Here is a 142,356-nt window from a genome sequence, read left to right on the forward strand (position 1 = left end):
ATGACATCTTAACCAAACGGACTTAAGGTTGTAGTTGTGAAATATGTGGGAAAAGTGTGAATACTTTTCCGAGGCTCTTCAAAGGCGTTTCATTTGGATTTGGGGAAGTGCACCTCAATGTTAAACTCATAAAATAAGTAGCAGGTTTCTTTTTAAGATTTTCAAAGCTTGAGTTGTAAACACATTCACCTAAACAGAACATCTCTCCATCTTTGTAGCTGTTATTTTGGAGCCAAAACAAATCCATCCTAACATGAACAAAATTATATCCTTCCATCCAGACAGCAAACATTTTTTTTTATTTAGAAAAGCACAAGAAGAGAATGTTCTTGTTTTCCTTCCTAGTCCTCACTCTGTGGTAACATGTATATTTATAATGTGTGACCAGCGTCTGGATACCTACTGTGTTTTCTTCCATAACAGCTTTTGCACTGCACAGATCTTTTACTATAATACAGCCATCAATCCCAGTAATATTCGTATTAACCGACACGTAATAATTTAAATCAGACAAACAGCTTATGAGACGTGTGTTTTTGTTGACTCTTATCTCCAAACACTTACATTTTTGGGTTATGCCTGTTTTGCTTGCAAAAAAAAAATGTTGGATGACACATAATACAGGAGGAATAATTTAGCCTGTTAGCCACACAGTAGCCACTGGTCTGCAGCCACAGCCCAGAGAACCGCTACTAACATAGCAGCTGTTCTAGTGTGCAAACTATAAACTCAATCCTTAAAGGGAAAGTTTAGATTTTTTACATGTTTTTTAAGTTAACATCCGTAAGAATTTCCCTTTTGCCCATATGAACTAGTGACCCGCCAGGCCGTACCTTTCCCCTCGCCTCTCGTCCAGTGATTGCTGGAGACGGAAACGCCCAGCTCCACAACTCCCCACGTGACCCTGCAGAGGAAGAGCAGATACAGATGAATGGATGGACACGTCCTTTAGCCCCTCCTGTTGTTTTAGTGTGTTTTATTGATTTAAAATTAATCAAATGAAAATCAGTGTGAAGCATCTCTGAGGCACTAGATTACGATCCAAGGTGGTTGCAATAATGACACAAATCGTGTCTTTGCTCCATCTTGGAGGACAAGCAGGAAAATAATTATAACCAACAGTTATTACATGGAAGATTGCTTGTTGTTAAAAAAAATATTTGTATTATGAGTCCTTCAGGCAATCAAACATTTCACACATCAATATGAAGAACTGCTTTTTGTTGTCAGTGAGACCCACAGCCAGTTTACCTCTGGCTGAGGAAGTAATATGGATGTTGCTTCCATCAACATCCATATTCTGCTATAGACAAGCTCTGAGTCATGACTTGATTTTAAGTTATTAAACTTTTATAATCAACTGTTTCAGCTGGTATTTAACTCAACTCAGTGCACATCACTGAGGAGTCACACAGTTTGCTTAACCCTAAGGCCGGCTCTGCATTCAACGTTTACTGAAATATTTGATGCACCTCTAACAAATTTACAAGTTATTCTTCTAACTCCATTTAAAGATTTTTTTTCTCTTTGTGTTTTCCATGGCTAAATGGAATGATAGGTTTTTGTTTTTATGCACAACATGTCCCATCCTTTAAGTTTAAAGGTCAAGTGACCTTAAACTTTCCACTTCCCAATATAGTTTCCTTTCTACTGTTTTATCCCAACATGAGTTCCACTTCAGATGGTTATAAATGTATTTCAATCATATGGGTAATAAAACGTCTCACGTGCAGCCCTTCACTTGTTGACTTTCCCTTTTCAGCTCAATGCAAACAAACATAAACACACGGAAACCATAAAACCATGGAAGTATATATAAGTGGAGTAGAATAGTGAAATTCCCTCTGGTCACGCTGACCACCACTGGTTTCCATGTACAGCAGCACATTCTGATAAGTCAACATATTTGCACGGGTGTCTTCCACAATTCAGTTTATGGCTATCGTGTCTTTTAGGATGTGGCTCCGACATGTTGCCATGGAAAATGGAGCTGCTTTGATATTATTTTTGTGTTTTAAACCCAGTTATTTACAGCATGCGTTTTCTTTAAACTAATCTGAGAAGACGTTTGCTCCCATGCATGGTGGTAAAGAGGTTTTTTTTTTGTTTTTTTCATTTAGATCAATCACTTTCAGTTAAATAAAGATTAAATCTTAAAATAAATATACTTACAGGATTACAGGATGCATAGACGGAAATAAAAGACGACACTTTTATATTTTTATATAGTTTTTTTATGATTTAGACACAGTAACACTACATCCTCCATCCATGGCGGGCGACTAAATCACGTTGAAACTCTTAATTTAATGAGGAAACAAGTAGATAGCTTAAAACAACAAACTCACAGAAGAAGACACTTCAGACCAGGAGCCACGGAGCTCATCAGAAATCAATGAAGAGCAAATGAAGACTGGAGAATTAAATATCAAAGCACATTGATTGGTGTGGCAGCAGGTGAGTCTTAATTACCACAGAAAGTGAAGATGCGCGGGTAGCGAGCATAAGTGTGTGGAACTGAAGGGAAAATACTTATTCCAATAATTAATTGCAAGAAAACAGTAGCAAGCAGGTGGCATCTACTCAACACAAAGAATAACCAACTCTTCATTGACAGCCCAGTTGAGTTGAAATTGTTTAATCTGGTATCTTTTTTAATGCCGTCCTACGAAAACACCCACACGGCCTTTAAAATCTGCCACTTTCTAAGATGGAACAGAAAGACAAGAGAACCACAAGAGTGGAAAGCAACGTGACTAACTAAGCTCAAAGTCAAGGAACTGTGACACAGACTCAAACATGATCCTAATTATGATGCAATTCAGCGCGGAACGAAAGTCAGTGAATGAACGAATTAACGAATGAATCCAGTTGATTCTGTCGAGACATTAATTGTCCCCTTTCACATGAAAAACACCTGACGACGCTTCCAAAAAGCTAAAGATTATTTGGAAAAGGTTCTGTCTGAGCCGTCACTCTGGATCCCTGCAGTCACCGGCCCTGCAGAAGCAGGCTCTCTGTTTGTTCTGTTCTTCTGCTAAGACAAACACTGTGACTTGTGTTTTGCTGATATCTTGCAGTGACAGAGGACTCGCAGAATTCTGGAACCCCCACATTAGCTAGTGCAACAGCCCCTCTGGCCACTTTCACATTTTGCTCTGCCTGTTCTTGTCCCTGCGAGGTTGATGTAACATAATCCAGACACATCTGATAACTCGCCAGCTGAAGACAGGCTGATGTTTCACTGCATTTAATAACACACTCAAGAGATTGCAGTAAGTAGATGGTGCCGTTGCCATGTCTGATGAAACTGCGGATAAAGCACTCAAAAAAACCCAACAAAAAAGCAAAAAAAAACAATGGCAAATGGAAAGACAAGTCAGAAATAACAATTATAATGTAATGACATGTAGGGTCATAAAGAAATCACTGTGTGAACACTGAAAGCCTGCACACCTATTTTTGCTGAAAATAATGGGAAAATTGTTCAAGTTAAAACCAAAATAGGCCCTTAAATGGTGCAATTTAAGCAATATGATGGGAGGCATTTAAGGTAATGTTTAGATATGCAAAAAATAGTTGCATTGAGTACTTCCGCCCTCTGCAGTTGGTGTTAGGAATTGCAAGATGCTCACATGGGATCAGTCAAATCTGCAGAAGACCAAATACATAATGTCTCCTCTATCTCTCTCTTTCCTGTGATAAAGGCAAATTATTAAACATTAGAAACCGGACTTTTCACAACTGAGCCAATGGATGTCAGATATAACAACAGGAAGATGAGGCTTAATTAAACTTCCATCCATTTTCTTTATATCCACTTATCTTTGCAGTGTCATGGGAACAGCTGGTCCATCAAAGGCAACACACACATCAGAAAGCTTCCACACACCCTTACATATTAAACTGGCTTAACAGTCATGTTTTTAGACTGTGGAAAGACTCAGAGAGACAACCTGGGAATACAAGCTGTCTGCAGAAAGACCCCACACCAGGATTTGAACCCAAGACCTTTTACACCCACATAAATAAACCCGAAAAAACAAAAAGACATCAAGAAACAAACAAACTAAAATTTGTCTGGGTATCCAACAATGTAAGTGTGCAACCACCTGCTGTGTTGCTCCAAAATCAGGATCACAGTAGCCTTTGGAGAGGCGATGCAGTAAAAATCACTTCCACATAAAGCCTCAGGAGGGCGCCATCAGCCTCTCTGCTGCATGTCAATCCCTGATTTATTCCTCCTGATTGCTCCCTAACAGGCCAAGTAATGAGATGTTTTTTTTAAAAAAAAACTTCTGTCATTTGTTTATTGTAAGAGAATAATAATAATAATAATAATAATAAACTCTCTACTGATTCATGGCTACATCTTTAACTCAAGGTTGATAATTTCCCAGAGGAACCAGCTCACTTTCACAGAACAGAAGAATAATGAGTATTAATCTGAGCTTCATGTTTTGTTAGAAACGTATTACAGAAGGCTAATTTCTTTCAGATTTATTCATTACATTCTGAGATTCAGAGCCATTTTACTCTATGAATAGATTCCTGGCATGTGAGAAACCCTGTTGGTTAAAATTAACAAATGCAGCCAGGCAAGAGATGGCCTTCTGCAGCTCCTGTCGGTGAAAAACTAAGCACCAATATGCCAGAAAAAATAACTGAGGCAGACTGCGACTATGCAAATGTCACACAAATGATCAACTTACAGCCAGATAGATGACAGAAAAAAATACTGTTGGTATGTCAACTACAAATACAACCCTTAATATGAGAGTTAGTAGAAGTAACAGCAAATATCCGACACCATCTGCTGTCCTGCGACGGTTTCATCATCCAGCTGGAAGACAGTGAAGTCACATGGATGGATGAGTACAACTTGACAAAAAAAAAGTGAAAATCTGGTGTGTAGAACCTCATCTTTACCTACACCGAATCAATGATCTGTGAAATATTTTAAAAAATCCAATTAGAGACGTAAAAATATTCTTAAAAAATGAAATAAATTACAAATCACTTAAGCAAGTAACTTGTGTATGAATAGTCTGCTGTTTCTTTGTGCTGGGAGCTGATTTGTTGGCTGGTTGGTCCACCTGGTTCAGAAGATCTCCACTGAGACCTGAAGTCTGTTTGCGCTGCTGTTCCAACACGCTGCAGTCGTTCAGCATTTGGATGTAAGGGAAACACGTCTCCGGCTGCCAGCACTTCCCCCGGCCACTGCAGGGGAGGACGCAGGCATTTCCATGTCTTTATCGCAAGCATGCCTGAGGGATGAGGATAAGGGAAGGATTTTCTCTAGAAGCAAATATCCCCTGGCAGGATGTATGTTTGGGTTTTGAGTGCTGTGAAATGATTGAATCAGACTGTTTGACAAGGTGGAAAGCCCTGACCCAAATAAAAAGCGCTAGGTAACAACACGCTGCCTCGTGTGATTTAGGTATGGAAGCGCTTAACGTCCTCTGGTTTTGCAAAGGAGTCGAACAGTTCAGACGTTTACATAATATTTGGCATGTATATTATATAGGTTAATGACTTTTAACAGTTTATTCTAAAGGATTTTTGAGGCTGGGTGATTGATACAACTTCATTTGGTTTTAGGAGGAGAACCTTTGAATTAACAGCTTCGTATTTGCAACTTTGACACAGTCTGATGTTCAGACAGGAAGATAATCCCCAGCAAATATTAAAGCTGGTTTTGGAAGAGATAACACATGTCAGCATTACATTTCTGGATTGACCTTTACCTCATCCCTGTTGAAAGGTAGATTTTCATTTTCTGGACAATCAGGACCAAACATTTTACATTTCTCTGCCATTCCTGAGAAGAAACCCTTGGAGAAATATTGAGCCAGAATTATGCCAGAAATATAATGGAAACGTTACTCACTGGTTGCTATGCAACTTCCTGAAATATTTATCAGCATGAGAATATTTTTTGAGCCTGCACATACTGTGATTTTAAAAATGTTTGAAAAACAAGATCAAGTCAAATAAATCATTAAAAGTCAAGCAGTAATGCGACAGTCATGCCAGCAAACTTGTCACCCAATCTGTACCTGTTAATTGTGGCAACACCTACAGCAGCTGACAGCTCAGACTGTGGGATCTAGGAAAGAGAAAATGCTCTCTACTCCCACCTGTGATCTGAATCATGATCCTGAACCTAAAAGAAGTCCCCATCTGCTTTAAAAGAGTCATTGAGATCAAGGAACGACTTTTATTCAACCAATGCATAAACACAGAGCTTCTCCAGAGCATAAAGAAGCACAGAGAAGATCAAACCGAGGGCAGACGTGCGTCGGTCTCTCGGGACGAACAGATGGTTAAAACGTGGGACTTGTCCTCAGATGAGCTGCTGAGTTTTACTGGCATTATTCGCAGTAGCTTTGGCATAAACTCAGGTGTCTATTTGTGCTTTTTTAAATCTGTAAATATACATTTTGAATGCATGTTTGAGTTTTCTTGACTTGTACCAAACTTTAGTAGTTTTATTTCATTAAACGTACTGTAATTGTTTTAGTTTAATTGAATATGTGTGTGGCATTATCAAATACTGAACACTTTAGCATTGCTAATTAACAATGCCTGTCCATTCAGTCCGTGTGTGCATCTAAATCAAATTGATAATCTTCTCTTGAAATGAGAAACAACAGATGTTAGAAAACTTTATTGCAGCAACGTCTTATATTTTGAGCAAACTCATATATTATTTTGTGAATATATTTGCATGCATTAATGTGCAAGTGTCATGCAAGGCACCAGATACTGTTTTCGTTTTTTTTTTTTTTAAGAACCAAGTAATTCAGTTTTTTCTCACATATTTTTGATCTACAGTCTAAAGACAAACATTATTTCACTCTTGTCAAAATGAATATGTATCTTTGCATAAAGCACCACGGTTGTACATGTTTACAGGAAACTGAGAAGTTTACAGAAGCACCAAATGTCACAATAGCACTGATATGAATGCCATTATGAAGACTTTCACAAAAGAACACTACATTAAAGCAAAATGAGAAAATGTTGATCACGTTATGAGGGAACAGCATCATCCAATCTAGTACCGATTAACGTGCCCAGCGCATTAACAAAAGAGAACATAAGTTGTTGCATCGTGGGTGAACTTGTCATGCACAGGTCATTTCTCCCTGCCGCAGTCGGTGCACAAAATGTCGTCCCGCTGGGTGAGGAAGCCGCGTCCCACCAGAGACACAGAGCACTGCATGCAGGTGAAACACTCGCTGTGCCACTGACGCTCCTCAAATGAGATATATTTGGCACCTGCCAAACCTGAAAAAGAAAAACAGGTGACATGTATGTGTCTATGTTTGCTAAAGAAACTCCAAATTGAATGCACACATTTCTTTCCTTTTAAATTTCATTGCGAGTGTTCTCCAACTCGTCCGGTAAAGCTGTACCTTAAGCATACACTTGTTATTCACTAACAACTGGCCTCTGGCCTCATTGAGACTGGAAAGACCATTCTTCTTATGAAAGATGGTGGGATGTAACCACGCTGGTTCGTTCCCTTGCATAGATTTGCTCTTTAATCAAAGTTCACATGTTTTCAGGCTGAGGTTGGGGCTTTTAGACCATTAATTTCTCTTCATTGTAAAAATCAGCTTTCATGTGTGTTCGTGATCATTGTGCTGCTGGAACACAATTATCAACCATTCGATGCAAGATGGCCGCCTGGTGTTTAAAGGAAATTGGCTTGGATGCTCAAGAAGGATTCCTCTCAGCTTTCGCCGAAACTCAAACGGCACGTAGCCTAAGTTTGAATTTTCTAAAGTGTGTGTGTCAACCTGCTGAAGCACAGTCAGTATTTGTAGATTTGTGTAATATTGTGTATCATAATCCCCATGTTTCATTTTGACTATGTGTTGAATGGAAAGCATCTGCAATAATTAAAAATCCTTTAATCTGTTCCTAAAGATTTTTCCTTTCTGTTGTCTCTCCGGCCGTTAAAATGCATACCTCACCTCACGTTATTGCGACACTTATGACAACAAAGTTGTGCAAAACATAACGTACAGTGAATGACTCACTAGAAATGGGTTTGGTGCAACCGACACACTTCTTTGCATACAGGTTGCTGAAACAGTCCAGGCAGTAGGGGTAGTTTTCCCTGGAAGTGAAGCGATACCCTGAAAGCTGCTTTCTGCAGCCGATGCAGAGGAAGCACTCACGATGCCACGGCTTATCTTGATAGGTCACGCCACCCGTGGTGATGGCCTGAAGATACACGATACAACAAATATGATCGCAAATAGTAATTCTTTCTCAGATTGACCCGAATAATCATTACATAAAAATTACACAGTTGTGTTTTTTTTTTTACCTTCTTACAAGCACAGCACTGGTATGCAAACTGCTTTTCAAAGCAGGGCACACAAAAGTAGCCAGAGTCTTTGGGGATGAAAGACTTGGTTCCTATTGGCTGTTGGCAGCGGTGACACAGGAAGCAAGTCTCATGCCAGCTGTTCCCCTTGTACTCCATTTTTCGGGAACCTGGCAAACGACACGAGAGCAGCGAAGCCAGCATATGGTACCTCAATGACAGAATACATGCTGCCGAAAATAGTCTTAGTTGGTCAGTGGAGACCGTGCAATCAAAGGTTAGGGATTATAGATGGATCTGCATAACTGTTATAATTACTGGGTAACTTTATAAAGGTGATAGTAGTTTATAAGATAAAATGTTGTAGAGAATTATTGCAAATGATGGACTAAATATTGTTCTGATCAGGAAATATCTTTAGGTTCTACAAGCAAAAGTGATTTGTGGAAGTTGATTGTCGACAAACAGCCAAATCAGAAGATCCTGATTCAGTGCTTTAAGAGAAATTTTAAAGCAAAATTTATTCTAATTAGGCATGTTGATTTTGTTATAAAAAGTCCTGGAAAAATATTTTTAGAACTATAAAAGAATTTTAGGAAAACTAAAACATTTCTCACTGATTGTAAACTGCTTCTTTCTTGTTTTTTTCTTTTTTTAACCTTTTACTTGCTGTGCTTACATATACTATGAGCGTGGCTCAGGTTTAAATATGTACGAGTAATCTGAAGTGTTAATGAATAATTTATAATAGCAACTGTCATTATGTTTTAAATGCGGCTGCCTCGGATACCAAACTGCTCTAACTCGTAGTTAGTCTTTGCTATGTTCCCTTTTTATGTGCACTTGGAAAAAACAACTTTTGAGCACAAATTCGTCTTGGAAGCTGAAGGTTTCTGAATTGACGGTGTTCTTGTTCCAAGTCTGAAAACACTAGGATTTGTTTTGGTGCTCGCCATTTCACATAAATGCTGCTCTGACTTGACCCAGCTTCACAGACAATTAATTCCAAAGACATTGCATGAAGGAGTATCTGTCTACATCTGGGAAGATCTGTCTACTTTTCTACAATCTCCAGGTGATAGGACACATTCCTACTACAGATAACTAAACTATGACTGATATTTACTTCCCAGAACATCTCTTCAAAAACTAGCAGATATCAGAACCATCACTTTACTTAAGAATCAGTTTCTAGCAAAACTATGAGGTTGCTAGGTGTTGTACTTATGCATAACTTGACACAATGTTTCCCATTATCCATACTCCTTTGTCATTAAAAACTCTGATTGTACCGTCTTAGATTATATTAGTATTTCTTTCAGTTTTTGTTCAATTGTACCGTAGACCATAGGGGTCTTCAACTTTGAGCAAATCAAAGAACCATTTTTACCCTTATTTCAGGTGAATAATACTAGTTCAGAGCAGCAAATATTACACAACGTTTTGAAAGAAGGCATTTTATTATTCTTGATAAACATCTACTGTTGGAAACTTGATGTCATTTTAAAATATCAATCCTTTTGGTTCTATTTTTGGGTATTAAAATAAAGAAAACTTATGTAAAAAGAGGAAGGGTACATTGTCTTCTTGGATTTATTTTGTGGAAAATCATTAAAAAAAACAAAACAAAACATAGTTTCCTACTTAAAGACAATGAGTTATGGACATTTAATGCAGTTATTCCAAGAAAATAAGGATAACTGAGAAAATTTGGTTTATATTTGAAAGCATTAGATGTTCATCATTTATTTGCCCTAAACTATCAGTGCCCCCTCCCACCCCCATCAGTACCTTAGAAAACTTTCTGGAGCCCCATTTGCCTGAAAATGCCAACTCCTAACAGGAACATGCAAGACTTTTAAGGGAAGGAAGCCTTATAAACATAAAAGAGCAACACTGGTTCAAACTGAAAGGTGAGAAAGATAAGTTTTGTTTGGCCATTGAAAGATTTCAGCTCCAGACACATTTGACAAATCCCTGTATAAACCTGATATGGGCTTATTAAAACCAGAGATTAAAAGCTCACTCAGTGCTTTGGAAACTGTAGATGTGGGAACAACTGCAGAATGGCTATTAATAGACATTGCGTTTGGATGGTTTCGCTTGCAACTGTTGAGTGTTGCTAAGATCAATAAAGAAACTCAGTTTCACGAATGACATAAACGTTTTGCCCAACATATTACCCTAAGTGTAATACATTATTAAACACAATAAGCCTTATTCTTCATGTCGTGGAGCTGTGTTCATGGCTGCCTGTACCTGGCATGACGGTCTTCTTGCAGGTGCTGCACTTGGACGAGTAATCATGTGCATAGCATTCAGTGCAGAGCAGTAAATCCTCCTTGGCTGCAAAGGCCTTCTCCACCAGTGAGCGGCTGCACTTTGCACACTTGAAGCACTGCTCATGCCAGTGGTGATCCTTATAGGACAGGTCCTACAAATGTTGAATCCACATTAGCTTCAGATCATTCAGCTGCTACTCATTCAGGGAACATTTCTGTTGCAGTTGGAATCTGAGGATGACATTTTTTTTTTTCCTTAGGGCGTCATTGTTTCGTACTTACCCTGAAGTTGCAGCCAATAGGTAAAGAGCACACTTCACAGCAGTTAGCAAATAGGTTCTCGTAGCACTTTGTGCAATACTGCGTGTCCTCTTTCATGATGTACTTCTTCCCCAACAAAGAGTCTTTGCAGTAATGACAGTCAAACCGCTCACCGGAGGACATTTTGTTTCGCTTTTCTTTATCTGTGGGTCAAACAGAGCAGCAGGATGAACAACAAGCAATGAGGACGAACAGGAAGTATTATTCGAGAACTGTGATAGTCCCTGGACTTCTCACTTTAATCAAGTAAGAATATGCAGAGAAAATGTTCCCTCTTCTTCCCCAAAGAGCAGAGCTGTCCTCTAAAGCGTCTACCTCGGCTGAAGTCAGGGACAGCGATGGTCAACTCGTCCAAACACTGGGTTGAGGCAGGGATTGAAACAGGGGTCAGGGAGGATTATGGGGTGTCTAGTGAGGGGCTCTTCTATAAATACAGACCTGCTCATATTAGTGGTAATCTCTAGAGAGAATGTGCATACTGCGCTGAATCCTCCTTCACCTTTTAAGGGAGCTCATCGAGAACACGTCACGAAAGCCTTTGATTTGGCCTCATCGTCGCTGATTTACCCACCGTGAAGCTAAAAAAATGCAAGCAGAAATTTCACTCTGGATACAAAAATGTACTCTTGGGGAAAAATGTCAAGCTATACGAATGATAAAGTGATCAATTACTGTCACATAGAGGTCCAAAAGCAGAGATAGCTGGTCATTTGGATGCTGCGACATGCGAGGTCACACTTGTGGAAGTTGTCGGAGACACAGGCGATTACAGATGGCTGATGAAAGGTAGGAGCCAGCAGCAGCTTTGTGGATGCCAGGTACTGAACCTGAGAGCCAGGAGCTCTTACTGTTTGCTTGGCAGCACTTCACAAAGGGAAAGCTCCGGCTTAGTGTGCGCTTAATCCATCCACGGTAAAATAAAGACAAGGAGGAGTAGAACAGGCAGTTTACATGGGGACTATCTTGCTAATCATAGTGCTTCTTTGGTTGCAGATCGTGTTTGGTTTAATAAGCTAAGCCAAGCTCCAAGAATAAAAGTCATCATCATGTAGGAGACAAATGTCAACATTTATAGCACCTTGTAAAGGCATTCATCCCTCTTCAACTTTTTCCCAGTTTGTTAAGCACAACTGTGCTCTGAACAGCTGCCAAGACATGGACGACCACTTCAGCAGATGGAGCGCCTTCATCAGAGAAGAAGTCAATGGGGACTCTGGAGGAGCTGCAGAGATCCACAGCTTAGGTTTGGGATTCAATTGACTCCACAACTATCTGTCTTTTTTGTAAGAGTGGTGGAACAAAAACATTGAAAGCATTGAACACTGAAAGCTCTAAAAACTCATACTAAGAGATATGAGGCAGCAGACATTTGGACAAAGGTGCTTTCATCATATAACTTTTTGACCAATATGCAAAACTTTATGTGTGACAGAAGACATTGCTCATTAACCTGAACACATCTCCCTTTGGTGAAACATTGGTGTGGTTTTCATGGACATGGAAGACAGATGGGGGTTAATTACAAGATGATTCTGGAAGGAAACCTGTTAGACATGGCAGATTTCAGACTGGTGAGGAGGTTTACTTTCTTTCATGACAGTGACCCTGAACACACAGCCAGAGCTGCTCTGGTGTAGATTAGGTCAAAGGGCATAGTTCTGTTAGAAAAGGTCAGCCAAAGTCCGGACATAATTCTAAATGAGAAGACTGGAAAATTTCTGTTCACATACGGCCTCTTACTCTTCAGACTTATACTGAGAGATTCCGTAAAGAAGTATGAGAAAACCGTTCAGTTTCTCTTTCTGTTTCTATAGAAATGTTGCACTGAGTCAGGAGTGATGAATAAAAATTTAATTTTCAGAGTTTTATTTGTAAGACTTTTAAACCAAATGCACTTCTTCTTCCGCTTCATAGTTATCTGCCACACAATGTGTTGGTGTGCTGCATAAAAAATATATAAAAAATTCACGTCAAACATGATGAACAACTAATTTCTGTCGAGACCCGATACATGCATCTGAATCAGTTTTCCAACGGCAATATGGGGGTTGGAGGGTGGAGTCCAAAATAGCCTGGGAAAACCACAAGCCTAATCCCTCACAGATGCACACGGGGAGGTCAAAGAGAAGGATGAGGCAGCGAGGAATGAAATTCTTTGAGGATGAACTCTGTTCCCTTGTGCCTTCATTTGACATTTACCTCATCACAACCCCTCATAAAGAGAAGTATCTGGACTTATGCACTGGTAACGACTGAAACCCTTTTCTTGGCTCAGCCTGTGATACTGGAACACGGTTCTGCACTGTATGTGGGTTGCATCTTCCAACCTCCAAGGAGCAGGGCTAAGTTATTTTTGACCCACATCAAACACGTTATGTAAGACACTCTGCACAATAACTGTATCTGACCTGAAGTCATTCCCTACTGGAGATGTCTTTTTTTTATTTCAAAGTGGACAGATTCTCTGGATTACGCAGAGCTACATGATGATTCAGATTAAATTATCAGCGTATGAAATCCTCTCTTCCTCTGGTGTCTAGATGAGTGATTGATGAGCACAAAAGCCGTGCAGACGTTAAGTAAACCCTGAAGCGACTACATGACAACTGCGACATTGTGTCTCCTAATCTTTTGCTGTTGCACATCTGTCGTCATGTGACATCGAAGCAAAGAGGGAGTGACCTATATCTACCCATCAAATAAAAATCATCATGGATTTGCAAGTTAAAGTCACGTAAAATACATGGCATGTCAACAACAGCCAGATTATCATGTGGTAACTTTTACACATTAACCTACATGGGGGCTCTTGTTTCTGATTTTCCTCCGCAGAACAATCAGCCTCTTGTAATATTAACCTGCACAGCTGGTGGTGCCAAGCCTACTGAGCAAAAAAGGGGGTTGCTGATTTTGCATGTTCCTTTTTGTCTGTCAATCGCCTGAACTCGACCAGTGTGCAGCTGCCAACAGATTTTGTATGCAGACTGTCTAGGTCCAGTAAATAGACCTTTATTTGACCTGGACTCGGATGTCCTCTTAATTTATTCAAGCTTTACAATAAGGTGTCAGCTGCTCCTTTTTGCCTAAATCAGGCCATCCCAAAGAAGAAAAGCATCGACTGTGGTGGCGACTTCTTTGCGGCGGGGCGAGAGATCGGCATGACACAGACGCATCTGTGTGAAGTGCAAAAGCTTTGCTGCACCAAAGCTGACAGCTGGTTGGCATGGTGATGATAACATAAGTGGCTCCCATCAGGCTGGAATGAGGGGCAGCTTTAGTAGTTAATGAGAGGAGTCACACAAACCTGTCCTTCTGAAGGCCTCTGTGCTCTGCTGCCATGTGGAGGGCTTGCTTTCAACACAGTATTTTCAGCTGAACAGGATAGTCACACAGGGGGCTGCAGGAGGTAAGGATGTACAATCATTTCAGTCTGCAGTCTCACAAAACCATAAACCCCTTCAGCAAGGCCTTGTGAGTGCCTTCACTAACTCATCCCAATTCCTGGGAGTCCTCAGCAAAAGGGAGGGTGTGATTCTGAATGGATGACAAGGTCGGTGACTTGTATCCACGGAGCTTGTGGAGTTTTGAATAATGTGTCATGTTTTGTGGGTTTTGGTGGCGAGATAGGCACGGTGGACCCAGGTTGTGGTGAACAATTGTAGTTTAATGATGAGCAAAAGAAGAGCACAGAGACGTCCAGGCAGCACAGGTGAGCATAAACTCCAACTCTGGCAGCACCTGTAGTCAACAACACAACATGATGAGACAAGAATCCGACAAGGACCTGGGAACACAGGCGGGATTAAATACACAAGGGGTAATCAAGGAGCACGAGACACAACTGGGAGCTATCTAGGACACAACACAGGAACTAAATTGACATACAGAAAACCAAATGCTCAATTTTAACTCACCTGTGATACAAAGGATTCATTTTTATCTTTCAAACCTGTAGGCTTTGGTAGAGGTGAATGTTTTCGTTTGAAGTTTAATGAAACATATGATGAAAGGAGTGTAAATGCATAAAGATTAAAATTACACATTCAACCCCTAAAGTATCAGAAATTCTGTATCTTTACATAAAATGCAAGCAGACGTATTGACATTTTGTCTGCTTTTTATGCAGTCAGTGTTCATTACAAATAATGACTACAGCTGTGAATATATGTAATCTGTGTTTTCATTTTCACAGCATCTTGGGATGGTTGCCAAAAGTTGTGTCCACGTCGGGTTAAGATTGAGTTGAGATGATTAATTATGCCCAATGAAATATGAGAAAATGGCCAGTAATCCTTTCAGGAACTTTGATGATTAATACTGTGCAGACATTTGAAAAATGTTTAAATCAGTTTGGATTTGTTTTGCTACATAAACTATAAATTGTACAAGTTGAACTGGAATATGTCATAGAAAACCCAGCAGTTTCAGGGTCCTTAACACAAAACCGCTGTGCCTGTAGTATTCAGCTGCCTGAATACTACAGGCAGCTGAATACTACAGGCAGCTGGATTTACATGTTATTTTCTTTTATTCTGTAGCAGTGAAGTTTACATTTGGCTTAACGCAGCTTTAGATGAACATTTAAGTTCAGTGTAGAGTTAGTGCCTCACCCTTTTTAAAATTGCTTTCCTGTTGCAGCTTCAGATACTTCTTTTTAATGTAACTTCCTTTAAATTAGCACTTTGGATCATAATGCTTGAGCACTAGGTGATTTTTTTAAATTTAAGTTTTTATGAACAGGATCTCATTGTCATAAAAAATCTCAAAATAGAGAAAAAAACTTAATAGGTCCAATGACCATGCTGAACAGATATGTGTAATTTGCATGAAGCTAGTTTCTGAAACAGTTGTGGTGCAGTGCAAGACATATAATAGCTTTTCTCCCTGGTGAGAGTTGCCCCCCAGTGGACTTATTGCATAAAGCCTTTAGGATTCATAGCTTCAGTTCTTGATTAGCCTCTTGAGGAGTGTTGGCTATGTCTGTTGGCGTGTTCGTTCCTTACCAATGCGTTTTATGACATCAGATTGTAGAAAAAGATTAGAACTCAAGGTTATGTTCAATAGTGAAAGTAAAAGCATTTCCACATGCAGTGTCACGCACAATGTGAAGTGAACTCAAGGAAATGAATAGATGCTTATCATAAGAAAACCACTTATCAGTGAGGGTAACAGGAACAAATGCAAGAGAGCATAAAGATTGAACTGTTGGAGCAGAAGAAGAAGTTTATGTGACCTATTGAGTCCTGATTTGACCAAATCTGATTTTGTCTCCACATTTATGTTATAGTTTTAATTTGTTGTGTGACCAGCAGGTGGAGATCTTTTTAAAAGTGACAAAATGCACCCAAACACAGACTTATCAGTGCACAATATTTTATTAAACAATTCTTTAAAACATTTTTTAAAAACGAGGCTTCAGGCCTATTGCTCGGCCCCTGGAACAAAAGGAACACAAAAGGAAAAAGGACAGACAAGTTCAATTATTCCAAACGAAATGAACAAACATGCAAAATAAATTTGTAAAACAAAAAGAAACCATGCAATGCAAAAGAAAATAAATCAAACAAAAAGAAAACAAATTAGTGCTGCAATAACAACAAAACGGTAGAAGAAAATGCTTCAAACAGTGGAACAAATTGTTGTCATCCGCTTCCAAATGCCCTTCTGTGGGGCCAGAGGAGTAATGCCCCGCCCACACAGCCTGCCCAACAGGTTTAGTTGAGAGCGGCCCAACCAAACAATGGCAAGACAAGACAGCAGAGCATCCAAAGCGCTGCAGCTTCAAACACAATCAGGTGCCTACAGGGGCGGATCTAGAAAAATATTTATGGGGTGGCAGGGACTTTTTCCAGGGGTGGCAGCATATATATATATATATATATATATATATATATATATATATATTTGTTTTTAATATTTTGTATTAAAAAACAATACGAAATATTGTTTTTAACTTGCATTGTTTCAAAATGAGCTTCATGGAGCACCGAGGCTTAAATACAATTTCTTAATGTAGTATAGTTAATTATTTTCACATCTTTCGTACTCCTGCTAATTGATATGCATTACTGATATGCATATCAATTGACATGCATTGTGTCCAGAAAACCATTTTAACCCAATACAGGACAAGGAGACATCTGTCACAAAAATATTAGTAGCGCCATCATTTGTTATTCGATATATCGACTTAAAATAAAGATTAGAAAACTGATGTTTGATAAATTCTCCATGATACAAATCTATAAACAGTTTAGTTTCTGTTAGTTCTGTCAAGATACAAGAAAGGGCCAATATCTACTTACAGTATATTGGTCAATCGTTTTATTTTAAATATGCTGTATGAGCCGTAGTTTGACAACTGTTATAAATATTGCCATGTTTTTAGAACACAGGGGATTAGCTCAGTTTTTGTCGCTTGTTTTAGGAATTGCAGCAGCTGCAGTGCGCCACAATAAAGGTACAATAAAGCTGATAAACAGGTGAAGAACCGAGCTAGACAGAACCACTTCTGATTGTTTGCAAAGCCAAACATCCAATAAAAGTTCCAACAAGCCACTACTAAGGCACTGGGGTCATGTTTCTAGACGCAGGCAAAACAAGGTTCAATGTCCAAATTTATTGATTGTTCTTGGTGATTTATTTTCCTCTTTCACCAAACAATTACAGACATCAAACTTTCATTTGTTCTCATGATACCACTCTTAAAAACCATGGGCCCCAAACCCAAATGCCTGCTGGTCCTTCTCCAGGCCCCTGCACTTATCTATGTGAACTGACCCACATTACTTCCTGTCTAAATTTAGAAAATAAGAAAATAATAAAACAAAAAAATAAATAAAATCAACAATTATCAACCTACAAATAAACTCTGTAAATAATACAAAAAATATAAATTTCAGAATAAAGTAATAAAATTCAAATGGATAATGAAATAAAGAAAAAATAGTTCCAACGACTTTTATTCTGCCTTTTCTCGCTGTGTATCGGCTTTAAGCGGACCCGTTGCCATGGCAACCGACAGACAATAGCTCAACGAGCACATAGAGCAGAGATTACCAATCAGGGGAATCAACATTAAAAAACAAACATTTCCCACAAAAAAAAAAATAGCAAAAACACTAAAACATAACATTGGGTCTGTTACATTATGCTGTCAGGCTTAATGTCTATATTTGGATTATTAATAAGTTTTCGCCTGAGCACAGCGGCGGTTGATTAGCTGATTGAATAGACAGCTGCTCTACTGATGACGTGGTGGGCGGGTTGACCTGTTTTAGTGCCAACGGAACCAAAACACGCCGAACTGCGCAGCACATGTTAAGGTTATAAAAGTCAGTAGCAGGCTAACAGCTAGTATAACTGACCCACTGCTCACTTGTTCAATCTTTACTTTAAATTAAAAGTTTTCCTCACCTGTGAAATCTGAAGCCCTCATTACCATTATCTATGGTTGAATTAACTACTAAACATTGCGTCCGTTGTTCTGATTCTTTGCGTGAGTAGTAGTAGTTTCCTGACCACCAATATTCCTGACTCAATGGACAGCAATGGCGCATGTGTAACTTACGATAAATCACATAATGTCCAGTCCAGTAACATAGCCTACATCTATCAATGCTGCTGCCTCGCGCTCTGTCCTTCTCTAGTACTTCCCGCTACTTAGCAGTGGGTGTCAGGTTACATTGTGTTGCATTCAATGTTGTCGGGGGAAAAAGAGTTTCATGCGCTAATGTCCGATTTGCCATAACTATTTATTGAATTCATTGTCGCTAGCTGGGGAGGCAACAGGGGTGGGCGCGCGCGCGTTTCTCGATTGATTTTACCCAGAAAGCACATGGGCAAAAACCGTTAGTAAAATGGTCACTGGGACTGAGTAGTATATATTCCATTGAGGTTAAGTAACTTAAATATATGAATTCCTCATATGTTAACATAAATGCTTGTTTTGAAATATAAGCTGCATTTCTTTGAAGAATTTGACCTGGAATGCGGTGAACCGTACTGATTAAATAACATAAAAGTCAAGCAGTTCCCTAAAAGTCCCAACAGATCACAGCAATGTGCCATGCAAAACAAAACACCCACAGTTTACAGGACACACTTCCTGAAAAACAATACATATATTTCATTTTTCATATATGAAAAAAAAATCTGAATGCTCTCTGGAATTGTTCAGGGGGCCGGACCAAATGTGGAGGCGGGCCGGATCCGGCCCGCGGGCCGTAGCTTGGGGACCCCTGCTATAGACCAACACCCGTGTCGGTGCGCGTATTGGTTTCAGCAAGTCACGTGACCAATACAGGAACTGTTTCGAAATGACACTTGATGCCAAACTGTGTTTATAAGAAAGCGAATCTGTCAAAAGCATTTGCCAAACAAATTCTTGATTTTTTTCATTGTCATCTATGGAGCAGCTTCAAAGGAAATATTTCTGCAGTGTGGGACCATTTTGATCTTATATTGGAAAATAAATTAGTTTTCATTTTTGTCGTTTTATCCGGTTCTTGTTAGTTCCTACTTAATCTATCTGAACCCAAATTCAGCTGAAACTGACTTTTAGTTTACTGTCATATTATGTTGTGTTGCATATGTTTCACTAAACTGTCTTATTTAAATAAATCCACTTTTTCAATGCTGAGGCATTATGAGGCCAGGCATGAGAATGAAGTCCTAGATACACCTAGATAAACTCAGATATGCAGCCATTCTACAAATTACTCAGTTGCTTTTCATAAATTATTTCATATACAGTGCACCCTCGCTGTAACGCGGTTCACTTTTCACTGTATCGCTGCTTCGCAGATTTTTTTGTGCAGTTTTTTTTTTCCCCCACAGTGTTCTTCGTCCTAATTGACCATATGATTGGTAAAAACAGTCTCCGCGCTACCTGAGTGCCAATAACGTTACGGTGTTTAATACAGATTGGCCACTCAGGAGATGTAAACTGAAACTTTCAATGTCTGCTGGAAAAACAAAACTGTGGCCAGAGGCAGTGGCGCAAAACCCGACCGGAGGCTCGTTTGACGAGATCCGTCGCTCTGCCGTAGATACAGCTGTGAATCTGGTGGGGCAGGTTGGAGGAGACGCTTTAATGACATAACTGCGGATCACATTAATAAGGCCCGATTGATGCACATCCGCTGACCTGAAAACAGGGTTTGTTCTTTGGTTTCAATGTAGAGTATTTATATATGCTGTGTAATAACTGTAAAAAATAAAGGTAACTACTTCACGGATTTCGCCTATCACGGGTTATTTTCGGAACGCAACCCCTAAGAAAAACAAGGGTTCGCTGTAAATGTAGTGTTTACTTAAATTTTTTTTCTACAGCAGAAGTTTTGTCAAAAAAGCGTAACAGGCTTAATTTTAAAAGGTTGTAAAAACTTTTTTTTAAATAAAAATGTGTGGGGAAAAAACAGTCCATGCATCTTCATTCCAAACATATTCACTTAAATTGTCACTTTATGGTACATGTTCACATTCTTTATTGACTGTATATCAAATATATTTTAAATGTAACTGAAGATATGACATAATAGAACATATAATATTCAATAAAATACAAAGACTTACATCTTATTGTACAGACTTGGTCATCAAATCACTACGTTGCCTGTAGGAATTTTTAATGTCCAGCAGGTGTCAGTATTGAGTGACACACTATCGACACAGTATCAATGCAGTGTTGCTATGAGTCGAAACGCCTCATTTACCCATCACTAGATCCCAGCCACGGATAGCAAAACTGCCACTTACGATCGCAGACGAGTCGACCAAACCCACAAGCCGACATGTAGCCGCCGACCGTAGCAACAGTGGGAGAAACAAAGACGCACACACCCTGCAGCGGCCCGCCCAACTATAAAGGCATTCGCCCCGCCCACCAATCAACGGTGCGGGTGCACGGAGTGGGGGAGGGTGGAACACCATCCCACCACATTCGGTTTGAATTAATTTATTGTTTGTCTCTGTATTTTTCCCCTGGCCTCCATGTTTTGTGTAGGCTAGCCTTTGTGTACAAATTCCCTTTTGTGTTCATTGTGTGAGATCAGTTCATACTTGTCATTCTTAGGTTTGTCTTAGTAGATATTTTCTTTTTTATTATTGCATAATTAATTAATATATGAATTATATAGTTATTCACCAATATAAAAGAACAATTTTCTTAGTCCTTTTGCATCTTGATAGACGATAGAAACCAAACTGCAGGAGTGTCGCCAGCTTTAGCGGCTAACAGGCGATGTCCAAACCAGTAATATCAATGAAGAAATCCTACAACCTCTGAAATCTGACACCACTCCGTTTTTGTTAACTTTTTGTGAAGAAGGAAGTTGCGCTGGTCTTCTTAAGAGATTTTGTGTCTATTTCTTCAGTAGATCTTGGTGCAGCGCCCCCACAGGCGACGGGGGGAACAGGTTTTCCAGTTAGTTTTAGTCGTTTGACAGTGCAGTGTGAATTTAAACTACAGTTCTGAAAACTGTTGTTTTCAAATGTTGCAATTTTAGTCCCCAATCGAACCGAGTCTACCGGACTATCCGGTCTGAATGCATCCGTCTCACGCCCAGGTGGGCCCCATATGGGGAAAAGGAGGGCATACCAGATGGGTCCCATATGGGTTTGTCCGCGGGTTTCAAGTTGGCCCCACATGGGTTTGCCCAGGTAGGGCCACACCCAACATGGGCCCTATATGGGCCCTACATGGTGGTGGGCCCACATAGGTTTGCCCATTTAGGGCTCATGTAGGGCCCACGGAGGCTGTGGCCCTACATGGGCAAACCCATGTGGGGCCACCGTGGAACTCGCGGACAAACCCATATGGGACCCATATGTCTGCCCTCCTTTCCCCCATATGGGGCCCACCTAGGCATGCTGGCAGAGCTGACAAAAAAATTGTTTGGGCCCCTCCGCACAATGTTTTGAGTCTATTTGACCTATAAAAAGCGTCACAATTTTAATGGCTTGCATCTGCCTTGCTTTCTTTGGTTCAATACTCATAACTAGCACAATATTTACTGTTCATGGATTTAACATCCAACAGTCCACATCCAGTATGCAAGTAGTTGCTTACATTTTTTCTATTAGTTTTAGATACTAAAATGTCTCCCCATGAGCAACAGTCAAAAGCAACGTGCAACTACACATAGAGCAATCCAGACTTCTCAAAAATGCTATGTAGTTGCATTTTATTCAGGCTGCAGTACATAACTTTACTAAAAAAGATGTTTCCTCCATATTTGTTAAAGTTGTCACCATGTCGTAGCAGTTTGTTATGAGACAGATAATCTGTGAAAACAATCAATCTCCTCCATCTCCTTCCTGAATTACTATTACTGGTTAAAGTAATGCAACATTCTGACCAAAACAACCAATCAGAACCAGTAGGATGCTTTTAGCACTGTCAATTAGCCTCATTCACTGCTAAATGTGCTAATGGTGGAGAAATAACTTATCATTACAAGAAACAGTTTGTCTGCCGTCATTAGTAGCTATGCTAACTGAACTGAGCATTCACAGTTTGAATCTGCACAGCTCTGTGCTATGCTAGCTGCAGCACGGCACAAATCGAGGGGGAGGAAGGATGAGCAGCACCACATGAGATTGTGATTGACAGCACTAAAACTCTCCTGCCACAGATCTCCTTTTCACAGATTACCTCTCATATCATACTGTCACAACATAATGAGTTTTAAAAAATATGTGAAAAAATATATAATAGTGACATAATGCAGCTTTAATTTAACTCAGGAGAGGATGGGTCAGGATGGACGTGCTGACTGACTCATCTGTTAAGTGGTAAAAAGTACAATGGACAAATTAAATATGTGAATATGTTGGTAATTTCTTTCATTAATTCATTAAATGCTAGTGAAAAGGAGGTAAACAGTAGTTTGTAGCTAAGCTAACTATGCTAAATGGTTGATAATCTCACATAGTCTACCCACGTCTCTGAGAAAATTGGGTTAGAAATTAACACTCTTGCCTTTTTCTCTCTCACTCTTTTTTTTTTTTGAAAACCTGATTTTATAACTTTTCTTAGCAGCATAGTAGCTGCCACAATCGTTCGTGTCTGGATGTTTGTTTTTTGATCTAGGAGTGGGAACATAAATTTTTTTACTGCTAAAATCAATCTTTGAAAGTCCTATGTGATTAATTTTGTAATTGACAGGACGCCGATTTTTTTTTTTTAATTTCTATGAACAAAAAATAAATAATTAAATTGTGGGGGGCCCTCTGTTGGTCAGGGCCCCTAGAATTGTCATCACTTTTCCCCCCTATACCGCACCCCTGCTCACGTTGCACAGAGAGGCAGGAAGAAAAAAAATTCTGAGGAAAAAAAACAGCAATTTCTTGGAAGGATGACTCCATGCAGAAGTAATTACAACCCTTTCCAACTGAAGACATTCTTGTGTGTTGGTCGAATGCACACAATGAATGAAATAATCATGGCATCTAAGACTTTCTAGTTCTGCTAGCTATGTTGCCAGAAGTTGCAACAGGCTTTTTAAGTATGAGGTGCTGCTTACAGGAAGTCGTCTTGTTTGGTCCTATAAAGTAGTGTTAGGAAATAGTTGTGTAAAAAAGTATTTTGAAGAGATTTTTTTATTACATAGCATAAACAACATAATGTCTTGATGTATTCTTATTTTTGTGTGCATGTTTTGCTACCCTTTGGGACCTTACAGTTCAGCTTCATGACATTTTCTATTATTAATCTAAAATACTTGCAGTATCAAGGCTTTAGGCCTGCTCTGTGTGAAATGGTTCAACCGGTCTTGGTGCCTGAGGGAACAAGATGGCGACTATGTCAACGAGAGCCAATGTCAACGCTTCAGATGACGCATGGGAGATTGCTTAGTTATCTTCTCTCAAGTCTGTTCTGCCTCCTCTCACTGCTGCACCTGGTTCCTGTCTATTGTCAAGTAATTTACCATTTACCTTTTCACTATCCTTCTCGCTTCTTCAGCTTCGTATTTCTGTCCTTGACAAACAACTCTAATTATTACAATATCATTCGATACAGCTGGCTTTATGTTTCTGTATACAAACAAAATCAGTTTGGTTAAGGCTGTAGACATTTGTCGTGTTTCTGCACTACATAAATAAACTCATTTGAACTGAATTGTCTTGTGCATGTAAAACTCTGGTTTCAACTCAGTTTTCCACGCAAACGTTTGCTGTAAAAAGACCAGACTCTTCATTTATTCAAGTTTGCTCATTTACCCGTACCTTTATTCACTTCATTTTTCTATTCACACACGCATCCACAGCACATCTAGCAAAAATACAAAACCCATAAAATGTAAAAAAAAAAAAGGTATTTCCCTTGAATTTCCAAATACATTGACGACTTTGCCTTTATACAAGAAAAACTGTAAAAAAATGTTTATGTTGGATCGGCCAAAATCTGTGGCTCATTTTGGCATAACTTCCTCAATAAGGTAATGAAAGCAGATTGCCCTCTGTTACAAATTTAATATAAAAATACCTCATGCTCTGGCGCTACTAGACTTGCTTGTAGTCTGTTGTCCTGCTTAAGTGTCTCTCAGTTTCTACCTAAAACCTCTTAATTGTGTAAAGCATCACCAACAAAGTGACATCACATCTCCATTTGCTTTCCACACTCTTACAATAAGATTTGAATATTAAAAATATATACAGCACAATTTATTTATTCAAAAATCCAGTCGCAACTTCATCACACTGAATAGGGACCAGACCCTTGTAGAAAAGAAGTGCAAAGTAAAGAAGTGCATCTTCTAACCAAACAACAATATTGCGTTAACAACAACTTCCACCCACTGCTGGGATCTCCACTTTCAATTGAGATAAATATTACAAAAAGCAACATCTTTTACATATGGGGAAACAAATTTGCGCAAATTTGCGAGATTATCTAGAGACTATGTAAACAAAATCCCATTCACTGATCATTAATTGATTGATCAGTTAACAATCCAGCTCTCCTTATCACACCCATGTGCACAATTATGAAAGTGGCTTCAATATTTCTTCACACAAAGATATATAGCCTGCATTAGACATGCAAATCCGACATAAAACATGTAAGAATAACATCTAAATAAAGTACAAACATTGTTCCCAAAAATACTAAACCACCTTCACATTTAACTTTACATTATTTTTCATTTTTGCTTACTCGCATTCTTCATGTAAATATTCCATTAAATTATCAGTTTGACTTTTCTCTGAGTACGTTCTGGAGAGGTGATGAGTGCTGCGCAGTCCATCAGCCCCAGTACCACTTGTTAAGGTTATTAAATGCCCTGTATTCGTTCTTCCGTCTCAGGTAATCACAGGCCTTACATGTGTGCTCTGCCCAGAAATGGGCTGTCTTTACTTTAAAGTGCCGTCTCCATTTGAAGTACCCAAGGTACATTTCTTGGTTCTTGTCCAGAAGAAGCAGGTAGTCAGCCAGCTCTTTGGGTGACTTAAAATCATCCACGTGGATAAAAGCGTCTCTTGGAACAAAGTTCTCGTAGTTTTCTCTGGTCGTGCCAAGAACCACCGGCACTGTGCCCACAGAGAGGGGGGCGTAGAGTTTTTCAGTGATGTAGTCCATGTGAACTGAGTTCTCAAAGGACAAATAAAACTTACAACTAGACATAGTAGGGGTGTAATCTTTGTCAGAGAGGTAGTTGTTAAAGGCACGTCCATACGTTTGAATTTTAATATGGTTTCTCAACTCGTTGTAATATTTTGACCTCACATGATTGGGACTCCAGTTGCTGACGATCCAGCAGACCAATTTGTTTTTGCTTGGTGGTACAAAGTCCTCGACAGTATCTGCTGCTACAATAGACCCATAAGGCACTTGGATGTCGGAATCTCGACGGTAATTGAGAGTCAGGTTGAACAAATTATTAATACCGGGAAGCTGGGCTGAATTTGACGGCGACTCCAAGTTCATCCAGATCCATTTCTGGAACGGAGGCCTCTGTGATTTCGGCAAGTTGGACAGGTCCCCGGCAATGTCTCTGTGATGGATGACGACCCCGACCGATTTGTTGTAGAAGTTTCTGTCTGCTGTAACGAAGCAGCCCTCGATGTTGAAGATGGAGCTGCAGACGCTCGTATCATATTTTGTTCCAAAGGGCCACAGCCAGACAAGAACTGTAGTCATGTTTTTGTCATTGGTTGCGGTATAAACATGCTGGATGCTCTTTGTGGAATCTGATGACTCTAATAGATGGTTTAACCAGGCGGTGTGTGGCTTATAGTACATCAAAAAGATAGTCACAAAACATCCAAGAATAAAAACACTGAAGAGAACCAGTCTGAGGATTTTGTGAAAAGATCCAGATGGTTTGCTCTGTCCTAAGAAGGGCACCAAAACAAGAAAAAACATGAAACTTATTAATTGTCAATATTCATCAATTTATTCCTGATTACTGCAGGTTCTTACAGAAAATAATTTATTTTTAACATAACTAAAAAACCCCAGCTGCATTCAATATGTACCCTGTTTTCACATGAATTCAGAAAAGAAAAACTTCACTTTGCTTACAGACCTGTTGGCTCCATGGTTAGATCCAAACAAACTCTTTATGAATTGGTGCTATTTGAACAAATCTGTTGGCCAGCACTCAGAGACGCTAAGGTGGTTTTTAGCGTCAAGAAAATGTGTCCTTGATGATCTGCAGAGGTTTCGTTGATCTTAAATCTGCAGGTCTTCTTAACGATGCCACCTTCAGGTGAGCATGGAAACAGAAAACAAGAAATAACAGATTAAGCACATTTTATTTAATATGGATATAGAGATACAGCTCTGGTTTGACGTTTACTTACACTCATCATTAGTGTAAATATATCACTTTTCTGCCCTTTTATGACGCATTTGAGTCAACATATCTCAAGGTCAAAATTTGACATACAGTCTCAGATACGATAAATATTTAGATCAGTTTCTTCTGGCCTGTTTATGGAATATTAGGGTGCACAGGTTAGGAACCTCAAGGTCTCTTTTCTTTTTTCCATTGATGTCATTCCAGTGAGTGTGAAGCAGTCAGAGTCTGCTCCCCGAAATCTGACGATATGGCTCTAACAGCACACAATTGTTCATGACAGTGTTAAACTACCATACAATGTGACTTCTATACTCTGCAAAGCTGACATCATGAATATCAACAATACAATTTTTTTTTCTTCTGTGCCTGATTTCAATATTATCACTTCAGTTCCTCAGTATCAAGTTTGGACAAGTTTCCTTTCTAACCGTTTTCACATTCTGTGGGTTGTTTAGATTTACACAAGTGGTTTCTGCACCATGAAAACATGCATGTAAAGATGTTTTGTGTACAGAGAGCTACGCATCCCTGAGCATGCAGGCCTGCACTTGCACTTTAACAAATGCTGTCATCCCGACAAAATTAGGGTATTTTTTTTTTTTACTGATCATTAACTGACAAACACGTGAAGGTTTTAATAGTTTATTGAAATATTTCTGAGTTGATCACTTGGCTATTGTAATCAGACTAGGATTTTATAAAAATCCTGTCTTCTTCTCCATTTCTTATATTTATAAACTTACCAAGGCTATTTCTTTGATACTAACACTCAAACTTAGTTTTCAGGTCACATTTTTGATGCTAAAAGCTTCTGTTTGTCTCTCAACAACAAACAGTTGAAACCAGAAGTTTACATAAACCTAACAAAGACACATATGACTTTTTCCCTCACTGTCTAAAGTAAGATAAGACCAAACGTCTCTTGCTTTAACTTAGATGGAAAGATACAACTTATTTCTATTTACTAAATGCCACAACAATGAGATAAGGGATATATCAGAGCTTTTATTAATTAATGTCTTCAAAATCAGAGATTTAGACACATTTCCTTTGTATTTGTTAGCAATGTCTTTGAGTTGTAAGACTTGGGGCAAATGTTATGGATTTCCTTCCTGTAGCTTCTCACAATTGTTTGCTGGATTTGCAGCACATTCCTCCTAACAGAATTGGCATAACTGAGCCAGGTTGGTATGCCTCCTCGCTGTCATACATATTTTCTAAAACATTGATTTTGTTTCCTTCAAGCCCTTTGGCTGTATGTTTAGGGTGATTGCTGATTTGTCCCATTTGCACCAGAACCAATGTCCTTTTCAACCAATGTTGGTACAGGACACATTGTCTTAGCAGCTTCAGCCTGTATCTTCACAAGATCTTTGGCTTTTGTTCTTTTGCCAGCCTGCGTACCTTTCCGATCATCTGGGTGACACTGCTCTTTCCTGATTAGCGCTGTGATGGTCTGACATTATCATGTCCACTTGCACAAAATTGTTTGAGCGTGGCACTTACTGACATCTTACTGATGCCAATAAGATATCAGCCAAGCCAACTATGAGTAACACATTTTTCTTGTGTTACAAGAAAACTGTGTTTGAGGTTCATCCCCAATTAACTCAAAGGCATAGGCGTAGGAAGCGGGGTGGACTATTGGGGGGGACATGTCCCCCCCAATATTGGAGAGAGCCACATTCGTCCCCCCAATAATTTCACTGCAGTTGCGAAGAATTTTAAAATCTTCCACTCGCGTGCTTTTATTTTGAAGGCCCACACAGCGCATTAGCAGAGCGCTTCCTCCCCCTCCCCCCTCTGAACGGCTCAGAGTAAAGGCAGCAGCAGACGGAGTCAGAGAAACTCCGTGTCTGTCAGGAATTTTGCCATGAATATCGCTCGTTTATAACATCTTGTTGTCAGTTTACTGTCATATATAGAACTAAATCTTTTTGGTTAAGCGGTTTTAATTCTGGAATAGTCACATGCCCAAAGTTTTACTGCTAACTTTGTTTAAAAGTTAGCTAGTATAGTCGCAACGATTTAGAATGAGACTGAAACAGCAGCGAAATTAGCCTTTTTATTATTTAAAGTGAGCAACACCTGATCATACTCGACCACTTAACGTGTATTTATATTATTATATTATATTATATAATATTATATTATTTAGATATTTAGGAGAACAGCAGTGCTAGAATGATGTTGAAGAAAGGTGAAGAAGCTCTGGTGAGGTCTTCATTTAGTTTATTGAAATATGTATTAACTGTTTTTAATTTTTAAATAAACTAAACAATTTTATTTTGAGAGGAGCAGGTCAGTGAAGACATAGGAGAGTCAGGTGGAGTTTCAGAGTGTGAAGATATAAAAATTATAATAATTTCAATAAAACCAGAAAGGAGAACAGGTGAAGACTGATGTCAGGTTGATTTCTTTCAGCGTTTCAATATTTTTTTCATTATTTCCACATTATAAGGGTAAAAGTGCTAGAGGAGAAGTTTAAAAATAGTGAAAATTTTTGCTACACAGTAAATAGAGTTGAGATGTATAATAATGTATACATCTGAAAATTAAGTTGTTTAAATTCTTATTCTATATGATAAAAATATACTTTTTATATTTAGTTCACATTCTGAGACTACATTACTGTAGTGTCTGTTGTAAATTCATGAATCCATGCAGGAACATCAGGCTGCAGAGAGTCAGAGGAGGCAGAGACAGAAACACATAATAGTAGATATTTTAGTTAAATGTTTGCAGCTGAAAATGACAGGAGAATAAAAACATTTAGGCTTTTTGCTTCAGTGTTTTTTATGGCTCATGTTTGGTAAGCAGTGGTGGAGAAAGTACTCAAAACATTTACTTAAGTAAAAGTACAAATACACAGTCAAAAATGTACTTAAGTAAAAGTCAAAGTACCACATTAACATTTTACTTAAGTAAAAGTAAAAAAGTCCTGGCTTTTAAAAATACTTAAGTATTAAAAGTAAAAGTACTCGCTGAATGCATCACCTAATCGCTAATATCATTAAGTGTGCCGATCGTATTTAATTTTAATACATCAGAAATTTGCCATTTTAATTAAAATTACCACAGATTAAACATGTTCTTATTGTGTTTATTCTCTGTAACAGTTTAGACTTGGATATGTGATTCTATGAATCATAATTTCAGGGATGAAAACATTTTGTCTCCTGTCCTAACATAACATAAACTTCATTAGTCACATTTATTTAGAAAGAAATCCAACTGAAAGGGGATGTAAAGAAGGTGTGGGGGGGTGGAGGACATGCAACCAAGGAGCCATGTAGCAGAGTTGTAGTCAAGACCACCGAACCCAAGACCAGCGCCCCGCGCTAAATGACACAATAACATTAAGTTTACCTATCAAAATTGGTTTTCAGATTGATCTGAAAGATCCACATTCCCATAAAAACACCTAGATATTAAATACTTAAGAGCTGAAATGAATTTAACCAGTATCAATTAAAACTCACTTCATTCTGTTTTGCTTTCATCGCTGTGCTACAATCCGCAGAGGTCTCCTGCTATTCCTAGAAAAATAACGCCCTGGGCGGTTGCCCATATTGCCCATGTCAGAACCACAACTGAAACATCGCAATTAACGGTAAATAACGTTCAACTATGAACACTGTCCAACGGCGCAACAAGTAACTAAGCAGAATGAGCACTGTGACTGTTCTCACCCTCCCTCCTGCTGCGATGTTTGCCACCATGACAGGAGACGAAATCAATCAATGAGCAATGAGCATGCTCTGTGTTCATACGTTCAACTTTTACTTATTCAGCGATTAAATACATGTCTATATATATATATATATATAGCTACCGCAGTGTACACAAGAACAAAGAACGGCTCTAAGTGAAGCTTCAGTCCTTAGGACTTAGTAAAGATCCGTCCAGAAGAATCGGATCGTTCCTGAATGTCATATCACTATATCGCAGACTTTGGTCACAGCGTTGTCCCATATTTGCGACACCTCAGTCAACACCTCCACACAATAATTCAGCGCATGAGTGACTTTTTTTCATCAGATGCAACATGTGTCTCAGTACAGCTAACTTTGCTAGCACAGATCTTATCTTTCTTTAAGCTTTCCTTCCAAGTGAAGCTAAAAGTTGGACGAAGTCCCACCGTCTGTGAAAGCGAAGCGCTGCTGATTTTACATGTCGCCATATCTTATGATTTATGCAGCGCTATTATATTATAGACAAACATCTCCTCCCGCTCAGAGGAAACCACTACGCATGTCTGGAGCTCCCCGTGCGAGTAAAGGTGGAGCCGATGGGTGACAACAGACACTAAGTCACGTTATTGCTCTGATTTTATGGCGCCACCTTAAGTCCCTGAACTTCACATTTTAAAGGAAAAAAAGAGAAACGCGACTTGGATGTAACGAGTAACGCGGCAGTTTTGTAGAAATGTAGTGAAGTAGAAAGTGCAATATGCAATACACTTCTCCAGGTCTTCATAGCGCGTCCTGTCCGTCTCCTGCCCGATCTTTAGGGGTTCATAGTAACTGCATGGAGTTTGCATGTTCTCCCCATGCATGCGTGGGTTCTCTCCGGGTACTCCGGCTTCCCTCAAAAGTCCAAAAGCATGACTGTTAGGCACCTGATGATCCTACCCGTGGGATCACTAATCACATCATTAATCACGTGTTTAGGACCTGTTTCAGACCAGCCACAACCACAGAAGCAGCCACCAGTATTCAGACGTGTGGTCGGAAACTTCTCCACTACACTTTTGAAAATGCAATATGCAATACACTTCTCCAGGACTTCATAGCGCGTCCTGTCCGTCTACTGCCCGATCTCTAGGGGTTCATAGTAACTGCATGGAGTTTGCATGTTCTCCCCATGCGTGGGTTCTCTCCGGGTATTCCGGCTTCCTCCCAAATTAGAAAAGCATTACTGTTAGGCACCTGATGATCCTACCCATGGGATCTATGACTAATCACATAATTAGTGATGTGATTAGTAATCACATCACTATATATATATATATATATATATAATACACACAAAAAAGCACAGTGTATGTGCTTTTTTGAGCACATACACTGCTCAAAAAAATAAAGGGAACACTTAAACAACACAATATAACTCCAAGTAAATCAAACTTCTGTGAAATCAAACTGTCCACTTAGGAAGCAACACTGATTGACCACGGGGACCCTCGTCGGCTTCAGTCCTTAGGACTTAGTAAAGATCCGTCCAGAAGAATCGGATCGTTCCTGAATGTTATATCACTATATTGCAGACTTTGGTCACAGCGTTGTCCCATATATGCGACACCTCAGTCAACACCTCCACACAATAATTCAGCGCATGAGTGACAACTTTTTTCATCAGATGCAACATGTGTCTCTGAACAGCTAGCTTTGCTAGCATCACGTCCACAGATCTTACCTTTCTTTAAGCTTTCCTTCCAAGTGACGCTAAAAGTTGTACGAAGTCCCACCGTCTGTGAAAGCGAAGCGCTGCTATTTTACATGTCGCCATATCTTATGATTTATGCAGCTATTATCGATTAAACAAACATCTCCTGCCGCTCAGAGGAAACCACTGCGCATGTCTGGAGCTCCGCGTGCGAGTAAAGGTGGAGCCGATGGGTGACAACAGACACTAAGTCACGTTATTGCTTGGATTTTACGGCGCCACCTTAAACCCCTGAACTTCACATTTTAACGGAAAAAAGCGCAACGAGACTTGGATGTAACGAGTAACGCGACAGTTTTGTAGAAATGTAGTGAAGTAGAAAGTACAGATACTTACTGTAAAATGTAGTGGAGTAAAAGTAGAAAGTCCCCATTATTAAATCTACTTAAGTAAAGTACAGATACACGAAAACTCTACTTAAGTACAGTAACGTTACTTCCCACCACTGGTGGTGAGTTATATATTAATGATGTAAACCTATGTTTAAGTTTGTGTCCTTTGAATATTGCAATATTAAGTATTGACGTTTTGTTTGTCTTTTTTTTTAACGTTATTTACAGTTTAACCGCCATGTCCGCGTAAAGCACTCGGCAATAAAAAGAACAGTTACAACATCAACGGCTACCTTATGCTCTTCGTAACACTATACGACACGGACGTGGCTGACCCAGAAGATGTCGCCTCTTATTTCAGCAGTATATCTCTACCTTCTGTCACGGGAGAGGATCGTGCCTTCTTAGATGCTGCTATCACTCCGGAGGAAGTTTGGGCTGAAATTAAATCTATGCCAAACAGAAAATGTCCTGGACCCAACGGGTTTCCGTTGGAATTTTTTAAGTCATTTTGGCCTGAGATTCAACCAATATTCATGCCCGCTGTTGATGACATTTTGAGAAATGGCATCCCCCCCCTCATGGAGACACTCCTCCATTAGTTGGCTTTTAAAAGAAGGTAAAAGTCCCCTGCGTTGTTCCTCCTTTAGACCTATTAGTTTACTTAATGTCGATTATAAAATTGTGGCAAAAGTATTAGCCCGGAGATTGGAAAACATCCTCCCTAAAATAAAAAACCCAGATCAGGCGGAGTTTATAAAGATGAGATATGGCACAGACAATATACGACGCGTTCTTAATGTTGTTCAGTACCTTAATACTCACAAAGAGCCAACAGTAATTGTTTCCCTCAATGCCGAGAAGGCTTTTGACCGTGTTGAATGGTCGTTTCTTTTTCAGGTGTTATATAAATTTGGTCTGGGCCTAAATTTGATCAATCTGGTTAAAAGTTTTTACTCAGACCCAACAGCCTCAGTTAACACAAATGGTTTGATGTCTGAGCCCTTCAAGAATCATAGCGGTTGTAGGCAGGGGTGCCCCCTTTCACCCTTATTGTTTACATTGTTTATTGAACCTCTGGCCGAGATCACCAGGACTAATCCAGATGTATCTGGAATTAATATAGGCAGTAGAAACCATGTGATTTCATTACTCGCAGATGATGTGCTTTTGTATCTGTGCAATCCTGAGAAATCAATTCCAGCTATCCTGGAGTCTATGGCTACATTCAGTGATTTGTCAGGATACAAAATCAACTTAGGAAAGTCTGTCGCCACCCCTTTCAGCATCCCCCCAGAAAGGTTGATGCAATCTCCCTTTCAAACATCTATGAGAGGCTTCAAATATCTGGGTATTTTTGTTACACCTGATCTCAATTATCTCTTTGAAACTAATTATTCACCTTTAATTCAGAAGATAAAAATTTATTTAATAAACTGGGCTTCCCTACCAACCTCTTTCTTAGGGAGAATTAACACTATAAAAATGAACATCCTTCCGCGACTCAACTATTCATAGCAAAATCTTTCCTGCTACTTATCCTCTGCACACTTCAAATCACTAAATTCTTATTTATCTCGCTTTATCTGGGACAATAAACAGCCAAGAGTCAAGTTTTCTATATTAACTAAACCAAAACATCTTGGAGGGCTATCATTACCATCCCTGCAATTTTATTATTGGTCAGCACAACTTAAAATCATATCAAATTGGTTTATGAATAGAGGGAACTCTTTATGGTTGGATCTGGAATCTCAGTCTTATGTATTACTCACTTGGCTGTCCAACAGTTTGACTACTTGGAACCAGGCCCGGGAATGTCTGTCTGTACTTTGTGTATGTAGGCTACATGTATGTTTTTATGCGAATACTGCAGTGCTCCTCGTTGATTTATGGTGGGTTGTTTTTGTTTACTTCTGTTGATGTTTTATACAAAGTTATAAAAATCAATAAAAAAATAAAAAAGAAAGTGAGACTGGGGGAGGCGGAGTCTTGCAGTAAAATCGACGGGAGTATGTGTCCATGGACCTATCATGAGAAAAATAAAGACATTTCTGTTCATTTAGCCTGTATTTAACAGATGAGACAAAATGGTAATTTATTTTGTTAAATTTATTGTTTTATGAAAAATTTAGCCCTTCATGATAAATTTTGCTGAACGATAAATTGTCCCAGAAGGTACTGCGATTAACGATGATATTGTTTTGAAACCATTTTTAATTAATATAATGGTGTTGGCATAATACAAGAACATTCTCAAAGATCAATAAACTTTAAACGCTGGAAGTGGAAAACATTTTAAATGGTATACATAAAGCGAATAAAATGAATTATGAAATCTCTGGAAACAAAATTGTCTTAAACGTCTAACTAAAGAATTATCCAGTTTTTGGAAAAACGATAAATAATGCAAACTGAAAATATTGGGTTTGTTTTAATTTACTATATAATGAACTGATTTATTGTGACGGGCCTATCAATCAATCAACTTTATATTAACTCAATCGATAACTTTCATCCCTTCTTAAAACACAAATGATGAATTTATGCTAAAGTAGATCAAGACTTTAGTCAGGTAAGTCGAGGAGAGTCACCAGAGAGTTGTGAAGAGCCACCAGAGAGTCGAGAAGTGCCACCAGAGAGTCAAAAACCACCAGAGTCGAAAAGAGCCACCAGAGTCGAAAACCACCAAAGTCGAGAAGAGCCACCAGAGAGTCGAAAACCACCAGAGTCAAAAAGAGCCACCAGAGAGTCGAAAACCACCAGAGTCGAAAAGAGCCACCAGAGAGTCAAAAACCACCAGAGTCGAGAAGAGCCACCACAGAGCCGATAAGAGTCACCAGAGAGTCAAGGACAGACACCAGAGAGTCGAGAAGAGCCACCAGAGAGTCGAGGAGAGCCCCCAGCGAGTCGAGGAGAGCCACCACAGAGTCGAAAACCACCAGCGAGTCGAGGAGAGCCACCACAGAGTCGAAAACCACCAGAGAGTCGAGGAGAGCCCCCAGCGAGTCGAGGAGAACCACCAGAGAGTCGAAAACCACCAGAGAGTCGAGGAGAGCCACCATAGGGTGGAGAAGAGCCACCAGAGAGTCGAGGAGAGCCACCAGCGAGTCGAGGACGGCCACCAGCGAGTCGAGGAGAGCCACCAGCGAGTCGAGGACGGCCACCAGCGAGTCGAGGAGAGCCACCAGCGAGTCGAGGACGGCCACCAGCGAGTCGAGGAGAGCCACCAGCGAGTCGAGGACGGCCACCAGCAAGTCGAGGAGAGCCACCAGCGAGTCGAGGACGGCCACCAGCGAGTCGAGGAGAGCCACCGGCGAGTCGAGGAGAGCCACAGGCGAGTCGAGGACAGCCACCAGCGAGTCGAGGAGAGCCACCAGCGAGTCGAGGACGGCCACCAGCGAGTCGAGGAGAGCCACCAGCGAGTCGAGGACGGCCACCAGCGAGTCGAGGAGAGCCACCGGCGAGTCGAGGAGAGCCACAGGCGAGTCGAGGACAGCCACCAGCGAGTCGAGGAGGGCCACCAGCGAGTCGAGGACGGCCACCAGCGAGTCGAGGAGAGCCACCAGCGAGTCGAGGACGGCCACCAGCGAGTCGAGGAGGGCCACCAGCGAGTCGAGGACGGCCACCAGCGAGTCGAGGAGAGCCACCGGCGAGTCGAGGAGAGCCACAGGCGAGTCGAGGACAGCCACCAGCGAGTCGAGGAGAGCCACCAGCGAGTCGAGGACGGCCACCAGCGAGTCGAGGACAGCCACCAGCGAGTCGAGGAGAGCCACCAACGAGTCGAGGACGGCCACCAGCGAGTCGAGGAGAGCCACTAGCGAGTCGAGGACAGCCACCAGCGAGTCGAGGAGAGCCACCAGCGAGTCGAGGACGGCCACCAGCGAGTCGAGGAGGGCCACCAGCGAGTCGAGGACGGCCACCAGCGAGTCGAGGACGGCCACCAGCGAGTCGAGGAGAGCCACCAGCGAGTCGAGGATGGCCACCAGCGAGTCGAGGAGAGCCACTAGCGAGTCGAGGACGGCCACCAGCGAGTCGAGGAGAGCCACCAGCGAGTCGAGGACGGCCACCAGCGAGTCGAGGAGAGCCACCAGCGAGTCGAGGACGGCCACCAGCGAGTCGAGGAGAGCCACTAGCGAGTCGAGGACGGCCACCAGCGAGTCGAGGAGAGCCACCAGCGAGTCGAGGACGGCCACCAGCGAGTCGAGGAGAGCCACCAGCGAGTCGAGGAGAGCCACCAGCGAGTCGAGGAGAGCCACCAGCGAGTCGAGGAGAGCCACCAGCGAGTCGAGGAGGGCCACCAGCGAGTCGAGGACGGCCACCAGCGAGTCGAGGACGGCCACCAGCGAGTCGAGGAGAGCCACCAGCGAGTCGAGGAGAGCCACCAGCGAGTCGAGGACGGCCACCAGCGAGTCGAGGACGGCCACCAGCGAGTCGAGGAGAGCCACCAGCGAGTCGAGGAGAGCCACCAGCAAGTCGAGGACGGCCACCAGCGAGTCGAGGAGAGCTACCAGCGAGTCGAGGACGGCCACCAGCGAGTCGAGGACTGCCACCAGCGAGTCGAGGAGAGCCACCAGCGAGTCGAGGACGGCCACCAGCGAGTCGAGGAGAGCCACCAGCGAGTCGAGGACGGCCACCAGCGAGTCGAGGACGGCCACCAGCGAGTCGAGGACGGCCACCAGCGAGTCGAGGACGGCCACCAGCGAGTCGAGGAGAGCCTCCAGCGAGTCGAGGACGGCCACCAGCGAGTCGAGGACGGCCACCAGCGAGTCGAGGAGACCCACCAGCGAGTCGAGGACGGCCACCAGCGAGTCAAGGACAGCCACCAGCGAGTCAGGCAGCCTGCAGCGATTCGGGAAGCCAGCAGCAAGTCGAGGACGGCCACCAGCGAGTCGGGTAGACTGCAGCGATTCGAGAAGCCAGCTGCGACTCGAGAAGCCAGCATTTACAAGGGGGTAACCAAAAGTTTCCAGGATGACGCTGCTGCACGCGCAGTTTTTGTAGTCCGCTAGTTATTTGTTCGACCACGCATTCTCAATCAGTGTGCCAAGCGGTGTTGATGTGGAAGGTTTCGTCTACCTGCAGTGAACTTTCTTGGAAGAGCTGTTTTGTCCAGCCGTCGTTTTTCTTCATGGAGAAGTTCTATGAGCAGCGCATGGCTGAAGCTTTGGTTCCTGCTCAGGGAAAGAAGCAACGAAAACCGTTCAAATGTTGAAGACATTTTACAAGGATGACGCTATGTGTCGAGCTCAAGTTTACTCGTGATTCACCCACTTGAAAAATGGTTAAATGTCAATTGAACATCAACTGCTTTTTTTTCCGAAGCATGAAGCAAAACTTCACAGCTGTGCTGTGAAGCCGGAAAAAAGCAGTTGATCAATTGACATTTCACCATTTTTAAAGCAGTGCGAACCACGAGTAAACTTGAGCTTGACACATAGCGTCATCTTGTAAGCGGTCTTCAACATTTGAACGGTTTCCGATGCTTCTTTCCCCGAGCAGGAAGCAAAACTTCAGCCGTGCGCTGCTCATAAAACTTCTCCATGAAGAAAAACGACGGCTGGACAAAACAGCTCTTCCAAGAAAGTTCACTGCGGGTAAACGAAACCTTCGACATCAACACCGCTTGGTACATTGATTGAGAAGGCGTGGTTGAACAAATAACTAGCGGTAGAATCGTGTACTACAAAAATTGCGTGCACAGCAGCGTCATTCTGGAAACTTTTGGGTACCCCCTCGTAGAGAAAGCACCAGTTTTAAAGACCAACCCAGTGGAACTAGAATATCCATAACGGGACAAAATATCTCAATGTTCCCGACTGGTACATGGTCTTTAAAACTGTGCCTGTCCGTGCAGCGACTTCTCTCACAGCTGATGTTGGCTTCTGCTTCTTGTGTTCTGCCTGCCCTTGTCGAAGCAGAACAACTTCGTCCATCGCCTCTGCTTTCTGCTTCATCAGGATCTTGATTCTTCTTTGATTGGTCCGCTGCAGGCCGCGGAGATTGTCGAGCTCTCCCCAAAGATCGTCCATCTCTCTAGCCTGATGGTCTATCTTCTCCTCGGATGTTTCTAGCTCCGTCCGGTGATCCTGACATTCTTGCTCTCTCTGGTCCAGCTGTGCAGAAACTGACACCAGCTGCTCCTGGATAGCGCTGTACTTGCTTTCCAGGAGGGTATATTGTGCTTGCAGGCTACTAGGCCTGCAAGGGCGAGAGTTTAAGCTCTCGACTTTTTGCCGGAGGGCTTCGACGGTCTGTTTAAGCTCCTCGTTTTCTTGCTCTCGTGTTCTGTCCATCTCGTCTGCAGTGTTCTTCTTCTGACATGTACAGCAAATGAGTTGGCATTAAAAGGAGTCATTAGTGATGTCATAGAGCATGAGTGACATCACTGGTACATCAAAGCCACTAGAAGCCTGTTGTGTGTGGGTGTGTGTTCTGTATTTGATGCCTTGTGGGACCATTTTACTGGTATACAGGGGTGAGGGCTGTCTGCTCCTCTTCCGTGCATCAGAGCTGGCTCTGCAGCCATGTAGCGATGGCTTATTTTGACACACAGACCAACAAAACTGCTACAAACACTGCACACACACTCACGAATTCCAACTAACACACTTATTGTCTAAAAAACTCATCCGAAACACTCCTAGTAAAATCCAAAGCGTCGCTGCTCTCCGGTCTCTTCCCGTCTCCAAAACTCTCCAGTGTTCCCGCTAAATCCTGAATATACCCAATTTGGGTTGTCTTGGAGTTTTGGAGCTTTTTCCTGTCTGGGAACGAGAATACGACCTGCTGAATGTGACAGGTCGCCTGTGACGGTCCGACCAGTAAAACAAAAGGACAAAGGCATATATAAAAAAAATATGTTCTATTTATTTTTTCCAATTAATATCTTAACAAAAAGGTTCAACAACAAGTCTAAAAAATATATAACAAAATGGGCCCAAAAGAAATCAACTAAGGCAACATAACTCAAGGTAACAAACCAAAGACTGACCTAACAATGAACATACAGGGGAATTTCTACAAACAGGCTAGCCTACACAAACGAGGAGGGGTAGGGAAGGAGACAAAGACAAATAATGTATAAACATAAATGACTAATTCAAAGTAAAACATTTTAACTTTATCACAACTATAAAAACCAAAATAACCTAATACCAAAAAGGTTTTTGCAATTATGCTATTAGTGGAGAGAGGCAGATTGTTTCACATCAAGTCCCCTGCTTCCAGCAGCCTGATGGATTGTTCCACTTCCTGGTTTTCTTTTCAGCCAACCCCCTTCTGCCAGCCAGTCCTTAAACTCAGCAAAAAAAATTAGTAACGATCTTAAATAAACATAAGGTGTTTACTAAATGTGTGCACCCAAATTAGTGAACAACCTAATGCAATAACCACCACCAAAGAAAAATATATTATATGAAAACATTTAAATAATTACTAACACTGAGGAAAAGGTGGAGGAACCTCCACATCGCCAATCAAAAAGCGCGGTGACGTAAGAACACAGGGGAATCCCAAACAGCTGACATATTGCGCAACTGAGTCGGGTGGATATCGGAGTTAATATGTGGAAATGTTTATTCTTAAATCTAAAGGTCATTATTATGTTTATTCAGTTAAAAATGTTAACTATGAAAAAACATATTCACCTCCAAATCATAGTGCAGCAAATAGAGCGGCTGCTCCCGTCGTCTTTTATCCACCGCCTTTTCTTTTCGTTACGTCTTTTATCTCTTAAAATGACTCCACAAATTATCACTATTGCTTCTACATTGTTATCCGTGTTTGGTTATTCTAAATTCCCGCTATGTTGGGGGTTTAACTGGATTATCCTCTGGAATCGGGATGTTCGTGACTGGAATCGGTTCGTGTTGCTCCTGCCTTGGACACACGAACCGATCGAACCTGTTGGACTTTTATCAGCTCTGTGGTCACAGAGGTTTGGAGAATCGGCTGACAATTCTTAAATCTTTGTCTAAACCAGACTTAAGACTCAAGCTCTACTCATCTCCTCTCGACCGCAGCCCAAACGTTCTGACGCTGGTCGCTATGGTAACGTTTACCTATCCCTTCAAAATAAGATACAGATGCGCCACAAAAACGAACATTTTACTTGTCCCCACCATTTGTGAGAGCGAAGCGCTGCTTATTTTACTTGTCGCCATACCAATTTTTGCAGCGCTATTATATTACTGACATTAGATGGACATCTCCTCCCGCTCAGAGGAAACCACTGCGCATGTCTTGAAGCTTCGTGTGCGAGTAAAGGTGGAGGCGATGGGTGACAACAGACACGTAAGTCACGTTATTGCTTGGATTTTACGGCGCCACCTTAAATCCTTGAACTTCACATTTTAACGGAAAAAAAGAGCAACGAGACTTGGATGTAACTAGTAACGCGACAGTTTTGTAGAAATGTAGTGAAGTAGAAAGTACAGATACTTACTGTAAAATGTAGTGGAGTAAAAGTAGAAAGTCCCCATTATTAAATCTACTTAAGTAAAGTACAGATACACAAAAATTGTACTTAAGTACAGTAACGAAGTACTTGTACTTCGTTACTTCCCACCACTGTTGGTAAGTTACTGAATGCAGAGCTGGAAAGTGAGACTGAGTTAACAGTGAGGAGCTAAGGTGTCAGATGTGAAAAGTATCATTTTTATTTATTTTGCAGATCAAACTGTTGCACTGAGGAAGAGTTGTTCAAGAAGAACAACACTTGTTTTTTAGATTTTATTTTTGTTTGTCAAACTGCTGTGTTGAGTTTAAAACGATCGAGTCCTACTTTATGAGCTGTTTTCTACTTTGGTTTTAGAAAGAGGTAGAACCAGTTCAATTACCAGTCAATTTATATCAATGCATTTTGACCAATAATCAAATGTCTTTTGACCAATAACATCAGAATCTGTTAGCCTGTCTGTGCTACCAGAGTATTTAGCTTTCTAGTTGTGAGGCAAATTCTAAAGTGAGTGTTCATCCTGGAATGATGGTCATTATACTATGCATAACTTTAATCTGATTATTGGATTGTAAATAGTAACGTGTTAGAATACTTGTTACTGAAACAAGGGTCAGATTAGAGTAACGCATTACTGACGTGTAATGCGTCAGTATTACACGAGTATTCTGCTCAAGCTATTTACTGATCTGTCAGGTTTCCGATATGCACCCCCCCAATGACACACTCGTTCCTACGCCCTTGCTCAAAGGTGTCGGTTTACCCATGAAAAGTACATAAGGATGGGTGGATCTACCTTGTAGCATGCCAGAGTCATTAATCCTGGGTCTAAACTATGAAAACCAGTTTTCCAGCATCACTGGAAAACTGTCAGGGTCATTATCTTTGTTTTTATCTGAAACCACTGCTTAATTATGAAGTCCTAAAAAATTCACACGCACTGCCTAACTGGTTGAACTGCGTTAGTTTAAAATAGTAGCTCTATCTTATTTTTTTATTCCTAGTTACTTGTTAGTTGCATATTGTCATAATTTAGACTTCATTGCTCATTGATTAAAATGTTACTATTCATTTTCCTAGGACAGTTTGCACAATAATGTGCCATATCATTTGTTACACTTATAAAAAGCTATTATTGTTATTATTTTGTTGTTGGTGGAGATGCCCAGCCCAGCAACATCTGTAAAAGGTGCAAATGCACTTCCTTGCTGTTTCACAAAAAAAGAAGAAAGAACCAGGTCTGCAGTGAATATTTATCTTACCTTCTTTATCTCTTTTAAGTGCAATAACATAAAAACAAACAAACTTTTTTAAGGAACAATAAGATGAAAGTTACATTTATTTGTACATGCTTAACTTGGTCAGTTTCCATTCTGCAGCCAGGACATGACAAAACATTCTCTGGCGATTTGCGCTTCACAATTTATGTGTTTTGACACATTAAAATTATTATTATGCTGTAAAAATATTTTTTAAGCTGAAAAGTGCTTTTATCATCAAACTCGCTGACCTGTTCCCTCAACTAAACTAGACCAATAAAAACTAATAATCTACCAAAAGCAAAACAATAAAAAGAACAAAGAATAAAGCCCATAACCAACAAAATGATGCAATGCTGTCACATAAACTGCGAGTGTAAAAATTATAGCTATTTTTTTAAGGAATTTAGAGTGAGACCAAAATTTGTTTTCAACTAATTAAAATTAATTTGCACAAAAATATTTTATGAAACACTGGCACAAAATACACAAAACATGTAACCCTGAGCTCAGGCTAGCCCATCTCAATACCATCATCCCCAGTACCACTTGTTGAGGTTTTCAAAAGCCCTGTATTCTTTGTGTCGCTTCAAATAATCACAAGCATGGCACGTACGCTCTGCCCAGGAATTGATTCTGTATACTTTAAAGTGCCGTCTCCATTTAAAGTACCCAAGGTACATTTCTTGGTTCTTGTCCTGAAGAAGCAGGTAGTCAGCCAGCTCTTTGGGTGACTTAAAATCATCCACGTGGATAAAAGCGTCTCTTGGAACAAAGTTTTCGTAGTTTTCTCTGGTCGTGCCAAGAACCACCGGCACTGTGCCCACAGAGAGGGGGGCGTAGAGTTTTTCAGTGATGTAGTCCTTGTGGATTGAGTTCTCAAAGGACAAATAAAACTTACAACTGGCCATAGTATTGAGGTAATCATTTTTAGAGAGAGATTTCTGAAAGGCACGTCCATATGTTTGAATTTTAATATGCTTCTTCAACTCGTTGTAATATTTTGACCTCACATGATTGGGACTCCAGTTGCTGACGATCCAGCAGACCAGTTTGTTTTTGCTTGGTGATACAAAGTCCTCCACAGTATCTGCTGCTACAATAGACCCATAAGGCACTTGGATGTCAGAATCCTGACGGTAATTGAGAGTCAGATTGAAGAAGTTATTAATCCCGGGAAGCTGGGCTGAATTTGATGGCGACTCCAAGTTCATCCAGATCCATTTCTGGAATGGGGGACGCTGGGACGTTGGCAAGTTGGACAGGTCCCCGGCAATATCTCTGTGGTGGATGACGACCCCGTCCGATTTGTTGTAGAAATTTCTGTCTGCTGTGATGAAGCAGCCCTCGATGTTGAAGGCAGAGTCACAGACATTCATTTCATAGGTTTGTCCAAAGGGCCACAGCCAAACGAGAACTGTAGTCATGTTTTTGTCACTCTTTGCAAAAACATGCTTGACATGATTTGAGGAATCAGATGACTCTAATGGACCATTTAACCAGCTGGTGGATGGCTTAAAATACATCAAGAAGGCAGTCACAAAACATCCGAAAATAAAAATACTGAACAGAAGCGGTCGAAGGATTTTGCGAAAAGTTCCAGATGGCTTGCTCTGTCCTGAGAAGAGCACAGAAATAAGAGAGAAAATGATAACACAATCAAAATGCTTTTCTAAAGGGCCATAACCAGACAAGAACTAGTCATGTTTTTGTCAATGATCAGGTCTTTATTCTTTGCGCTAAAGAGAATGTAGTTTGCCAAATGGGATGACTTTAAAGGATCATGTATCCAGCCGGTGAATGACTTATGATATATCAGAAAGGCAGTCACAAAACATCTGAGGATAAAAATACTGAGTAGAAGCGGTCTGAGAATTTTGTGAAAAGCTCCAGATGGCTTGCTCTATCCTGAGAAGAGCACAGAAACAAGAAAAGCCATGATGAATGATTGCGTTTCATAAGTCAGCTAACTGTAACTGCAATGACTGTTTTTTTTTATGTCTCTTAGGCCAACTGTAAAACACATTCTCTTAATGTGCATCCTACCAAGGATGCACATTAAGATTCATTTTGAACAGTGACACTGTTCAAAATGAAGTGTCACTGTTCATTTTGAACAGTGACACTTCCTCGTTGACTTTGCTTTACAGACCTGTTGCTAGCATGCTGAGATCCACGCAAAGCCCCTTATAAATCAACGTAACACAAACAAATATGCTGATCCACACTCAGAGATGCTGCTTTGCTCCTAAAGACAATTAGATTTTTTTTTCTTGATGAAGAGGTTTGGTCAATCTTGAATTAGCAGGTCTTCCTCAGATTGGCTCCAACACTTGAGCATGAAACATAAACAAATGAGACGGACAAACTTTAAACACCACACGTCTAAAGATTTTATATAAAGCGCGAAGAAACATTTACATACAGCTTATTATAAACATTGATGTTATGAGTGATGTGTTTTTTTTCTGAGCTCTTAAAACTGCAGAGTGTAACTTTTGCAAAAAATATTTATTATACATTTGTTAAACCTCACTATGTCATAATAGAGACAAATGGAGACAAATAATCAGTAGGTGTAGGTCAGATTACAATTTACACATCTGACCATTTGGTGCAGACATACAGACATTTTCAACTTCAAGCCCAGAACACAACATGGAGGTAGATAAATCAATCAATCAAAAAAAAAAAAAAATCAAATCAGAGCCTCATCTCTGCCCTGGTCTCATGCGTCTCGCTATCTGGGAGTTGACAGCATGTTGAAGAGATGTTTAGAGAACCACTGGTGCAAAAAGAGCACATGATGCAAGACTTCTTCCTGCTGAAGCGAGGGGCTTGAGGGATCCGGAAACTCCTTCTTCAAAGAGTCTTGTCGACTTTCTAGCACTTCATCTGGAGAAACGTTACTTGATTGTAAAACTTTGGCTGAAGTGGAGCTCGCAATTCCAGTATTCTGTGTGGCAGGCAGCAGAGCACACAGACACCTCCAGAACAGGGAATGTTTTCCCATTGAAATATTCCCAGGCCAGGAGGAAGTTGTGAGAAAAGCAGGGGAACTCTTGATAATTTAAGAGCAACTGTTTAATGTTTAATCAGAAACAGACAGTTGCCCTCTTGTTCACGCTCTCGTGCCCTCCCCCTTTCTGTCTGCTTCGCTACGGTTGGTTCGTCATCTCAGAACCTGGCACGAATGCTTAGGCTAGTTAGCATGACCACTGATAATGGCAGACAAACTGTATTTCTGGAATGGTAAATAATTTCTCCACCATCAGCACATTGAGAAGGGCGAATCAGACCTTCCTCCTGACATCAAGCTTTAATATGGATATATATATATATATATATATATATATATATATATATATATATATATATATATAATTTTTTTAAAAATAAATGTTACAGCTTTAAACCCAAGCCCAGATGTTTTAATGATCAAGTTAAACCCCAGACATTATATAAATAATCTATTCTGTTTTGTAGATCAAGTCAAAAAGGACCCACAGCAACTGTTCAACAGGTTTAACTGGACTGACTTAATCGTGTATGCAGCTCATTAAAAAACTCTTCCGCTTTATGTTTTTGTTAACCTTCGTATCATGTGGCTGTCATATGATCTATGATAGACGCTAAATCCAAAACAGCTAAGTGCATTTTTTTCAATTTTATTAAGGTAAGGTAAGGTAATTTTATTTATATAGCACATTTTCAGCAACAAGGCAATTCAAAGTATGAGTATTAAGTAAACCCATGTACTCCAAGATAGTCAAATCATTTACCACAGAAAGCAAGTTATCCACTACTGACACATAAATATTGATATCCTTCGTAGCTATGTATGATGGAGATGCCAACAGCATCAAGCTCAGAAAAAACATAAGCATCTACTGCAGTTCTGCTGCGTTTTAGAAAATAAGAAAAGAAGACACAAATCTTTTGTAGGATTCTGAAGCTACGCCACTTTTTTGTCTTACCTTTGATGGCAGTCAAGGAAGATCAAAATATCTCCTCGGAGAGTTGTCTGGACTTATGATGATGCACCAAAAATTTTGAGGAACAGGAAGGACAACATCCTCCTCACCGTCCACACCCAAGGCTAAAAGGGTGGAGCTACCTGATGTGAATTTTTTTGTGAATTTGATGTGAAAATTAAACAGTGCCTTAAATAATGCCACCTGTAAAGTCCTATAATTTTGTGGTGATTTTTTTTATCTATACAGAAGAATATTTATTCACTTTATTTAAACAAAACAGTATAATTGTTTGCCAATTCTATTGCAAACAGTATAGAACAGTATAATTTGGCATCACACTGTTCATATAGTATAATAGCATTACTACAGCTGTTCTACTTTAATTCACAACAAAAAAGTAGTTGTTTTCTGTTTGACAAGACGCTTCACCTAATAAAAAAATATATTTGTAGCCTTTTCGCTGTTAAAGTAAACTTCAGCTTGTTTCCAGTGCATTCTCGTAAGACACCAGATGTCAATACAGGTGTCCATGTTTCTTTACAAATGCTGGTTCTACAGCTCATTAAACAAATGCGTTGAACTGCACAAACGTGTAGCCAGTATGAATGTAAACAGATTTGACTCCAGAGCCTGTTTCTGTGACTCGGGAAGGAATTCAGATCTGGTGAAGAAGTACGGAATTGCTACGGTTTATGAGATAACTTACACTTTTAACTATCTTTAAAACTGTATAGTTAAAAGTGTCTACTTTTCTGTTTACCTTTCTAAAGACATACTGACATTTAGCATTTGAATATCATTTGGAGCATGTTTGATGTTTTGTTTTTACTTTGCCTTCTTCCAAGAACCCGAACAACTGGTTTTGATTCTTATCCTTTATAGTGAGGTTGATAAGTTTATGTCGTGTCATCGGGGGTTATAGTAGGAGATTTATTTACCCATGTACAGTCCTTTATTCTTTTATGTTTTACAGGAAAGGGTGTGCTTTTTATATTTAACATTTTTATAGTTCAGGATCAGAAACAATCAGTTTATTGGCATTTCTGATTGCAAGATAGCTGCTGTTTCTATTCAGCCAGAGAGGCTCACAAGGAAAATACACAAAACAGAAAGTAAAGCTTGTCCAAATGATCGGTTTTTATATCAGTCAGGGGAATTTTCAGGTGTGTGTGTGTATCCGTCTGCCTGTCTTGTGCTTCTTGTTGCAAGCATGGCCGACATATAACGAGTTCCAGCAGCATCTTATCTGAGCTCAGCAAAGCAACTTTAAAACACAGATGGAAGAGACCACAGACTGTCTGCTCTTCGTCCCCTGTACTGCTGTAAACTGGCTCATGTTGAAACTTAATTCATTTAGGAATAATTTCTTACTTTTTCCTTCATATGGGTAAATCTGTCTATCAGTCCTGATGTTCTTGGTGGGATCCTTCCAGAGGGGAGTGGAAGGAACATTTCGTGGATGATGTAGGTGTTGTCACGGTGGATGGAGGAGGCTCTGTCCCTGCATCTGGTGGTGTAGATATCTACTATGGATGGCAAGTTAACCACGCACTGCACAGCCTTCTTTGCTGTTGTGCAGCCTCCATACCACACAGTGAGACAGGACAGTCTCCAAATGATAGGTACTAGCTACTGTGAAAGCCTTGAGATATCTGTGTCCAAACCCAAACTCCTCAGAGAATAGCTGCTGATGCTCTTTCTTGGTAACAGCAGTGGTTTCAGTGCGCCAGCTGAGTATATCGGAGAGATGTGCACCAAAGTATTTCAGTGTACTGAAGTGCATGTCTGTGCTTTATACTATAGGTTTATGTCTTGGCATTTGACATAACCTCTTCAATTTCACAGTTTTTATGTTCATTTGAGGTGATTTTTGGCTTTCTGAAAAAGAGTAAATGTACAAAAGAGCAATGGAAACACATTCCAAATAAGTTCTGATGAACTTCTACACAGTAAAAATGCCAGTGTTGAATTTACACCCAAACGTGTCTATTATAAGTGTCCCAAGTCAGCAGGTGTTAAAGTAACACTTTTGAAAGTGTTAAAAGATTGACACCCATTTTTTAATTAAATTAACATTGGTCTATAATACTGAAATGGGTTTAAGAAAAGTAAAACTTTCCATTTCTGTGTATTGTTTTGATTATTTTCCACTGGATTTGATTGATATTGACACCTTGTGGGTCAATTATTTGCTTTTTTAACACCACATTATATTTTGTGACCAACACTACACTGGTGTTACTTTTAATATATCTTAACACCAGCACCGTTGTAAATGTTAATGTGACACTCTGTATTGTTGAATTTAACACCAGCTGACTTGGACACACAGACACTTTTGGGTGTTAATTCAACACTGACATTTTTACCGAGTACCTCACATAACTGATTAGTGGTTTTAGTGTCAGCATGTATTAGATTTGCATCTCTGTGTCAGCATAACTCCGTTATGCTGATACGATAGAACAATTATAACTTGCCCTATAGCAACTAATTCCTGAAAGCTTTCCATTTTTCTGAGAAGTGTGGTCCATGTCACTTTGCAAATTAAGCTCCTCCTGTTTGCAAATGGCAAAATTACACTTTGCATAAGCCTGGTGGATGAGATGGAAATTCCTAATTTGCATTTCTTTTGCATCGTTATAATATTTAGCTCAAAATGCACGAGGCAATTGAATGGAAACATAGCTAGTGTGTGCAAGCCACAAGGCTACAAACCTCATTTATGCCCACGCACTAAATAATTTGGCGTGAGTCGGTGTGGTTTGGTATGACATCTTATGGTCCGACGTATTCAGCAGAACATGTCCACTGACAGCTGGACTCTCAGTGGGCAGGTGGGATTACGCCCAAACACATAACGTTGCGTCACACTAGTGCGACAACAAATCTGCACTGTCTTGTGTGACACCAGTGGCTCCACACTCCTGATATCGCACACAAACTATGCTGTACCACATGGGGGCCCAGGAATGGTGGCGTATGGGTTGGTTTTATCAGAAACAGACAAAATAGCATACCGAATTGCACCAACCTGTGCTGTGCTGCTCAGTGGAAAAGAGGAATTACTCTGTCAGCAGAAATGGGACCCAATTGTTGCAAACTGTTGTGAGAAGCTCATTGAAAGGCACTCAAACCACTTGAAACAAAAATTCCAAGATTCTAAGAAATAAATTGACCAAATATTCTTTTACTTCATAAATCAAACTAAACCAACATGTTTCTCAATTTTCTGGCACTTAGCAAATAAAATAATTTTGCTGATCCTGACTGGTTTAAAATAATTAATGTCATTTTGTGTGTCTTATTTTACAGTGTGTGTAAATTTGGCTCTAATATAACATTAGGTCACGCCATTCAGGTTTATTCATTTACCCTTACCTTTATTCTCTCCATTTTACTAGTAGACATCTACAGTTAGAACACATTTGGCAAAATACAATGATTTGGCAAAAAACTTGTTCTGACTCACTGAATGTCTCAGTAAACTGGCAGATTTTTTTTTCAGTAGAAACCACACTTAAGAGATTTAATCCCATTCATAGTACAACATGTTTTTTATATCTCTGTACCTGTAAATTAACCAGATAATTCCTGATTTACCTTCCGATCCCAAACAGACAATCTACAGCTCATTGTATCTGAAAAGAAGAAAGGATGAATGAGACAAACGACATTCACAACGGAAACCCCATTTGTGCAAAATTACCGACCACACTGGACAACAAAGCTTCATGTTCATAAAGGAGAAAGAACTGCACATTATAAAACCGTAAACAAAAGCTTCTGTTGGACAGGCTTTGCTTATAAACTCAAAAAGCTCCACTTAAGACAACCCATAAGCACAGTGAGTTACACAACTTCACATAAATAAAAGTGCTATATCTGTGCTGCGTATTTTGGCACACCTTTCTGTCCGAGGTGATGCCAGCAGGATTTCCACCTGATCCAAAAACATTTAAATGAAAAAAAAAAACACACACACACACGCTCCCATTCCCTGGCACTACAAGCATCGTCTCTGATCTGTGTTTTTACTTTAAGAGTTTCCGACTGTTTACCTCAGCGTATAGCCTCTTAATTCCTCAAAACGTCGCCCGCAAGGATACAGTAGAATTTCATTCAGCTTCATATCACTGTTATAAAGACATCTGAACTGTAAAAATATTTACATCTTATGCTGTTCTTTCGCTAATGGAGTTGGATTGATAATCTCATGTCACAGCCCCGTTTTATCAGGTTGAACCCTTCAGTTTATGTCACGTATGCACTTGTTTCAATAGTGATCCTAGTAGCCAGAGTGTAGTGTAAAACTGAGCTCATGATACTTTACACGCTGGTTCCAGTGATAATGAAGAAGTATTTCAATTCACACCAAAATATATATTTCAGGCTTTGACCCAAAAGAAAGCTGCCAGTTCAACTTGCATAAAATGTTCACATGGTTTTTGCTCAGAACTAAAACTTAAATGAAAAAAAGAAAACACAATGTGCAAACATTAATGACGGGTGGCGATGGAATCTGATTTACATTTCTAAAAATAATACAATTCTATTCCTGTGACAATGTGACAACGTGATCTTAATTGTTTTGTAGTGCTACATGCAACAGAGGGAAAAAGAGCACCGCAAAACCCGCTTTCAACCACCGACTCTCCGATGAGTCAGAAAAAAAATATGGACGATCTATTAAATATTTTTAATTCAGAATAAAATGGTTGTGGAAAAACTTCTGTTCAGTTTTGCTTTTGTTGAAAAGTCAGTATTTAGCCTTATCTTGTCTTCTGCACCTGCTGCATGAGATAACAGAGCAGGTGCATCATAATCCACAATAGGCATCATTTTAACAGATGACCCATCAGGGCCCTCTAAGTACTCTCAAAGAGCCTAATAAATTATTGAAATAAAAATAAATGGACACTTTGTGAAGAACGTCTGATCATCAGAAATAAAATCCTGCATTCATAAGTGGGTTTTTTTTGCAATTTAAATATTGTTAACAGTAAGAGCAACTTAGGGTAAGGGTCAAAATTGCCAGGTTTGTTTCAGAAGTCGTTTGGCTCTGTTGCTAGGTAGATAAAAGGACCTCAACAGCTCCATGATTGGTCGAACCCTCGAGAAAATCCTGAGGACTATTCCAATGCTAGTCACCTGTGAGCAGTAACAAATAGTAAAATCAACCAATCATGTAATTATTTCAAGTTGGTGGGGTTTGTAAAAAACAAATACATTTAAAAAAGTAACACCTGCTCAGTGTATACGGACCTTTAATTGGCACTGAGACTTTATGCTCTTCAGTATCGAGTCGTTGGAGGCTCCTTTAGAACGGATTGACTGTCAGCTGCTGTAAACTGAGATGTTGGCTACAACAAGCTGAATGTTGCAGCCGATCATTTTAGAGTGTCCTTCTTAACACCAATTTTAAATTTGAAAGTTAGTTTATATCGCAAAAAAAGTTCTGTACCTGAACTGAATTTGTTTTAGAGAATTTAGGCTTTTCATAACTTGACATGCTGCTGGACTATGAATTAGTCTTGACTTTTGGCGTTACACATCATTTGGTTTTGAGGAGGTCAAGGCGGGTTAAAGACTGTCTTTTGTTTTTACAAAAGTTTAGTCACGTCATTTCAAAGGCTTTGCATTTCCCGGAGTTATACTGCATTTGGCCTAGTTGTTACCAAAAGCAGCCTGATTTATATCAGCTGTAAAAAAACTGGCTGACAGGCTAACAAAGACGTTCATAATCACAGGGATAACCTGATGGGACATCATTTTCTTTAAAAATAGACAAAACAAACACAAACGTTGGTTCATGTTTTTGTGACACCATCGGTTCTGTGATTAATTTGGCGATGCCATTAAGAAGGCTTTTGCACAGCTGTCTCAGAGTTTGTCATATTTAGTTTGGAAAGTAGTCAGTATGCTTGGAGATCCTGATAAATGTTGACATTAGATCAATGGTGTTTTTTCAGAGGAGTCACATTCGTGTGATCGGGTTGTTGTAACCAGTTTAATTGGGATGAAATGATTCCTGAGTGTAGTGGTTTGCTTAATGTTCAAAGGATTTACAGCAAAATTTTGTTCATTTCCTTCTGTAACCTTGTAGAAATGTATCTTGTCTTTGCCTTTGAGTATCTGGATTTAAACATAAGAGGAAATAGTCAGAGCGCCACGGAAACCGAGGAAGAAAGGAAAAAGAAAAGGAAGAGGGGGAGAGGGACTCAAAATATGAAGGAAGTACAAAAGAAATGGAAGAATGAAGGGTAAAAGGAAAGAAAGAGGACTAAGAATACAAGAAATAAAAAAAGATTTAAGTAAACATAGAGGTGTTAAAGGATAGATTGAAACAAGAAGTTAAACAGAAAAAAAGAAGGTAAAAAGAGAAGAAGATAAGATAGTCTCCATATTTCTTACTTATTTTCATCGTTCATGTCAAGACTTGGATAATGCTGAAAACTCTGGTTGTTCACGCTAACCTTCTAAATAAAATCCAATTCATATAATTTTTTTTCTGGGTACCAGCTACAGAAACCAAGCTCTTAATGACATGCCCCCTGCGAGTAATTACTACTACGATCATTGATCATTCTTCACAAAATGTAAAGAGAAGCATCTTTTAGGTTTGCAGTGCAAATGTAAACGCCAAAGAATGTTTAAAAACGGCTACAGATTTCCAAAATGATGTACGACAGTGTTAAACTACCTTCACATTTGACTTCAGTGCTCTGCATAGGTGACATCTTTACAATCACAAACGAGATGGTGTTTCAAAAAGGCCCGAATTAAATATTACATCTAAATTTTCAACTTAATGTTTGTCTCACCAAGTTATTGTTTTTTTTGTTTTTTTCTGTGTGCTATGTCCCACCTTGTAGAGAGGTGATGAGTGCTGCATAGTCCATCTAAGCACCATCAGCCCCAGTACCACTTGTTAAGGTTATTGAATGCCCTGTATTCTTTGTGTTGTCTCAGGTAAGCACAAGCCTGGCATGTGTGCTCTGCCCAGAAATGGGCTCTGTTTACTTTAAAGTGCCGTCTCCATTTGAAGTACCCAAGGTACAGTTCTTCGTTCTTGTCCAGAAGAAGCAGGTAGTCAGCCAGCTCTTTGGGTGAGCTGAAATCATCCACGTGGATAAAAGCGTCTCCTTGAACAAAGTTCTCGTAGTTTTCTCTGGTCGTGCCAAGAACCACCGGCACTGTGCCCACAGAGAGGGGGATGTAGAGTTTTTCAGTGATGTAGTCCTTGTGGATTGAGTTCTCAAAGGACAAATAAAACTTACAACTAGCCATAGTAGGGATGTAATCTTTGTCAGCGATGTACTCCCCAAATGCATGTCCATATGCATGAACTTCAATGTGTTTGTACAACTCGTTGTAATATTTCACTCGTACATGTTCAGGATTCCAGTTGCTGACGATCCAGCAGACCAGTTTGTTTTTGCTTGGTGGTACAAAGTCCTCCACAGTATCTGCTGCTACAATAGACCCATAAGGCACTTGGATGTCAGAATCCTGACGGTAATTGAGAGTCAGATTGAACAAATTATTAATCCCAGGAAGCTGGGCTGAATGCGATGGCGACTCCAAGTTCATCCAGATCCATTTCTGGAATGGGGGACGCTGGGACGTCGGCAAGTTGGACAGGTCCCCGGCAATATCTCTGTGGTGGATGACGACCCCGTCCGATTTGTTGTAGAAGTTTTTGTCTGCTGTGATGAAGCAGCCCTCGATGTTGAAGGCAGAGCTGCAGATGTTCATTTCATAGGTTTGTCCAAAGGGCCACAGCCAAACGAGAACTGTAGTCATGTTTTTGTCACTCTTTGCAAAGACATGCTTGACATGATTTGAGGAATCAGATGATTCTAATGGACCATTTAACCAGCTGGTGGATGGCTTAAAATACATCAAGAAGGCAGTCACAAAACATCCGAGGATAAAAATACTGAACAGAAGCGGTCGAAGGATTTTGTGAAAAGTTCCAGATGGCTTGCTCTGTCCTGAGAAGAGCACAGAAATAAAAGAGAGAAAAAGAAAACACAATCAAAAGGTTTCAATTTCAAGATTTGCATTCATTCATTTCACTCTCGATTGAACGAAAGCTGTCTTGAAAATGTATCCTGCACAGCACAACACATTAGATACTATGGAGTAACTCTGAACAGTGATGCTTCTTCAATCACTTTGCTTCACAGACCTGTTGGCAGCATGCTGAGATCCACACAATGCCCTTTATGAATCTGTGCTCTTTCAATAAATCTGATGGTCCGCAGTGAGAGGTGCTTCTCTGGTCTTTAGAAGAATAAAGCAGGTCCTTGATGACCTAAAGAGGTTTGACTGGTCGTGACTCAGCAGGTCTACCTAGGGATACTTTCTTCACAAGGACATTGAAAAAAGATAAAGAGAAAGTACAGATTAAAAAAAATTTAAGAGGGAAAAGAATTCTATAGATTTTGTGTAACCAACATGCAAAGACACAGTTACGATCAAAGGTTCACATACGTCATGGAAGTAATTTAAATTCTCACATTTAATGAATGTGTTTGAGTTATTGTGATTTTATAACATAAAACATTAGAGACAAAAAAAGAGAAAAAAAACAGGATTAAGTAGTCAAGTTCAAATTTCAGAACAAAATATTAAATACAAGTACAAATATGCTAATATTTAGAATATTTAGATAATATTTGCAGAAAAAGTTTGGACTACAAGGCAAAACAATGACAATGTTTGGAGGAAACAACGAGGTTGTGTCATGATGTGGGTTTGAGGTGGTGAGGAAAGACGCAGGCTGAACCCAGGTTGTAGTGAAAATGATGAGATTTAATGAAGGAAGCTCAAAACAGTCCAGGATGACAGGCATCACGGCAGAGAGGTTAGCATACAGCTAATTACCAACTGATGCAGCAGTAGCAACTGATGACACTGAAGACTGAATAGGAGAGCTAAGCTTAAGCAGGACTATCCAGTTCAACTGGCCAGCACACAACAGACATTTGACGAGGACTCGACAAGAGACAAAGGACACAGGTGGACTTAAATACACAGGGAGGGTAATTAGGGAACAAGACACACCTGGGAAGCAATCAAGGGGGGGGAAGGGACAGGACACCACAGAGACTCAGGGAAACAAAACCTAGAAAATAAACACACAAAAAACTCAAATCCTCACAGGTTGTGAACTTTAAATCATGCCGAGGGGCTGCTTCGCTGCTGTCCTCATGTATTGCCGTCTGTATTGGTGTTGCATTATACACAGGGTTAGAAATAAAACTGGATTGGACACAATTATGATTATGATCTGATCAAACAAAGGATGTGTAAATATTAACCTGTCCTGCTATATTTTTGATTGCATCTTTGGACGTGTACTTTCATTTAGCGAAGTTATTGGCGCTCACCTTGGCCTGCCACTGTGTTTAGTGTAAATGCTCAAAGACCTTTGTGTGCATAGCCCTTTCATTCAACCGTGCATGACAGCAGTGTGAAGGTTAATAAAACAACCTTTCCATTAAAGCTGCGGTAAGTAAACCCCTCCCAGTTCCTCTCCTTCCCCACAGCAAGGAAAGTAATGTGTCATGAATATGCAGGCTAGTAAACATGGCCACCAATAATGGTGGATAAACAGTTTCCCTGCCATTAATAGTAGCAGCAACCAATCAGTACTGGAAATGATGTGAAAGAGAGGTGTGTGCAGTGCATACATGGGCATGATTGACACTGCTAAGACACTCTTCCTGGCTCTTTTTTGTGTTATGGCAGTACCACAGGTAGAAGGCAGGAGGAGCTTGGATTTTGTCACAGATTATCCGTTCCATATTTTATACTGTCAGGACATCGTGACAGTACAATATGCAACATATTTGTTGCATAGGCATACAAAGCTGAAGCTTCTCATGTAGGAGTTTGATAAACATACAGATAAGCATGTAAAAAATGACAAACTATGTTGTAGAGCTAAGCTAAACCTTTAAAATATATGGATTGCTTGTTGGAACCAAAACGTTTGACCAGCTGAAGTGATTATTTTAATCCAAGTGTTGTTGTTCAGCTCCTGTTAGATTTGGAACAGAAATCACTTTAAGCCGTCATGGGCTCAGGTCTCGCAAACTGGAACATTGTTGTGCCGACTGACTGCTATAAGTGGTAAATGGTTTTCGGGATCCTTTCAGGATTCGAAATGTATGTTGTTTATGATGATACAAAGATGAAGACACTATCCATCTGCTGTGACTACGTATTAGTACGCGACAATGTATTTGACCAGTTCAGCCTCTTATGTTTTGAAATATGTTGCCATGACAAATGCAGAACCATTTCATTTCATCAGAGTAAATAGTCACTGAATAAAAATGACAGCTTTGCTTCAGATCCATCATTCATAAAATTTGCCTCTGGATTTGCTGAGGTTTTAATCTCATGGATTGCTACTGTGTGGGACAGTAACCTGCTTTTAGATGTGATACAAAAGACTAAAACAGCCTCACATGTTTATTGTGTAACATCCAATGACAGTAACAGAGAAAATCAAGTGATTGTTGTTTTGCATGTCATATTTGCTTAGCACCTTGACCAGTTGGTCTTATTTTAGTTTCCTTCAGCGTGTTTTTATTGCATACGGTTCTGTTAGTGATGCTCACTATCATTTTGGTCCCAAACAATCATTTTGGAAACCTTGTCAAAAACTTCAACTTTAGCTTTATGAAATCAAATCACTTGGTCTGATGTTTTCTTCTCCTTTCAAGACATTTTTGTCACATAAAGAACCTCAACCAGCATTTGTTGTAAATTTCTGCAGTGTCTACAATCAGCTTTGTGGTTGTAAATTTAAAAATGTTGAACGCTAGAAAATGAGCTTGATCCAAATAATCACCCCAACTACAACATGATCATTGGTTTACAGCGTCGACTTCCTGTTTAGATTGGAAATATGCAACTCAGTCAATTAACGCTGAAACATATGCCTGAGTATTCCACGTTAGAGTTCAAGATCATGACAGCACTGCTTCTCTAATAAATGCTATAAGAAAACGAAGAAAATAGAAAAGGATGGTGTGTGAGAACAGCATTTGTTTTGTGTTGTTGTTCATCTCCTGCTTGATTTAGACCGTTATTTCTGACTGTCAGCAGAAAATCTTCACGAGCAATATCTCAGCAGAGTAAACAGCAGAGTTACTCTGTTTGCACCCGTTACTAGTTTTAGACTTGAAACTAAGATGAATTTTGCTCCTCAAATAAAACTCTTCCTTCCGAGAAGATATCTTTGACATTTATTAAAAACACCTAAAACACAGAGAGACTTTTAAAATACCTCTACCAGCCAAAAAGGATTTAAGACAGATTGTTGAACAAAGTAAACAAGGGTAAAACTACCACCAATGTTCAACAGATCACCTCCTGAATCTTGAAATATCATCAAATTTTACATTGATAATCATAGTAGCGTGCATTTTTCTGCTCTCTTCGATCCATTTCATTACGATTGGGAATCTCATTCCAACCCTATCACTTTTAAACCTGGGGCAATCTGTACCGCATGCCACTAGATTGCAACATCACTTCATAAGTTTGCAGCATCACTTCGTCCCATCAGGTTGTTCATTGTTGAAAACTTTGTGACGCAAAACAATCACAACAATAAGCAGAGATCTAATGTCTGTAGGAGAGGACAAAATAAAAAGAACATTTACAGAAATGTAGGATTAAAACATTTGATGTTGTTGTGAGGGATTAAAAATCCAATAGAGTTGATGAAGGTGATAAGGAAACATCATTGTTTTTTTGGTAGACCATGTGAACTTTTTGTTCTGGTCTATCCAACAAAGAACAATGGAAAAGGAAAGCAGACACTGGGCTTTCCTTTTCCATCGGTGGATTTCTCAGTGATTATAGGGTGTTCATAAAGTATTCTATTGTCGACACATTTTGTTTCCCTTTTGGTATCCACTCACAATATTTTTCTCATTGTAAAATGATATGAGACTTACATTCGATGCCAATTTGACTTAACTGCAGTGAAATCCAATCTTAATCTCCAATGAAATGTTATGGTCTAACTTTACTCTAGCTTAGATAGGGCTAAGGTTTGTGATACACTAACTTAGAAAAGATTTCTTGTGTAAAATGAAGTAAACCACATTACTTGCATTTGCACAGCCATTAACTATGCAAATGCCGGAGAAGACAAGACCAGCCCATCCCCTCTGGCAAAGTTCAGAAATGGGAAATCATCTATTGCGTGGTCTGGCTGTGTTTTATCGAAGAGTACAGAAGAAGACTGTGTTGCTGCCTCACCTTCTCTCTCATGTTCGTCGTCAGAAGAGGGAGATGAAACCACGCTGCCTCTCAGAGCGTCGTGTGAGTTGATAATAATTTTCCGGCTCCTGGAAAGTTTCGTCTGTTGGAGACTGCGTCGAGGACGATGCTCGGTCTGTCTGAATCTATTCAGGAACATCGTCATCATCGTCCACACCCGATACTACAGGGAAAGAGAGGCAGCACTACCTGCAGGGAACCACCCTTCAGCAGATGCTTGTCCAACACCTTGAAACAGAGGATACATGTTAGATATAAAGAGATGCCGTTTCTCGAGGGATGATTTTGCTTTTCTTTTTTTAGACACAAAACATCGTCATCGAGGAAGTGCTTGACCTTTGCATACTTGTTCCATTTTTTTATTCACTTTCTTGATCTCACACAAACAAAATTCTAAATATAATAAAGACTTTCCTTTCTCAAATACATTATTTCAGTAGAAAACAATGACACATTTTACCACATAACCAAAATTTTTATAGGGCTTTCACTGGTATTCAGTTCTAGGAAGTTCATTTTGAGAATATTTACACAGATTTTTTCTTTCTAGAACTTGAACATCTGGATTTGTTTCTGATTATTTGTCGCTGATGCAACATGTTCATGAAGGCTAACAAGTTGCTCTTTCTTATCATTATGGGTCTTTGAAATTAGCTCTCTGTCAGTGTGCAGTGCGAACATTTTACCAGGAAAGGAAAACTTATCCAAAGAGGTATTAATGCATCTTATATCAATACATTTGATCATTTCAAAGTTAAAGACCTTTACCTTTATTCTGGTGAAAGAGAAATTCCTTTACAGGCAGTAATTATTAGTCGTAAAAGGTAAAGAAAACTTATGTAAGGATCAGTTTTGTTGTATCATGTTTCACAAACATTAGGACTAAATTTTTTCTACAATTCTTTTAAACTGCAAAAACTTGATTTACTGCGGCAGAAATGACTTTTAAATACAATAAAGTAAATCAAATTGTGAAAAGTAGAAGCTCAGCTTCAAGCCATGAGCCAAAGTCTGTGAAAAAAGATGCGTTTATGGATTCTGACCTAATGCTAACAGTCACACAAATGTAATTACAGGACTTAAACTCAGCTTGTCAGTGCAACAAAACAGCAAGAGAGAAAAGAATAAGCATTAATTTTCAAGGAAGTGACATTACAATGTATTCACAGGTCATACATTCTGTTTTCTCTGCACACGTAGAACGCTGATGCCAGAATTCTTAATAACACTACGGTCCAGATGCATTATCTCAGTGTGTAGTTGCAAGATTTGCATTTCAGTTCACATCCCTGGGAGCATCCAGTTCTGCTCCTGCACTATCTGTACACATGCACAATCACCTCTTGAGAAAAACGAACAAAGCAGTTTAACAGGACCAGCACTGATAACTTTTCCAGTTCCTCTGCACTCGGGGACACTGTTGTGACGAAGATAAAAACGTGAAAGAAGATTTCCTCGCACCGAAATGCCAGAAATTGCAAATGCTGTGGTCCTTTGCAAACACAAGAATGCATCAAAAACGAATAGTTCTTACATACTTTGTGCGTCCTCACTGCTGCAAGCCACTGTAGCACATTTCAGCAACGAGGCAATTCAAAGTGCTTCACGTCATAAGAACATCATACAGTCACCAATTGTGAAACCAGGAACAAACTTTACATTTTCACTATCAGAATAATCAGCACACATCAAATATGTTGGCTGATGTTCCAGTGCTTATGGGTCCATTCCCTTTGTAGAACGGAGCTCCACAACTTCCTTCCTGATGTCTCATACCTAATCTTAAAAAAAAATCTCTTCCTCATTACTCTATTGAATGGCTGAGTGTGTACCTCAGCCTTTCTTGAAACAGCTCATCAACAAAAATGAATATGTCTTTGTTTTCATCGTTTCCCTTTCTAAGGACAACTTTCTTGACCAGTTAAAGACACACAGTTTCTTTGCTATAAAAAGCCCCTGTTTTTCTTTTTTTAGGTCATTATCCTGTCCAATGTAGTGCTTGTCCTACTTTTCCAGGTTTACTGTATCGGTCTTGTTATGAACAGTGCATATATATTAGTTCCATTACAGACGTTTTAAGTTGGGATTCTGCATTAATTCTCACCCTTCTTTACTCTTTCTTTGAATGCAGGAACTCTTTATTCAACCCACACATAAAATATACACAGATATCTTTATAACTCAAATTCTGGGTAGTTGCAGCTAAGCAGTGTGTGAAAAATTGTGACCCAGTTTTTGAGTCAGAATGAAAATTAGAGAAGACTAGAAAGAGCACTGTCGACCAAAGCAGACTTCTTCACTGAACCTCTGCCGCAGGATGAAATAAAACATGTTCAAATGTTAGAATGATTCTGCATATTATTGTTTTTGTCACTGGATTGTGTTATTGACTTAATTTAGCAAAAATACGACACTGTTAGCATTTACACTACAGAGATAATCACAAACTGCTGGGAGACTTGAGTTTAAAGGGATCTTTAATTTTACCGGCATGTTTCTTCTGACTGGATGTAATATTGCATTTAGTAGTGGCCCAACCAGAATCCTGACTTGAATTTGATGCATAATCTCTGGAGGGAACTAAAGATTAGGGTGACGGCAAGGAGGACTTCCGACCTGTCAGCAGCTTTTCACAGCCATGAATCTGCTGCCTGGAAGTTTTCTGCCTCCTGTCGTGTGCAGCTTAGAGCTTTGGGGAATTAAACATTGTCTTTAGAACTGAGGTTTGTCATGGTTGTTGGGACTTAGATGAGATTCTTCAGGTAGCCTGGTGCATTGGCATGCGATCAGCCAGATCTTGCATTGAATCCTCATTTTTAACAGCAGCCAGTAGGGAGAGTGGAGGATTAATGCGATGTGGTCATATTTGCATCTCATAACAAGGATCCTGGTAGCAGAGTTCTGAATGTGCTGGAGTCTATGGATGCTAAAGGACAGGAATCATACAGAGGAGTGAGTTCCAATAGTCCAGCCTATTGGAGGAAACAGACCAGCTTCTCTGCATCTTTCAGGGAGGAGAGCAGGGGCTGAGTTCGGAAATAGACTTTAAGGCGAAAGAACACAGTCTTACAAAGTTCTTGAATGTGTTGCTGAAATGATAATTTGGGGTCAAATTTGACTCTTAGAGTGGAAGAGAGAGAGAAATAGCGACGATCTGGTTCAAAAAGGAAATGCGACTGATAGAGGAGGATTTGAGTCGCAGTGGAGTGCCGAGAGTAGTTTGAGAAAGTTATTGGTCATCCAGCCGGAGTATTTAGCCGACATGAGGACGACATACTGCTTTGAAACAAAATAGTAAATATTAATAAAATATATGTTTACAATAAGCACTTAGGTTCTCTGCAGTTTTTGATTAGGAAAATGTATCCTAATATTATTAGCATTGTATTTGAGGCATTATGTATATAATTGTGATCCTGGGTGGATTCAAAATAAGCCAAATATGCACCTAAGTTTTGCTTGCAAGAATCCGTGAAGACATATGATGCATTTTAAAAAAAAAAGAACAGTTCGAATGCCTAATTTACTGTAATGCCATTTTGGAAATTAACTTTGGGTGCAGGGTGCTTGATGTAAACACTGATTTAAGAACTCCGTGTAGAGATGTGCATGCCTGCACCATGGACTGCTGAGGAGTCTTTTTCACATTCAACTGATCCCTTTGGCTTCCCTCCAACTGCCCCGGTGTTATGACTACAGGGCTGCTTCAAATTCGACATATACCCTCAATAATAATAATTTTAAAAAAGAAATATGTTCACTAAAACTGAGACGCACTCATGTGCGTCAAAACACAGGCCAGGTCTTGTTGTCCGATTTACGAGCATCCGCACAGGACGTCTGAGCCTGACTCTGCACTCCATCCGTGAGGACAATGAATCTCCAGCTACCGAGCAGTGAAGGTCATTTTAAAACGTGATGCTTTCGAGACACTCTTTAAAATGGTTGACTGTGTAAAGTTGACGAACAGCGGAAAATCACCGGGATTGTGCTACCCACCGACTGACACGGCACCGCTAATTGAGTCCCAAACGCCAGAATAAAAGCCCGAGTGATGCTGAAATGAGGCTGAAAATGTCTGGAGCTGCAAAACACGGCCAAGAAAACAGAAGTCCCATTCATTAGGAGGGTGGAAGCGCACGATCTAAATTGTCTGGTGAATGAAATATTTTCTTTAAAATGGAGGAGTTAAATGAGACGCGAATCTCTGTCATCCCCCCCTCCCGCCCCCAGCCCTGCAGAAATCACTACTAATTAGCCGAATAATTGGATACCAGAAGCAAATAAATAAAAATAACCAGATGATGTTTTTAGGGGCTACTCACCATCTCGACATGCGTGAGTCAAAACAGAGCCTTCCTCTGATTTCTCCCGGAGATCCTTCTCCGTCTCAGGTTCAAAGACACCTTGCACCACGCAGAGAAGCTGCGGATGCGCCTGGAATTTAAAAAAAATATAAAAAAATAAATAAAATCAGGCAATCCGCTGTGGTATTTGCAGCAGCAGGTTGGGGTGAACCCGCATTCGTCGTCTTGATCTCGAGAAAAGGGGGGGGGGGAAAAAAAAAAGGAGAAAGACGCTACCTATGAAGCGGCGACGCACGCTGCCCGCATCATTCCCTCTGCAGCGCACCGACCGGGAGATGGTGGCTGCAAATTAATTAAATAAATAACGATTAAATAAAAAAATGGGAGGGAGGAAAGGGGGGGCGGCACAGAAGGTGGGGGCGGCTTCCTCGATTTGCTGCACATTAAATTCGCGGCTCGGTGTGAGAGGACGCCATATATGCTCAGGGATGTGACGCGATGTGGAATAATTCCCTGCTGGCTGGCCCATGCGCTACCTTGTTCTGTTTACAGTCAGTGCTGCTGGAGGATGTGGAGATGCTGCTGCGGTGCAGTTTAGAAAAAATAGATTCTGTTCAATAGAGACTGCGCATTCTGTAAACAGGCATGTTTCTTTTTTTTCTTCACATTTTGACAGGTTACAATCCTGACCTTATGTATGTCTCAGTGGGATGTCAGTTTTACATACCAACACATGTAGTGCAAACGACACACAATTCTCCGTTTTGATTAAAATCTGAACTGTATGGTATGTGTTTTTTTAATACATCAGCCCAATATCTTATTTTAAATGAAATGTACTTGCTTTCGAAAGCTGCAAAGACTAAACATTCTAAACAGCACTGCACAGTACTATGCAAAAAAGTTTTCATGCAATTTAAATGTTTTCACATTTTGTCATGGGAAAACCACTGAATATAATAGATGTTATTTTACCAGGTTAAAGTGTAGCATAATGTTAAGAAGCAACAAATTAAATGTTTTTTAAAAAAATAGTTATGACTGTTTTTATGATGTAAAGCACTTTGAACTGCCTTGCTACTGAAATGTGCCATATAAACAACCTGGATTGATTGTTATGCCTTTTTTATGCAGTTCTTATGGCCACAATAAATGGGGGTTTTCATCCCCCATTTACGTAGATGACACAAACCACCGTGAAACTAAATTATCTGTATTGTCATGTTTGTTTCCAGTTTTCGAACCCACATGCACGAACACAGTCAGGAGACACGTATTTCAAAACAACAATGAGGTTTATTGAACAGGAGAAAAGGGAAAGGAATAAAACACGGAGCAGGAGTGGGAATGGGTTCACCAGATCAGCCACTGTTAATGAGAGAATATAATCAGAGGTCGGATAATTCAGGGGAAACAGCGTTGTAAATGTGGAGGCTTACTTGGAGCAGCGGTAAGTTGTTCTTAGGAGCACAGCGGAATACAAAGGGCGGCGTAGTTAAGGGGGAACCGTTGGAGGGCGGACAGGTAAGCTGGCTGTGTGGAGTGCGGGCTGGTAGCTAACAGTGGTCCAGGAGGCGTGAAGCTTGGTGAGCTCCGGGCACAAACAGGTATGTACTGCTGCGTCATGAAGGAAACCGCAAGAGACAAACGGACCAGGGCTGCACTTGTGGCGCAGTTGGTAGAGCTGTTGCCTTGTAGCAATAATCTGGGTTCAATTCCAGGCCCCGGTCTTTCTGCATGGAGTTTGCATGTTCTCCCTGTGCATTCGTGGGTTTTCTCCGGGTACTCCGGTTTCCTCACACAGTCCAATTACATGACTGTCAGGTTAATTGGGCTCTCCAAATTGCCCCTAGGTGTGAGTGTGTGCATGGTCATTTGTCCTGTGTGTCTGTGTTGCTCTGCGACAGACTGGCGACCTGTCCAGAGTGTAACCTGCCTCTTGCCCGGTACGTTAGCTGGAGATAGGCACCAGCACCACTCCCGAACCCAGTAAGGGACAACGGTGTAAAGAAAATTAATGGATGGACAAACGGACCAGGAAGGAAGTGCTCGAGGAAAGCATCCAATTGGTAAAACCAATGGCATTGTGAGGAACCACACAGGGATTAGGAGGAGACAAAACAAACTTCTTCCACGAAGAGCTCCGGAGGACTTCAGGCAAACCTGACAAGAGGAAAACACACAAAAGCTCACTCAAGGGGAAACTCTCAGAGGGCCTCCCTCTGGAACGATTGTTACCAAGGTAAACAAACACTCAGGCAAGGGAGTCTCAGCTCACCGCTCCTTAAATATCCACAGCATCAGCCAGATAATGGCCACAGGTGTGTCTCCAAGTTCAACCACGCACTTCTGCAAGGGCTTTGTTCTCAGGCGCCATCTGGTGGACGAATAGGGAAGCAGCAGACTTCCAAATAAAAAAGAAAAATAAACCAAAACAAAACCGATGCCCCTCCCCGGCCGAGAAGAGGTGGATGGCTGAGAGGCAGTGTATTCACTAATCAGGGAGGGGTCGAGGATAAAAGAATGGAGTGTTCCTCCGGGCCGTATCCCTCACAATTGACGAGGTACTGAAACCCACGACCTCGTCGCCAGGTGACCATGAATACTTAGGCAAACGAAGACGTACAGCGGTCAGACTGATAACCGACAAGATCTCAAAGGGGCTGATAAATCTGGGTGACAGCTTCCTGGACATGGACTTAAGAGGGATATTTCTGGTGGACAGACTAACTTTTTGACCCACCATATAGACCGGGGCAGGGGTCCTTTTGCGGTCAGCCAGGCGTTTGTTTTGTGCGGCCGTGTTATTAAGTCCTGTGATAGTGTCCCTCCAGATCTTATTGCAACGGCGTATGTGATGCTGAACAGAGGTCACCGAAATTCTTTCCTTGTCCGCGGACAACAACGGTGGCTGATACCCCAGGGAGACCTCAAACGGAGACAACCCAGTGGCGGCAGAGATGTGGTTGTTATGGGCATACTCAACCCACGGGAAATACTGGGCCCATTCTTCAGGATTGGAGGAGGAGATACAGCGGAGGGTGGCTTCCATCTCTTGATTCATCCTCTGTTTGCCCATTAGTCTGGGGGTGATAACCAGAGGAAAGAACAGCCTTGGCACCCAAGGCGGAACAGAACTGCTTCCAAACCTGTGATATGAACTGAGGACCTTGGTCCGACAGGATCTCCTGGGGCATGCCGTGCAGCTTGAAGACAAGTTTTATTAACAGCAATGCGGGCTGAGTGGAAGTGGTGAGCTTACAGAGGGGAACGAGGTGACAGGACTTGGAAAAGCGGTCAATGATGGTGAGAATGGTGGTCATACCTTTAGATGGTGGTAATCCGGTAACAAAGTCGATTGCGATGTGTGACCAGGGTCTCTTGGGTACGGGAAGGGGCTGTAATAGGCCTGTGGTTGGCTGGTGAGAAGACTTATTCCTCGAACAGACAGAACAGGCGAGGACGAACTCCTCAACATTCTTATGAACGGAATCCCACCAAAACCTTCTGTTGATTAACCCAATAGTGCGGCTTACCCCTGGGTGTCCGGAAAACTTGGATGAGTGTATCCATTGTAAAAAGCTGGCTCTGACAGAAGTGGGGACATAGATTCTTCCCTGGGGACATGACACAGGAGGAGGTTCCTGGCATTGGGCTTGGCAAATTATGTCTTCCATCTCCCAAGTGACGACTCCCACTACATCTTGGGGGTAACAGTGGTGCAGGACCCTCAGCGGAATCATCAGGCGTGTAGAGTCTGGAGAGGGCATCTGATTTGATGTTTCTTGATCCTGGACGGTAGGAAATGGAGAGGTTAAACCGGGAGAAGAATACAGACCAGCGGGACTGTCTGGAGTTGTTTTGTTTAGCGGATTGTAGGTATGAGAGGTTCTTATGGTCGGTCCAAACGATTAATTGATGTTCTGCTCCCTCCAGCCAGTGGTGCCATCCTTCCAAGGCTAGCTTTATGGCTAGCAACTCCCAGCCAATTCTCAAGGAGGCGCTGAAGAACTTGTCGAACGTGTAGCTTATGTTCCTTCAGGGAGCAAGAATAAATCAGAATGTCATCCAGCTAGACAAAAACAAAATCATTTATAAAATTTCTTAGAACATTGTTGACCAGTGCTTGAAAAAAGGCAGGTGCGTTAGACAGGCCGAAGGACATGACCAAATACTCATAATGACCCATGGGCATTTTAAAAGCAGTCTTTCATTTGTCCCCCTCGCGGATACGAAGGAAGTGGTATGCATTTCTTAGATATAGCTTGGTAAATATAGTGGCCCCCTGAACGGGTTCAAATGCAGATGAGAGGCAGTGGGTATTTATTTTTAATAGTTATCTGGTTTAAACCTCTGTAGTCAATACATGGTCTTAAACAACCATCCTTCTTCCCAACGAAGAAAAAAACCTGCTCCAAGGGGCGAGGTAGACGTGCGAATGATTCCAACTGCTAAGGAGTTATGTATTTTTCCATAGTTTGGCGTTCGGGGAGAGAAATGTTGTATAAACGACTATTAGGCAGTGGGGCACCAGGCAGAAGGTCAATTGCGCAGTCATACGGACGATGAGGTGGAAGTGACAGAGCTTTGTCCTTACTAAATACAGGTGCCAGGTCATGATATTCTTCGGGCACAGAGGTAAGGTCGGGGAACTCGGAGGGATCATTAACTGGAGAACTTGATGGAATGGCTGAACGGAGGCAAGAGGCGTGACAGTAGAGTGACCAGGACTCAATGTGAGCTTTAATCCAGTTAATGTGTGGGTTATGAGTAACTAACCAGTTAAAGCCCAAAACAAGGGGTGAACTGGCTGCACTGAACACAAAAAGGAAAATGTATTCTGAGTGGTTTCCAGAAACTGGAAATATACTCTTTAATGCAGCAGTGTTCCAGCCAGAGGCCGCAGCCTTAATCCTAAAATCTATAGCAAAGTCTGACACTGTCCTTTGACGCTGCTTAAGACCCCACAGATCTCTGGAAACGGAGGACTTGTTGGTATCACGACAAAAAACCTGCTTGAGATCCTTTAAAAACTCAGAAAAGGTGCAGCCAAAGTTTGTGGGTGAGGGAAACTTAGCCCCTGCCCATTCCAGGGCATGTCCTGTTAACAATGACAGTATATAAGCAATCTTGGATTCATCATGACGGAAACTCTGAGGTGAATGGTTAAAGATGATCCCACATTGTAAAATGAAACCTTTACACTTCTTTACGTCACTGGATAATTTTTTGGGTGCTGGAGGTCGTACCTCTGAAAACATGGCAGAACTAGGTGTTCTCTGAATCTCAGGCGGGTCTGATGGCACATTTGGGACTTGTTGGGCAGAACCTTGAAGAAGGTTAGATAATTCGGCAAGCCGCCGGTTGGTCTCGGCTTGCCAGCTTCCTTGTTCCCGCAGAGCAGCATCATGAGATTGTATTAGGTTCTGTTGTTCCGATAAAGCTCTCCTAATTGCATCTGCAGGGGTAGACTGTTGGCCTGAGTGTTCTGTCAGGTTTGGTTCCAGTTTTCGAACCCACATGCACGAACACAATCAGGAGACACGTATTTCAAAACAACAATGATTTTTATTGAACAGGAGAAAAGGGAAAGGAATAAAACACGGAGCAGGAGTAGGTTCACCAGATCAGCCACTGTTAATAAGAGAATATAATCAGAGGTCGGATAATTCAGGGGAAACAGCGTTGTAAATGTGGAGGCTTACTTGGAGCAGCGGTAAGTTGTTCTTAGGAGCAGAGCGGAATACAAAGGGCGGCGTAGTTAATGGGGAACCGTTGGAGGGCGGACAGTTAAGCTGGCTGTGTGGAGTGCGGGCTGGAAGCAGACAGTGGTCCGGGAGGCGTGAAGCTTGGTGAGCTCCGGACACAAACAGGTACATACTGCTGTGTCACGAAGGAAACCACAAGAGACAAACGGACCAGGAAGGGAGTGCTCGAGGAAGGCATCCAATTGGTAAAACCAATGGCATCGTGAGGAACCACACAGGGATTAGGAGGAGACAAAATAACTTTTTCCACGAAGAGCTCCGGAGGACTTCAGGGAAGAGGAAAACACACAAAAGCTCACTCAAGGGGAAACTCTCAGAGGGCCTCCCTCTGGAATGATTGTTACCAAGGTAAACAAACACTCAGGAAAGGGAGTCTCAGCTCACCGCTCCTTAAATATCCACAGCATCAGCCAGATAATGCGCAACAGGTGTGTCTCCAGGTTCAACCACGCACTTCTGCAAGGGCTCTGCTCTCAGGCGGCATCTGGTTGAGGAATAGGCAAACAGCAGGCTTCCAAACAAAAAAGAAACAAAGAAACCAAAACAGAACCGATCCTGACATGTATAAGTCACCCAATCACTAAACTAAATAGTCCAGAGTTGTTGAAATGTGAAATTATCACATGTGAACAACAGCCTCGACTCTACAAAATCATTCTAGCACTAAATGTTGCACATCTGTCAAGAATGTCATCAAATGGAACGTGTGCTTCTTTCAAACTTTCATCTTATTGGCCGAAACCAATAAACAAAGTGTGTGGATAGCCAAACAGCCCGGTATGTTAATCAGCAGTGAATTTTCCAAAAAGACCTAATCAGCTCAAAGATCCAATCTGATCTGGCTGGACTTTTTGGAAAAGATTGACAAAAATATAATGGACTAGTGTGAGGAGGTCTACCACATAACATCTCATTAAAATACTGTTGTTTGCTTGTTGTAAATTCAAGCCAATATTTTTGCATGGCCTTTGGACGATGCAAAATACAGACTACAGTAATGGTAATGAACTTGAATGACTTAACAGAGCATGAAATTCTTGTAAATATTAGCTTAATGTTTAATTTCACGCATAATGAATGCAAGAACATTCACACATATGTATTTTTTTCCCCATTAAACTTTGGGAAAGCTTGTTAAATAATCATTTAAGGCCTTTCTGATCAGATTATAGCTTTAGGACTTGTGAGACTCTGGTTTCAAAATGAATGATCCAAACTGAAAGTGCAGCGGTTTAAAAAGCACTTATGCGCTTCTGCTAAACAGAATCAAGCTCCAAATGTGTTAGATCATCCCAACCTCTCATTAAGCACTTGGGTCAGACATCTATCTGTCATTGCTGTTGTGCCGTGAGTGGAGCTTAATGAATCTTGATCCTCAACAAATCTAGCATTTCTAGCTAGAGTTTAGTTTAAACAGAAGGGCATCAGGAAAGAAAATCTGAGTCCAGATGGCCCTAAATAACCCAGAGAGAAATGTTCTGGTCTTAACAAGTTGAAATTAGTTACAATCACGAAAGATCTGCTGATACTTAACGAACAAAAGGCGATGAATCGTAGCATAAAAACGGCAACTTACATGCTGTTGAGACTGGGCTTCAAAGTAAGGATGAAATGAAACTACTGCATGGGGAGAAGGCATCTCAAACGAATCTATTTTGAGTGAAAAGATTGCGCAGTCCATTAAGAATGTAAAACTGAAAAGAGCTTGCATGTCTGAACAAAGACCCACACAGACGTCTGCTGTGGATCTCATGAAAGACCCTCTTTTTGGATCACACATTCCTGTGACTTGAAAAACTTAATGTTTAAACAATATGCAGAATCAGAAAGAAAATGCACTGGAGTGTGAAATGGACAACATAAACCTGTCAGTAAGTGGCAACTTCAAACATTGCTCCAATTAAATATTTCAAAGCTGTTGTCTGTAATGGAGGATGTCACAGTTTTAATAGAGGTTGTCAGTGGTGTGTATTTCCACCAGTAGTTTTCAGACAACCAAATTTAATGAAATTTTTTTTAGAGAACCAGAAGATCTTATTCTTATACTCAGTGGGGGTCTATACAATTTGAAAGCAGTGGAAATACATTCACAAACCTTGATTTCATGACCTTGAAGTCATTGGTCTTCAGGATTTTCCTGAGTAAACTGCATTTCTCAGCCCTAAAAGAGTCCTGAAGCATATCATTGTCCTGGGTTATAAAATGACGCTCTAGCTTTTCAAGCTTGCACTGTTATCTGATTCTGATCAGAAAATATACTTGGCCAACTTAAAAATGTATTTTTTGCTAGCTTATTATATATAGACAGGTCCAAAATTGTACAAATCTCAGTCAACATCTGGTGTTTTTTGACTAATAAAACAACATGAGTATTCATTTGAAGGAAAATTACTGGTTTTAATTCACATTTTAATCCAATTAAACTCACAGCAATCAAACTATGGTTACAATTGCTGACCAACCTTTGCATATTTCCACCAGTATCTCCCTGTGTCAAAGTTTGTTGGAAATGGGCTAGACCTTTTGTTTAGAAAAATATATCTGATATCATTACAACATCTCTAGTTTTCTGAAATGCTAATTTAGTTCCTCATATAGTCAGCCCAGGCTGTCTGGCAACCATGGGATATTCAAAGTCCCTTAAAATTCCCCTTTTTCATGTTCAGTTTGAACTTCAATATGTAGTTTCCATCCTATCCAGAGGCCCAAGTGCGTCATTAAGCTTATTAGTTTATCAACAAGAGAACCTGACTAAAAGTAGTTCTTTGTACCGTCTTTTTTGGAAAATTTCTGAAATTCTAAGATTTTTCTTAGAAAGAAATCTTAGGCCTTGAGACACTTCCTAACATAGCAAAGTGCTAAGAATAAGGATGACTTTAACTGAGTCTTAAGCAGAAAAGATAATGGTATGGCTGAGAAAGGAGAGATATTGTCTGCAAAATGGATAGAACTGTGCCAACAGCAGGTACTGTTTTTTGATGCTGCGCTTTCAGACGGTGTAATTTGTTTGATGGGATATGAGGTTGTTTTGGGCAACATTTTTCCCACACTCCTTACCAGATGATGGCACTAATGGTCCATTGAGAAGAAGAACCAATCACAGCCTCACACCTAGCAACAGGGTCAACCACACCTCCTCACTAAGGGAGTGAGATTCTGGACATTTTGGTATTGATCCAACACCAAGTGGTTATTATATTCAGCAATATTCACATTTCAGGTGTGATGTATTTACATAAGTCTATATTTTTGAGTTCCAGTAAGATTTTATTCAGCTGGCTGAATAGATAACAGTTCCATCAGTCAGACAAAATTTGTATTACTGATCACAGATTAAACTGTAAAAACATTAATTTAAGATGGAGATTATGATTTTTTTTTTATTATGTTTTGGCTGAACGGTCTGCCAGAGACTGCTGTCTCTATGCTGGGGGTCAGGTTTGGGGCTCTCAGATTGTATTTGAAAGAAATCAAATGTTTTGAGCACCAACAGCACAAAGATATGAATTTCTCTCTCAAATTAAAAATGTAAGCTCTTAATATTTGGCATTTTAATTCCTACATATGCGCTGCCGTTATTTTGCAGACATGGAAGACAAAGTTAAAAATTTCTGTCCTCTACTCATAGGGTCACTCTCAGTGGCTGGCTCAATCACTATTCAGCAAAAAATCCTTAAGGTTAAAATAGGAGCTCTATAGCACTGAGAATCTGAGAATAAAGGCCCTAAGCTTTGGGAAAAACCTGATGGTTGGCACACTTCTACGGTTTCGACTTTGCCTTTGATAAATCTGCTGTGACCTTTTTAACAAGCACTTAATCCAGTATATTGAGAACACCTAGCAAGTGCAAAATAAAACTGAAATTGCTTCCAGTTGTTTTTTTTTTTCCCACCTAAAGAATTTCTCATCTCAGATAACGAGGTCACAAGCCAAGCAGGAGTGTGAAATTGTCTGTTATTCATGGTGTTGTACCCGTTCAAAACAGAAAAGCTGCCTGTAACAACTGTGACACTGGTAACAATCTGAACTGTGTGTGGTGTGTTTGATTGTGGGGTTTTGAAAGGTGATGACAACTTTCTACACATCAGCATCTGATCGTTTTATTCAAGTGATTCGTGCAAACACTTGTCTCACCACAGCGAGACACCTCAAATAAGGTGAAAGGAAAATATTGAACACACTCTCTGCATTCACAGTACGGGAACAGAACAAAAAAGTCACTCTGTCAACTTTGCTGTTTGGATCAATACGGCCCATATTAGCATTAAATACTGGAACATCTGAATTATATTTTAAGATCAATTCCTAATAAATAATTTGACAATTGAACATAAACAGAAAACACAAATCATAGTTTAAGTGCAAAAAAATAAAAAAATACACGACTGAAGTCAAAACTAACAGTGAATGAGTCATTATCTCCACTGTGGCCTTACCTCATTTAAAATCATTTTCAAATTGTAGTCCATTTCGCAAATTAAATGAGTTTTTCAGTAGTATATATCATTTTCAATAAATAGGCTCCATGATCAGTCCTGCCATCTTTGTCGCTCTCCACCAAATATTGCTGCCCATTTGCGAGTTATCTCCAAGTAGATGGTGGGCTTATTCGGCAGATAGTCCAGGTACACGGTTTGACCTGTTTTGGGAACGGCCGTCTCAATCTGAGTCCCCTCGTGCCACTCGTTGAAAGAGGTGATGGAGATAAAATCGGGTCTGGACTCCAGCGCCGCACTCAGCGAGGTTTCGTAGTATTTGCCGTTGATGCGATTTCGAGTGTTTTTGAAGTTCCACGGCCGAACGCTCGTGTCAATGTATCCGGGGCCGACACTCGGAATGAATACGAGGTCGTTGTCGTCGCAGAAGGCTTTGATGGAGACCCAGTTGCGCTGAGTGGAGCCGTATGTGAAACCGTTGGTAGCGAAGTAGGTGTAGAGGCCATCAAACCCTGCGGTCAGGATCTCTCGCTTATGTTTCTCTTCAACCAGCAGGGCGATGAAGATGGCGTCATACGGTGTGTCCCTGATGCTGCTGCTGTCTGTGTGTTTCAGCAGCTTAGCCCATTGCTCCGAGTTCATCAAGTAGGAGTCATACACATAAAAAAGTGGAAGGAGTTTGCCAGCGTTTGTCCGGTACTTGAAAAATGCAGGATGCTCTCCATACCTAAGAGATATGCAATCACTGGTAAATAAAAATGTATTGACTTAAAGTAGAAGGCGACTATAAAAACAGCTAATCTAGTACAACACCTACTTATCAATTATGTATTTGACATTGGTAAACATGTTGACTTCATCTCTTCCTTTGTAGGGCTCAATATGAAAAGCAACCTGAAAACAGACAATATTATTTTTTGCATCTGATTCCAACAGATTGAAGGTGTCAACATTGGATTTAAAATCCCCACAAAGCACAAAGCTTTTGTCATACGCACCTTTATGTGATATTTATGTGCCACCTCCAGCAAAGAAGGCATGATTTCATCAATTGGCTCGCCATTGTCATCATTTGTGGAAGGGGGATACCAGGAAACGGCGATGACACCTGATGATAAACACAAATACGAAGAAAAGCTACACAATATCTGAGGCAAAAGGCGGCTTTCTTTTTGAAGCAGATTTAAATGTTAACTGTTCAGGAATCTTAATTTATTCCTTTTTTTCCCCTTCCAAGAACCCCGTTTTGCTAGTGATTCGTTTTTAAAAATGTATCCATTACTCACTGAATGTATGAGAAAATTTTGCCAAACACCACAGCTCATTCTAGAGCAATGGTGTCAAACTCCAGTCCTCAAGGTGCCACTGTCCTGCAGGTTTTAGATGTGCTACAGGTACAAAATACTGGAATTAAATGGCTTAATTACCTCCTTCTTGTGTAAGTTCTCCAGAGTCTTGCTAATGACCTAATTCAGGACTGGAGTTTGACACCTGTGTTCTCGAGCAGTGTTTCTCAACCCTGGTCCTCATGCCCTGCATGCTTTAGGTGTTTCCCTTCTGATTAACAGGCTTCTGTAGTACTTGATGGTCATGCAATCATTTGAATCAGCTGTTCTGGAATAGAGACAGATCTAAAACATGCAGAGCAGGGGGGCGGTGAGGACCAGGGTTGAGAAACACTGGTCTGGATACCTTAACGTTCTGGGTCTCTTCCGGGTTCTCCGTTAAGTGGGATATGCTGATAAGACACGAAAGGTAGGAGTCCCTGAAACATCTTGATCAGCTCATTTACTCTTATCAATGTGGAACAGCAGCAGCTTGACTGGGATTTGGCTTCATTAAATGGTCTCACATGCTCACATAATCAGAATTTCTAAACACCCCACTTACCTTTGGGGAAAGTTGGTGGAAAAAAAGTCAGAATTTCAACAGAAGAAAAATGTTCTTGGTTTGAAAAACTTTGATGCCAAAAACATCAACATGTCAAGAGAAAAGGCTGAAACATCTTTCTTGAGACTCTTTGGGTCTCATTGTTTCATCTTTCAGCAAAGTGAACTGGGTCTCTAGACCTGCGGTTCTGAATGTCCCACTTCTTTGTCTAGGCCACAGAGAATCTCTGCATCAAGTTTGGTCTACCCGGAATCACGGTTTTCTCTTTAGGCAGGGACAACTGTTTTAATTTTGGGGTAAGTCTTGAGAGACGGGTATATGTTGATGAATAACTTTGGTGAATACAGAAGCTGAATTTAAACCAGGTGGATCCAGCTTTGGTTAGTTCAATTGGATTCAACTTCTTGGCTATCCAGGGATAACATTTTGTCTGCTTTATTTCTGTCCCATTTTTCTGTCTCTGACTCGGCTCTCAAAACAACAGACGAAAATGTTTTTGCTACATCTGCATCACAAAGCTATTAGGAAAGTAGATTCTACAATTTTATTGCAAAATCATGTTTATTGTCTAAAAGGGGTAAAAAAATAAAAATAAAAATCCAAAATCGACCACATGAAGATCTTTCAGATGTCAAGGACCCAGAGTGCACTAAAATATTTGCAATTTGGGGAAAAGGACGAGGCTACATTATGCTTGGTTTAAAAGAAAATGACTAACTTTTGACATTTATTGAATTAGGGAAGAGGAACTTCTAAATGTACGTAAATTCATAGTAACATTTTGGACAATCAAGAGCACATTCTTCATAATTAAAAGATGGTTTAGTTCAACCTAACGTCACCTGGGACATCCCCATTAACAACATTAAATTTAAAATGTCTAATTCAAAAATATTACATTTTTAAACACTGATAACCATTGATCTTAAAACTAAGAATCATATTTGGCTTACCAATGGCTGCTGTACGCAGCTGCTGCATATGTGCCTCTAAAACGGATGGGTCCCTGGAGCTGTACGGCCCTAAGGAGGGGTAATAGTTGGCCCCAATATCATCAGGGGGTTTGTGCCTTCCTTGTGGATATTCCTGAGCAACCTTTGCATCCCAATGTGGCAGCTGTGGATGATCCCAGTGGATGTATTTGCCATCAAATGTGGGGTTTCCATACCATACATAGTAGAAGGCATGGAGATAGTAGTTTGGAGGAGGAAACTTCCTCAGTGTGCTTTGCAGCTCTGCGTCCTTGTCTGACTCAACAGGGTCGCTCATTTTTGTCTCTTCGGGTCTTTTGTTGAAGTCTCTCTGGTTCTGAAAAGCAGCCTGTCTAAGATTTATTTTAACCTCACCAGGGCCGTCAAAAGGAGAGTCCTCTGGGGCGAGAGCCTTTAAAACCAGCGTTATGATGACGAGGAGCAACGCTAAGGAGACTAAGGTGATGCAGGATTTGAGTCTAAACCTAGCCATTTTTCACTCACTGCTGGGAGCTTCCCATAGTTCATTGTTGAAACGGCAGCGAGGGCCTGGTGGTGGAAAAGGTGCCATTGAAGGAGGGATGAAGAGTTGTTCTTCAGCCTGGTTCTTTGGGGAAACAAAAATCATGACTTCTTTAATTTCATACAACACTATAGTTATTTAGATGTTACAAAAACCTACAAATTAAAAAGGTAATCTTAAATGAGTCCTAAATATTTCTTATTGGTGCACCTCTAACTTTAGCAGCTTTGTTTCATATTTAGCCTTTTCTGTGAAGTGTTTCAGCTACCAATAACCAACACAACCAGAAGACCATCATCAATCTGATGACAATCCAATGAATTATTTTCAAAACAAAAAGATGACACGGAAATACTGTTTGTTTACTTAAATTAACTGTACAACGCATGTTAATTAGAGCAAATGCATATGGCAGCTGGCTAACATGTCAAAACTATGGTGAGGGTGTCCTAAGGAAGGAAGACTGTTTACTTTTACATATTTTCAGCCAAAGTCAATGTACACTGCCGTGAACTTCAGACCTTTCAATAGCAGCAGCTAACCATGGCAGGGTTGACGTGTTAGCTTTATTAAACAAAACTAAGAACTCGCTCTAGCCTTAGATTAAACAAGGTAAAGTGTTTAAAATGCATATGAACTTACAGTAACGGCGTGCTTTAGTCTTTCTGAGTTATTTCAGCTGTATAAGACACAGGGGACGTGCACAAAACCACCACTTCTGGTTCGGCACTTGTCCTGGAATGTATCCCAGATCTACAAACGCTCAGCTAGCATTGTAACCGTTTACTGTGACCCATCCATGCTTGTAGATAGTTGTGATGGCCGGGGCTACGTCACACTTACCGGAGAAGAATGCATACCGCCCCCATCAGGCTGGAAGTTGTAATACATCAAAAATCTGTCAAAAAAATGCGTGCAACTGAGCTGTACTGAAACATTTAACTGCATTTGTAACAAACCATACTCGCTACAAGTTTACTGTCGTTACTAAATTTTAAACTATTTGCCACTGTTAGTTCTGTAAGTTTCACACTTTAATGATGCACTGTTTCCCTACGTTTAATATTTTGATCCTATACAATGTATTGTGCTTCACATGGTTTTTATTTATTGTGACATGACATCCATGTATCGATCTATACAAATAGTTTGAAGATGGACATAATCATTGGAGCAAAAAGCATCCTTAAAGTTTTGACCCATTCATATGGGGTCAGTTTAATATAATCCACAGCTCCTGTCCCAGGTGGTTGTTAGCACTATCCAGCTACTAAATGTGCATTTTAATTTCTTCCACACTGCAGTCCACAACTAGTCCGCAAAAAACAAAACAAAAAAACCCTACAATTTAAGTGTTTTTTGTGCAAAACTATGTTAAAAGTAAGTTGTTTTTAACAAATATCATTCCACAATTAACACCCCCTTGCAAATCATTCAAAATAAGTGCCGCTAAAACTTTTTCAATTTAAGTGCTAGACATTTTTGATTGTGAACTCTGTTTTGTTTCCCTGGGGTATAAATGTTACAAGACACATACGTCCATTTCTCAGAACTGAAGTGGCTTTGTTCATTAAAGGAGAAATGCCTTCATCATGATGTGTAAACAATACTAAGACTGCCTCCAAGGGTCAAATTTCCATTACAATTTATTTTATCTTTTTTTATTGCAACTCAACAATAAGATTGTGGTAATCCAGATGAGACTTTGTCCCCGTTTTTTCTGCAGCCCTTTATTTACCAGTTTTATTCAAGTTGGATGCAGACTCATCGGATTGGGGTTCAAAGCCAATTCCTCCCTTTTTTCATGGGTGATCACTTAACTGCCTGAATGACAAACTTTTTACCTATAGCCACCCGAACTAAGGTCAGTTATCCTTCCTGGAACACGCAGTCAGTGCAAACGTCAATGTGCGGAGATCCTCTAGCAGACGCCAACAACTGGGTACAGACTTTACACATACTTTGCATTCAGGCAGATGCTTAAGCAATGAAAGAAGAATGAATTAACTCTGACTCCAGCATAGCTTGCTAAATATTTAGAAAAAAGTAAAAAAATATATATTTTGATTTAAACAATTGCTCAGGAATAGAAATGGAGTTGGGAGTGATGAATTCCATTAGATATGGAAGAGCATGTTCAAGAAGATAAATAAAAATGACAACTGACTTTTCCTTTCATCCATTTTATTGAATGTATTCACTTTGAAATAACCTTTTACAAACTGCAAAACAGCTTTTGGTAACACCAAGGAAATAAGTTAAGCAAACTGAAAGTAATCCATAATGAAAAAAAGAAAAACATAAAAATAGAACAAAAAAAAAATAGAATGAAAAAAGCAACTTTTTTCTGTTTGAAGTTACAAAAGCATCTTGTGAACAGTAGAAACTTAAGATGGACACCAACCAACCGGCTAGCTGGACAGTGTGGCTGTATTAGTGTAGAACGATGAGCGACACCAGCAATGTCATGAAAAAACCTCTCCCATCTACTTGGATGCTTACCGTTTTACATGAGGCGTGCACCGTTTGTGCACCGCAGTGCCATATTTATACACCAGGTGGCAACACAATCACACAGCAAAGCTAAAACTACCCACCCACACTGAGCTCTGCTAATTTTCACACCTTGCACCTCGACTGAATGGGTGAGGAGAGGAAAGCTAGTGTTAAGCAAACTTAGAAGAAGCAGTTCCAATATTATGGTTTTCTGAAGCTTGCAATGTCTTTTTTTTGTTTTTGATTCATCATTACCTTGGAAACAATGTGTGCCAACCCCCATGACATTCATAACTCATAATCCGTCATCAATTCAATCGCTCGCTCAAGAAAAAAAATTAAGATTATAGAAGGGAGGAGGGAAAAAAGTGAGGAAAAACTGTCAATACCAGCTAAGAGCAAGAAAGCAGCATGTTTTTTGTGTAGGAGTCGAGTCGAAGGTACAGGGAGACGAGACAGAATGGACAACGGACGCCGAGAATACATTTTGTTTGCGTAGATGATGTCCAAGATCAGAAGGGCCAAATTTGTTCATTCAAACTGGTCTGTTCTACAAATATGAAGGTGCTCTTTATTAATGGTTAAAAAAGTTCATGTGCACAAGAACCACTAATATTACACATGCTGTGATAAGTTGAAATAAGACTTTTGTTTTGGTCCTGCAGTGGAACCGCAGTCCCAGTTAAAACACACGAGGATTTATTTATTTTTTTTGTCTTACCGTTTTTAAGGTCAACATAAAATAATGTTAAACCTTCTTTTTGTATTTATGAAGACAAAAAAAAAAACAAAGATTTTTGCAACTTGGTCACATTGTTCTTTGACATACAAAGAAAGCATTCCCTAACACAACAGAGTACCTCAGAAAACCTCAAGTAGCATTAGAATTAAAACCACCATTAAGGTTAATTTTTTAATATTTTCAAAAACAAAACCAAACAAAATCCAAATTTAAAGGCAAAACAACCCAACTGATGAGTCACAGCAAATTTATATACACGTACACATTAAGAAAAGAGCTGTCAGTGATGTTGACGAAAGGCTGGCTGAGTGGAGGAGTGGAGGATTTGGACAATCAGACAACCCCCGTATCTTCTCTCTTCTAGGGGGCGTTGTGGGGACGCCATGAAGGCAGATCTGGAATGGACAAAATGACAAGGAGTGGGGACAAGCCACAGTTGGGTGTTCACCTCTTTTTGGGAGCTTGGGTGGTGCGGGGTGGGGTCACAGGCCGACCAGAATTTACGCCGCCGTACTGGTACTTGGCCTTCTTCTCGGAGGGCTTCAGGATCTTAAGAAAACAGAGTTGATATTTGAGTGATTATTTCTGCAATAACGTATCAGTTTGGGGAAAAAAAACTAAACAAAACCCATCACATCTCCAATTGCTCTTTGACTACCTGGAAGGAGCACATGAGCGACTCATCCACACTCATCATGCCGCCTGCGTTATCAAACTCCCCGCAGTAGTTTGGAGCAGAGAAAAGTGTGACCAGTTGGCGTTTGGCAAAGAACTCGTATCCATCCTCCACAACCTGTTTTAAGACACATGGTGTTATTCCAACGCCCACAGCGATCAATAAACAGATCTTCAGCTACTCTCACAAACTAACTGTGCTGTCAGGGTAGAGCTTACTAAACCACCTCAGAAATATTCCAATCAACTCCACACATCGCACTATATGCAAGGTATCTTGCAAAAGTATTCTTTGAATGTTTTTTCACATTTTGTCATGACACAGCCACAAAATTCAGATGTACTACGCAGGAGGGAGAATCTGTTGACATGATTGCTGTTTGTTATGCACTCCATACTCTGGCCTTTACGGACGAGTTGAAAAAAGTTATTGTTTAAAGAAAGGCCAAACACGGAAGCAAGATACTCTGTTCAGATGAGACCAAACCCAAACAATTTTGTCAATGTGCAAAGCACATCTCCCTGGACACACCATGACAACAGTGAAACCTGCTGTTGTGAATCTGAAGCAAGACATTAAGACTAATGTTTGAAGACACTTCCCACCAGATCAACAGGCAATTACGTACAAGAAAACATTCCAGTCTCTGGTTTTGTAAAGCTGGCAGAAACGTACCCCAAAAACTTGCAGCTCTAATGTCAGTGAAAGATTCTTCTACAAATTACAAATGTACTCCACATGTTCAGATTTTTATTAGTATGGGAAAACAAATCTTTATTTCCAAATATTTATGCACTACTTTGTACTGGTCCAAAAAATTGACAAAGTGACAATGCATAGAAAAGATATATATACTTAGAGAGTACTGTAGCAATTCAACCAAGCAAAACAGATTAACCATTACTGGGTTCTTGAATGCATAGTGCTTAGGGAAGAAGAGGTGAAATGGAGGTAGAAACCAGGGAACACATATCCACTACCATTAATACAGCTTGCACAAGATTTTCTTATTGGCACTGGCAATTGAAACGAGTCAAGTGAAACGATGATGCTTACATGCAGGTCGTTCAGATTCCATCTCTAATTACCTGGTGGGCTCTGCAGATGAGGTCCAGGTCATGGCGATTTAGGAACTTGCTGACCACATCAGCCCCAAAGGTGAAGGAGACGCCACGATCATTCTCTCCCCAGCCCTGCACATCCTTATCCGGATCCGACCACAGCAAGTCGCACAGAAGGCCTGAAACGAGCACGTCGAGGTAGAAAGATTGAAAGATTTGCAAGGTATGGATACCAAGATGGAATGTGAATAAAATTGATCAAGCACAAAGGGTATGCAGATAGAAGCAGCACCTGTATCTGGCACGTCCGTCGGTCTCATGATCCTGCGAATCTGCTCCATTGACTGCAAATCAGGTGAAAGCCCTGACATGGAAAATAAACATCAGCTTTTGATTGGCTGTACTGAATACATACAAAAACAAAAATTCAACTGCCTATCTGCAGTAGACGTTCACCTCCGTGGCAGCAGAAGATCTTCTCATCAATTATAGCAGCAATGGGGAGGCAGTTAAAGCAGTCTGTGAAGGTCTTCCACAACTTAATGTTGAACCTGCGCTTGCCTGCAAATGCACAAACACACATCTTAGGAACTAAATATTTTTGCGCTTTTCAGAGATATTTGTAGCCCCATATGAATTCGCTCACATTCGTCATAGAAGCCATAGATGCGATTGATGGAAGCGCACTCGTGATTTCCTCGGAGCAGGAAAAAGTTCTCTGGATATTTGATCTTGTAGGCCAGCAGCAGACAGATGGTTTCCAGGGACTGCTTCCCTCTGTCCACATAATCACCCAGGAAGAGATAGTTTGCTTCTGGAGGGAAGCCACCATACTCAAACAGCCTCAGGAGATCAGTGTACTGCCCATGGATGTCACCTAAATAGAGGGTCAGATGCAAAGTGTACAGCAGGGATTTTATTACTGGAATATTGTTCATTGAAGCTTAACCAAAAATACAAAAGCTTATAGTTTGGTAAAACACAACAAGAGGACATCCAGAGATTTTGAAACAAGGTATCAAAGAAACAGTTCTTAAAATTTCATTCATGGACTCACATGCACTCGTTTCGCTTTATATAAAAATCTGGATGTACATAATGTACATAGTGCTGAGAAAAATATATTTTTTTTGTTTTGGCTTTTATAAACACACATTTGTTTCAGAGCAAACACAGATTATATCAGTTTTATATTTTTTTATCTACCCGAGTAGATAAAAAAGCAAATTTCAGAAGATATTTAGAAAAAAACAACTCTCTCCCATCCTGGCCCTAAGTGGCAAAAGTAAGCAAAATCATTGACATGCGTCATGGTAAGAAGGGTTAAAAAGTCATTTCTAAGCTGTTTGTATTCCGGTAAACCCCAGTGAGAGCAAATATTTTCCACAAACTGGGATGACTTGCTGCAATTTATGAAACAATGAACTCTGGTCTCTACAAAGAAACCTTATGATTTTATGACTTTAAGCCAGTGGTTCTTAACCTTTTTTGAGGTACCGAACCCACCCGGTTTCATATGCGCATTCACTGAACCCTTCTGTAGTGATAAATAAAACATTATTCCCCCCACCCCCAAATTCAAGATATAGGATCACCAAGTCTTCTTAAAAGGTAGAGTCTCTGAGAACAGCTCTTCAAAATATAGTCAGTGTTTTCAGAAAAGTTGAGCTGACTGTCCAGGAACGACCCAAGGTATTTAAAATTTGCCACAGTTTCAACAGGTTGGCCTTCGAGAGAAAATGGAACCACTTTAAGGTCTTGTTTAGATCATTTAATTTGCTCTACATCCTTAAGAGAATGAAAAATTAATAATAAATAATAAAGACTTTGCGGTATTCTGATTTAGTAATGTAATTATATTAGTTGTGTTACCACCCCCACGCCACTAGAGGCAGTAGCAACCCCGAAAAGATGCGACCAAGGAGCAGATTTAGAAGTACACCGAAAGCTACAGAATTAGGTAAAAACTGAGCTTTGCTGAAGTAAATAAAGACAAGTTCAAATTCATGCTGAGAGTGGAGTTCCTTCAATCAGTGCTCCTCCGCAGCACTGATTGGCTAAGCAATGTAACGTGATTCTCTGCAAGTGACGGCAAAGCGGGGCGTCATCACGACTTTACACAAGTCTGTCTTTACCTCCGCCGAACCAGAAGCTCCGCCGAACCAGAGACCGACTCATTGAACATCAATCTGATTCAGATTTGCATCTTAAACAGGCTGTTCAGACTTAAAAACTACCCATAGTGGCTTAATGTGTGTAATTCTGCCAAGAAAAGTCATTTGAAATTCTAAATCAGTGGGTTATTGAAAACATGTTGATGCAAAGGACGGCATGAGCTGTTATGCTTCCGGGGCAATCACTTGTTCCGCATTAGACCAGGTTGATGTGGATAGTCGAATTGACTTAATAAATCAATCATTTAAAACAGCTTTCTGTTTTTAACAAATTTTTTTCCTGATCTGAAAAACATGAAAGTGTGGCAGAAAAAAAAAAAGATACTTTCTCTTTGGTGTAATGACAGTGGCCACTAGATCGACAAAGGAGGCTGTGGAAAAGGGGGCACAGCGGAGACAAACATCCATCACAATCAAAGCCATTTGTAAAAAAGGAAGCACACATAATCCACCTCGCAATTAGACAAACCCCAACTTTAACTGTTTTCTCAGGGTTTAAGACCAACAACAGCTTTCATCCTTGACCTTCATGAAACCCAGATGAGCTGTAGAAGCTCCCAGCAAAGCACCAAGTCTCTGCAGGGGAGAATCATCTCTCGGCCAAGACCTGCTTCCTTTTATATCCTCTTGCGCCAACTTAAGGGTTGCTCTAATTTTGGCTAAGTGGTGCAGGCACAGATGACTGAAGAGGTCTAAACCACAGAAGAACAACAATTACTGGCTTCATTGTGACATAGAAGGAAACTGAATTTACGTGCCACAGTCTTTTGGTAGGAGTGTTTCATTACAAGATAACACTAAATGCAAATTAAAATCTAAGAGAAGCAACTAAAACAGAAACATGTATTTTATTTGAGCTCATGAAACCGATAGGGATAACAATTTTTTAGCATTTCAAAGGGCACATTGGTGTTTTACACAACCAAACCCAAACCACAGCTGGCAACAGAAGATATATGGCTATATAATGTTACTCTGCCTACTAGAATTTAAATGCAACCTAACCCTCTTTTGTTGCCGTTTTGAATGTCTCATTTCTATCCAAAAAGCACAACCCTCGTGGAAATACCTGAACAACAAATAATTCTGAAAAACAAATTAAAAATAGAGACTACACACAGAATATCTTCCAAAACTGAAATACATAGCTTGGTTACATAAGAAAATTCTGGAATGTTTCAAATAAATAAATTGCTGCTCTAGGCTGTGCAGACCAGGCTTTGTGGACTGCACTCTGCACACAGGGAGTCCGCCTTTCAGTGCACCCATCACTTCAATGTCAAAACGTGTTTTCTAAATTCAGTTAATGGCGTCTACAAGGATTTGTGAAAAATATCCATATATCTTAAAACTTTTCACATTTTGTCATTTTACAATCACAAACCTTAATGCATTTTATTTATTTAAATTACAGACCAACATACAAGGAATGCATAATGCAAAACCTGCAGTAGCTTTACAACAACAACAAAGCATAAACAGGATCTCTGGGGTGCACTTAGACTAGGAGACTTCCTACAAACGCCTCAGAGTCGTTTTGGATTTCAAGAAGAGGCATCTGCAAACTAATTCCGCACGGAAAGTGAATGTTTGATTAAAGTGGAACATAAGTTGCACGGAGACCGATCCTGCTGTTTTGTATTCTGTTTACTACTTCGGAGGCTTTGTAGGGCAAATCAATTTCAGGACAAGGTTCCAAGAAATACTGCAATGTGAATAAAAGCAAAACAACATACAACAACTTCATTTGTCAGTGGCTTTTAATGCTAGAAGAACTGAGCAAACACTATTTAAAATAAACCTTTATGGCACAAAGAGAAGAAAAAAAAAAGCAGAAAATGTTTGCATATGAGGCAATAATTTTTTTGTTATCCATATTACATATATTTTGTCCCTTTAGTAAAATGTTGGAGCCTGGAGAGTATAGCTACCAAGAGAAATTGGACTGCCAATTATAGTTTTTAACAAGGATGCTCTTCTGTCAGTAATGTGAGAGGAGCAAACATCTTCAAACATTTTTATGGTTCGTCAGGTGGAACCACAAAAAAAAAATCATCTTAAACTTTGTAAAGCGTTGGGATTCTGTGGAGGCGCAGGGGTTAAGCACAATATGGAGGCCTTAGTCCTCGACACGGCCGTCGCAGGTTCGATTTCCGGCCTGGTGACCTTTGCTGCATGTCTTCTCCCTTCTCTCATTACCCACTTTCCTGTCAATTCACTATGAAATAAAAGCCACTAGAACCAACAAAACCTTTAAAAAAACATTTGAATTTAAACACTTATTATGATTAGGGTAAATAATTTTTAGCTGTTAAAAAAAAAAAAAAGCATTTAATGCATTTTTCTTTTTCTTTTTCAGAATTATTTACATTAGGAGCACAGATGACATCATACCACACGTGAGAGTGAACACAGACAAACAGGACCTCATATTAAACAAGGGCCATATAAATAAAACGTTGACATTTTAAATTGTCTTCAGTGCTTTAAATTTATGACTAGAGTTACCGTATTTTCCGCACTATAAGGCGTACCGGATTATAAGGCGCACCTTCAATGAATGGCCTATTTTAAAACTTTTTTCATATATAAGGCATTATAAGGCGCATAGAAAAGACACTTCAGTTTGGGTTGCCAATTTGTTCCATACTCTTATTTCACATCCACATTTGTAAAGAAATGGTCCACGAGTACTTTATATAGTAGGCTGCCCCAGTCGTTGTTTCACTCACTGTGTTGGTGTTGCGATATTGTGCCTAACTGCTTTCTGGGTAAGACAGACCAATTGACACGCTGCCGCCACAGTCTCCGTCTCTCTTGCCCCGCCCCCCTGGCTTTAAATGTATTATCAAACTTTATTAACAAACCAGCTTTCTGACAACTATCCCAGCATACACCGCGCGCTTCTTCTTCTACGGGGGAAAATGAAGTCGGCGGCTGCTTACTGTAGTTGCTAGACATGTTGTGGCTCAATATTGGTCCATAAATAAGACGCACCGGATTATAAGGCGCACTGTCAGCTTTTAAGGAATTTGAAGGTTTTTAGGTGCGCCTTATAATGCGGAAAATATGGTACTCAACATTATTTCCTAGAGAAAGTAGACCCTGATATTTGAGATTTACAAGATGCTGCCAACATTTCTAAAGCGGACTGAAGGTAAAAACTATGATGTAATCCATGAGCCTTCTTGTTATCTGCTACGCCGGGTCCTCCCAAAGGGAGTTCCCAACTGACGTTTTGTTACAGGCGACTGTTTTTCGTACCCAAATAGGTTGCGTATAAAGCAACCAAAACTGAAAAATTAACAGAACCTGCCGAAGTTTAATCCTGTGCTGTACCAGACACGGAACCAGAAAATACTGTTTATTTTGTTTAGAGGCCTTTCAGATTTTCAGGTCTGGCCAATGCCACTCAGCAGTTATAATCTTAAAACATAAAAATAACAAATCACTCACCACAAATCTTCAAAGGTGCCTCGAGCTCCAGCAGGATTGGCTGACTGAGGAAGATCTCCCTGGACTTGATGCAAAGGCCACGGACCTCTGCCTCGGTCATCTGGACTATCTTTCCCGGACGACATCCCCGCACTGCGGAAGCAAAACAAAACTGTCAGTGAGACCGACTTCTATCATGGGTCTGCTCTCGGGAAGCAGCAGGGGCAGCATCAGAAACATGAAAAGGAGGCTGCAGTGGAAGCACAAGTTACCTAAGGAGAAAATACACTTCAAGCAGAATCACAAAAAGCTGTCTTGTAAGCAGATGAACTGTGGGTGTAATGATTCTGCAGCTCATAAGTGATCACAGCCATACTTTAGGAACCTGGAGCTGAGGCTGTGAGAGGAGCAAACATCTTCAGCCACAGTGTGGGCGGCGTTGGCGCTGTAGCTCCACTGAGAGCTCAAGCCTGCTTTATGGCACTGTGACCCGTCTTAGAACACCGAGAAGAAAAGCGAGAGTCACAAAACGCTGGCTGCAGTCGGCCATTGAATCAGGTGGCGATTATTTACATAATAAAATAAAAGAAATGTGGCGACTGCATTGGAGGAACATTTTACTATTTTGCTGATCTTATTTGTACTCTCTTCCGGCATATTTTTCTTATCAGAAAGCCATACCAAGCCATTACTTGTATTGCTCAGTTCTAAATTAAATTTTTTATAATCTAACTTTTGTCGACCTTCTTTAAAATAAAAAACAGACATGAACAAGTCCATAAGCAGGTAATTGCGTAACTACTAAGTATCTGTGTGTGCCCTTACAGTAAGACGCCCACTTAAAAGTCAAAGAAAGGAAAGCAAGCCTTAGTAACATCCATTATTATTTGTGTTTTTCTAACAGTCTATGATATAGAAAAACAAGTTCAAGAGAGAAAGAGTAAACTACGTATGTGCAGACGGGTTTAGAAAAAACATTTCTGTTCAATTTAATCTACACCCACATAATCATCCCATTTAAACTAAAGCACTGAAATTTTCTCATTGCCGCATTATGCTTAGTCATATAATTGAAAGTGTCACAAGGGTTAGACATTAAATTAAACATTTAAAAAAAACATGCACAGATAATGAATGTGATAACCCAAAACATTTCAAAGCTGGTGCTAAACATTATCCTTCTTTTTTTGTGTGCGTGTGTGATTAGCCATCTACTTTGCATCCAAATCCAACACGCAACATGAAGCAGAATTAGGGCTCATTACCAGACCTCATCAGCACAGAGTAAGCCAAGCTCGGGTGCTTAGCCTGCTCGGCTTTAACACTGTTTGCAGTGGCACTCTGCAGACTGGCACTTTTAGAAGAGATTAGGTTTATAAGATCACCCAGTGGCAAAAGCCGAACAGAAGTGTTGACAAGGATTTGGGACTCTCACAAACCACAGCAGTTTGTGTGCTGCGCTTAGTAAATCAGTGTTTATAGGTAAAGTGGCGCTGCTTTCAATTAATTTTAATAGCGATTAGCGATGAAACAATCAGTAGGATAGTTTTCACTTATTCTACTCTGATTGTGCTGACAATTTTGAGTTTCTATCTGTTCACTTAATAAATCAATGCTAAAAACACTCGCGTTGTTTGGTCTGCGAAGGCATCGATGTCATTTAAATCACTTCTCTGGGATTTTAGTGAAAACCTCAAAGGTTAAGAAAATTTGATGCATTTGACTTGAAACCCCTCATTTTCTTTTGGATTTAAGTAATTACTTCCATCAAAACATGTGCATCATTTTTTATTCCTTTGAATTACTTTTGTTGGTTACTTCTTGAATTTGAAGAAAGGTTAAACAAATTAGATTGTATAATTGAACTAGTCCAAAAAATAATAATCAGAAATCGCAATACCTGCTACTAATAAATAAAATCTTTTATTAGACTAAAAAGAAAAATAATCTCAAAGTCGATGACAGCTAGTCAATGAGTTGAAAACAGCTAAAGTGCCTGGTAATATTAGCTGAAAGACAAATAGAAAACAGAATTTTTTTTTAAAGGCAAAAGGACAAAAACAAGGGTTTAAATACACCTAAAAAATAATTTATAAACAATGTAAAAGGAGGAAATAATATATTGGGGACAACTTAAAACCAAGGTAGCATGAACACAAGGTCAACAAAGTATTTTTAATATATCACATCCTAAAATAGGAATCTATAATTGTGGGAGCCCTAAATATGCCATGTCCATCCAACAGTGTCACAGATGCAGAAGGAAAGTATGCCAAGGACGGATGAGTTTGCCTTAGTGGTCAAGTAGTGTTCCATGAAGCTGGTACATTCAAAAGTGGATGTGAGCCCAGACTCTGACAGCAATTTTAAGGATAGGCCAAAAAAAAAAAAAAAAAAAAAAAAAAAGTCCAACTCTGAAATGTCCCAATTTATGTTCTGGTGTTCTTATGAATTTTTACAAATATGTGGACAACTTAAAGGCAGTGTGAGAGTATGAAAGCATGAATCACTGCAGCTTGATCACAAAACACACCTACAAACCAAGTGTGAAACAAAAACAGACCAGCCGTTAAGTACGCACACAAAGAAACTCTGGGGAAAAAAAAATAAGAGACACATTATTTTTTGTGTTTTAGATTTTATTTTATCGTTTTAGATCTGCGCTCTCACTCAGAGTTCAGTTTTGTTTTGTTCTTTACCTTCAGCTTCATGAATTAACCTCTATACAGAAAGAGTAAAATTTGTTACTCGTCTTAAAAAATTACCTTGGTAAAAATGAACACAAGAGCAGTCCTCTCCTCCAGCAGCTGCCTAATGCTACAAATGTAAACATTCAGCTGGATGTTTGGGCCTTCAGAATGGTGTGGTCTGTTTAACTTCTTACCAGCTAGTTGGATTTCTCTGGACTAACGCCATGGTACCAGAGAGCTTACTTGTACTTGGCAAGACCGCTTGGATGACAATACATTAGCAGCAACAGTTTTATTCCTCTCTGTAGTCAGAATGACAAACCTTTCATTTTGAACTTTAAATGGCATATTTAGTTTGTGTCGTAATTTATGAATGTGATATACAAGACATTATGAATATGTTCGTGAGAGAGTGATGCACTTCCTACTACGACTACCAACAATAAAAATAATGCAAATATTGATAGTGAACCTAAACCATTGTATGTTCATACTGTTATACATTTGGTACCAAAAATGCTTTTTTGAACTTTCCAGGCTGTAAAATATCAATGTATTTATCAAATCTCAGTTGTTAGACCTGATCTAGTCAAAGAAAAAGAAAAAGTTTGAACTTTTTTGTACGCGCAGGCCAGTTACCGTTTTCATATTCCTATAATATAAACTCTAAAGAAAGTGCTCCAACAACGAGCTTTCTCCATCCCTTCTCCTTTCAATGATATATCATTCAACTACTACTAAATATTTATTCTGTATATCCATTATCTATACTTGTTTATTCTTGAAGGATCACTAATGGTCACTGAGTGAGAGTTGGGTTACACACTGGACAGGTTGGCATACCATCACAGGGTGCATTAAAATCTAGGTCATTAAAATCTACATCAGGAGTAGGCATTAAGGACAGTGAAAGTTCATCCAACTGGCCGAATACATCACTGGCAAGTAGAGCGTGAATGCATGCCAGTCATTGAGTGGGAACAGAGCATGTTATTAAGTTAATGTAGTTTTAACACCACACATGGAGAGCTACCAGCAGTTAGTGAAAAACACGTATAATATTCAGTTTTTTTTCTATATTTTGGTAGTTAAATGTATTCTTTTGCTGCAGGATATGTTTTTCTACATCTTATTTGTTTTAAAGCAAACATAATTAGGTATTATAGACATCTACTGTGATACCAGCATATTTTTGATCAAGATAGTAATATATTGAGTTCTGGCCCACGCACAATGCATACAAGTAAAAATACATCGATACACATTTTATTGTTTAAAAGCAAGTGCAACTTCGCTCGTTCTCTCCTCAAAATACTTCTTCCATAGAATTAGGGTGTATATATATTCCCAGCATAAATTAGGTCAGAAACCGTTGTATCAGAGTTAGCATAAATATATGAATGCAAAATGCAAGTGCAGCTGAAACCCCCCGCTCCAGAAAAGCTAACAATCAATGCTGCCGTTTTTTTTTTCTCTGTTATAATGTGCTGCCTTCCACCTGTTAGTAACAGGGCCGTGTCAAACAATTTGCCCGAGGCAAAGCAGAAACGTCCCTGCCCCTCCTCGTGAACGTTAACGGTTAAGAAAATAAATTGGGTTCAAAACCTAATAAAACCTCACGTTACAAAATACATTTACATGCTTGGGGAAAAAACAAGACTTATGTATCTCAAATATCTACAGCCTCACATAAAACTACGCCAATGGAGACATGTAGGCGTTCACCGCTGACTGTTTATAAACACGACCAGGCAGCTAACGGTAACGCTAGTCGCAGCTAGCCGGGGGATACAACGGTACCAATGGCTGACATTAGCAGTAGCTGCTAACAGTTGCCTGCGAAAAAAACCGGGACCGTTACTAACGTGCTGAAGATTTTTGAGCCGAGTCAGAGAGTCCGAAGCTTTACTCCTGTATAACAATATAAATTTAAGAGATTAATTTACCCTCCAGAAGCCGAGAGATGAGACTATCCACGTTCAATTCACCCTCCGCCATCTTCACACTGATGTTGAACAGTGTCAGTTGCTTGGTATCTGTAGCGGACACTGGAGGGCGCTAATGAGGGGAAACGTGTACTTGGCACAAATAAGTAAGATAATGACCAATCAGGGATATCAGGCAAGCAGATTGATAACAGTTTAATTGTTTGCAAGTAATATATAAAAATGTTCCCAATATAAACTCAGAGTTCAAATCATTACGGGATCATTTTAATCTAAAAGACTCAAATAATAACAACTATATAATAAAAAAAGTACAATTATCACTATTAAAACATAAATTACAACCGTTATTTGTACACCTTAAATCATTACGAAGTAAAATAACGTAAGACATCTTTAAATAATTATTTACAGCTGTCGTCTGACCAACATATAATCAATTCCAATCAGAATTCAATTTATCCTGATGGGTAAAAAAAAAGAAGAAATAAATTACATTTGTTTATGTTTTCCACCCACAAGAAATAGCTTTTTAAAAGTTGTTTTTAAAAATGACTACAAATCACGAGAAGCCACAGCAAACACATGGAGAAAGGGGCTATGTACCGATAAGGCTAAAATTAAACTTTTTGGTCTAGATACAAATGAAAAAACAAACAAGCCAAAAGTTGATAATCCACCTTACGCTGAACACACTGTCCCCACAGTGAAACATGGGAATCCTTTTCTTCAGCAGGAACAGAAAAGTTTCTAAAATGTGTCTGTACCCCTAAATATATTTTAATATGTATTCCTGAATATTAGACCTGCAATTCTAATCAAAGCAAAGTATTTCCTCTTCCTCTTAATATGTGATGAAAATAACAGAAGCTGTCAGCCTACTTTAATCATTTTAAGAGTGTCATAAAAAACATGGTTATATAGCCTTCAGTCTATTGCACTGCTGATATGATAAACACACAAGGCATGAGTAGTCCATCCCATTCATAATGTGATGGTACTCCCAGTGCTTTTAGAGGGGACAGAGTGTACAAATTGTCCAAATTCATAATCTCAAATTATTCATTCCGTCTTTGGTATGAGCAAAATATACAATTATTCTTTTGGAAGGAAAAAAAACCTGAAAAGAGTGGCACAAAACTGCACAATGTTACATTTATTTCTGATCAAGTTTTAAGGAGGATATTACGTCCAGGACTTCATGTTACATTGTCCAAAAACCTTGTGCAGATAGGAGGAAATTAGAAAGAAATGTGCAACCACTAAAGGTAGTCTACATGCTTGCACATGTTTGTGCAAGCAGACATGTGCACATATTCAGTGGTTTGTGGCAGTACCTGTTCGATGTTAGTTGTTATACTAACAACTAAGGCAAACATTTAAATTTGCCTTACCAGTGTGTGCAAAAGTAAAAAGTGCAAATGTTCCTCACAGACAATTGTTCTGACATGTTCAGCCAAACAAGTTTAAATACATTTCTCTGATTTAGTCATTTAAAGTACTGATCATTTTGATTTCTGTAAATAAAATAAAGCATTTACTTATTTTTTCTTGTCAAAACAGACAGACATTACTTTGTTTGAACATAAAACACTGATTAGTAGTTCCTGCAAGCACTGAGCTTTCAGAAAGCACTGTTTTGTCCCCGACTTTCTTCGTTTTTCTGCTTGGATGATTCCGTTTAAGAGTTAGAGTAAGCATTATGAGCAGAAGCATTCATCTCAACTGTAGCCGAGGTCTTCTTCTTGCTTCTCTTGTGTCTGTAGGAGAGGATGAGCCCGGTGACGGCGCAGCCAACCAGAAGCCCTACAATGGCCAGTACAGCAGCAAGCCATGCTGGGACAGTGCTTGGACATTCTGGGGTGAAAGGCAGTGCTGTGCTGCCCATTGTGGGTGCTGTGGTTGTGGTCAAACTGGGGAAGCTGTTCACGCTTGTGAAGATATACGGCTGCTCCTGAAAAATGCAAGAGCATTGAGGTTAGTGCTGTATAAGTCTGTTGTCATTTCAGGAGTTTTTAGGTCTTTAGAGTGATTCTTAATTTAAGTCCAGGTAATATTTTTTTGCTTCCTTCTTCTACAGATTTATGTCCTGCTTACAATTTCTTTACTGAAGTAATCTGACTTCATGTGTTTGGTTTCTGCTCTGAAATGAGCTTGCTGTTGAATTGACCACCGATAAAGTTCTTAAGGTCGACCAATGGAAATCAAATGTACTCGAATTGATACTTGAACATCATGGCAATGTGTGTGAATACATACGCATGTAGTGTGTGTCAATGTCCCGATTTTTTTTATTTTTTATTTACAAAAGTGTTTAAACAGTTATTTTGACGTTGTCATTGTGAGCTATTTAGTATAGGTTTTTAAGAGTAAACTATACACATATTGGTTCTGTAAGTTTGCAACAACAAAATATTGAAAAACTTTAGAAGTGTGAATATGTTGGAGTTGTGCTGTATGTACAGCAAAATGCATTGCAAAAATGGGTCAACAGTGGCAATCTGCAGCAGATGTCTTACCTCAGTGGGGCACTTGAGGATATTTCTGGCATTGGTGAAATTGTTGTAGGTCTGTTTTTTACCCACTGGCTCCAGCTAGAGATAAAACAGAAACAGGACTTTGCTCAGCTTAAGTGGTAATTTAGCAACACTATATCTAAAACCCTGCAGTTAGATTTGTACTTTTGGCCTTGCCAAACTCACCATGTTGTTCCACAGAGCAGCAGCCATGTCAGCATGTCCTCGCTCGCTGAAGTGGAAACAGTCCTGGGAGAAGTAGGTGGTGTCGGGCACGCCATCCTGCAGGAAAGCAAGCACAAGAGCACTGAGTGTTTTTTTTTTTTTTTTGCTCTAACAGGACGGGAGTGCTTCCATCTTAAACCTAAATCTCAGAACAGCAATTGAGTGTTGTGCAGACGGCTTACGGCATCTAGAGGAACGATGGAATTTCTGAAAAAAGGCTGGACAACCACAGCAAAGTCCTCTCTGCCGTTATAACGGTCTCCATACACCAGATTTTCAGTCGCAGTCTAACAAAAGTGGATAAATATGTTATTGCTGACCTCTTTTACTCATAACGTGTTCCAGAAATGACACTATTCTCTGTCTAGAAACCTGCAGTTCCCGGTTGATCCGTTTCATTTCAGCCAGCTCTGGGGAATCCTCTCCAGGTAACAGGAAACAGGGGCACACTTGCCTGTGGGTCAAATGGGGGGAAATCAACATATCATTTTGGAAAATGAATTGCTTTATTTGAAATGGATTTAAGGTCGGTCATAATAGTCGAGACCCATGCTAAAAATATTTTGAAAAATAAACGAATTGTCTCTTACAGTTACATATTCTAAAAGAAAAGATTCTGAGTGCATTTTGAGGAAAAATACCTCAGTACAAAATAATTGTTTCCTGCGAAATCATAATCACCGTACAGACTATTTGGATGTTTCAGAGTCCTGCATATTCTCTCGAGCTCAGTCTTTTTCAGCTCTCCGATCAGGTTAAGTTCAGGGAACTAAAATGACTTTTGTGTTTATTTGGCCATCATTCTGTTAAAAGACACAATGACGACCCATTTCATGTTTGCTGTTGCCTACATCAAATTTGTGTTTAACATATCTCCTGGTAATTTTAAAGAGTTTCCAGTGTTATTCAATATAAAAAGATTTCTGGCAGTTCAGAATTAAAACTTAAATTAGATGGGCTTCAAATTTTCTTTATTTTGCACTGTATTGTTGTGGTACTGTAAAAGAATATAAATTTAAGACTTTTTCCACACGTGTACCTTGGGTGCTTCTATATGTGCCTGGCTCTAAAATGGTTCTAAAATTAAAAATAGTTCATAAACATCTACAACAACATTGATGACATCAATAATTTTCAATAACTCAGTGCCAAATCTGCATTTCCAAAAGCTGTGCGAACTGGAAAATTTATAAAGAGACACCTTTTGGTCTCTTTTATTTACATTTTAAACTGAATCTGACTTAAGAGGATTTCACCTTAAAGTTATTTACATAACCAGTTCATCATTAGGAAGGTTTTGAGAAAAAAGTGCTTTCCTTCTTGGACTCAGTGGCCTTGATTTATGAAGACATGATCAGACTACTGTGTTTGCCTACTTTTGGACCAAGGTGCATCCAAGGCCATCCTTTTTGATTCTGCGAAGGTCTTCAATTTCCAGGATCTCTAAAATGTTGACGATAGTTCTCGGAACCTGAAACCAAACACCAAGAAAACCCAATTTAATCAGACTTGATCCTTTTACGGATTAGTGCTGATCTAAACAAAATGTAAAGAAAACAATTTCTGTTAGACTTAGGATTTCATGGTATATCATAGTCATCTTACCTCATTGTACAGGATATCCACGCTTGTCCTCAAGTAGTTGGTGTAGTTTGCTGGTGAAAGAGCAGCCTGTGGGTTTTTTAGGCAGAATGAATAAATAATTAATGGTGAACAAAGAGTTTTGTTAAGCCTTCTTAACAGCCGATGGCACCCTGGATGAGGTCATCCTATAGGCCATTAAAAAATGGTCTAACAAGATATAAGGTCACTAAGGGGAAATCAGACATGTCAGAATAATTTGCACATCCCCTCCATGTGGGGGCTGTGTGACTAGCAGCAACCTGTGGATGCCTTCTCTACATAACTCTCCATTGACTGCACATGCATGAAAGCAATAGAAAACCTGTTCAGGGTGAAACTCAGATAAATAATCTCTATCTTTACTGATGTCCCCTTTCTAATGCCACCCTGGGCAACTGCCCCTATGGCCCATATTGCAAACCGCCATTGTTGCTTAGCATCTCTACCTTAGCGATAGAAAAACTCGCTAAGCTCTCATGAACTGGCTTAGTCTAAATCTATTCAGCTAGAGGAGGAATGCAACCAGTAAGCACCCAGTTCTAGAGCTCATTTTAAATTGATGCAACTTTTCTCCTGACCTGCTTCAAAAGAGAGTCATTAAAAGAAAGACCGCTAGGTCTATAAAGCCTGAGGTGAGTCATAGAAACTAGATGAAGAAAGTCTTCTGAGTTGTTTATGCCTCGTAGGGAACAAGGCCCGTCTCTGTCCCCCTCTCTGCTTCTTTAATGCAGACAGAGGCTGGGATGGACGTGGGAGGCGGGAGGTCCGTGTTGGAGGGGTAAGGTAACAGAATGTGCTCATTGAAAAGAAACCATGCCTGCTCTCATCTCACTCTGACACAATAAGGCTATTAGAGGAGAGCCCTCTCACAAAGCGTCATTATGCTCTGGAGCGTAGATCCATTTGGGGAGTGATATCATGAGGCAGTGCCACACAACACCCAGTGAGGCTTAACCAGAGACTCTGTGCGTTTCAGAGGGAACTCTTTAGGCGACTCACCCGGTCATTGCAGTACTGACAAAGGTCGTTGCCTCCAATGAAGAGAGTCACGAGCTTCCAATCATTCTGAAAATCCACCGTCTAGCTCCATCCAATAAAAGATCCAGAGAGACAGACAGACAGAGCAAACATTAGAATCAAATGCGTTGCCTTGCAACAAAGCTGAATAGCAGTTTAAAATCACTTAAAAACTCACAGCATCATTTTTCATGGCATCAACCAGTCGCCTGACCTGACCTGGAACCCCTCTGCACATAATTGGATATATTGTCAGGCTGCTGTTTTTATGAGTTCATAAAATGCCCACAACATTTGACAGTGTTTGAGTTTACCCTGCTTTAGCTCCAGATACAGCCATGTTGAAACCAGTCTGCTCTTTCCCAGTTCCCTTTGAAGCCCCTTTGATACCAGGATTGAACTTCTTCAGGACATCTGATGTAAAAAGCCAACAAAAAAATTATTCATTTCAGAGATTTTCCGTTTATTTTGGGCTAAGACTGACCTCTAGTGGTGCTACTGTGCAATTACACAACGTAGAAAAAAAAATCTCGACTCTTACTTGGCAATGTTGTGACAGTCTCAAGAGTGTCATCACCTCCAATACTAGGTAGAGAGAGAAACAAAGTGAGCCAAGTGCACACAGTTTTACATGATTTTTTTTCCAGAAAGCTTTTGTCTCACCTCCATGACACTCCTCTGTACTCTGTAGGAAGCTCCACCAGGTTTGTCGCTCTTGCACCAAATGCAGCCTGAAGACAAAGCATCAGAATACCAATTTTAGCATTTGTATAACCACCCAACAATAGATTTCACAAGACCAAGTGACATCTTTGCACAAATGATCTAAAACAATTGTGGTCGTTGAGCCAGACTGTCCTTTTTTCTATATTTCTAACACCAAATTAGGCCTCTGTAACCAGTACTTACCGTTAGAGAGTCTCCAAGAGCCCCTACCACCTTAATATCTGCTGGACGCACTCTGTGGGCTAACAAAACCCAGATATTGGTACATTTCTATGTGTCAAACACAGCATTTCACGTGATTGTCATCGGGATGTTTACCGGAAGTGGGCACAGAGTTTGACGGAGTTGTATAAGCGCAGGAGAAATCGCTGCCCCAGTTCTAGAAAAATTACAAATACATATATTTTATCATGATGGTCACACAATAAATATTTGCTATGTTAATTTGGGGAAGCATAACGTACAGTAATGGGAGGTGATGTTGGTGGAGGGCCTGGGAAGGTGTAGTCACTATTGGCTGCTGTTCGAATGAATGGGTTGCTCTAGACGAATGACCAAAATGAAAATGAATACATGCAAATGTTTGGAGCAATATATAGAATACAATTTCAGAATTTTTACTTTTTTTTTTTTTTTACCTCTGTTGGACACTTGAGATCAATTTCAGCTTGGAAGTCCTGGGTGTAAGTCTTGCTGCCAACTGCCTCCAACTAAGAGATTGTGAGAGTCGTTAACTTGTTTTAGATTAAAAAAAGGAAAGAAAAGAACACAAATATGAGACAAATACTACCATGTTGTTCCAAAGGGAACGGGCCATGAGGGTGTGAGCTTTCTGGCTGAGATGAAAACAGTCAGGAGAGAAATAAGAGCGATCCGGCCGACCGTCCTGTCATAGAAGGTAAAAAGAATTTTAAAATGAATAAAAAAGAAAAAGAATGTGAAGAAACAACTTTTTTTTTCTTTTTTTTTTTGTAAAATCTGCTCGCTCTCACCTCTAGCCTGGGAAGGACAACCTCTCTGAAGAAGGGCTGCAGCACCACCGTGAAGTTGTTTCGTGTGTCATACCTTCCAGAGTCAACCAGCTCTCTCATGCCATGCTGCAGATAATAAAGAGACAACATGTTGAGAATTACAGCCAGGGGGAGAAGGTAAGCACAGCAAATATCACAAGATGGTTTAGCTTCTAAGACAGCATTTGTTTAAATACAATCCAAATTAAGAGCAGAAACAGCCTTTATCGTCATACATCATACGCCATACATCATACATAATACTTAGCTACTAAGAGTAAATCTAAAAAAATGCTGAGAACTAAACACAATTCTCCTTGGCATTGTGGGACATTATGCACTACATGTAAGCAAGTACAAAATTACAGTTTCTCAACTGGGAATATATTGATGAACAAAACCCATTTGCAATAGTTTATTAGTGCAGATATGGTTCCTTGCAAGCCTGAAATAATGCAAATCTAACGAGAATTAGAAATCTAAACACAACATGTAAGCTGATAGTTTTACAATTTTATTTTTGACAATATTATTGTCCGTTTCAACTTTTAAAAGTGAAATTAAACAGGACTTTAAAGGGTGACTTTTTCTACTGATTTCCTCGATTAAGACGTAAAATGTGAGGAGATCTGTACCTGATACGCTCTGTTGAAGTCACTGAGCTTCTGCAGTTCATATGATCCATCAGTGGCCGTCATCACGCAGGGGCAAAGGATACTGAAACATACACACAAGGGCAGTTAAAAGCAACATGTCACAGGTTTTTAAGTCCTACTTTTTTCCTTGGTGAGACAAAAAACACTAACTTGACCATCCAGGTGGGACAACCCAAAGATTTGTCCTTGTGCAATTCGCGCAGGGGTACGATGTTGAACATCTCTACCATGTTAACAATTGCACGAGGTACCTGAATGATTGAAAGAAATAAAAAATTAGCCTGGTAAGTAATTGTAATACAGACTTTGGCACTTTTCAGACACATTGTGTACAGTGCAAGACAATGAGAACATACTTCCTCGTGGAGTATGTCCAGCGCTTCACGGATTCGATTGACAACATTTCTGGCTGAAAAGACAACCTGTAGGACAAAAAAAAACTCTTTAAATTAATTTGAAGGGAAACATTCAGTTCAAACATTTGCTTGGGGTTTTCACATTTCAAGGGTATTGTACTGATTGTACTTTTCAGTACAATACTGAAATATTGTACATTGCCTTACAATGTAAAATAATGTAAGTGAAGACATATTGAATGTAATGTAAATCATTCATTACACAACTTTAAATTGAAATTTGGTGGTTTAAAAATAATCAGGTCACTCTAAAGTATGGCTTAAGTCTTAAAATGTGTGAGGAGAAAGCACTTACACTGTCTGTGCAGTGGGCACATATGTCATTGCCACCAATAAACATGGTGATCACCTTCCAGTCATTGGAGAAATCAATGCGCTGAAGAAGATCACAGATAAACACTGTGATGTAATACGCGAACAAAACAGCACAATGACAGTGAAACGTTGTATATGGTTGCAAATAACAATTCCTTCCATACCGGGTTATTTTTCATTTTGGCCACTAGAGTGCGTACTTGCTGCACCATGTTACTGTAACAAGAGACAAAGTTCAATAAGATAATCAGATGATAGTATAATATTACAACACATGTATTTATAATGGGGAAAAAATATAAAGAGCCTGGTGGTATTTCAAATGTCTGGTGGTTAACTGACACACTCTGTGCTCCGGGTACAGCCTGATTGAGAAAAGCTCCTGGACTGTCCTGGCTTCCGATGCCCGTTGAGAATCCAGTCACATTGGGGTTAAACTCCCTCAGGATGTCTACAAAAAAATCATTCAAACAGATTAAAAAAATGTTATGCTGAGGCTTATGGATACAGATAAATGATTAAGCTCTGTTTGGTCGTTTCCATGACTTGGGGACTCCTTTTGTACAAACCAGAATATTATCAAGTGAATTAATAAACATCTGTAGCATCACTGGAAAAAATGTGGTAATTAACTTTTTAGTTTAACAAAAATGCAAGGATTTGAAAAATGATTTAAACCATACACAGCTACATCGACATTCATTGAGAATCCATGTTTAATCCTGGGACAATACTGAATATTTTAGAGTTTTGCTTTAGTATTAAATACATTTACCAAGAAATTAATATAGAAATGAGGAAATTAAAATAAATACATAATTTGTTTTAATATTGTGGGAATATTTGACTGCAATAAAAGTACTCTAAAAATATATATTGTGTACACATTTATCATTGTTCCCAATAAATGTGTAACTGTATTAAATTCAGATTATACAATAACATGTTTTTTAACACTTAAATTGCAGCTTTTGTTTTAAGAATTAAAAATAGAAATAAAAACAAATATCATGGGTTGACAATTTCATCTTATATAAATTATTGAAGCAATCAATTATTTCAATGCAATACAGATAAAAAATGCATCACATTGCTTTAAATTTTAGGCTCACATGTAACTGCAATAACAACCAAACAATTGAACAGTAACACTGACGTTTGAACTACACTTGTGTGTTTGTATGTGTGATTTTGATTTATATAACATATTATTAAATATTAATTTATGAACTACAATCCAGCTTGTTATCAGCGCAAAGCTTAAAGGCAAAGATCTGTGATGTTATCAGGTTACATTACCGCACGTGTATTTGATGTGTGTGCTGAGGTCGTCCATGAAGGCACCATAAATGTCAGAGGGTATGAGCAGCAACAGAAGCTGCCATTATGAGTGTTTTTTTTTTTTACAATATTACCTTGATTGAACCGTTTATGTTACACTGGAATATTTCAAGTCAGCAGTCAAATTTTAAATTCAGACAAAGAAAACCTGAGTACAAAAATCTTAACATGGTGATTTAATTTAATGGATCGGGGGCAGAAAAATGTCAAACAATCTGGACTTGGGGGAAAGTATTGCCTTCTTGATAAATATTGTATTAATTGTGATTACCAAATTGTTGTAGGCTCAGTTTTACCAATGACATAAACAGTACATCCTACGAACCTGTAGCTAAGAAGAAGTGGTAGTTTGTCTTGGAAGTGCATCCAAGGACTAAGAGATTGTGAGAGTCGTTAACTTGTTTTAGTGACTCCAAGACAAGACAAACTACCACTTAGAGCAACCTTTTATTTGCTAAAACCTTGTTATACTAAATATATGTTTGTTAATTATTTTTAAATAAAACATAGGAAACAAACATACTCGGTAAAGTTGTGACGTTGGATATGTCTTCATCCCCACCGATGCTGAAAATTGCAGAAACAGACCTTAGTTTACTTAAATCTTAGCTCATAGGAAGAAGGATCATTAATATCACAAAGTACAGAGCTTACCTCCATGACAGTCCTCGATATTGATAAGTGACCAACAAGAGGTTGTCTTCTTTTGCACCGACGCCATTGGCTGCCTGGAATAATATCAGATGTGTAGCATCACAGAAACGACCAATGAAAACAAAGAAGATACAGTTGGATCTGCTTTGGTTGCCTTTCCAATAAGTTTCAATCATGTTTCAGTATTACGGTGTAATACTGAAACATGAATGAGAGACAATAGTGTCTCTCATTCAGACCTTTACCTTGACTTAAAAATCAACTTAAAAGTCGCTAATAAGGCAGAAAAACATTAGTGTAACATGACAATTCGATAAAATTTTTAAATACCATAATAATGATATTGATCCTTAATGAAATAATATTGATTTGCTCAATGCTCTCTTTCTTTGCCATCATCACATTGCCCGATCTCGCTTTCTGATCTGGTTCACTAAATGTTAGATTAGTTGCTGGCATAAAATCCAGGTGGCCAGAGGCATTACACCCTAACAAACACTACACCCAAGCAGTTATGATTGGGATATTGCATGCACTGATTTTGTGATAACGATTGTGGTTGGATACAGCTAACTTAGCTGCTGACATGAAAAAAGATGAAAAACACTTACAGTCAGAGAGTCGCCCACAGCTGCCACCACCTTGATATCCGCAGGTCTGACGTTGTGAACTGCACAGGAAAATAACAGCTCAGTTTAAACAGTTTAAAATTAAGTGCTTTCCAGATATTAAGTTTTGAAAATAAAACCAAAAAAAAAGAATATCCTTTACCTGATGTAGGTGTGGTGGGAGATGGATTTCGATCTGTGCAAAGCACTTCAGTGCCCATGACCTGATGAAAACAGAGAGAATCCCTCGTTATTCTAAAGCAGAATCGTCGTTTATCTACAATCTGGTTTGGATCTTATCAAAGAAGCTTTTACAGGATCAATCGGTGCAGAGGCTTTGCCAGCAACATTCTCGTGCTCTCTTCCATCGGGGGTGTTTATGTATGTTCGAAGAAAAGGCCTTTCCTGGAAAATGTTAAATGTGTTAAACTGGTTTAGTCTTAGAAAGTGGGATTCAGTGGTTTACCTTACCTCTGTAGGGCAGGGAATGACAAGAGGATCACTCATTTCAGTCTGGTGTGTTGAGGGCTGGAGCTGATAGAAGAAATTTATCACTAGTTAAAATTTAGGAGTCATTATTTTTTGTGACTGTATGTTGGGATCACACGTATGATCTGTTTACCCGAACACACAGGTTTAACGAAGAATGGGAAACACAACCCGAGGTTAAAATCTCACAATATTAATCTTAACATCTGTTATCTAATCAGTCAGGCCAAGTCTAATCATTATTCAAACTTACTTTGGGTTTCAGTGACTGTGTCCTGTTATCTACACAGCACGTTGCTTTGTTGCATACCAGACATGATTGCACAAACTGTTCTTTAAACTGAGCTTGTTCCTCTTGCATTTATGAGAACTCACCAAATCAGTCCATAGCTGAAGAGCCAATTCGTTTATATGGGAGTCAGTGATTTCCTTCAGAGAAAGACACATCACATATAAATTACGCATTAGCTAATAGTACAGGAAACATATGGTTCACAGCTCACAGGTAATTACGACACCACAGTTAGTGTTGATTTCTATTCACTTACAGAATCCGAGTGGGATTCGAGGATAACTGGAGAAGACTGCAGTGCAACGGTGAAGTCTTCACCTCGGCTGTACTGGGCTGGATTTTTCAGCAGATCACTTACAGAGTCCTGAAAGCAGATCAAGCACACAAGTATGAAGATAGCTCTGAAAAATGAATGCACGTTACAAGTCATGCGCCAGTCAGTGCTGTACCTGCAGTGCTTTCAGTAGGAACACTTTCTGTTGACCTGGGTTTATGCCTTCTTTTGAACAAGCACACCTGCCACAAAGCAAAAACAGGAAACTCTGACAATCCTTCACAGTTTATAGGCATTTTGTGTTGTATAAACTTAAATGTGTTTTTATAGGATTTGAGTAGCAGATGAACACAAAGCTGAGCATAATTATAAGACGAAAGAAAAATGATGCCTTTTTAAAAAATGTTTTCCACATAGAAAGGTGGAAAGGGTAGTGTGCGTCTGTGAGCAGTGCTCCCGAGTCAACACATAGAACCACCTTTCACAGCAATTATGTTTGCCAGTCTTATGAGGTATACATCTATGATTCTTAAATATTTTGAAATAATTAAGGCCCAGTAGCTATGTGGGAAGTAACAGGTGTACATTTAGCTCCCTCCATCTCCCATGACCTCCCCACAGCCTTGCTGCTGATGAAGAGGAACTCCACGACATCCTCTAATCTGGAGCAATCTTCCAGAAAACTGCAAAACGATGAAACATTGACTTCCTTTAAAACCTAGGCTAAAAACCCACCTGTGTAGAGCTGACTTTGATTTTTAAAACATGAACCTGGACTTTTTTTTTTTCTAGTCTGGATTACAACATTTGTTATTTCACAGTATTTTGCCAGTGTATTGTGATGTTTCTTTGTTTGTTTTCTAAAGCACTTTGAATTACCTCGGTTTATCGCATAAATTTACAATAAAACACATTGTATTTCTTGCTACTTTTAATAATTAATAATTTTTATTACCTTCTAACACTTTTGCTCTGCATAATACCAACATACTGCACCCATATGTATCGACAAGGAGCAATACTTTTAACTTTGATTTTCGTCAAACACTCACCTGTCTTCTTGACGATGTTCACTCCAAACCACTACGTGAACCATAGTGTGACGCACCTGGAAGCACATTTCCAGCACAACAGCATACAGTTATTGTCTCAGATTTGTTTTTTCCCCACTGTTCTATTGGTTGATGACAAAGTTTTACGGAACATCAAAATCACACCTGCATCTGCAGCATCTTCAGAGCTGCGTCCACTTCCTGAACTGTGGCTTGAATGTTTTCAGCGGCCTACAATGCAAAGAAACACACACCTCTTTTATACACGCTATATCCAAAGGGCAAAATAGATTTTTTTGTAGATTTGACACAAGAAGCCTCACATCTGTTGAACAGGCGCATGTTAAATCTACAGGGATGAACAACAGCACAATGTTCCAGTCTGTCTCCTCCTAGGACATAAAGCCAGTTGGGTTTGATTCAATACAAAGAAATTAAACGCTTAGAACTCATGACAGCTTGCATGAATGGACTGAATATACCTGTTTGGAAAGGTGAGAGGAAAGCTCTTCTGTCTCTTGTATTAAACTCCTGAAACACATTACCTCCACATATGAGGAATAGTACGATTTTTACATTCAAGCACTTGGATGGTTGATATCTGCGTGTTACCCATGGTGGAAGGAGATCTGACCCTCGTGCTGAGTGACCACTTTGGGATTAAACATGGAAAACAGCTCTGTACAAACACAGAGAATACATTGAATAAAATGCTTGGTATGACAAAGCAGCTTCAGCACTTTGTAAGATTTCCGCAAACAGAGAAGTTTTATTCTTCTAGTCATGCTGTGTTCATAATGATGCGGCTTGAAGGTCAGTGTTCTGTATTTATGGCTGACTATCATATCCATACAGATAAGCTCAATTCACGGCATGGCTATTGAGGCAATAGCTTTTTCTTTAAAGTGCATCCTAATCAGAACATTGATGAGATATGATCTGCACCTGATGTGAACTTTCCGCCAACCTTGAATGAAATAATTTCCAATACATAATCCAAAGAGTGCCTAGTGGCAAAGCGCTGTTTTGATTGATCTTACCTCTCAGCCTCCTGACAACAGTGGAGGCCTCATTCCTGATAATTAAAAAACAATAAAATGCATGGCATAAGAAGCTGCAAACATAGTCAAAATTTCATCAAAATGCCTAATTCTTAATGAGACTATGAGTCTATGTTCTCTAATTGTTTTTATGTCAAACAGAAAAGTGACAATCATTCACAGTGTTGATTAATAAAGTCAAAATTGTATATGTGATATTTGTTAATTGATCATTTTATTTTAATACATAGACTAAAGCAAAAATAAAGCATAAAAGTTACAAATATTTTTCAAGGAACATTAATATGCAGATCCGTGTACCTTCTTGTTGTTTTGCTCTTTATAGAGAAACACAAACATAAGCTGAAATTAGTCGCTTGCTAGCCCGCAATCTATGGCTTGCTGTTTACAAATGGAGGTTTTAAAACCTCTTCACTCTAATAGAAGTATTGTGTGGACATCCACTGTGCAGTTTGCACACCGTGAGAGTGTGTGTAAACTATTTACAGTAGATTTTTTTTTGCAACTACAAATGTCTCCAAACTACCAAGTTTGTTTTTCTTGTAAGTTAAAAGCCAGTGTGCATCCTACTTTCAGTCTACTGACCAGAAATGCACATCTGCATTTCCTTTACCTTCATTTTAAAGCAAAGAAGTAACTTTTTGCTGCAACATTTAAGCCAGTCTCTAATTTGTTTTGTTTAAGAGGTACATCAACCATAACTATTTGGCATTTCTTGATGACAGTAACAGGCCCATACAGTATATCTTTGAGGACTAAAGTAAGTGTCTGTCTGTGTGTTGCTGCAGACTGTGCATGTACCTGTGGGATAGAGGCTTCCCCAGTGTGTGAAGGGCTGCGATGTGAGCTGGCGTGAGAGTATGAACTGATGACAAGGGAAAACAAAAATCAGAGATGTCACAACTTCATCGTGAGGCCTGAAGAGTCATGAATTCCTGAAGAAACAGCTCTCTCATACAAGCAACTGTGCAACTTCCTCGGCGAAGATTGCACTGCTTTACCTGATGGGGAAGAGGACAGAGGGCCAGGCAGTGCTGTGCAAAGTACTGACATGAAACGCTCTGTCTGCAGCAGAAAAACACAATTGAGTAGTTGAGCAATACATCAAATATAGGACATAGAAAATGATACATGCATCTTATAGAGAAAGATAAATTGCAATACCTCCTTTAATTCATGTTTTTCAGGTCCATTTTCTTGCAAACCGACACCACCACTAACTGCATGTGACAAAGGGCAACTATTATTACTTTATTGTGGGAAAACAGCCCGTTGAAATTTTAATACATGTTATCACAAAACATAGATGAAGATAAATCCTCATGTAGTTTTGTCATGACTCTCTTTTACAAGCGGAACTTCCTTTGTGTGCTAATGCTGGTAGAAGTCCTCAGATATTTATGTCTAAATAAGAGAGATGCTGTAAATTTACACCAAGCCACCAGCGCTGCATGTCATGTAGCATTGGTAAAACATTACAGGGGAAAAAAACTTGTAAACTTTTAATGATTATAAAAGTCAAGCTCAAACAGTATCTAGGTGCTGAAGTACACCTGGAGCTCTTAAAGAGCAGGTTGGCTATTTAGTTACCAGATCTCTGATCTCACACGTTTTGGCAAACGCAAGAATCTTTGCGCAAATTGAATGCTCCACTTCATCAGGAAAACTGTTTTTCTCTACCTGTGAATGTGTTGCAGAATCCAAGGACTGCCAGAATCAGGAGGGCAGCTGCGGCCATGATGCAGAGAGAGATGGCGTGCACACGGAGAACTGTTTGAGTCTCTTTTTCCCCCTCTCCTGCTCAGATTCAGATGAAGAATGACTGTGAGCTTTCATTCACTGTAAATGTACACCCCACCTGCAGAGGGTGTGGAGATGGCGAAGGTTCCCAAGAGGGCGAGGTTTCGAACAACAAGGAAAAGATGGGGAAATAAAACGTGACAATTTGAAAGCTAGAATAAATGCAATATTGCCGTTTTGCTTATCGCAGTGACGTCCTGCACAAACTTTATGTGTTAGAATAAAGTTAGGTTGAAGACATTATGGTTGAAATAAAACATTGATCTTAAACAACTGAACAATATATAGAGCTTTGTTAAATTGATTTCATTCTTTTAATTTTCCACATTATAAGCACAAACTTCATTTGGATTTTATTTGACGGATCTAAACAGAATAAAACGTGAACTAAAAGGAGAAGGACTAAGTGTGTTTGTATGCAGTCTCCTGTTTTCTGATACCTCTAAATAAAATCCAGTGCAGTCATATGCCTTCAGAAGTCAACTTTAATTCCTGCTGATGCTGCATCTCTTCCGCCTTGGATTTATAATCATATAAAATCAAATGGGGCTTATTTTTGGAAAAGTTTCGAGATGCGATTAGATTACTGTAAACTTTATGAGGTTTGCCCTTAGATGGACTTTTGATAATTGCTCTACTATCTCTAGAGTCTCATTGAAGAGAAAGCATGCCTGCTGTATTATGATGTGTTGCATCAAGACCTAACATGATGTTAGTCTCCCTCTCGCTATCACTCCTAAATTGCTTAAACAGATGTGCAAAAGACAAGGACTATTAACATACACAACTCAAATGGAAAACCTTTCAATGTGATTTTTGATTATGAAATGTGCTCGATAGGGTTCTGTAACAATCAAATTGTAAGTTGAGTTGCATTCATTGTAAGTTAGTTTAATAATTTCAGGACGACATAGCAGAACTAAGCAATCAACTTGGGAAAAAAATACATTTTTATTTACCTGCTATCTTTTTGATAGAAAATATAAAGTTACTCATGTAACTTTTACGCGCCAAAGAATAATGTATTCTGTCATGTAGTTAATTTAAGTGTTGGTGTTAAACACTAGACAAATAATATTAGTGCTTCATTGGTAAATTAGCTGAAATAAGGGCTTCTTTGAAGCCTCTATGATCTTGCTTTGACCTCTGAGATACATTTTTGTAATTAACTCACTCAGAGGCGTCTTCGTCATGCTTCTGCATCTTAATTTCCCTGTGGTTGGATTTCTTGCGACGCCTGGCGGCGGAGAGAAGTAACAACATGTTGGTGCGGTAGCAGCAGCGGTCGCTCGGTCTTAACCGGATGTTGATACTGGCTGTAAGCGGAACGCAGACAGGAACAGCTGAAAAAGAAAAACAAAGCCACGACGACGACAGAAACAAAACACTTGCGCACACAATATACTGTAAATATTGATGACATTATCGCGGGACGAACATTTCAGTGCCATTGAAACCAGATTTTGAAAGGTAGGAAGCTGTTATACTGAGCCAAGCTGAAATATTCGTTTGTTGTTGTTTTTTTTCTGCTCCTAGCCTGTTGTCGCTGTTAGCTCAGCGGTTAGCCTGATGTTTGCTTCCACTGACTTTCTCTCCGTCTAAAATGTTTTGGAAACCTCTGTGCTGCGAGGCGTGAAATCTCACAGAAAAACAAGTAACGCGTTTATCTTCTGTAAGTTCGTCGAAATGTCTTCTGAACAGCAGTGCTCATTCAAGAGGTTTTATTTTAGGCATTTTAACAAGAACGTGTAATGTCTGAACGGTTATTTGCGGCCAACCTTATTCATGTCGAGCTTATCAGGAACATAGAGCTCAGCTTAAGAAAAATGGTAATGCAACAAAACACACACACACACACACACACACACCCACACACACACAAAGAAAATAGCTCACCTTTAAAATATATTTATAGTTGGTATTTAGAAGTAGGACATTTTCAGCTTTAAATTAAATGATCTTTAAAAATGGGACTTAACACCAAAGAAATGTCTAGTGGCCGAAAAATATTAATTACATGCGCAGTTAATAAAAAAAAATATGGCTTGAAATGGTATCCATTTACTGCAAAAAAAAAAAAACAAGTTGCCAATGTAGTGATGACAGGTTATGTAGCATAATTTGCACATTATCCAGTGAGGAATTTCACAAATAATAGTGGAGAAAGATAAGAGAATATTTCTAGTGGAAAACGTAAAATAACGAGATCAGCTTTCAGTGGATTGCTAATAACACAGTTTGGTTGCCTTTTTTAAAATAATGAACTCCTGTTTTAGAGATTTTTCCACATGAAATCCTAAATAGGTCAACCTTAAGTATTTCCTATTATATGCATTTTATTGTTAGTGCTATTTTTATCTGGAATTTAAGATAAATTCCAGATAAGTAACTATTAACTATACCTTGAGCATAGTGTATTAAAAATAGCAAAATATGTCCCAATTTTCAGTTTTTATGGATTAATTTGCTTCACACCAGTTGATCTCCTGGAAGATACTTATCTATGATAAATCACGTACACTAATGACATTTAAAAGCTGTCATCATTTACTGCATTTGCATATTATTTCCTGTTTATTTTCTCTTGTGCTATATTTCTGGTGATTGCATAATAAATCAGAAAATGGGACGCATCTTCCTGGATCATATTGGCGGGACGCGCCTCTTCTCTTGCGCCAACTGTGACACCATCCTGACGAATCGGTCCGAACTCATCTCCACTCGCTTCACTGGAGCCACAGGCAGAGCTTTCCTCTTCAACAAGGTTCGCACACATGCAGCTCCAGAGGTTTACATTTTGTCGGCAGTATGGGTTTCTGATTAATTTGGGAGCTTTTAATGGTTTATTTGAACTGCTCTTTGTACAGATTTTGCTCATTATATAAATACAGCTTCATTGATTTCATTAAAAAAAAAAGATTGGGTGCAGAAGTTTGAATTTATATTGTACTTTCTGTCATTTCTAGGCTGAAAGTTATACAGACGCCCTACTACCTACCTAGGTTTGAGCCATTTGAGAAGCTCGAAACCAGTTTAATATGTGTTTGTAATTCTTAACTGTTTGGAAAACCCAATTTAACCCAAATTTAATCTATTACACCCAAACTATTAGTCTTGTATGAAAGAGAATTAGAGTGATCAGAAAAAATCAAGGAAGCACTAAAGCTCAACTCTATCCAAAAACACCATTGTTTAACATCAACAGGAACTGAGAAAAGATCAGCTTTAAAGCAGAAAAAAGCCAAAAACTCTTTCAAGCTTGAGTGAACTTCACAGATGCACACACAGACCAGCCGAAGGCAGACCTAGGAAAAAAATGTCTTTTTTTTTTGTCAGACAAAGACAAATGTTTGGAGAATGTTTGGAGGAGGGAATGTAATCCCCCAAACCAAAGACTTAAAAACAGAACTAATTCTCAAACATGACATTGGCAGCATCATAATGTGGGATCATTTGCTTCCAGTGGTGACTGTGTTTTAAACAAAGGGGATGGAATAATTAGTACAGAGAAATGCAACCAAATCCTTCACATTAACCTAAAATCGGCAGGAAAACGTTTGAAACTTGGACAGTAATTCACTTCTACACCAATTTCTCGATTTTAGGTTGCAACTATCACCTGATATCAATGCCAACGAAAGGGTATTTGTAAACATCTCAGCAGATCTTGGCTCCTCTGTCCCCTCCGCAGGTGGTGAACCTCCAGTACAGCGAAGTGCAGGACAGAGTGATGCTCACTGGCAGGCACATGGTGCGGGACGTCAGCTGCAAGAACTGCAACAGCAAGCTGGGCTGGATCTACGAGTTTGCCACCGAGGACAGCCAGCGGTACAAAGAGGGCCGCGTCATCCTGGAGAGGGCGCTGGTGAGGGAGAGCGAAGGCTTCGAGGAGCACGTCCCCTCGGACAACTCCTGAGTTCCCGGACCCGCTGGCGCCCTCCCGCTCCGCTCCTGCCTCCCCTCAACGCTGCACATCATCACCTGCACAGTCAGGTGGGGGGAGGTTTTGGCTTCAGCTTCCCTCTCCTTCCCCGACCTTTGACCTCTAGCGATTTTTAAAAAAAAAAGATAAATAAATAAATCGTGTGCTGGATAGGCAGCCCCCTCCAACCCCCCAAAACTATTCCCAAAGTCCCTCACCACAGCTGTAACGAGGTGTCCCTTCACTCACCCGCATAAGCATGATCACTGAGTTTACATCCGACACACTTTGACGCTAACTGAGTTCATGGAGGAAACATGGACATGCCTGAGCTGTTTCTGTTTATGGAATTCAGAGAGAGCCGACTCTCTTTGCAGAGCGTTGTAATATGAGCCTCTACTTCTAATTTTTGTGATATTTGTGCTCCCGTGTTGTGTTGTGTTGTGTTGTGTTGTGGGACCATCACTTCTTCACACCGAATGCATTCAAGACACCAACATGGCTGTTTATTCTCCGTCGGTTAATTATTATTTTTTTCTTCTTAGCTTCTGGCTTAACGGACGTAGTGGTGTTCTAAAAATCTCCGTTCTCATACAAGCGATACAGTGAGGACCGCACAGAATGATGTCATATTTGAATATTCTTTGTGCTCAACAGTGATTCAGCTCCTGCTTCGATAGTGTACATACGATTTGATTGATGCGACCTACAGCTTCTGCTCATGATGTGAAAGTGGTGGCGTTGTAGTTGTTACCGTGGATGCTGGGCCTGCCTGTGTGCCGTGTGAAGAGCAAAGTGTCACTGTGACATCCTTCTTGTTTAGAAGTCCTTGTTTATAAGATGACGAGTGCTATCTGAAAGTAGCTGTGACTCCGAGCTCAACGCAGAATATTAGGGTTTGCCGTTTTAAACACGAGCTCTCTGCTGATGCTGCCCTCAGCATGATGACCCACTCTTTATATAACCTACAGCTTGGGGCATATTTTTGTCATCAGATGACTTGTTTTATAAAAACCAAAAGCCAGGCGAGCTTTAATGGGGTACTTAGCCCTTAATTTTGGACTCTGTTTTTATAATCAAATTGTATGGAAACTTTTTTTTTTTTATGACATGTGATGTTAACGTTAGAGTTTTTTGGGGTGCAGTTTGATACGGTGCTGGTTAGAAGTTTACATAAGGCTCTTCATCATCATCACATCATGTCATAAGTTTGGACGTATTTAGTCAGTAGATTTTAACAACTATTTGGTGCACAAGTTTGAAATTATTGCTGTTTTTTTTCTGATTTACAAAGGTTCAGAACTATACATTTAGGCTCAGATATATATACATCCTCTTCCCACACATCTCCCCCTGTACTATTTGGTTAAATTCCTTTCGAGAGTTCCAACACAAAGCCATGTTTTGGAGCCACTGACCTGAAAATGATAGAGCAAGTTTAAGCTTTTAAATTCAGATTGTTGAGGACAACTTGCTTCTCGTTTTCAGAACCTTGCTCGTGTCCTGCTTTATCCATTCCAGGCTGTATGTGTGTTTGGGACAGAAGACGGAAGGAGATTGGCTACAAAGTTCACAGATATAATGACATGAAATTGCGATATCACTGAATAACGCTAGGACTTTTCACTCTTCTCTTTGTTTACCGTCATCATGGCGACCAGTCACAAAGAACCTGATCAGAAATGAAAATAAAAGACAGGAAACAAACATCCATCGTCAAATTTCCTTTTGGTAAACCGAGTTTCAGTGCCTGCCACCACAAACATAATGGCATCCAAGCAGTCCTTTGCAGTTGTGTGATATTGTGCATACTGCACAATGGTGGTGGTGGTGGTGGCGTTGCCAGTAGTACCAGTGCATTGCAAGGTGGATGGAATAATGAAGACAGGACTCGCTTCAACATCTACACCTTCACCAGACGCCAACAGGCTGAAACTTGGACAATGATCCCAAACACACACATTAAAACTGGGTTAGTAATGAATAATGCAGACCAAAATTAAACTTCTTATATGTGACCCATGCCTCGAAACTTTTGAGAACGTGTGGATGATGCTAAAAAAAAAAAGTCAGGCGTATGCCGAGAAACCAACCAGTTGAAATAAAATCAACCAATTCCAATTGTGCCAGAGGCATGCGATTTAGGTACAACTTACTAAATGACGTCGAACCAAAAGTCGATGGTGATGTATGTATAGTTTAGAGAGAAAATCAAGAGTACGCTGTGTTAATTAAAATAATCATTGAAGTTGTATGGTCATTCCACCCTGAAATACAGACAGCACCATTTGATGCCCTAAATGAATATTCATGGGCTTGTGTAAACTTGTGACTGACTCTGTTTTTATGAATGTATGTAAGTTGTTACCAAAAGGGCCAAACCTTCAATAGATAGATCCTTAAAAGTTTCGTTGGTCACACAATGGATTATTTCTGCATGCAGAGTAGTAATAGTAATAATATATAGTATTCTGTTGTTCAGCTTTTGCATTTTAGTCAAGACAAATTGATTTATCTGCTTTGTATTATAAGTTCTTTTGTGATAATATTTTTTTTGAATTAAAAGATTATTGTTTTTTTTGCTGTGGCTATGATCAGATTTTCTCTAATGTGATTTCTAAATAAATTTGTGGTCTTGTTGAGTTTGCGTCCTACTATTTTATTCATAAAAAAACGCTTCAATTACTAATTGATAAGAGGGGCGTTTTCCTTGCATGACTGATTAGTGTTTACGAGGAAGAAAATGGGACTGCAGGTACCATGCAGGCCTGTAGGGGGCAGCAGAATACTGAGGAAAAACCTTCAAGACGTTCTCTGCTGGAAATGCTGCTGATGCGGCTGCCTCTGACGTTAATCCGCTTGGCAAAGTCTGACATGTTTCACTGCACTCCTCAAACACACGCTGTTGATGTCTCTCTGTGGAAGAGATAAAAGAATATTCTCAGGAATTATTCAGAATCAAGTAAATATTCAGAGCTTAAGAAAGGAGATACTGCTTTTTTTTTTGAAGCAGAAGGTTAAAAAAAAACAAGTTAATCCAAACCTTGCAGCGCTCAGTGTGACAAATCGTCCCCCCCCCAAAAGAAAAAGCTTCGACTCCATTTGGTTTATAAATGGGGAAAAAAGACGATTTACTCCTCAATCCACCTACTAACATTGCAGTATTGCCGTAAAGTTACATAAAGCTGTGATGCTATGAGAGAGGAGGAGAGGGGGAGAGACTGTAACTGGAGGGGGGACAACAGGTCTCCTTTTCTGCAGTGGCTTCTCACACTGAGCATCCAGGACTTAAACTTTGCACACACAAATATTAAGATTCTTGAATTTAACCTGCACAGCTTGCAGGTGTATACATAGAACAAACGTTTTTATTTATTTATTATTATTATTATTATTATTATTATTATTATTATTATTATTATTATTATTATTATTATTATTATGTCTAACATTCAGGAACTGGGCGTACTTATGGATTCAGAGCACGGGTAGACTTCTGACTCAGTTTAATGCCATTTATGACTGGAGGCAAAAAGAGGTGCGCTCTCCAGTGTCATAGTTTCACTCGTAGGTTTTGTAGTTGTCTCCAATTGTGTCCAGAGGTGTTTACAGAGAAAGTCATCTATTGAGAATTTTTTAAAAAAAATGCTCCTCGTCCAGCCTGTTTGCATATCATCGGACCGACGCAGCTCAGATTGAGATTTGTGTGTGTGAACATGCTACTTTTTTTTTTATTACCCTGAAAGTGTAGCGAAAGGAATTCTGCGATGTATCCATTAAAGGTTGATCTCACCATTTTCCCTCTATAATAACTTTGTAATGTATGTTTAAAATGTAAAAGTAGTGACGCAGATTGAGGGGAGTCTGTGCATCATCAGTTCTCTCCACCTTCCAGAAGAAATATGAACTTATCCACAGAAGCTGGAGAAGAACTATAGGGAGGAGGGGAACAAGGAATTGGCTCATGATTCAGCGTGTTCTGAATTTATTTAGCCTTTGTTTCCTCATTGTTTTTATGGAATGCTACCGACACGCCTCCGCCTCGCAGATTACAGAACAAACTTCTTTTTCCACCTCTCTCTCTCTCTCTCTCTCTCTCTCTCTCTCTCTCTCTCCTCGCGTACACAAAAGGAGTGACATCATTCTGTCACCAGTAGAAAATAGCATGCTTTCCATTGACATCATCCTACATCCCGTTGCCGGGAAACGGAGGGGAGTCAACACGAGTTACTATGGTGACTGCACTTCACCTTCAAAGCTCCTGACCTTTTTGGTTGTCTATGGTAGATGCATGACTGTGAGTGTGTGTGTGCGTGTGTGTGTGTGTGTGTGTGTGTGTGTGTGTGTGTGTGTGCGTGTGTGTGTGTGTGTGTGTGTGTGTGTGTGTGTGTGTGTGTAAAGCAGACAAGGCAAACAGTGGTCCCCGGTGTTGTGTAATGTGAACGTTCAAGGTCTTGTTGAGTCATTCGCTGCGACGTAGAAGCTTTTTACAGTGCATTTCGGATTGAAAGGGCTCCGGGGGGCGGGAGGGAAGGGGGTGTAGCCTGCAGCTGATCAAAATGTCATCATGTCTCCAAACATAAGAATAATGGAAACCACTGTGTGACGGAGATAAAGGCCACTAGATTTTGTATAAAGTCTATCTAAAGATAGATAGCTGTGGTTTTGCAGAGACAAGGACAGGGACATCTTCAACAGAATGTTATGTAATATGTACATTTACATAGATGTACATACTTAGGTGTTTATTGCTGTTAATTTTGAAGATTTTTGATCATAACCACTGAGAAGCCAACATTTTATTTTCCAAAAAAAAAAAAAAAACTAGAACAGAGATTCTGCAAAAATGTTATGACCTTCAGAATCATATAAACCCTCCATACGGAGGGTCAGTATAAGCAGGTAAAGGTTGTTGCTGAAAAAATTAATTGGGTATCCATAGGCACAGGTGTTTAATGGTAAGGAATGAAAAAGGCGTGTATTAGAGAGGTTTAAGGATCCTATAGGTGTTGTCTGCTCTCAATCAGAAAGAATGGTCAAGCATCTTACCAAGAATAAAGAGAAAGGAAGCACTGGAAGGTTGCAGTGTAGTCTTTTTTTTTTTTTACATAGAAATACATTATGTGTTTCCTTTGGAAGTGCAAAAATCATTAACATAAAAGAGCAAATAACTGTAATGCATGTTCTTTATTATGCTAATTTTCTCTACAATAAGCTAAAAATGCAGCATTTTTATGACATAAAAAGTAAAAAATTTTATGCAATTTATGAATCAATATGGATCATCATGTTTTAATTATTGATAGGCATGTTTATAGTAGTTTTCTTAGAATTTTTTAATTTATTTTTTAGATACTGGTCACTATGTCTTTTAAATTGTTTGCTATGTTTAGCCAAATCTGCTTTAGAGTAAAAGTGGAAGGGCCAACATAAAAAAAAAAGAGTAATTGTTTGCCAAAGACAACATTTCCCCATTTTTCGATTTTAAATGTAATTTGTAAGTGGAAATCCCAGAAGTGTCCATCTGCTTGTACAGAAAGGCCAGTTTTATATCGTTCTTCAGTTGAGGTCATAATAATTTAGATACTCCCGGTCTTTAGGAAAGGTTGTGAAGTTTCAACAGTCGGTAGTGTTTCAATAAACCTGCAGTCATTTGTTTTTGGAGAAACAGAATTTGTGGTTTTCGTTGGCTGTGAGCCATAACCCTAAAAAATAAACACTTGAATAAACGCCGTCGGAACTGAATTTCCTCTTCTCAGATGCTCCATTTTAGCAAGATGCATCAGTTAAACTCAAGTTTATGTACTCAACAGGACACAAAACAAACACAGGAGGCTTTTAATGAGGTGATAGAGATTTATTGAGATACATTTAAGAGACTGCCTTTTCATGGTGTCCACACTGTTTACCTGAGGACGGCGACTCCTAGGAAGTCCAGCATCTGCAAGTAATTGTAAAACAGACAACAAAACAGACAATGTTTGGAGATTGAGGCTGGCTCAGGAGTTATAAACTAAAATATACATATATAGGACCATATAAACCTTTACTCATGGATAATTAAACTGCTAACACAGCTGCATCACAGTGATAGGAATCGACCATTTTTAGTGTTTAAATAAAAGGAACCCCAGATTAAAAAAAACAACAAAAAAACACTTGTGTGGTGGATACACACAGTACAGAAGTTAATATATACGGCTACCTAAGGAGACAGTTACTCCTTTATTACAGAATCAATGAGGTTTGAGACAAGGGGAGTGCGGGCGAAGCACTGCTCCAAACTGGTTTTAGTTTCAGTCCTTTTTTGGCATAAATACAGTAGCTTTCTCAGCTGTCACTTGCTAATTGAGTTTAGCAGGCGCATCGATGCCAGTCCAGGGGAGAGGGACACATGCAGAGGTGGGCATTACAGGGCTTTTTTGGATTAGGCTGACCTCGGGGCCGTTTTTCCACTCCAAGTCTGGTTACTCTGGACCGCTCTGCAGATCGAGGGGTAATGTTGCCTCAACAGGACATTCCTCCTTCCCCAGGACCTGTCTGAACAAGGCATCGTTTCATTCCCAGGATGAGGGCTTAAAAACTCAAAAACTCCTACGCTTTTGCAGCCGCTCGCATGTACGACTGTTGATTCTGTAAGGACACAAGCGAGCTGCAGCTTGGTCTGCGGTCGATAAAGCTGATCCTCCCTGACGAGAAAGACTACGTTCTGTTTGGTTATTTGTTTTGTTCTCCACATCATTTATCCGTTTCTCATCTTTGGTTTTTCTGTGCAAAATCAACTTGAGCAATTAGGGCTTCAATGATAATGAGAGAAAGTTCTCCTGAGGGAGCAAAAACTATTATAATAGGGTAATTACAGTGCCTGGCAAGAGTATTCAATATCCCTCGTACTGTTCTACAATGTAATATGTTGGGATTTTATATGACAGACCAACATGAAGTGGCACATATACGTGTAAAGTAATATCTAAAAAACCCACGAGTTTCTTACCGGAACTGTTTCAGCCTCATTTACTCTGACACCTGGAAATTAAATCCAGTGCAACCAATTGCTTGGATTCAATCCAGCTGCTACGCGAGGGCCTCCGAATATATTTTAGAAAACATTACTAAAGAAACAGGACCGCGGGGACCAACACGGAAAGCCGACAGGGTAGGAAATAAATCCATATCCTGAGCTGTAAACATGTCATGGCGTAATGTTCCACTGATCATCTTTAAATTGAAAGAGCGTGGCACAACTGCACAGGCCCTGCTGTCCGTGTAAACCGGGCCAGGCAGGGAGAGCGTTGGCGTTAATTGGTAAAGGAGCCGAGAGGCCTGCGGACCACGACCAGCTGTGCACTCAGGAAGGAAGAGGAAAACAAAATGTCGCAGCGTATACTCACAGCCAGAGTACCAAGGACTTTAGCAGTCCTGGTGCTTTACTGGGATGCATGTTAGTCTTTCACATAAAATCCTAACAAAAAACATTGAGGTCTTAACGTGGAAAAAAATGTGAAAAGCTTCAAGAGGGATCAAGACCCTGCATGGCACTGCACACCCAATTCTAAACATATACTTTATAATAAATCTCTGGGAATTAAACTATTTATTTCCTTGATGCACAGCTAATAAAAAGTTCAACCACCAGTGCTTTTTTTTTTTTTTTTTTTTTGAATGGTGGTCAAAGTCAAGTCATCACACATACACAAATACAGGTGGACGATAATATGGCTCTGCTCCATTCATTATGTAAAACCAATGGCAACATAGCAGACAATAAAACAGGTTTCGTAGGCATGGCGATATAAGAAATACCAACCGTTTCCTGACAGATTTCCACACAGACACCCTAAACAACCAAGTTTTAAACACAGACAACATAAAACCGGTAAAACACAAACGGCAACTTAATTAAGAAGGATTGTGCAGAGAGGTATATACAGTCGTGGTAAAAAGAAAGTGCAACCTATCTAAATTCCCAGGTTTGCCATAAAGAAAAAAACAAAAGGTACGATGCTGGAACCTCTAAATAATTTGCTAAATATGAAATCATTTAGAGGTTCAAACTCTTAAAACAACAGACTGTACTTCTCACCCTGACTGCACGAAGGTCAAGTGGAACATCACACGTGATGAATTCCTTGAACCCAGCAAGGAATAGATATACCCAACATTCCTCTTTTTATTCTTTGCCAGCATCGTAATCTCTCCACTGTAGCCAGACATGCAATCTGAAGATGCACTTGTTACTCCGTGAGGCAGAAAAGCTTCTGTTCCTCTAAGGGATTCAGATCAGCTCAGTGATCAGCTTTAAACGCCTTCGGCTGGTTGTTGGTGAAAACTTCTCCCCCCCTCTCCCCCCCAAAATTAAAACAGTGTCTCCCTCTCTACTGCATCTTTCTCTCCTGCACTTTTTCCTTCCAGTATCGATGGCAAGCCATCTCAATCAGCTCCAGCCCTCCAGCTAGCTTCTGCTGGACGGTGAACACCACAATCATAACCAGGACGTAGAGCCGGAAGGAAGGCCAGAGCCACAGGCCAGCCAAGCAGAAAGCGATGAAGCCGCTCCAGTACACCAGCGAGGCCGCTTTGATCAGACCCACCCGCAGCTCCGACTTGCAAGGCGGCACTCGCGCGATGCCGTCCCTGTCGAAGCCCCGGGGCTGGCCCGAGTAGAAGTCGCGCAGGCGGCTCTCCTTCTCCGCCCAGCGCTCTCGACACCAAGACTCCAACTCTGCGGACGAGGACGGGAGCGAAGAAACCGGGTAGCGGCGGACGTGAAAGTGGATCTCGCGAGGGAATTCTCCTAAGACGAGGTGACGCTCTGTCTGCGGGATGTTCTTGGGGTACGCCACGGTGATGTCATGGACGGCGTCCAGATTGTCTCCTGCAGGAAAGAGGAAGATATAATCAAATGGGGGCAAATTTACTGACCCAGACATCGATATGGCAAGACAGGAGATTTATTTCCGTCTATGGTAAATTAATCAGCGAGGCAGAGATGCGCATTTTTCTCTTAAAATCAACCGACCGAATACTGACAAATCTGAATGTTTTCCCATGAATTAAATGCACTAAAACTAAAAACTTCCATCATTTTGGCTCCTTAATGCACGAACCAACAGATGTTTAGATCCAGGTGTTTGTCAGGCACACTCTCATTTGGACTGCGGTTGCCACTAAATACATCTTGTGTTACCATGTACTTTCCAATGATGTTATAACTGTTATTATTGCATATGTTTGTTGTTTTGGTTTCACGGTTTTGTGTTTTCTCTTTCTGCAGACTTCAAGGGAGTTGACTTGTGCTCTCCCTATGCTTCTTTATCTCCACTACTGCTACCTACTTACTTCCTTCCTTCCTTCCCTTTAAAACTCTTCCCCCACCGTTATCCATTTTTTCCCCATCTATTACATTTGAAATGAACCCAAAACAATTTCTAATAAAGTTTTCATGGCGAATGCTTTGCTTCTCACCTTGACTCTCTGTCCAGCAGTGAGTGCCACACTGCTGGACAGGACACATTAAAAAAAAAAAAAAAAAAACACCCGACAGAATGTGTGGTAATGAATAAAAAAATAAATAAAAATCTGATAAAGGTTAGTGATACATGATCTAATCTTCTGCGTTTTCATACATCCACCCTGTCCAATTAAAATAAAGATTTATTAGCCCATCAGCTGATTTAAAGCCACAGCAGCCTCTACATCCCTGCATATCTGCAGTGCCCTTATAATAAGCAGGGAAGGCTGAATTAAATATCAGATGCATGAAGGGACACCTGGCAGCGCCCGGTCCTGCACAGCTTAGGTAAAAATAGAGGTGGGAGGGGAACAGTAGAGCTGGACGAAGACAGCGCGCGCGTGTCATCAGTCTGCTGCGCAAAGACAAGAGGAGGAGAATTAGCTAAGTCATATGATATCGCAACACCTGCTAGGAGAGTTAGTGTCAGCATCAGCAAACAGTGCGAATGGGGGGTGAGACAGAAGGGCCAGATGTGGTATTAAAGACCTCCCTATAGGGGAGGAGAGGTTGGTGGGGGGGGGGGAATGCTTCCAGAATTAGCTGATGCAGAAACGTGAGAATCTCAGGGGAGCAGTGGGACGGAAGTAATGATGGCTGGCAGTGGGACGGAGCACAAGTCTGGGACTTAAAATAAGAACAGGTACGAGCTCCACTCTGGAAGCGTCACTGGAATAAGTACAGTCATCATCGATTTGCTGATGGAAGATTTCCGTGGCGATCACGGGCTTTGTGGCCTGTTTGCTTTTACTGTAACAAATATTAATCAGCTAAAAACGCACGCGTCTGTCATCTGGCCACAGGCCGACCGCAAGCGCCCTGTCATCATGTTGAATATGGACGTTGCGTAATCTCGAAAGCAAGCAGACCATCCTGACCTTTTCTCAGTTTGTCCACAATGAAGGTGAATCCGGTGGAGCGGGGATGAAGCACATACTCCATTTTCGGAAGGTTGTTCTGCGCAGCGAACGCGTCACTCTTTGCTTTCGTGTTCTCTGCAGGGAACACACAAAATGTAAAAAATGAGAAAAAAAATGTAATTAAATCTCCAAAAGGGGCTTCATCTTGTTACACATCATTAGACATTTAAGTTTCGCTGGTTAAAAGATACATTAACATTTACATATTTATTTTGAAACTCATTGATTTGAAGTTAAAATAAGCATCATGGTAATTCAAAGAATAATCAGTTATTAGAAAATTAATATTTTCCCCTATTTTTTACTTTTTTCCCCACTTTTTTGTCACATTACAACTAGAAGCCTTAATGCCATTTTCACAAGATGTCATATGACAAGACCAACATAAAGTAGTGCGTAACAGTGAAACTAAAAACCTGAAGTGTGGCATGCAGTTAAAGTCTTCCCCCTTTACTAAAACTGAACCATTCTCATCATAAAGTTCCTTCGATCTATACATTTCTATTATAGCTCTGGCTTTATTCTTGGTATTGTCACCCCAATGGAGAAAATTATACCCACACCATGATGCTGCCACCGCCACATTTCACACTGGGTACACTGTGTCGAGTTAACATTCCTCCACAGCTTGACATGTAGGCCAATAAATGCAGCTACTCGCCTTGAGCTGTCCACTGTTTGTTAAACAGAGTCCACCTGGGACTAATTCAATCCCAGCATAAATACAGCTGTTCTGTGTAAGCCTCAGTGGTTTAATAGAGAACATGACAGGGAAAAAAAAAAAAAAAATCCCAATGCGTCATGTTCTTTCCACTTTTCGTTTATGCACTTTGAGGCATATCACATGAAATCACCTGAAGTACATTAAAGTCTGGGGTCATACGGGTGTTTTGAATTAAAAATCACACACGCAGGTGGCACATGGAGTCATATAGACATTTTATTCCTAAACATACCCTGAACGTAAACCTCTGGAATGAAGAATTAAGGGAGTGCTTAACTTCTGCTTAAGATTCAAGAACAGAACTCCTTCAGACTCTGGTTTAATGTGTCAAATTAAGCCTTTAGATTTAAGAGGCTTAAATTCAAATATGCACAGGAACACACACACACACGCACACACACACACGCACACACACACCGCACACACACACACACACACACACACACGCAGTGGGACAAGTGTAAAACAATACGTAAAGCTCAGAACGTAACTGGACAGAACTCCTTCATGACGTGATCCGTGAAGAGGTTTAGCTGCCCTAAAGGACAGCGACTCGGGGCTTTGATTAGTTTAGCTGTGATGTCGAGGGGCTTTAAGCAAAAAGTCAAATCCTGCCTGGCCTGAGAGATCAGAACCCTCTCGTTGTAATGACACCGTCGCGGACATGTCAAGGGATTTAGGGACGGTTTTACACCTCGAAATTGTCCTTGCGTAACAGCGTCGGGGCCGAATCACGTCTCGTAGTGCCGGTGGCATGTTGTGAACATTCATGCAGAGGCTGACGACTCTGACAGAGGCAAGCCAAGACACCCTACAAAAAAAAAAAAAAAAAACTTGCACTGTTTACATCTCACCTGTGAGGTCTGTCCCCTCTGGGAACAACAACAGCTGCAGGGGCTCTCTGATGTCACAGAAGTAGTCCAGCATGTTTTCTAAATGTGCCTTGTCCATCTCCCAGCGACGCTGAATGAAAACAAAGCAGGCCACCTGCATTGCCCAACCTGTAAAGCACACAAAGTTTTTTCCACACATAACCGATAAGTTGTTAATTTTTAACAGGTCTGCATTTCTCTCCAACACCTGGTGCTTAAAACTTAACACACTGCATTTGGAAATCCAGTTTGTATAACTAAAGTCTCTTAAAGCTTTTTATGATCTGAACTGATCTGAAACATCTGCTTGAAAAGCCGCTTATTGGATATAAATTTACCTTTAAATAAACCTCCAAATATATATATATATTCTGTGGTTTCAGGAGTAATGACTATGCTTTATTTGGCTTGTTAAACATACAGCACTGTGCTAATTTCTTGAATCATCATTCATTTGTAATTAAAAGTACCTTTCAGAAGACACTGTTATAGTTAATCATGTTGGTATCGACACAAAGAAACATTTGAATATGAAGTGGAATAAAAATTAAGACCCGTCTCTGCGCATCTACACACTAAAGTAAAGAAGATTAAATCAGAAAGGTTGCATGATCTAAAGATTAATTTGTAAGTCCTGGATTTAGCTGTGGACTTTGACTGGGACATTCTGAAGCATAAAAATGCTTTGATCTAAAGAGCTCCGGTTGCATTCCAGGAGCCGTCATGCGGGAAGGTGAGCCAGTCTCATCTTTTCCCTGGAGTCAGGTCCACCTCATCAACTTTGAACACGTTTTATGTTACTGTCGAAGAAAGGCGTCCTCACAGCACAATGCTGCTACTCCATGTTTCAGCCATTCGCCTCACCTTTCTGTTCAATTTCTTGATTGTACTGATTCAGGTGGACTGAATACAAATGAGCACCACGCTTTCAAAATTTTGCATAAAATTATTTTAGGCCATCAAAAACCTTCCACGTCACAGTTTTGCAGTACTCCGTATTTGTATTATATAATGCTTACGTCATGATTTGATGATAAATTGAGGAAACAACTGCTACATGCAAGCTTATATATTACAAAAAATAAAATAAAAAATTCTGTGCCTTAAAAAAAAAAAAAAGAACAAACAATGGATGGCTTCAGCCCTTAATGCTGTACCGTAAGCAGTTATGCAATTATATTTGTCGGAAATGCCATGTGAAGCAGAAGCCATGTTGCATAAGTGTGCCAAAGAGTGTTTGTGTACGCGAGTGTGTGTGGAGAAGGGCAGGGGACCCAGTGCATACACACCGAAGCCGGGCAAGGCCTTGAGAGCAGCCTTGAGGCAGATCTTTTCCAGGCGAAGGTAGCTGTACCTGAGCAGACAACACCAGAGGAACATCCAGTCAAGACGGGTGCGGTGGTTCATGATGATCACGCTGCGCTCCCCAGGAATGAAGCCGTCCCCTGTGATCACCACCTTCACCCCAAACACCAACTCCAACAAAGACTACCGAGGAGAGAGAGAGAGAGTGTGAGCAAAAAGAAAAGGGCAGATGGAAAGAGGAGCTGGAAGAGGGAAAAATAATTTGCTTTTCGAAGCTTTTCTCACTTTATCAAGACTCAACAGTGCTTTGTTCTACTCGGTCTTTAAAAACAAATCCAAACGGGGAGATTACATGAGGTTGATGGAATACAAACTGTCGGTTTCTTAAGCTTAGGTACATACCACCGGGAGGGTGAGCCAGGTAGCAACGATTCGATCCGTAAGCCAGCGGTACCAAGCCGGAGATAGCAGCATGAGCGGCAGGACTGGACCCAGCATGACGATACTTCCAAAGAAACTACCTAAAAATAGTGCCATAATGAAGAAGAGGCCCCGCACTGACACAGCCATCTGCAACAGACAAAACGAAAAGGACACCATCACTAAAGAGACGGCTAAATGGGAAAGTCTACTTCTTCCAAGATACACGAACGGCACGTCCAAACTTTTGACAGTTCCTGTGATTTATTCTTCACTTGGAACATTTGCAACATGAAACAAACGTGATTATTGACACTTTCATCTACAATAACAACTGCGGCGCTGGAGATCATCGGACATATTTTCCCACAAACAGTGGAAAGTCCAGACCAGACATTCCAAGCGTGGAATGTAAATAGGGGACCTTTTTTGACGATGGGTGATAAATTGGGAGTCTAAAAGTTACAAAATCAAGTTTGGTTGAACCTTATTCCGGTAAAACAATGCATTAGTAAACTAGCTTCACGTGGCTCGCTTGAGAGGAAAATAGAAAGCAACGCGTTTATGGCCCCCCTGAAGTATTCTGATTGAAACCACATCAGCATTCTGTGTGTTCGTTATGTGCGTTTTAGTCGGTGGAGGCAACACGAGCGCCACTGGATCCCTGTGGAAAGGGAGTTGAGCGGTCATGCTTCAGGAATTTAAAACCAAAACTAGGGACCTTCAATTGTCCAGGACGTATCTGATGACTGAGGATCCCGTGTCGTTTCAATGACATCAGAGGGACAACAGCTTCTGCTGCGAATGTTGCCAACGTGAAGTTTTCCCTTCGATAAGTGAAGGTCTACGCTGATTTATAACGACCTCATCTCTGGTCTGTGAAAACGTTTTAAACAAACTGTACCTAAAAGTGTGGCACAGTTAGCATCGACTTCTAAATAAAAAAATAAAGAGAGGGATTTGTCTGGTTTTAGAAAGGATATATTTCCGGCTCATCAAAAAGATTTCAACTGAAATATTTGAACTTTAAATATGTTTTTATGTTTCAAGACTTTTTTGACCATAATTTAGACTTAAAATATCAGATATGGCCATTTTATTTTTTGCCTAAATTGATGTTTTCCTGCTTTGACCAGAGCGGACACATCAAGCTAACCCAAGTTCGCAATATATTTTTGACAACCCGACTTTGTAAATCCTAGTTTTTGAGTCAAACCATGTTAAAAGTACTCAATTTCTTACATGAACATGACGTTATTGCTTTGATTTTAATACCTTTAACATACAGTAAACCTGCAGCAGGTTAACAGGAAGGGCTGGAGATCCAGTGACAAATTCCTCCCAACACACCCGACTGTTGCTTTGAATCGTGGGGTTTGTTTTGTAGTGCAAGTATGGAAAACTCGAGTGAATTTCAGGCCTAAAATTGCCGTTATTAAATTAAAACCTACTTTACTTCCACAATCCCTGAATCAAAGGCATGTCAAATTATAACAATTCTATTTTATTTTTCTTTTAAACCACTAAGAGGAGGAAGTTTCTTTAAACTGACGTACGAGCCGAGAAACACCAGGTGCTGTACAAATATGACTTTGAGAAACGATTTTACATTGGTTGTGTAGTACGCAGCAGACAAAAACATTACAAAACCAAAACATTGCTTACTAAAAGTAAGATGCACTAATTTTATATTCAGCAGTATCAAAGGCTGGATATGAAAGTTAAGAGAATCAATTTGCTGTTGTGCCAGCTTAAATAAAACCAATGGAATCATGTTTTGCATATTACACCATGAACCGAATCAAGCCCCATGCTGACGCATCGAGTCAATACAGGTGCTTTTGGGAGCTGTATCACCCACCAGGTGTTTCCCTCTCCTCTATAACCTGCAGCTCACACCTTTCCACCTCAATTACTCTCATAATTGCATAAACTCTTGGGTTTAAAGTACTCGCTCGTTATCTTGCCCTTGTTGACACCCTCTCTGGGAGCATGACGCAGCAGCTCTCATGGCAGCAACCACAGTGGCTCAGGGTACGTTTAAGCAATGCAAGCATGTTTGTGTGTATGATTATGCCGGCAATAAGGGTTTAAGGGTTACTTGGCTTAATGATGGAAAATGTGAGGCGTGACAGGAGAGGATAACAGCCTCGCTCAGCACAATCGCTACAGTTTAATTCTCGGCAAATGCAAAAAAAAAGGAAAAAAAAGAGAAAAAAAACACCTTTGGGTGTCCGTGGGAAGAAATGCAAGTCTTGCATGGCATTAGGAATGATACACCTGGAGCCAGGGATATGAAAAGTCAACAGCATTATGAACACACAAACACCAGGGAAGTAACCATTTACGCAACGCATCCACGGAAACCTTTGTTTTCATAAACCGAGGCTAGAAACACTCGAGCGCTTTGCAAGTCTCATCCATTTTTTGTTGGCTACAAATGTATTTGAATCACCATAGAAATAATCCTGAAAACACTTGCCCAAATACAGCCGCACTAAACTCCCAACATACTCTTCAGTGTCCAAGTCTGGATATTCTGGCAGAGATGCAGCATTCCTACATTTAGGCTAAATTCAGACATCCCAGCAGAGCCGAGTCAAAAGTTCAACCTTGTCTCGGCTAAACAATGAGCTTCAAGTGGTTCGTTCGTTTGTGTGAGAAATAAGGAGAGATGGAGAAAAGGCACATGAATGAAGTGGTGCAGAAAATCTAAGTGCACCTCACACTATTAAGGTCAATTAAATGTGCTCTACCTGAACCATTCACTGACATGGAGCAATCTGAGGATGTTCCTTCCCTGTTCAAAAAATACATCAAACCTGAAAACTCCCACATTTTTGGTGTACATAAATACGAGTCTGTTATAATCTTGGAATCCGTTCATCGTCTGCAGTCCACTTCTTCCCCTTTTATGGTCAATATTTGTTACATTTACCTGCTTAATTGTATACACAAATGACGTTTATTAGGCCCGAGCAGCTAAGCGCTGCGAAGGCCTATTGAAATCGTGCTGTAAATTATTATTATTATTATTCTTATTCTTCCGCCAAATGAATTGGCTTTTTGGGGGCTTTATCATATTCAAAAACTCACCAAACTTGGCGGGCTCATAGAGCCCGGTGAAAATTTACGTATTTTAAGGTCCTTGCAAAAATCGCACAAGAAACGGCTCAAGGGCGCCCCCTAGAAACTTTCAAAAGACCCTTTTCTATTCACTTACTTTATCGTAGAGACTTGAAATTCGGTACAGTTGTACAGCTCCCCAAGACACTCTGAATTTACAATTAATGTCATAGTGCAACTGTCCTAGGAAGTCGGCCATTTTGGATTGAAGTTCCGATTTGGAGCCCATTTTGGCCGTTTACACACGTCGCATTTGATCGAACTCCTCCTAGGGATTTCGATCGATCGGCTTCAAACACGGTGAGATTGTTCATAAGGCATGGCCGATTCAAAGTTATCAAATTCGTGAGTTTTCGAACATGCTGAAGGGGTCGTAGCAGGGGTCAAAGTTCACCGACTCACCAGAATGTAATAAACTGTTATGTCTCTTAGAAATAAACTCACAGAGCCACCAAACTTTCTGTGTGTGATCACCATTGGATGACCTACGACACCCAGTTGTGAAATTTTAAGATTGCCTAAGCCACGCCCCCTTACAACAGGAAGTGTCATGTTTTACTGCGAACGTTCACTATCTGACCCCTTTCACCTAATCAACATGAAACTGTGTCCACAGACAGAAGACATGTTGGTGTGTCATGGTGTCCAACCCCGTTTGGTTTGGATGCAGCAGGTGGGCGTGGCGGCGTGGCGAAGTGACCTTTAACGCCGTCTCCTTACGTTTGGCCTTGATTCCCACAGTTTAAAGCCCAGCTGCACCAAACTCACTAGGTGTGATCCTTGTGGGCCCCTCGACAGGAATCCAGTGTGACTTTTTGTGGGCGTGGCCTAATGTCTCAACAGCGCCCCCTTGAAAATTTTAAATAACCAGCCCCAAGCCATTCTTTAACCTAGAATTATGAAACTTGGTACACTTGTGTATCTTGTCAAGACCTACAGAAAAGTCTCTTGGAGCCATGGTCCAAACCCAACAGGAAGTCGGCCATTTTGGATCAAAGCCGCCATATGCTGTTTTTCAGAGACGTCATATTTGATCGAACTCCTCCTACAGCGTTTCAGATACAGACTTCAAACTCAGTGAGCAGAGAGTTGAGACATTAAAGGTCTAAAGTTATCACAGGAATTTTTCTATGTAAAAGCATGTGGGCGTGGCTAAGTGCAAAACTTTGACTATTCACCATAAAACATCAAAGTGACAACTTCCACATATAAGGTCACAGCTGCTTCAGACTTCCTATGTCTCACTACTGACCAACCCTCATGGTCAGATGATGACGTAACCTTAGCTCCGCCCACTTTTAACCGGAATTCAGCTGTTTTTTCTACTGTATGTCTTATTTTTAATGAGTAATACATATGGAATTAATCTTATACCACCTGACATAATATGACCTGATGATGAACTGTGAGGATGAACTCTGACTCAGGGGGGCGTGGCCAACTGTCTGTCCTTCGCCATATGCATACAACTGTCTCTGAATCACACACGCATCTTCCGATTGGCACCAAACTGGATACGTTTGAGCTGTGTTCAATGCTAAAGATCCCAACGGGATTTAATTGTGATTTTACTCTACAGCGCCCCCTAGGTTATCCCATCACCAATATCTCCTCTCTACATCGACCGATCTGCTCCAAATTTGTGGTGTGTCCTCAGGGAACCATGCCGAAGTGAACGGTTCGAACTGCCTGGCGGAGGCGTGCCTCAACTGTGCGAAAGGGTACGCGGTGGCAGGCGGCCGGCGGTGCTGGGTCCTCCGCGGTGGCTATAGGCCGGAGCGGCGCTTGGCTGCTCGGGCCGCTTGAGGCTCCGCGGAGCTTTAATTTGAATTGTAATGCTTGGAAAGGAAATCAAAATGCCTGCAGGTCAGTATTTAAAGAAAACCAGAAATCGGCAGCCTGCACAAGCCTCGTCTGTGCATCTCTATCGACCCTTTACCTACCATCTAAAACTACTTCCGATTTGCATCATCGACACGAGAGTACACAATGGTCTTACTGTGTTTCCAAAAACATGCAAAACTAATAAGTTTATCTAATTGATGATTTCAAAAGAAGCCTTTATAGACTTTTACGCAACTTGGAAAAAAAAAGGTCCCGTTGTTAAAAATGTACTGGGAACATGTTACAAAACCTCTGCTGACATATGAGAAACGCACCTGAGTGGGCTGTTGAATTTCTTGTAAAGAGGAAAGCAGTGGAAAAATCTAGTTTTCCACAGAACACTGATAAGGTTAATATTCGTTTGAGGAAGTACTTTTTAAAATAATTTCCACCAGAATCTTTCTAAATAAATTGAAAAAGGGCAAGAAAATTACTCATAAAGCTAAACAGACTTTGTTTTATTTTTTTTTAGGTTTTACAAGAAATGCACAGGATAGTTTCACATCCTGCCTTGTGGACAGAGGCCACAGTTAACGTTAGTGACGACATTTATGATTTCCTGGTGGTGAAGTCTATTAATAAGCTCTAAAGTTTAGCAACAGAGCGCAGGCTGGCTTGTTCTGACGACTTTTCTATTTTCTTCACAATGCTAAGTAAAGCTTCGCTTTCTGTTAAGAATGACCCTCATTAACCCTCATCAGTTCTGTCAAGGTCTGTACTCTTAATTTAAAAAGAACGAAACTGTGGTTATGAAAATGGCCTCCATGGGACAGTTCCCAGGCATAAACCACTGCGGAGCAAAAAGAACACTAAGGCGCCTCTCACATTTGCTAGACAACATTCTGATGATTCCCAAGACATTTCGGAAAATATTCTCTAGACTGACAAGACAAAAGTGGGACTTTCTGGAAGGTGTGCATACCATTACATTGCCATGAAAGTGACGGCATTTCAGAAAAAGAGCATATGAAGGAGCCGTGTCATGATCTTAAACGTACAATTTAACGCTCAAAAACCAATCAATGAGGCTGAATTAAGAGCAAAATTCCTCTGTGGTAAAGTTAAGGACTCACAGGCAATGCTTGAGGCAAAAGGGTGGCACAAGGGCGGGGAATATTCTTTCACATAAGACTTGGGTTTGTTTTTGTCTCTTTGGATGAGCTCTTTTTTCCATAGTAAACAAACTCATGACTTAAAACTGCATTCTTTTTCATCACGTTACGTTTGTCTGATTTTGAAATTTGCTTGAATTTAGGCGAAAAGGCAAAACTAAAAAAATCTATTAAGGCACTGTATATTTATGTTGACAGTGGGGCTGGGCAATAAAGCTGAAAAATATCACAATACTAGCGTTTCATATCAGTCGATTTAGCTTTTTGTTTTAAATAGCTGAAATATTCTCTCTCCTTTTTTAACAGTTTCCTCTCGAGCTCTTGCTGTCACTTCCTCCCTTCACTTCACCTCGTTGTCTTACTTTTAAGTGATTATGAGGCCCAGTGGCAAAACCTGAAATTGCAGCTGCATGTGTTACCAAACAGGTTGTTGCTAGGTAACCAAAGAGAGAGTGAGTTGGTTGATGCCACCAACCTTGCTCAGCTGAAGGTGAGAGGTCCAGTCTTTCCTCTATCTACATCCCCAGAATGTTTTGTGGTTCTGGATCAGAGCCCAGTGAAATTATTAAACATTCTATTGGATGCATTTTCTAGTAATATTCAATAAATAATTCTTGATTTATTGTCCAGCCCTATGTTACAGACTGTATTCTATTGAATAGACTCATGCAAAGTCATTCTGTGTCACCAAGATCAATCGGTCAAATAATATACAAATGAAAAAATTCTTTATTTTTCTGTTCTATTTTTTTAAAGCACTGACCCATCATCTTGAAGCCGGTGTTTTAAGATCTTTTGAAATATCCAATTAATATTAAAGAAAAAAAAATGGCGTCAACTGAATTCCCTGTAGATCGTGATCTCATGTCGAATGAGGTTCTTAAAGTTTTACTACCAGACCACTTCTGCGAGCGCAAAACTAGTCTAGGACGAGAGTTGTGAAATAAAGTTGTATTTTGAATGTGTGAAAACAGCTGCAGGTCCCAGTGTGGCCACTGTTGTTGAGTAAGAAGCCAAAGTAGGGTAAAAAACAAGAGCCATCTCTGATCTTCCATCCGTCTTTATTGATTCTCTCTCCCTTTCATTATGAAACAGCAGATGCACAGATTAGCACTGTTTAGACAATATCATAATAACAACGCTACGTGTTATCACGAGTATTTATTTTCCAATACACTAACATTTTCCACAATCCATGGGTGGGGCTGAGCCATGAGAAACCAGGGCGAAACTGCGAGTTAGCTTAAATTGCACCTGAACTTTTGAGATGGAACAACACCACATGGTATTTCATCATAGAGCACACCCAAGGTAGTAATTACATTCTTGGTAAATTACACCGCAATTAAGACAATGACGTACAGGCATGCTCGAAATGTAAGTATCAGGAAACTTGTAAGAAAAAATGAAACAAAATATACAAATTGTCAGCTTATGTTACAAACGCGTGATGTTTGGGTTTAATTAAAGTTAGAAATGCTTTACTGCTGTTCAGATGATGGCAAACTAGGCTAATATGCTAACTTAGCAAACCAAATGAAAGAGAAACTATGGTTTGCCGAGGTTCATTAATACTGCAGCTACAAGCTTGGTTTTCACGACGTATTGTTGAATATAATTACACCCACCTTTTGTGTTTTTTTTCCATACACAGCCGTAGTTTAAATTCAGATGTGTCAGTCACGTCAGACCCAAATTAGCTGCAAGAACTTAGTTGCGACATAGTAAAAGCTAGCACGTTGCTAACAGCTGCTAGCATACAAATCCAACCCGAAGCAGCGTTAGTGAGCGCAGTTTCACTCCCGGTCAGGTTTCCCTGATGCATCCGCTGTTCGTACTGCTGAGGTCAGGCATCATTAGAGCCTCTGTGACCGGAGCAAAAACCGCATCGAAATTTCTGCAATCTTAATCAATAGACGATGACCTCTCAACTTGTTACCTCTCACCTGTCCTGACACATAGTCATCAACGGGGGGCGCTGTTGGTGCAAAGTACTAATGTCAAAGTCCAGCGTAATCAGGGCCATGATCGAAAAAATAAATAATTTGCAAAATAGATACTTTTATATGCAATACATTAAATTAAGTAACGAAACAAATATAAACCCATATTTTATTTTTATAGTGTGCCATTTTTAAGTGTTTTGTTCAGTGTTTTCAAAATTATTTCTAATTCCTTGTGCTACAGTTTATCATGAGGTAATTTATTTGAAAGCAACTACAAACAAATCACCTTATCTATGGCAGCTAGTCACGCCCACTTACTTTGAGCAATGCATTTGAAGGCATTGCTACAAGATATAAATATGCAATAATTTAATTTCAATTAAAATTAAATTAACAATTATATTGCCTTTCAACATATCACGATCTTTCTAATAAATTAGTTGTAGGCTATATATTATTTTTTATTAAACGTTTTTAACATGAAAGTATTTACTTGTAAATTATATATAGAAGATATGTATTTTTTTATTTATAATATTACATATATCAATATTTACTTACCAACTAAATTAATTAAATTTATCCTCAATGCAACACAGGACTATAACCTAACTACATCAAAACAAATATGCATATTTGTTGTCAGTGTAAGAAATGCTAGTTAATCCTACATGTCAGTATTCTTTTAATGACTCGTCTTAAATGCAATCAGTTGTTGCAATTTTGGCACATGATTCCTGACAACCACAGGCAGTATACGGAATAAATTATTATGAATAGTTTTTTTTCCATGTTGGTAGTGAGTGTGATGTATTTTTATCAACTGTCCAATCAGGAACACATAGCTTTAAATGGATTTCTGAAAAGGGATGAGACAACAGGCAAAATATGTATGCAGCACCCAGTACTCATAGTAACTGTGTATTTGAAATGTAATTAATTGTACTGGTAGATTAGCTTTAAATGTCATTATCTACAATCGGCCGATTGCTGTTTGGAGCATGACAAATGTTTCAAACAGCAATCCTTGTGCTTGAGATGGAACAGAAACCTCATTGGAACATTTATCGCTGTCACATCGTCATTCACAAGAAATGCTCATGGCTATATGAAAATGGAAAAAAACTCTCCAACACTTATTCATCTGACTAACTTAGCAAAACACCATGCTTTTAATTATTAATATAGGGTGGAATTGAACAAAACTTGTCCACAAAAACACACTGAACAGTTCATTAAAACACATTTTTGTCCCTCACTGGTTTAAGTAAGTTACCTTTAAAGAGTAAATAAGTTGCAGTTTATGCACTGTTTCAACTGGGTTCTTTTTTTTTTTAAAGGTTGACATTTGAAGCCATCTGAATGTTTTTAAATGTTGAAATCAGTGAAATAAACACCCTCTAGAAAGGTATGTCTAACCTTTAACTATTTTTGTACTCACTAATCATTTTTCCATGACTTAGGGAGGTTTTTTTTTTTATATGTCTCCCTGAAGATTCCTATGTAAGCAATACATCCAAACACATTAGGTATATCATTATTTTATGCTTCTTGAATCCTCCCTCACAGCCTTTTAAAGCATTGTAAATCCACGCATGTGTCATTTGTTTCTTTTAAACTCAGTTATGAGGTGATGCGAAGCAACAAATTACCTCAGCTTTCTGTGATGCGTGTGCACAGACTGGTCAGTGTGTCTGAGGCGTATCTGAGGGTGAACGCATGCACGGTTATGTCTACGTGGTTTGCGCGAGTGCACAGGGTGGCGGAGTGAGTGAGGCTGAGATGGACTGACAGATGGGGTAAAAGAGAGAGTGCACTTAGTCAAACTCGAGACTTTTCCATGACCTGCTCCCCATGGCATGCACTCTATCTGAGAGACTGAGTGAACTGTATAGTTTTATCAGTGTAAACTTCTCCAGGGTCAATGCATCACTTGAAAGAGGAACGGAAAAACCTTGCTTTGTAACAAGCTCACATGTTTTTTTTGTTGTTGTTGTTGGGGTTTTTTTTCAGCATGCCGCTCGCTCACCTTGGATAGAGCAGCATGTTGATAAAATTAATGACCGTTGTTCGGGAGAATTAAACAAAAGCAAACATCTCCAGCTTCTCTAAAAGAAGCCCCTGTGTTATTCCCAAAAGCAAGTCAGAAATGATCTCGTGCCACTAAATTACAATAAATGCAACAGGTGATGCAGAGTCACAGTTAAAAGGGATGCAATCGTTAAAAGTGCGGTTCTCTTAAAAGGTTAAAGCCAGTTAACATCTTTCCCGTTGTGCATAGCTCTCTTTAGTCAGGCTTTCGTGTTAGTACCGGAGACTGACGCTGACGAATTGTCTGAAAGTTGCTATGACCAAAGCGGACTTCTGTGGTTTGAAACAACTTTTTATTTTTTCCAAGAACTTTAGATCCGTTAATGTCAACAATATTTTAAGAACCTCTCAAACCTCATCAGGGTTCCATCGTGAAGTTACTAGGAAGCCGACAATAATTTACACAGGAAGTGGAAGCAAGATAATCAATCTAATGGCCCTTATTACTGCGGCCAAGAATGAAGTGGTCTTTTAAATTTAGACACCAACATTTTTGCTGCAGGTAAACTGGCAATGACTTAGAGCCTGACTTCACAATCCTTAAGTATTCAAAGTCATTTTTTCCTTTGCATTGTCCAATGAATGAATTTTAATTTTTTTAGTACCAAACACAGAGTTTCTCCATGCTTTGTGAATAACATGAAGCTTCTTAGAGTACATAACAACATTGATTTTGTTTAATCCCAAATTTGATTAACCTTTAAGCCATTGTCACGTTTACACTTAGAAAATATTTACACAGATGAAAAAGATTACTTACACAGGAAATGGAGGGTGGAGGCTGAAGGTACTGGTTACCAAGGTAGATTTCTAAACAAGCCCCAGTCTCAAAATCATCATAGCAATCTATGCACGCACAATTATTTTTCTAGATTCACAGCAGACTTTTCCACAGAAGTTAGTGAAGATTTGCATAAAAAATGGAGGCTGGAGGCTGTGCTCCAAAAACGTCCTATAGGAAACGCATGCTGAGGATACTCTGATAAATTCATTTAAATATATTCTATTTTAATGATTAAATTGCTATTAAATGATTTTCAGACCTTCAGCTACATAGTTACACTAACTGGCAATTCTTAGCTTCTTCTGTCTTTTGTTTATGTTTTGCAAAGGAAGTTGTTGCAATACCTCTGACCTCCACTTCCTCTGTAAAAAAAAAAAAATTGGCTAGCCCCAGGATGGCGATAGCTTAAACGACTGTAATATAGCTTTTGCATAAACCTTAATGATGTTTTTGAGACTGAAGTTGTTTTAAGGCAGTAAATGTCCTGTTTGGTCTTGGTCCCTCTCTGACTTAAAATTAGCTTTTTGCTTGGGAGTGCAACTTGGGAGAGTTGCTACGTGTGAGACATTATCCATTTACAAGAACCTCACGTTAAAAATCCTGGACTATCTGTGCAAGTCATGCTAGGAGAAAATGTTTTACCCTGAATCTGACAAACAAGAAATTCTGCCACCAGCAACTTTGGGAATTTATGTTCCTCATACCGTTCCATTCCGGTAACTTTGTGTGGGAGAGCCTTGGGATCCTTTTTTGTCTTTAACTTTGTATTTTTGTTTATTTAAAGTGGAGTCCACTACTCATAAACTATCTTTAAGGAGGTTACGCAAGGAAAGAAACATTTGCTTTGTCTTTTTTATGTAACATTCCTTCCTCAAATAGCATGCAGTTCTATTTTTGGTGATGTTAAAACCTGAATACTCTTCTCTTTTTTTTTTTTTTCACTTTTTTTCTTTTCACTCCATGCCTTGCACCTGTAACAACACATGCATGTTAGTGCATCTGCAGCTTTGGATCTTCATGTCTTTTTTGTTTGTCCTTTTCCATGTCCCAAGTCCCTTCTCTCTTTCCCTGCTTTTTTTCCACCCTGGTCTCTAGACAATAGGGATTAAAGTGGTGGGGGCACAAGTTGTCTATTTATATCAACAACAGCGAATGGAAGAGAAGCAGCTTCTGGCTTTGCACATTAACACGCGAGGCTGCAGCACAGAGCAGACTCTGGGACTTTTGTTGCGGTACAAACTTCAACGACTTTAGAACCAGGTGGCGCTGCACCTTCTTAAATAAATCAATAAGCACCACTATACTGACAGACATTTTACAAAGTGAAACGGTAAGGACAAAAAAAAAAAAAAAGAAGAGAAAAAACAGCTTTCTTGTCCATTGTTTGGTTGGTTGCTTTATGTGGAATAAAATTGCCAAGAAGTCAAAATTCCGAGTGACAAAGTCAAAATGTTTCGAACCCACCGTGACACTAAAATTCAACGCGGGCGGGGCGCTGCGTGGGGTGTCTGTAGCGAGGGCTCCCCGTTCACAGAGACTATTAGGGCTTGATGCAGGGTCTGACTCTTTACAGGCGTTTTCACATTTGTTCTATTTCTGCTTATTTTCTGTCTGAACAAACAGAGAAAAATAACTCTGGTACCAACACAAAGTGTATAAAAAGAAAATCAGTATGGCTGTTGTGTTTCTAAAAGAAGGACTGGTGTATTTGCATATTTTGAACCTTTATGGTTTCGGCTGTTTCACACCTATTTAAGTCCAAACTGAGACCATCTTCCAGAGGATATCTGTATCGACTGTGCATCAGTTCATACCTGCTGGGGGCTCTTGCTTTGACAACCAATGATTTAGATTAGTTTTCCAAAATAACCTATACCATCAAGGTGTTGTTCACAGCTGTTCTGCTTTAATCACGGTCCATTATCTAACAGTTATTTATCCCAAATGAAGGTAAAATAAAGTACATAGGTGACAATGTAAGGCTTGTATAATATAACAAACAGTCGATTTTGACATTTTTTTTGGAGTATCAATCTCCAAAATCTAAGAATGGGTTATTTTGACCCCGAAGCATTTAAAGTAGTAGTGATGGCTACAGAAACAAACTGTTTGTTTGAACTTCTGGAACTTTGCATGTTTGAGGCAGACATTTATTCCGCAAGAACAGAGAAATTGTGTTCTTTCATGACAGGCTCTAAGATCAAGAACAAAGTTCTTTCATGCTTTACAAGAACTCACATGCAGAAGACAAAGGGAGTCTTAATAGGCCTCTCCCACTGCAGCACGACACATTCATATTCCTCTGACGCCACACAAAAAACAATCTGCTCCCAAAGTAGGACTCAAAAAAAAAAAAAGAATGATGTCACTTCATTGCTGCATCCCTTGGAGAGAGGAAAAACTTTTCTTTGTTGTTGAGGATTATGTGTTGACCTTCAGTAAATCTTTCATACACACAATACTGTTCAACCTTTCATATTGAGGGCATTCCTTATGTAAGTGTAACACTATTGCCAGTCATAACTGGCCTGTTACTGGAGAAGCCATTAGCATAGCCAGATGGTTTCAGATTACCATCCGGTACATGGTTAAGTCTTATTATTATTATTATTATTATTATTATTATTATTATTATTATTATTAGTTTTATCAAGAAAAGGCATTCTGCATATTTCATCTAAAGAGTTTATTTTCTGCAAGCATGAGTAAATATATATCTTTTGATTAGACCTGTTTTTGTTTAAATTAGATGTTCTAATATTGACTTTATAAAACATGAACAATTAATAATGTTATTTAAAGTCTGTCCTTTAATGTGCACCATTTGGAATGAGCTGCTACTGAAAGTGGTTCAGCCTGGAACCTATTGATGCTTAAGTTCAAAACACACAGTATCGCCTTGATTGCTGCTGATTGGTCAGCCTGGATATGTGTGAAGGAATGATTGGTTCATTTCATTTCTTTTTCTGAGGCAACGCTTTTTAAAAAACTGTTTGGTGTTTTGTAATGACCCAGATAAAGGCCACAAGCTGAAACACGCTGGGCTGTTAGTAAAGTTGGTTCCTCGGTATTTTAAGCTTTGTTGGAGTCTTGTCATGAGTCGGTTTTGGTGCCATTCCCAGATGTAAATTATGGATTTAAAGGAAAAAACTGTAGCGCTAATACTTGTTTTCTAGTTCTTTCTCCAGTTTGTACTGGGAAAGCTCAACATTTCCTGAACTGCATTTTGTCTTTTGAGTAATTTAAAGTAAACATCACCTCATACAATTATTGTTTCTTTATGGTCCATTTTCCTTGTAAATGGTTGAAGAGAAAAAGCTTGGAAGAGAAATAAAAATGGTTGAAGAGAAATACTAATAAAGTTTTTCTCGTCCACCACTGAACCCCCAGCGTGAGTACCATGGCTATACAAGGTTTCGGAGAGCAACTACAAGTGTGCTCAAAGTTCTCAGTTTGCTCATATTTTCCATGATGTTCAGAACAAGAGGGTACTTTGGTGAATGAGTTGAACATGTTAATGTTTAATTTCCCGTAAAGCTATGGAGGATTGATTTTTAAATGTCCTCATTCAAATCAGCGTTTTTGTGGTTATTTGTGCTCAAACTGTGTGTCACATGCTGCTGATGGGTTTTTAAATGTCAGATAAATAAAGCATTCATGGAAAAAAAACACACAAAAAAAAACACATAACAAAACCGGTCTCTTGGTCACTTCACTGTGGTGGCATGCTGTTTCTCGTTTTATCATGCTTTTTTCCTTCCTTCTGGCTTGCTGTGTCATCCGGAAAGTACATGAGTTAACTTTTATTACATTAGTCTGACAATACATTCATAAGTTTCACTTTCACTGTAGTTGCACTTTTACCTTGATATATGAGCCTTATTGAAATTAGGAGATAAAGTATTGTTCGAGGTTTTCCACATGGCGCCACATTACCGACTTCAATGGGGTTTTATGTGATAGACCAACACAAAATAATACATGCTGGGAAGTGGAAGGAAACAGATGCTTGTTAAATCTGAAAAGTAGGGTATGACTTTGTATTTTCTGTGTTAATATTTTTGCATAAGAACATTTTACTGGAATCCTTTTCTTTTCTTTGCACGTCTAGAAGCTAATATCTTTGCTCATTCTTATTAGTGCATGTAACTGCCATCTTTTCAAGCTTTGGATCCTCACCTGGTCTTTGACAGGCCATTCTAGCCCAACAGCATGCTTTGATAATTGCACTGCAGTTCTTGGTAATTTTTCGGTGGATCTCCACCCATGTCTCCAGTGTTGCAGGTTTTACAGGTCTTTCTTTTTTTCAGGAAGTCTCTATATTTAGCTCCACCTTCCTGTTAATTCTGACCAGCTTACCTGTCGCTACTGAAGACAAGCTTCTCCGCATGACGCTGCCAAGCGCCATGTTTCACCATACATTGCCAAAAATTGCAATGTAATTTACTTCCACCTCATAATCATGTGATACAATGTGTTGGGTCTTTGCATCAAATCTTGATTAAATACGTTAATACTTGTGGTTGTAGCTTTAAAAGCTGGCCAGGGTTTAATGGCATAAATACTTTTGCCCGCGACCCCCTTTAACATCTTCCCTTCTGCTTCTCCATTTTTGTCCTGTGCCTCCGAGTGAACCTTATTCTGAGCTCTTTCCTTGTAGACAGTGCCAGATATGTGTCCACGCTTGGTTGGCCATATCCAAACAGGTTAAAAATAACTATCAAAGTTTTATCCTCATGTCCTGAGAGCTCTACTCTCTTCTCACACTGGAGGAACCCTGGGAAAAGAATCTTTCCCTTACGCACACGGCACTCGTAACACCAGACGCGGTTGTGCATAAAACATCCAAGCAAATGCATCTGTTTGCAAGCTCTGTTCAAACACACAGAACGTACTGAATAAAACCTAAGAGGCTCGCACTTTAAGGTCGCAGACCTGAAATAATAGGGTTATTGGAACAGTGGCTCTGTTTGCAGTGAAACACAACCTGCACTGTGGGAATGCAAAGCACTTTCCTACTGCTGTTGTAAGTATGGGAAAATTGCTGAAACAACAAAATGGGATGGAAGTCATGGAGGGCTGAAAAATGGAAAGAACAAGAAAACAAGCAAACCGGAGAAACAAAAATGATACGTTGGGAGGAAGCAGAATAAAAAGGATAAACATTTTTTCTCCTGGAGAAGTGCAGAGAGGGGCGCTCTGAGCGGAAACGTAAGGGTTAGGTGTCGGTTTTAGGCACGGAGAAGTCACTGTTGGGAAGTGTTAATGTGGACCGTAGCTGGGAGTTAGGGAGAATTCTGGGGGCCGGTGGGTCAGACACGGCTGACACACTCGGATCAGCAATGGGATTGTTTCCACTGGAAAGAATTCCGGGAATGAGCCAGAAGAGCTATCAGTGACTTCACTCAGAGGACAGCAGTTTTTATATACACAGCCAGCCAGCCGCGCAGCTCTCTCACACTTTTAAAGATACTGCATCTCGTGCCAACAGCGGTGTGTCAGACACTCTCCGTCACTCCCTCGTGTCACTGTGCTGCGGCCAAGAAGTGTGGTCACACCTCGGACCAGCGGCTGAAGCATTTGCGGGGACATCGGGAGCATGGAAATTGTAATAGGAAATTCCAGTACCTTCAGCATACATGCTCAATGAATGCAAGATATCCACTGAGTAGAGAGCACCGAGGTGAAGCATATGTTAGCTTACAAAAGATGAAAATCATGTTTTTTTTGTTTTGTTTTTTAATAGAGGCTGGTTTTATCTCCCCTGGAGCCTCTTTACATTCTGTCACTTTACGACCACAAACATCAACATGTTTTTATTAGGATTTTGTGTGGCAGACCAGCACAAAGTGCCGCATAATTGGAATGTCAAGAAAAAACTACATGGTTTGATGACTAGAAAACAAAGAAATCTGGCATGCTTTTGTTTTCAGAACCCTTTATTTGAACACCCTGAAATACAATCTTGTACAAACAATAGCCTTAATAAGTTTAAGGTTTACATGTT

General features: G+C 40.0%; 9 protein-coding genes across 18 annotated transcripts; 1 reads left to right on the forward strand and 8 right to left on the reverse strand.

Moving 5' to 3' along the window:
• Positions 1-7,034: 7,034 nt before the first annotated feature.
• fhl5 (four and a half LIM domains 5) lies at positions 7,035-12,044 on the reverse strand. 4 transcript variants are annotated; one of them, XM_008399766.3, is made up of 8 exons: positions 11,620-12,044; positions 11,386-11,525; positions 11,263-11,305; positions 10,909-11,090; positions 10,604-10,778; positions 8,345-8,514; positions 8,052-8,238; positions 7,035-7,293 (listed from the first exon to the last, which is right to left on the reverse strand). In XM_008399766.3, exons 4-8 carry the CDS (start codon positions 11,068-11,070, stop codon positions 7,142-7,144), a joined length of 846 nt encoding a protein of 281 aa, XP_008397988.1. In that variant the 5' UTR covers positions 11,071-11,090; positions 11,263-11,305; positions 11,386-11,525; positions 11,620-12,044; the 3' UTR covers positions 7,035-7,141. The 4 variants fall into 4 exon arrangements, with proteins under 4 accessions (XP_008397988.1, XP_008397986.1, XP_008397987.1 ...); XM_008399764.3 differs by having other exon boundaries at positions 11,185-11,305; positions 11,620-12,040; XM_008399765.3 differs by lacking the exons at positions 11,386-11,525; positions 11,620-12,044 and having other exon boundaries at positions 11,263-11,366.
• A 12,549-nt stretch (positions 12,045-24,593) lies between these two features.
• LOC103458746 (4-galactosyl-N-acetylglucosaminide 3-alpha-L-fucosyltransferase 9-like) lies at positions 24,594-46,318 on the reverse strand. 2 transcript variants are annotated; one of them, XM_008399768.3, is made up of 3 exons: positions 46,231-46,318; positions 26,481-26,657; positions 24,594-26,286 (listed from the first exon to the last, which is right to left on the reverse strand). In XM_008399768.3, exons 2-3 carry the CDS (start codon positions 26,491-26,493, stop codon positions 25,199-25,201), a joined length of 1,101 nt encoding a protein of 366 aa, XP_008397990.2. In that variant the 5' UTR covers positions 26,494-26,657; positions 46,231-46,318; the 3' UTR covers positions 24,594-25,198. The 2 variants fall into 2 exon arrangements, with proteins under 2 accessions (XP_008397990.2, XP_081459529.1); XM_081603403.1 differs by lacking the exon at positions 46,231-46,318 and adding an exon at positions 32,912-33,852.
• On the reverse strand, positions 38,845-46,291 carry LOC145550049 (4-galactosyl-N-acetylglucosaminide 3-alpha-L-fucosyltransferase 9-like). Its single transcript, XM_081603406.1, has 2 exons — positions 46,231-46,291; positions 38,845-44,585 (listed from the first exon to the last, which is right to left on the reverse strand). The coding sequence occupies exon 2, from the start codon at positions 43,777-43,779 to the stop codon at positions 42,787-42,789; it is 993 nt and encodes a 330-aa protein (XP_081459532.1). The 5' UTR covers positions 43,780-44,585; positions 46,231-46,291; the 3' UTR covers positions 38,845-42,786.
• Positions 46,319-49,592: 3,274 nt separating the features above from the next.
• On the reverse strand, positions 49,593-63,232 carry fut9a (fucosyltransferase 9a). 2 transcript variants are annotated; one of them, XM_081603405.1, is made up of 5 exons: positions 63,126-63,232; positions 62,868-62,979; positions 58,522-58,770; positions 54,425-54,597; positions 49,593-54,227 (listed from the first exon to the last, which is right to left on the reverse strand). In XM_081603405.1, exons 4-5 carry the CDS (start codon positions 54,435-54,437, stop codon positions 53,143-53,145), a joined length of 1,098 nt encoding a protein of 365 aa, XP_081459531.1. In that variant the 5' UTR covers positions 54,438-54,597; positions 58,522-58,770; positions 62,868-62,979; positions 63,126-63,232; the 3' UTR covers positions 49,593-53,142. The 2 variants fall into 2 exon arrangements, with proteins under 2 accessions (XP_081459531.1, XP_081459530.1); XM_081603404.1 differs by having other exon boundaries at positions 54,425-54,601.
• Positions 63,233-72,691: 9,459 nt separating this feature from the next.
• On the reverse strand, positions 72,692-77,319 carry manea (mannosidase, endo-alpha). Its single transcript, XM_008399769.3, has 5 exons — positions 77,080-77,319; positions 75,897-76,521; positions 74,052-74,161; positions 73,871-73,947; positions 72,692-73,780 (listed from the first exon to the last, which is right to left on the reverse strand). Exons 2-5 carry the CDS (start codon positions 76,405-76,407, stop codon positions 73,147-73,149), a joined length of 1,332 nt encoding a protein of 443 aa, XP_008397991.1. The 5' UTR covers positions 76,408-76,521; positions 77,080-77,319; the 3' UTR covers positions 72,692-73,146.
• Positions 77,320-79,832: 2,513 nt separating this feature from the next.
• Positions 79,833-91,806, reverse strand: LOC103458750 (serine/threonine-protein phosphatase PP1-beta catalytic subunit). Its single transcript, XM_008399773.3, has 8 exons — positions 91,658-91,806; positions 87,043-87,174; positions 82,059-82,289; positions 81,869-81,973; positions 81,705-81,776; positions 81,440-81,591; positions 80,334-80,468; positions 79,833-80,224 (listed from the first exon to the last, which is right to left on the reverse strand). Exons 1-8 carry the CDS (start codon positions 91,707-91,709, stop codon positions 80,120-80,122), a joined length of 984 nt encoding a protein of 327 aa, XP_008397995.1. The 5' UTR covers positions 91,710-91,806; the 3' UTR covers positions 79,833-80,119.
• Positions 91,807-91,877: 71 nt separating this feature from the next.
• On the reverse strand, positions 91,878-109,037 carry plb1 (phospholipase B1). Of its 2 annotated transcripts, none has more exons than XM_008399772.3 (44): positions 108,907-109,037; positions 107,613-107,729; positions 107,097-107,152; positions 106,934-106,997; positions 106,734-106,797; positions 105,912-105,946; positions 105,484-105,550; positions 105,354-105,402; positions 105,195-105,263; positions 105,037-105,102; positions 104,872-104,927; positions 103,995-104,061; positions 103,802-103,909; positions 103,629-103,682; positions 103,236-103,298; positions 103,080-103,169; positions 102,928-102,988; positions 102,768-102,826; positions 102,157-102,230; positions 102,026-102,069; positions 100,504-100,612; positions 100,326-100,377; positions 100,142-100,222; positions 99,787-99,852; positions 99,581-99,681; positions 99,410-99,491; positions 98,757-98,861; positions 98,555-98,650; positions 98,403-98,474; positions 98,229-98,306; positions 98,083-98,143; positions 97,948-98,006; positions 97,702-97,769; positions 97,580-97,623; positions 97,353-97,452; positions 97,217-97,268; positions 97,021-97,101; positions 96,004-96,069; positions 95,775-95,869; positions 94,771-94,852; positions 94,581-94,685; positions 94,360-94,455; positions 94,177-94,251; positions 91,878-93,611 (listed from the first exon to the last, which is right to left on the reverse strand). In XM_008399772.3, the coding sequence occupies exons 1-44, from the start codon at positions 108,923-108,925 to the stop codon at positions 93,339-93,341; spliced, it is 3,381 nt and encodes a 1,126-aa protein (XP_008397994.2). In that variant the 5' UTR covers positions 108,926-109,037; the 3' UTR covers positions 91,878-93,338. The 2 variants fall into 2 exon arrangements, with proteins under 2 accessions (XP_008397994.2, XP_081459527.1); XM_081603401.1 differs by having other exon boundaries at positions 91,879-93,611; positions 107,613-107,790.
• A 14-nt stretch (positions 109,038-109,051) lies between these two features.
• ypel5 (yippee-like 5) lies at positions 109,052-114,296 on the forward strand. Of its 2 annotated transcripts, none has more exons than XM_008399771.3 (3): positions 109,052-109,202; positions 110,353-110,496; positions 111,424-114,296. In XM_008399771.3, exons 2-3 carry the CDS (start codon positions 110,356-110,358, stop codon positions 111,646-111,648), a joined length of 366 nt encoding a protein of 121 aa, XP_008397993.1. In that variant the 5' UTR covers positions 109,052-109,202; positions 110,353-110,355; the 3' UTR covers positions 111,649-114,296. The 2 variants fall into 2 exon arrangements, with proteins under 2 accessions (XP_008397993.1, XP_008397992.1); XM_008399770.3 differs by lacking the exon at positions 109,052-109,202 and adding an exon at positions 109,364-109,561.
• Positions 114,297-117,490: 3,194 nt separating this feature from the next.
• lclat1 (lysocardiolipin acyltransferase 1) lies at positions 117,491-133,487 on the reverse strand. 3 transcript variants are annotated; one of them, XM_008399775.3, is made up of 7 exons: positions 133,157-133,487; positions 125,389-125,556; positions 124,971-125,169; positions 123,664-123,810; positions 122,044-122,160; positions 120,246-120,529; positions 117,491-117,595 (listed from the first exon to the last, which is right to left on the reverse strand). In XM_008399775.3, the coding sequence occupies exons 2-7, from the start codon at positions 125,554-125,556 to the stop codon at positions 117,560-117,562; spliced, it is 951 nt and encodes a 316-aa protein (XP_008397997.1). In that variant the 5' UTR covers positions 133,157-133,487; the 3' UTR covers positions 117,491-117,559. The 3 variants fall into 3 exon arrangements, with proteins under 3 accessions (XP_008397997.1, XP_008397996.1, XP_017158113.1); XM_008399774.2 differs by lacking the exon at positions 117,491-117,595 and having other exon boundaries at positions 119,234-120,529; XM_017302624.2 differs by lacking the exons at positions 117,491-117,595; positions 125,389-125,556; positions 133,157-133,487 and having other exon boundaries at positions 119,234-120,529; positions 125,036-125,170.
• Between the last annotated feature and the right edge of the window lie 8,869 nt (positions 133,488-142,356).

Source organism: Poecilia reticulata, chromosome 22, assembly GCF_904066995.2.
Source record: "Poecilia reticulata chromosome 22, P_reticulata-male-v2, whole genome shotgun sequence".
NCBI classification, from domain to species: Eukaryota; Metazoa; Chordata; class Actinopteri; order Cyprinodontiformes; family Poeciliidae; genus Poecilia; species Poecilia reticulata.

Coding starts and splice junctions, on each gene's coding strand:
- fhl5 (XM_008399766.3), bottom strand. CDS start 11,070: ATGTCCTCCGGTGAGCGGTTTGACTGTCATTACTGCAAAGACTCTTTG. Junction 8,239..8,344: donor AGTGCTGTGCTTGTAAGAAG/GTAAAAAAAAAA, acceptor GTGTATCTTCAG/GCCATCACCACGGGTGGCGT. Junction 7,294..8,051: donor TTGCACCAAACCCATTTCTA/GTGAGTCATTCA, acceptor TTTCTTTTTCAG/GTTTGGCAGGTGCCAAATAT.
- LOC145550049 (XM_081603406.1), bottom strand. CDS start 43,779: ATGTATTTTAAGCCATCCACCAGCTGGTTAAATGGTCCATTAGAGTCA.
- manea (XM_008399769.3), bottom strand. CDS start 76,407: ATGGCTAGGTTTAGACTCAAATCCTGCATCACCTTAGTCTCCTTAGCG. Junction 74,162..75,896: donor GCTGCGTACAGCAGCCATTG/GTAAGCCAAATA, acceptor GTTTATCATCAG/GTGTCATCGCCGTTTCCTGG. Junction 73,948..74,051: donor CACATAAATATCACATAAAG/GTGCGTATGACA, acceptor GTCTGTTTTCAG/GTTGCTTTTCATATTGAGCC.
- LOC103458750 (XM_008399773.3), bottom strand. CDS start 91,709: ATGGCGGAGGGTGAATTGAACGTGGATAGTCTCATCTCTCGGCTTCTG. Junction 81,777..81,868: donor GATCTTCTGCTGCCACGGAG/GTGAACGTCTAC, acceptor TTTCCATGTCAG/GGCTTTCACCTGATTTGCAG. Junction 80,225..80,333: donor CGCTCATGTGCTCCTTCCAG/GTAGTCAAAGAG, acceptor TGTTTTCTTAAG/ATCCTGAAGCCCTCCGAGAA.
- plb1 (XM_008399772.3), bottom strand. Junction 104,928..105,036: donor TGAAGATGCTGCAGATGCAG/GTGTGATTTTGA, acceptor ATGTGCTTCCAG/GTGCGTCACACTATGGTTCA. Junction 104,062..104,871: donor GAACATCGTCAAGAAGACAG/GTGAGTGTTTGA, acceptor GCTTTGTGGCAG/GTGTGCTTGTTCAAAAGAAG.
- ypel5 (XM_008399770.3), top strand. CDS start 109,484: ATGTCTGAACGGTTATTTGCGGCCAACCTTATTCATGTCGAGCTTATC. Junction 109,562..110,352: donor AGCTCAGCTTAAGAAAAATG/GTAATGCAACAA, acceptor ATAATAAATCAG/AAAATGGGACGCATCTTCCT. Junction 110,497..111,423: donor GAGCTTTCCTCTTCAACAAG/GTTCGCACACAT, acceptor TCCCCTCCGCAG/GTGGTGAACCTCCAGTACAG.
- lclat1 (XM_008399774.2), bottom strand. CDS start 125,556: ATGGCTGTGTCAGTGCGGGGCCTCTTCTTCATTATGGCACTATTTTTA. Junction 122,161..123,663: donor AGAGGGGACAGACCTCACAG/GTGAGATGTAAA, acceptor TGTTCCCTGCAG/AGAACACGAAAGCAAAGAGT. Junction 120,530..122,043: donor TGTGGACAAACTGAGAAAAG/GTCAGGATGGTC, acceptor TCTTTCCTGCAG/GAGACAATCTGGACGCCGTC.